The 144,179-nt window shown below is 43.8% G+C and overlaps 3 protein-coding genes across 7 annotated transcripts; 1 reads left to right on the top strand and 2 right to left on the bottom strand.

Moving 5' to 3' along the window:
• Window positions 1–529: 529 nt before the first annotated feature.
• On the bottom strand, window positions 530–19,066 carry CCDC110 (coiled-coil domain containing 110). Of its 3 annotated transcripts, none has more exons than XR_011030977.1 (6): window positions 18,943–19,065; window positions 17,738–17,793; window positions 14,512–14,577; window positions 12,753–12,860; window positions 4,133–5,854; window positions 530–708 (listed from the first exon to the last, which is right to left on the bottom strand). XR_011030977.1 is itself a non-coding variant. In XM_068278692.1 (6 exons), the coding sequence occupies exons 1-6, from the start codon at window positions 19,010–19,012 to the stop codon at window positions 693–695; spliced, it is 1,464 nt and encodes a 487-aa protein (XP_068134793.1). In that variant the 5' UTR covers window positions 19,013–19,066; the 3' UTR covers window positions 530–692. The 3 variants fall into 3 exon arrangements, 2 of the variants coding, with proteins under 2 accessions (XP_068134793.1, XP_068134794.1); XM_068278692.1 differs by having other exon boundaries at window positions 4,707–5,854; window positions 18,943–19,066; XM_068278693.1 differs by lacking the exon at window positions 14,512–14,577 and having other exon boundaries at window positions 4,707–5,854; window positions 18,943–19,066.
• Window positions 19,067–30,400: 11,334 nt separating this feature from the next.
• Window positions 30,401–121,669, bottom strand: PDLIM3 (PDZ and LIM domain 3). 3 transcript variants are annotated; one of them, XM_068278691.1, is made up of 8 exons: window positions 121,464–121,669; window positions 67,780–67,931; window positions 66,888–66,972; window positions 65,230–65,372; window positions 55,905–55,952; window positions 46,907–47,034; window positions 44,131–44,239; window positions 30,401–33,762 (listed from the first exon to the last, which is right to left on the bottom strand). In XM_068278691.1, the coding sequence occupies exons 1-8, from the start codon at window positions 121,554–121,556 to the stop codon at window positions 33,573–33,575; spliced, it is 948 nt and encodes a 315-aa protein (XP_068134792.1). In that variant the 5' UTR covers window positions 121,557–121,669; the 3' UTR covers window positions 30,401–33,572. The 3 variants fall into 3 exon arrangements, with proteins under 3 accessions (XP_068134792.1, XP_068134790.1, XP_068134791.1); XM_068278689.1 differs by lacking the exon at window positions 65,230–65,372 and adding an exon at window positions 59,598–59,665 and having other exon boundaries at window positions 55,905–56,168; window positions 121,464–121,662; XM_068278690.1 differs by lacking the exon at window positions 55,905–55,952 and having other exon boundaries at window positions 65,185–65,372; window positions 121,464–121,668.
• LOC137567595 (uncharacterized) lies at window positions 91,672–99,507 on the top strand. Its single transcript, XM_068278688.1, has 6 exons — window positions 91,672–91,855; window positions 96,562–97,250; window positions 97,361–97,419; window positions 97,506–97,591; window positions 97,791–97,953; window positions 98,626–99,507. Exons 1-6 carry the CDS (start codon window positions 91,830–91,832, stop codon window positions 98,803–98,805), a joined length of 1,203 nt encoding a protein of 400 aa, XP_068134789.1. The 5' UTR covers window positions 91,672–91,829; the 3' UTR covers window positions 98,806–99,507.
• Window positions 121,670–144,179: the final 22,510 nt, after the last annotated feature.

Raw genomic sequence — 144,179 nt, 5'->3', positions numbered from 1 at the left:
ATTGCAACGCACTGCTGCACAGAATGGAAGTGGGAACTGATGGAGCAGAGCGGTCTGTAAACGCAGATAGGGCACCCAGTATAACAAGTTAGAACTCTTTACTGAAGAAAAACACGCAGAGATAGATCATATACCACTACCAGGAAGTGCAGCTTAGAACAGAGAGGAGCACAGAATGAATACAAGAAATCACAATACCATAGAGAGCTTCACATCATTCTACAGACACTGACATCTTGTGGTTGCTTTACTATACTGCAGTTAAAAATAATTCTGTTGATACTGTCTACAGGAATATCTGATGCATCAGTGCAATCTATGCGCCTCTAATGTCCTTGCACACCACCCATATACATGTTGCTGAAATGCGCAAAGCAACACATATAGGGGAAATGAGCCCTTACAGATTATATATCCCTCTCCCTCAATACTCCTGGAAGACAGAGCTTGAGATTTCTGCTCAGGCTCAGTTTGCTGATGGAAGTTCCAAGGACATGTTTCTCTATTCAATTCACACATAAAAGGGTGATTTCGGTTAAGCTGAGCTTTAATAACACATTTTTGTCATTTAATCTTTCAGTGTTTCTCCATTAGACTCCATGGACTGAGGCATGGTGTGTTTTCAGGAAATTCCTTATTCTTGGTAGTGGGAGTCAAATGCTTTCCATACTCCATAGCCCTCTGCTTTACTGTTATGCCTTGCTCCTCCTTTAAGACAATTTGGATAAAACGAGATGTAAGTGTAATTTTGCATTTTGAAAACAATTAGCATATTTTAAAACATTATTAAAGGACAGCTGAAGTGAGAAGAATATGGAGTCTGCCATATTTATCAAATTTTTCGGACTATAACACGCTCCTGACCATAAGACGCACCTAGGATTAGAGGACAAAAACCAAGGGAAACGATATATATACTAAACCTGGTGCATCCATGGTGAAGGGCATCTTGTGGATTATGCCCCCTTTGTACCTTTTATGTCTCCCTGTGTCCTCCTCTGTCCCCCTTGGCCTGAATTCGCTAAGCTTTATCAAACACTTTATCAAACATTTGATAATTTACCTCATGGGTAAAATCTAATTTTGAATTCACTAAGGTGTTATAGATTTATTGAACGTTTTATCGATAAAACATGAATTCACTAAGGTGTTATAGATTTATTGAACGTTTTATCGATAAAACATTCAATAAATATATAACACCTTAGTGAATTCAAAATGAGATTTTACCCATGAGGTAAATTATTAAACGTTTGATAAAGTGTTTGATAAAGCTTAGTGAATTGAGGCCAAGTGTCCTGCTGTGTCCTCCATGTTCCGCCTCTGTCCTCCTTGTGTCCTCCTCTATGCCCCTTTGTGTTCCCCTGTTTCCTCTGTTTGTCCCCCTGTGTCCTCCTCTGCATGGCAACACTACAGGGAGTCCCCAACGTTGCGGAGGGTTGGAGGTTTGTATTGGCAGTCGCTCACAAGTCAGGAACTTCCTGCATTCGGACTATAAGACACAGTGACTTTTTCCCACCACTTTTGGGGGAGAAAAAGTGAGTCTTATAGTCCAAAAATACAGTATTTCCTTTCAAGCAATACCAGTTGCCTGGCTGTTCTGCTGATCTATTTGGCTGCAGTAGTATCTGAATAACACCAGAAACGAGCTTGCAGCTAATCTTGTCAGATATGACAAAAATGTCAGGAACACCAGATATGCTGCATGCTTGTTCAGGGTCAGCATAGTCAGGCAACTGGTATTGCTTAAACGGAAATAAATATGGCAGCCTCCATTGACCTCTCCCTGCAGTTGACATTTAAATTGACACTTTGGCTTCCCCCTCCCATCCCCATTTTGGATATAGCTGGAAACAAAGCCTCTGTCAGGATTTTACTGCTCTTTGTGTCCTTCTGTGACAGATTTCCTAACCTTACTATTCCACTAACACTCTAATCTTTTTTCAGCTGAACATCTTTTTTTCACTCCCTGTGTCTCCAGCCCCTACTGTATTCTCCATAGAAATATATGGATTATGTGTAGCAGAGCCCTGACTGTCTCTAGGACAGGAACTAAGGGAAAGACTCCCAAATGGGGCCAGACAGAAATAGAATGTGACTGAGGGTCTAAGTTTTTACCACGTTACAAAGCAAAACAAGATATTTGTTCAAATTATTTTCAATATTTATGGACAGTTAGATTTGTCTTCCTCTGCGTCACCAATCCAAGTGAGGTAGAGCACATTAAAGATGGAATTAATAGATTCTACTTGGTATACCAAAATCTGCCCAAGGTCACAGTTGCATGATCTAAGCATATAATAATAATATTAATTCTAACATTTATATATCACTTTTCTCCTATTGGACTTATAATGCTTAAGAGCTGCAGCCACTTAGGGTACGCTCAATATGCCACCTTGCAGTATTAGGGAGTTTTGCCCAATGACTCCTTACTGAATAGGAACTGGTCCTAGCCAGGATTCGAACCCTGGTCTCCTATGTCATGGCATCCTGAAGTCTTAGCTCACTTCCCAGCCTAAAGAAGATGGAGGGCCTGTCTGTTTGCCAAACACACTGTCACGGGGATATCTTCATTTACATGAAGAACATGAGAACTGTGATCATGTAAACAGATCCTCAACTGATCAGTATAGACAGGGTTTACCAGAGGGTTCATGGTTCTCTGTGCCAAGTCATGGTAAGTCAACTTCATTTGAACCATTGAACATCTCCTACTTAGTATCTGCTCTGGAGAAGTCTCAGTTCGTGCAGCAGCAATCAAGCAGCCCAGCCTGGCAGCCGCTATGGCTGTTGCTTTGCCCCAGAATGTGAGTGTAAACAAACTGTGGTGAGAGCACCACAGACATTATGATAGACAAATAATAACAAACTGTCAATTTTAGGAAAGTTAAACTGCTTTTTTTTAAAGGGGAACTGAAGTAAGAGGTATACGGGGGCTGCCATATTTATTTCCTTTTAATCAATACCAGTTGCCTGGCAGCCCTGCTGGTCTATTTCTCTGCAGTAGTATCTGAATAACACCAGAAACAAGCATGCAGCTAGTCTTGTCAGATCTGACTTTAAAGTCTGAAACACCTGATCTGCTGCATGCTTGTTCAGGGGCTATGGCTAATAGTATTAGAGGCAGTGGATCAGCAGGGCTGCCAGGCAACTGGTATTGATTAAAAGGAAATAAATATGGCAGCCTCCATATACCTCTTACTTCAGTTTTTTAAACTTGAAAGTGCCCATTAACGTTACAATTTTTCACTAAATGCAATCTTTCGATGTGATTTTTACGTTTGCAAATAATTGGAAGGTAATTATAGATTGTTCACATTTACTGAATGATTCTTTCTTCAAATTCGATCATAAAAGGCAGCTTTTGTATCGATTTTATCCTGTTTAGCAATCGGCCCGAAGAATCGTTACTTATCGATTACCTTCATAATTGTAAAACTTTTTATACAATTCGATCAATAAAATCGCAACAAAAGATCACATTTGGTGAACAAATTGTACCGTTAATGAGCACCTTTAGATTTCTTTTAAGGTGGACACACGCCATACAATTGTTTAGATTTCAACAAATTTCTCTGATTGATTGTAACTTTGAAAAATCTGTCCAATGTACCAAACACGTGTTCAATTTTTCCCCAATTATGAAGAAAAAATATTTGCACACTCTGAAAAAATTGCTTGCATCTACACATTAGCAAAATTGACAATCTACCCTACACCATTCAATTTTCATAAAAATGTATCAGAAAAATCCTCCACTACCGATCGACTTGTCTATAAAAAAAAAAAAGGTAAATTAGAATGGAGTTTTCAAACAAATTAAAAAAAAAGTTTTCCATCATCTGTACAACCAATCTTTTTTTTTTTGGTATTGCTGTAAGATTGGATCATTTTATTGTATCTTGTATGGCCATCTTAAATGCACTAGCCCCACAATACAGTTTGGAGAAGCAATTTCTTTTTCAGTGCTTTGTAACAGTAAGTAAGAAGGGCGCCATTTTTTACAACTGGCGAGCCAACATTTTTGCATTGGTTCCAGCAAACCTGTAGGTTGTTTTGAAAGATCCTTCTTTTGCAAAACCTTTTTGAATTTTATGAGTTTTAACTTGAATAATTATTGTTTACATACCTTCAAAGGCAACAGTATTTTCTTTGTACTGAAAATTGCTCATTTCCTTAAACATGCCACAATAAGAGTGACAATTTCTTTTCTGAAGATCATTCATGGTAACCTCATTGAAAACCGAGTTTCTGGAATTGTAGCTATTGAAAAGGTTATCACCTTTTTGGGAGTTGACCCACTTTAGTGAATGTGTTTGAGTTTTCAGTGTTGTTTCCATACTTGTGCCAAGTGGTGATCTTTCACTGTTTAGCTTTTTATTATATTCTACATTTTTGGGGAAAAAACTTTCAGATTCACGCTGTACTGATATTGCATTATCCCTGTGATGGTGTAAGAGTGCACTGGTCATGGACTGCCATTCTGGTCTATTTTCACCACTAGTGCAATAGTAACTCATATATTTTGACTTTTGTTCCTCTGTTCTGCCATTTGTCTTCTCTTCTTTGTAATATAAACTATTCTGGTAAACTCTGGAAGAATTCAATCTCATTCCTATATTTGGTTTAAAATGACCAGTCAGTGGTCTACTTTGTTGGAGATGGTTTGGAAACTGATTGTCACCAGTCATAATCTCCCCTACCTTGAGATATAGGCTTGAACTGTCATGTACTTTTCTCCAGAGCAGCAGTTTTCCACGAGTGCCTCAGTTAGTTGGCCATGTAGCTCTTCTTTCTCTCGAGAACAGGACATCAACATTTTCTTTGAAGAATCCAACTTCTTAAGAAGCTCCTCTTTTTCAGCAGTAGCCATTAACAATTCTATAAGTTGCTTCTTATTTTCCATCCTCATGTCCTCCACATCTTTCATCAGAGAATGTTTGTCTATACTCAGATATTTTCCTTCATCCTGAACATGTTGCCTTTGGTTCAGAAGGGCTTCACATTTCTCAGTCAGAACTTTCACTTGCTGGAGATACACCTCGGCATCTTGCTCTGCTTTAGACAATTGTAACTGGAGAATATTTTTGTCTGCTGTGAGCCTGGTGATTTGCTGTCTGCACTGGAGATTTTCGATTCTTAGGTACCGAGCATTCTCGTGCAGCTGCTTTAAAGACTTTCGAAGGGCCTTGCTTTCATAATCAGTCCGCTGATCTGGGATATTCATCTGATCTTCTCTATCTAAGAAACTTTTTAACTTGTGTATCTCAAGATTTTCTTGGTGAATGGCATGCTTATTGTCCACTATTTCTTCTGGCATTCTCCCTCTTTCTTTACCGTCAGAATAAAGAAGATCACGTTTCCAGGGTTCTATGTGTTTTGAATCGTGGATCATTTCAGTGGCGTCATGTAGCAGGCTGCTTTCATTCACATTTGAGGTGAGGTCAGATAATCCTAAAGTGCTAAGATCTTTTGTAGCATCATTTGCTTGTTGAGCAAGCAGGTTTTGTTTCCGAGAGTTCTCCCCATCACCGTCACGTTCTAAACAATAAAATGTGTCTTCCGAGTTGGAATCATCAGGCTCAGCATATTGAGGGTTACTGTACTGTTGCACCGCAACATTTCTGGGAGATGTTTGACCGGCATCTGAGTGGTGCTCTCTTGATTTTGTTGTGCTCAACTTTTCTGATGTCACCATCCATGGAAAGTTGCCTGCTTCATGGAATGAGGGGTTGTCAGGATAGTCTTTCTCTTCAGTAGTGGCATATTGCTTCTTTTCTCCTTTCACTTTGTCACTTATATTATCAGTCATAGAGAGTGATGCATATTCTCTGCGGGTGATAGAGCTATTCTGGAAATTCATAAATAATAAATGGTATTATGTGGAAAGCAGTCATAAGGATGATATAATAGCACTCTAATAAGTCATCTATTTATTAGCATAATAATCAAAGTGCTTATATGTTACTGTTTTGTGACTTGAGGCTTCTGCAGCTAAGAATCCTATTGTAATATTTTGATCACATGACCAGATGTTAATTTAACTACTTGACCACTGAGGGTTTTTTCCTGTTGTGGACCATAGAAATTTTCACCTGTCAGTGCTCCTCCCTTTCTTTCAACAATAACTTAAAGGGATACTGTAGGGGGGTCGGGGGAAAATGAGTTGAACTTACCCGGGGCTTCTAATGGTCCCCCGCAGACATCCTGTGTTGGCGCCGCCACTTACCGATGCTCCGGCCCCGCCTCCAGTTCACTTCTGGAATTTCTGACTTTAAAGTCAGAAAACCACTGTGCCTGCGTTGCCATGTCCTCGCTCCCACTGATGGCACCAGGAGCGTACTGCGCAGACACAGACCATACTGGGCCTGCGCTGTGCGCTCTTGGTGACATCAGCGGGATTGAGGACATGGCAACGCAGGCGCAGTGGTTTTCAGACTTTAAAGTCTGAAATTCCAGAAGTGAACCGGAGGCGGGGCCAGAGCATCGGTGAGCGGCTGCGCGGGCACAGGATGTCTGCGGGGGACCGTTAGAAGTCCCGGGTAAGTTCAACTCATTTTCCCCTGACCCCCCTACAGTATCCCTTTAACCACTAACAGCAAAATGATCTATATCTTGTTTTTCTCGCCACCAATTAGGCTTTCTTTGGGAGGTACAGTATGCTAAGAATAATTTTATCCTAAACGCATTTTTATTGGAATAATAAGGAAAAAATGTATTATTTCTCAGTTTTTGGCCATTATAGTGTTAAAATAAAACATTCTACTGTGGATAAAAACCGCACATTTTATTTGTCCCCGTTATTGCAACATTTAAAAAATTTCCCTAGTACAATGTATGGCGCCATTATTTTATTTGGAAATAAAGGTGCATTTTTTCAGTTTTGCGTCCATCACTAATTACAAGCTTGTAAATTAAAAATTAATAGCTATATACCCTCTTGACGTAAATATTAAAAAAGTTCAGTCCCTAAGTTAACTACTTATATGTTTTTTTTTTATGTAATTTTTTTTTCCTATACAAAAAAAAAGTTTGGTTACTATGGGAGGGTGTGGGAGGAAAATAGTTAATTATAAAACTCAGTGTGGGGATTTTTATTAAATACAAATTCATTTTTGTGTAACTAACTATTTGGCCACAAGATGTCCTCAGTCATCACTTCCGATTCACATACGCAAGCACGTGAATCAGAAGTAATGTGTGGCACTTAACAGGAAAGATACAATGAATGCAGGCGTCTCATAGATGCCGGCATTCATTGAATCGGGGACTTAGATTAATGAATGGGAACTGCACTCTCATTCATTCATCTCCCCGCTAACCGGCGGTAACGGCGGCAGGAGCGAGCCGCGGCCGTGAATATAATGCACGGCGTGCGGTAAGTAGTTAAGCCATAAAACCAGAGCCACTAGGTTTTTTTGTACAGGGCCAAAAGGAATAATAAAGAACCTGGCCACGTTTAGGGCATTTTGGTGGGACTGATACTTCTTGGATTGCAATATCTTCCTGTTCAGACTGCTAGGGAGAAGGCACAGACGGAATCTCTTTGGCAAGATTGCATCATGTAGCAGTCTGTTGTGCAGGAAGTGGCCAGTGCCTAGATCCCTGGTCAGCTATTCCTACACAAATCCAGGACAACATTTGTGCTCGAAGTGATGCTTTACATTATTGCAATTACCAGCTATGGCAGTGCCTAAAGAATTATTTGGGTGCCCGAGGCAGGGATTGTGACAGCTATAGCGGCAGTGCTATGGCACTGGGCAAATTGTGGCTATGGACAGTGGCACTATAGTTTGGCTATAAGACTATGCTAATTTGGATGCCCCCCCCCCCCCCCCCCCCCCACACGCACACACATTTTAAACAGTTTTTAATGTATTTTATATTTCATTGGTGCCTCTGTTCCTCAGAGTGATTTTGGATGGGTGTTACTACCCTTTACTATCCACAGGGAGCGACATCTTAGTGGGGACAGGAAAAAATACCCATTGGTGCATTCAGTGGTTGCCTAGCTCGGCAACCTGTGTTTGTGAGTATACCATTCTATCAAGTAATAACCTGTATACCATCGATTTTACACTATTGGGGCTCCCTGAATCTTCCTTTTTGTCACTACATATTGGAGCAGATATGTATTAAACTGCTCCACTGCGCTACTCTGCAGAAGGGGGAAGAGTGGGCCCCCCCCACAGTGGCTATAGTTACGCCACTTAGTTTGATACAATAAATGTTAAATCTTAAACTATTTTGGCCCCTTACATGATTGAGTTTGGCACCCCTGCATTAGGAGGACATTTCAATTAAGTTTGGCCATACATGCATGCCCGTTTCTAGGGCCGTGCGGCCGCCCTGAGCGCTGAAGGAGTGGGGGCGCTGTAATGGAGGGGGGAGTCAGCCACGGGAGGGCAGCCCGACCTCTCCCTCCCTTCCTCTCCGCGGGCCGCCCTCTGTGCTCCCCCCTCGGAGTCTGACTGCAGAGTGAGCGCCGGGAAGTGCTGTGTACAGAGAGCAACTTACCTGCCTGCGTTCCAATCGCCTCTCACTCGCCGCTGGTCGCCTCCTCTGCCTAGCCGAGGAAGCAGTGTGTGTATCATCGGCTAGGCAGAGGAGGTGACCAGCGGCGAGTGAGAGGCGAATGAAACGCAGGCAGGTGAGTTGCCCTCTGTACACAACGCTTTCCTGCGCTCACTCTGCAGTCAGACTTGGAGGGGGGGAGCACAGAGGGCGGCCCGCGGAGAGGAAGGGAGGGAGAGGTCGGACTGCCCATTCCCGGCTGACTCCCCCCAACATTATGTGGGGGCGGGTACCTAACTATGCTGGGGGGCAGCTACCTATCTAACATATACTGGGGGGGGGGCAGCTACCTAATCTAACCACACTGGGGGGTATCTACCTAATCTAACCTATACTGGGGGGCAGCTACCTAATCTAACCACACTGGGGGGTAGCTACCTAATATAACCTATACTGGGGGCAGCGACCTAATCTAACCTATACTGGGGGGCACCTACCTGAACCTATACTGGGGGCAGCTACCTAATCTAACCTATACTGGGGGGCACTTACCTAATCTAACCTATACTGGGGGACAGCTACCTAATATAACCTATACTAGGGAGCAGCTACCTATCTAACCTATACTAGGGAGCAGCTACCTATCTAACCTATACTGGGGGGCACCTACCTAATCTAACCTATACTAGGGGGCAGCTACCTATCTAACCTATACTGGGCGGCACCTACCTAATCTAACCTATACTGTGGGGGACCTACCTAATCTAACCTATACAAAAGTAAGGATGGGTAGGCAGGCACTCAGTAAGAACCCGTGGGTGCTGACACATGCATGCCTGTGGGCCTCCAAAGAAGCTAGGCTCACGCCACTGCGAAACGGTCGTAAGGCCGTGCACCCACTGGCGCTTACAGATGTCTCCCTCACCCCAGCAGCAGCACGATAAGTACCTGCATTTACATGTGTACTACTTCATGTTACACCACTACTTTTGTTATTGTACACCTGCTGATATTTATTAAAGCTATAGTGCCAGACCAGCTTTTTCTCTTTTTGATGCTAATCTAACCTATACTGGGGGGAGCTACCTAATCTAACCTATACTGGGGGGCACCTACCTAATCTAACCTATATTGGGGGACACCTACCTAATATAACCCATACTGGGGGCAGCTACCTATCTAACCTATACTGGGGGCAACTACTTATCTAACCTGTATTGGGGGCACCTACCTACCTAGCCTATACTGGTGGCAACTATACTGGCTACCTATATTGGAGGCACCTACCTATCTAACCTATGCTGGGGGCAACTATTCTGACTCCCTATATTAGAGGCACCCACCTTGCTAACCTGTACTGGGGACACCTGCCTATCTAACCTATACTGGGGGCAACTATACCGGCTACCTATACTGGAGGCACCTACCTGGCTACCTATACTGGGGGGACCTATACCGGCTACCTATACTGGAGACACCTACGTGGCTAACCTATACTGGGGCAACTATACTGGGGCACCTATAGCTGGCTACCTATACTGAGTGCAACTAGATCTGGCTAACCTATACTGTGGGCACGTATACCTGGCTCTGCGGGGGGGGGGCGCAATTTTTACACCCTCGCCCTGGGTGCATTTTGGCTTAGAAACTGCCCTGCATACATGTATGTAAATGTTATGCTTCAGAAACTGGTCACTAGAGATGGTCAATGAGATGCAAATAATGGTGAGTTGATGCAAATGTTTGTGCTAATTTGATGAAAATGTATGCAGTTTGAAAATGTATTACTCAAAAGATGCTACTGCCACAGCATCTGATTGGTCCATTTTTTAGCTGCATAAATTTGCACAAAGTTGGCAACTCGTTACCATCCTTATTGGTCACATGATGATTGGACCAGTGTAGTGTTCCTTATCTTCCATCTCCATGGCTCCCGGGGGCATGTCTCTGTGACCCGTCACCCACCCACCATCATGTTACCTAAGTTCATACATGCCTGCGGGGAATAGAGAAGAGGCGCCAGTGGTGATGGAGGCTGAAGCACCCTGAAGACAGTAGGAGGGAGCATGCCGGCCAGAGAACTCGCTGTGTGCATGTATGTGTCATTGGGGAGGTGAGGCCAAGGGAACCCTAATGCTGGTATAGAAAGGGGAAGGGACAAAGGCAAGCCATAGTGGTATGGGGGAGGGGAAGGCAGAAGCATATGGTTATGGGAAAGGTAAGGAGACAACCATAATCAGGGCTGGATTTATCATAAGGCACTGTAGGCACATGCCTACAGGCAACTGATGATGGAAAGGTCGCTCACTACCTTCCCCCAGTGTCTTGCTCCATCCTTCTCCATGTAGAGTCCTGATGAGAGTGTAAATTAGAAGTTACGCACCCTGGTCTCTGCATTCCACTAATGAGATCTTCCTTCAGTTAGGGGCACCTCTAGCTACTTAATATTGAGGGTACTTCTGGCTACCTAATGCTAAGGGGCACATGTAGCTGCTTAATACTGAGGGTATTTTCTAGAGAACAGAGGCGCCAACAGGATAAAAAGTTTTATAAAAAAGTGATAAAAACTTTAAAATTGCTAGGGAGGCAGTGGTGGACTTACCTCCGGAAAGCAGACACGAACAACTGTCTGAATCAAACAATTGAATTTATTAAGAGTGCCCCAAGAAATGCAACATGTTTCGCAGGCACAGCCCGCTTCATCAGGCAATAGAATAGAGGACAAAAAACAGTAGCTGGGTAGAAACACAAATAGCGCCTCGTGTTTCTAACTAACTACTGTTTTTTGTCCTCTATTCTATTGCCTGATGAAGCGGGCTGTGCCTGCGAAACGTGTTGCATTTCTTGGGGTACTCTTAATAAATTCAATTGTTTGATTCAGACAGTTGTTCGTGTCTGCTTTCCGCAGGTAAGTCTACCACTGCCTGCCTAGCAATTTTAAAGTTTGTATTACTTTTTATCCTGTTGGCACCTCTGTTCTCTAGCAAATACACTGTGTCCACCCCTGGTGGAGGGGTGACCTACCCCTACCTTTCCGATCTACAGAGGGCGACATCTTAATCCTGAGTGAGGACAGGTCTAATCTCCTCACCTGCATTTACAGTGGTTGCCTGAGTGTTAACCCTTGTTTGTGAGTATATATACTGTATCTCACTGTTTATCATTTACACATTATCCTGTACATGCTACACTATATTGGGCTCTCGGTGTCTCCCTTTTATAATATTGAGGGTACTTATTGCTAGCTAATACTAAGGGGCACCTGTAGCTACCTATGATGGGCAAGGGAAGTGAGGGAGAAGTGACAGCTGGGCCAGCCAGCACACTTGCTGTGCAGTTTGGTGGGGGTTTGTAGGTTAACAGAGGGCAAAGTCTAAGGTGCCAGGACGTCACATCTGTGCCTATAGGCTCCTGTGAGGTAAATCCAGGCTTGTCCATAATATTGCTATTTAGAGGGGAACAGAGGCAGCACTAATGCTGCTATAAAGGAGAGGGGAAAGGAAGGGGGGGGTGTTAAACATCTATTGCTGCTATCTGGGGAGGGGGAAGGGACAAGGATCACTTAATACTGCTATGCTGGGGGAGAGAGTGTGTGTGTGTGTGTGTGTGTGTGTGTGGGGGGGGGGGGGGGTTGGGGTAACTATTGCCCAAGGCACAATTTTATCTAGAGCTGGATCTGTTAAGTTATTCTGGTTATTGTATAATCAGCTGTTCTTTGTTTTATGGCCCATACTCACGGGCAACTGTTTTGGCCTGTCGCCAGCACACGTGAGCGTGTGCGCGACAGGCCGGCGACAGCTCGTCACCGGGTCCCTCCGCATACACACGGCGGAGGGACCTGGCAACTGATGTGGCGGAAGCTGTCGCTGTTGCTCCTCCCCCTGCCGGAAGCCCAATGTAATCCTATCTTGTTGCTGTCGCTAGTCCGCGTACTCACGCGGACTAGCGACAGTTGCGGCGGAGTTGCGGCGGCGACTGTCACCAGGTGATTGAGCGGTTCAATCGCCTGGCGACATCAGCGACGAGCGACAGTTCGGGGTGCGCGCCCGTGCAACGCCGCATACTCACGGGCGACCTGTCGCCGCAACACGCGCGCGCCGCATGTTGCGGTGACAATTGTAGCCCGTGAGTATGGGCCATTAGTTCTGGTTTCTTGGGTTGTAAGTGGCTCACATGTAGCATATCATAAAGAATAAAAACCTATTTACAATGCTTGGTAAATGAAATCCAATTACCTTATTTTCTTCTTTTGGTGTACTGGTCATCTCAGTTGTGAAAGGACTATGAAAATCTTCCATTTCCCTGATACTTTGGTTTAAAATATCAGTGACTTCTGAATGCACCTGATAACACCAATTTTAAACAAACATATTCATGCAGAACACCATGTGAAAGTTAAATATAACAGGAACTACTCAAAGATAAAGACATCGTCATTTCAAATTACTGATCTATTACTGTCAAAAACATGGCAAATCTCCTGTGTCCCATTCTTTGCTATTCCCTATATTTATATCACCTCAGCAGATTACTCACCTAACTTCGTTTTTTGGGGGGAGGGAAGAGGCACCAAATGACTGCCTTGTGTGGAAATGACACGCACACAAACATGAGAACACCTGACAAACTTCAGGAAGATAATGCATTGCAAGCAAAGGCTGCTTAGCTACTCCAGTGATCAAGCAATAAACAGAGCGGGCGGGGCATACATGTAAAACGGGCACTGCTCTAATTTGGGCCCAAGGGAAAGCAGCTAGTAGAATAAAATTGCAGATAGTCTACTATGGGCCGCTACTCCCACAGCTTTGCCTTAGGGATTGGGTGAGACTGGGTGCACACATGGCAGAAACTTTAGCGTAGCAGGAAACGCCGCGGTTTTGCCGCTAATGGTAGTCTACGGGCTGCAGGAAAAAACGCATGTAAGAAACGCATATGCGTCTTAGATGTGTTTTTACAGTAAGCGCTCCACAAACGCTGGCATTGTTCCATGATATGCAGGATGGCTGCCAAAACGCACATAATGAAAGTCATTGGGAACGCAATGGTATGCGGTTTCATGCGTTTTTTGCTGAAAAAAATTGTTTAGTAATGCATTTTCTCTTCCTGTTGTCTTCCTAGTGATTGCATAAAACGCAATATAAAAACACATACAAAACGCATATGCGTTTTCTATTAGAGAATCGCAAACGCTTAAAAATGCATGCAAAACGCATCAAAAACACACACACAAAAAAATGCAACGCAAATGCTAAAAAAGGCTACATTTCACACTATGTCATATGTGAACCCAGTGATTTCAAGTCTTAAAAAGAAACTCAGACCAAAAATTTAACTTTATGCCAATCAGTAGCTGATACCCCCTTTTTCATGAGAAATCTATTCCTTTTCACAAACAGACCATCAGGGGGCGCTGTATGACTGATATTGTGGTGAAACCCCTCCCACAAGAAACCCCTCCCACAAGAAAAGTTCGAACTTTTTTTGGCAGTTTCTTGTCTGTGAACCTTGTTGCATTGTGGGAAATGACTGTTATAGCTGTTTCCAACTGCCAAAAACCATGCAGCAGCTACATCACCTGCCAACACTAAAATGTTCACTGGAGTTCCTCTTTAAAGCCCACGATATTACTATAATGCAGTGGAAGGCAGTGCTGTATATTCACTGTCCTATGTACATACAGTATTGTACACACCATTAAGCTAGGGACACTGGATGATGACTAGGGTCGGGATTATACTGTGAGCTCCTCTGAGGGACAGTAAGGACAGTTTCACATCGCAGGCCATTCTGCAGCATGTGTGATGCGCTGGTGAACGGCAAATTGCTGGTGCCAAGTCTCCCTATGGGAGCATTGCCACTAAACGCTAACGTAAACATCAGCACTAGCGATTTTTCCTTGATTTGTGTCTTAAGAAAGGGCCGTGGTGACACGTATGCTCTGTCAAATCTCTATCCAATACTTCTCATCATCCAGGAAATGAAGAGAACTCTTACCATGCTAACATCTTCCAGTGTTTGCTGTTGCAGATCACCAATGAAATGCAGCTGCTGCTGGAAAGCCTGCAAATAATAGAAAGCATAACAAGTAGGATACACACAGCTGTCACAGCCAGACTTGTGTCGTGTTTGAGACTGAACTACACCTACTCCATCTAAGATGACTTTTTTCAGTTTGGGGTAGAATAGGGGTGGCTTAATGGCTGCTGCTGTCTCCCAGAGAGCTCTGACCAGCCAAGGGCTGAAGAAAAAGCCACAAGGCAACTTAGGCAGATGCTGGTACCTTTTCTGTCCCCTATGGAGCTGGGAAAAAAGGGCGCAGGCAGCTAGTGGACAAAAAGGGCGCCGCCATTCACTCCCATAATAAATAACGTTTAATGGGCGCCGAGCAGGAAAAAAGGGCGCCGGAGCTAAATAAAGTTTACAAATGGCGCCCGGAGCTGTTTAATGATTTATAACTGAGCTTGTGTTGATTTACGTTTATAAAATGCACCCGTGCCGAATAACGTTTATGAAAATACTAAATATATTTATCTTATTTAAATAATTAAAACATTATTTAAAGTTTTATCCCTTACTGTTTTTAAAACATTATTCACAAAATAAAGCGATCAGTACGTAATGTAAATTGCAATATATTTTTTTATTTAAAGTTTTATCCCTTACTGTTTTTAAAACATTATTCACAAAATAAAGCGATCAGTACGTAATGTAAATTGGAATATATTTTTTGGAGTCACAATTTGTAAAACATTATTATCCACATAATAAAAAACATTATTATTCACAAAATAAAGCGATCAGTACGTTACGTAAATTGCAAAATATTTTTTGCATCAATAATTAGTAAAACATTATTATCCACATAATAAAGGGGGTCTTAGGTTTAGGCACCAACAGGGGGGTCTTAGGTTTAGGCACCAACAGGGGGGTCTTAGGTTTAGGCACCAACAGGGGGGTCTTAGGTTTAGGCACCAACAGGGGGGTCTTAGGTTTAGGCACCAACAGGGGGGTCTTAGGTTTAGGCACCACCAGGGGGGTCTTAGGTTTAGGCACCAACAGGGGGGTCTTAGGTTTAGGCACCAACAGGGGGGTCTAGGGGTTAGGGGTAGGTACAGGGAGGGTTACTTAGGCACCAACAGGGGGGGTCTTAGGTTTAGGCACCAACAGGGGGGTCTTAGGTTTAGGCACCAACAGGGGGGTCTTAGGTTTAGGCACCAACAGGGGGGTCTAGGGGTTAGGGGTAGGTACAGGGAGGGTTACTTAGGCACCAACAGGGGGGGGCTTAGGTTTAGGCACCAACAGGGGGGTCTTAGGTTTAGGCACCAACAGGGGGGTCTTAGGTTTAGGCACCAACAGGGGGGTCTAGGGGTTAGGGATAGGTACAGGGAGGGTTCTGTGTAAGAGTAGGCTTAGGTATAGTTTTAGTAAAATTTTAGTAATAATTACTAATGTTTTACAACACTTATTACGAACGTACTTATATTTATATCATCGTTATAAAGAATATTTTCAGATTTTATTATAAGAACAAACCATAAATGAAGGTTATTCACAATAATATACAATTATAACAATTAAACATATATTATTGTTTTTTTAATAATCGTAATTATAAGTTTAACTTTACAAATAGGGAAGATTAACGTTTTCACAATTTCCGATTTTATAAACATTATTTAATGATTTATAATTTTGTTAAATTTTATTTGTAAACGAAATATAGCACACTATTTTTATAAACCCTATTAATGATTAATTATTATTTAGAGTTTACACCCCGCGCCCTTTTTGTCCAGGCGCCCTTTTTGTACGTACGCGTCCCCTATTCCTCACCATACCTAACTAAATCAGGTGGCCAACAGGGGGAGCCAAAAAGCTGACAAAATTGACAAGCTTTTGACCAGTCCATCTCCTCCTGGGAAATTTTTTGTATTTCCTTTATTCTTTACAAAAAGCACTGCCTGGAAAGGATCTATACAAAGATGCCACCAGACAATTGCTGTGTAGTGCTTGTATACGTACAAAAAAATATAAGTATACATAAAAAAAGTAAGTGAGAATCCCCCATAAGGATATGGACTAGTCAATAACCTGTCAGAATTCCACTATTACCTTAAGTGACAGAGACATAGGAAAAAAAGTAATTTATAGTGCACTTTACTGGGAGAAATTAACATTTGTATGTGTGTGTTTTAAAATTTACATTTTTTTGTAACGATAGTTGTCCTTTAAAGAGGGTCTGAAGCCATTTTAAAAACTAGTTTTACCTTTTATTTAGCTTAAGGATGATGGTCACTGCTAAAACGCATTCCTGTGGCAGAAGGAGGGTTTTATAACCCCCAAATCTCCAGGGCAAAAACCAGGGAGCGCTTCCTGATGGAGGCAGAGCTTAGGGCTGTAGCTCTGCCTCTACTTGCGTCAATCCCAGCTGATCGCTGCCTCTCCCCACCCCTATCAGTCTTCTTTCACTGAGAGGGGCGGGGAGAGGCGGAGATCCGTGGGCAGATTGACGCAAATGGGGGCAGCAAAATCCACGACTTTCAAAGTTGTGGACTTTTGCCCTAAGATTTGGGGGTTATAGAACCCTCGTTCTGCTGCGGGAATGCGGCGTTTTAGCAGTGACAATCATCCTTAAGCTAAATAAAAGGTAAAAACAATTTTTTAAACTGGCTTCAGATTCTGTTTAAGGCTGCTTTCACAGTAAGACGTTACAGGCGCACGTTAGTGCAGCCTGTAACGCAGCCCCACCGCACAGTAATGAAAAATCAATGGGCTGTTCACAGTGCCCACGTTGCGTTACATTGTAACGCAGCACATCCGTTGAGAGTGCTGCATGCTGTGCGTTATGCGTGGCTAAGCCGCGTTAGACTGTTTGCACATGCTCAGTAGTGTTGGGGAGGAGTGGAGAGCGGCCAGGCACATGGCTAATTAATATTCACTGCACGGTGTGACGTGCAGTGTTTACTTCCTGGAGCGCCCGCTCTGTTCGGCGATTGGCCGGGCGGGACCACGTGATGCCGCATGCGTCCAAGAGTACGCATCACGGCATCACGGACACCAGAGTGAGCTGCACAACGCGGCTCACTCTGACGTCCACCTCAGAGAGCACCAGGCGTTGCTTTAGGGGCACGTTATGTGCCCTATAACGTCCCCTAAACGCAACGTCCTGGTGTGTAACTAGCCTAAAAGTAGTAGACTGCTGCTGAAAAAAAATATTTACCTCTAAAGTGATTTGAGAACTTTTGTTCAGCTCCTGTACATTTTGAAAGACATTCTCTGTAAATAAAAAGAAATATGAGGCAAAGTTATCATTCTAAAAATATTGTAAATAAAATATCTTTTTTAGCACTTACCAAGCAGGCAAAAAAAAATTACATGGAATTTTTTAAATATTGCATGGGGACTGGGACACACTAAAGCGATTTTGGACAACTTTTTTGAAGCTCCTACAATTGCCGGCGCTTTCAAAAATGCTTTGCTAGTGTAAGTCAATGATGTTGAGCCCACTAGAGCGCTTGTCATTTTGAAAATCGCAAACGCAGGACATACAGCATTTTGTGAGCGTTTGGGCTCCAATACATAGTATATGAGTTCCCTTAATGGCTGGAAAATGAAGAACAAATCAGCAACAAAACGCTGACACAAATCTCTAGCGATTGCACTTTGCGATTTCTAGGGTGTCCCTGGCTGGCGTTTCCTAACTGTGAAATATATTTAGCAGGTGGATTGCGTCAACTTTTTCACAATGACAAAAATATCTTGCTTTATGTCAGCCTGTGCAAACAGCACTAGGCAGGTGACAAGAAATGGGTACGGGAAATGCATCATCTCTCAATACAAAGCCATCTAATGTCTCAAAATATACCTTAAGAGAAAAGAGCTTAATAAAGATTTGTTGGATCTCCTCTAGTTGGTACCAAGCAGTACTAATGATATATTTGGCCATTAATGGTACAATCTCTCAGAAACGATCATCTGGGCACACAAACGGGGACCAGAAATGTGCGCTAGTCTAGTTGAGGGGACACAGTAGAAATAGGGGACACAAACAGTAGGAAAGAGTATCCATGGCACTAACCGAATCGGTTTAGTAAAGTTGTGCCCGAAGCCCAGCTGTGGCAGGCTGTGGGTGAAGGTCCTGGTGTGCAATTTTAGCATTAGTATTTCCCCCTGGGTCCCCTATTTCTTACAAATTAGTGGATGCAACCAAATTCCCGTCAGCAGGAAGTGGCTATTGGTCTGTGAGGTTTCCAGCTGGGTCATCATCTCAGCTAGACTAGGGCGCCCAGTAATGTAAACCAATCCAATCAGCAGGATTGTTCTGGAAAATGCATTGATGGAATGATTGATACATCGGCACCACAAATGCTGCCTGATCTGATTGTTCGATGATTGTACCATCAATGTCTCTCTTGTAGTTTATACCTGTGCTGGATAGGCTCAGATCTGTGCTGTGAATTGCAGCTGTGCTGGTTCCCATTACTTGTTCCTGCATCTCCTGGATTAGCCCATCACCACTAACTGCCTCACCAACTGTTATCTGTCTCAGTCATGTGACCCTATATCATGTGACATGGCCCAGACCCAGCAGGTGATTGAGGACATGAAACGGCTGTTCCTTCTTCTCCTCTGCACCCCACCTCCTTTCACCGCTCTCACAAGCATTATACCCAGGTGCATTTTTGCCATCATATGATGAAATAAAGCAGTAATTTGGACGGTGCTGGATCTTATCTTGTGTACAAAAAACAGTTTAAACTTTGCTCTATCTTTAGTGCTACTTAATACGGAGCTTCTGTGATAGAAAGGGCATCAAGTCGTTTTTTGTATTTATACATTTTTCTCCAGTGAGGAGCTCACTATCCAGGGTACAATTCTTTCAGTTCAGTCTTATTGTAATTGGTGGAAGAGGGAAAAGCCCCTACACTGCATTTTCTTCTGCTGTTCTGGTCTTTTTTTCTTATTCTGGGTCATGGCACATGATATCTATCGTAATGTATGCAGTCTAACGTAATGTATGCAATTCTTTTTTTATTTGACACTTTCCTGACAAGACATTAAGGATACCTGAGACAAATGGGAGGAAAGGATTTTTACTTACCTAGGGCTCCCTTGCCATCTCCCTGTTCCCCTCGGTTGTGCTGCTGCCAGCCCTGCATACGCAGTGACCTGCAACCCAACTGAATCATGGACTTTACATCGGCACAAAAGAGGGGAATGGAAGGCGTACGTATTGCTATGCAGCCGGTGTGTTGGGTGCATGGCGAGTGGAATGACCGCTCACCCTGCTGTCGGCGGCACCATTACATCTGAGGTCTTCTATTGACCATTTTATGCGTGCTATTTTTTCGAGGTTCCCAGTGCACGGGCCCCGTATGTGAGTTCTCTTTTTTCTTTTTACTAATTGTTTTATATGCTACGTAATAAAGACGGTTTACACCTAGATGTGCTGTATATCTCTTTCATGCTACTATCCTATTGGACTCCCCTCCGGCGAGTCTTTGTGACCTCAGGATATCTACTGTATTGCAGAGGAATCTGTGGCGTGTGACATCGCTGGCGAAATAACACCATCTGAGAGTACTGCGCACCATCTATCAAATTTGTTTACAACCTTATAATGTGGGTTGTTGGAATCTGGTAAGCCTTGTTTCTTTACCTTTTCGTTCAAGGATCCGGCATATCAGAAAATGGCAAAAGCTGTATTACTATAGACCTGCGCTGACTTTGTATATTTATAACATTAGTGCTGTTGTGGAGCCCAGCTTTGGCGCTTATCACTGAGCACCCAAACCACCTGCTGTGAACGGAAGGACATCGGGGGAGCAGACAGACTATGGGTGCCCCAGGTACGTAAAAATCTTGTGCTCCAATTCGTCTCAGATTTAAGTAAGTGAATTCTATCCAGTGGCCAGAAGAGGTCAGCACCATCCTAGCATTCACATGAAAGGCCTTATATAATAAAATGGTTATTTTACAAAAACAATTGCAGTGAATGTTTGTTGGAGATGTTTTTTGATAAAACGGGACTCAATTTTGAAAATTGCTTTAGATACACATGTCAATGGGTATGTGATAGCTTTATGAGTAGATGATTAGAGGCGCCCCAAATACAAAACAGTATCCTCTTCCTTGCTCTTTAACAACAACCTTTGCAGCCGTGCCAAGGGTATATCCTTCTTTCATCCACAGAAAAATGTCATAAAGAACCACAGCGCCAGGTATTACGTTGTGGTAGGCATACATATACTGCAATCCACCTCCAGAGATCCCTCCTATAACGTGGGTGCCTTTAGTGCAGCTCTGTGCAAAAGAAAACAAAAGAGGGATTCTCTCAGTGGATGAAGTCCAAGGCAAATTTATTGGTAAAAAAAAGCATCGAACAGGCATAAACAAGTGTCACTCCCATAACGAAGGTCCTACACCATTTAGGACCCTCTCAGGAAAGTTCGCTTTCCACTCTTGTGGTACTAAGATAACACTTGCGATCGAGAGTGGGCCGGCTAGTGGCACATATATATAAGAAAAAGACATAGTTACCCACCCGATCGCAAGTGTTATCTTAGTATATTCAGCAGTGATGCACTGAGAGACATCTCAAGCTCACTCCAACCTGAATTATCGCAAATTCTTTCTGTTTTAAGAAAGCAAACTTTTGTTTATCTTAGTACCACAAGGGTGGGAAGCGAACTTTCCGGAGAGGACCCTAAATGGTACAGGACCCTCGTTATGTGAGTGAAACTTGTTTATGCCTGTTTGATGCTTTTTTACCAATAAATTTGCCTTGGACTTTATCCACTGAGAGAATCCCTCTTTTGTTTTCTTTTGGGGTGCACGGAGCTGCACTACAGGCACCCACGTTATAGGAGGGATCTCTGGAGGTGGATTGTAGTGCATGTATGCCTACAACAACGTAATACCTGGCGCTGTGGTTCTTTATGACATTTGATAGCTTTACGTAAGAAATCTTATCAATATAATTTAATGTTACAAAAGCTTTACCTCTATGGCTAATTTATACATTATGTGCATAGATGGGACAGGTTTTCATACTGTGCCTTTTTCATACTTCATTTATTTTTCCATTGAGGTTACCTACACAGAGTCATGTTCTGCCTGTAGTCTTTAGGATTCTTTTCCACGGGCGGCTGAACTGCTCGTTTGTCGGGCAGCTCAGTCTTCCGAGTGCTGGCCACAAGCGCCATTCAGCAGCCACCATGCTTAGATGCAACTCCATGGGGGTCCCCTGCCTACCACCCATGCCACGTGCCAGCAACCACTTGGCCGGTTGACAGGAGCAGCTGACAGGTAGTGAATTCATTGCCTTCCCCTGCTCGTGGAAAAGAGGCCTTAAAGGATACCACAACTGAAATGTGACATAATGAGATAGACATGTGTATGTACAGTGCCTAACACACAGATAACTATGCTGTGTCCCTTTTTTTCTTTCTCTGCCTGAAAGAGGTAAATATCTGGTATGTAAGTGGCTGACTCAGTCCTGACTCAGACAGGAACTGACTACAGTGTGACCCTCACTGATAAGAAATTCCAACTATAAAACACTTTCCTAGCAGAAAATGGCTTCTGAGAGCAAGAAAGAGGTAAAAAGGGGGAATTTCTTATCAGTGAGGGTCACACTGTAGTCACTTCCTGTCTGAGTCAGGACTGAGTCAGCCACTTACATACCTGATATTTAACTCTTTCAGGCAGAGAAAGAAAAAAGGGAACACAGCATAGTTATCTGTGTGTTAGGCACTGTACATACCCATGTCTATCTCATTATGTCACATTTCAGTTGGGGTATCCTTTAATGATGTGAAAGCTAAGAGGTACCTCTCTCTTGAGCTTCTTCATGTGACTTAGGAGGAGTGGTTTTGCATTCATGACAAGATAGAACTTTTTTTAACTCAAAACTAATACTTTAGTTTGTTAAGGTGGATATTCAGCCTACAATTTGCAGGATCCTCTTCACCTGTAAAGTTATAATGACGTGCCTGGTCTTCTTGTGAATCAGTCATGAGGGCCTTTTGTGTTCTCAGTCTTGAGAACAGGAAACAAATGGCGGAGGGGGTAAGGATATTGTTGGGTTGGATGGGGCGGGGCTACGTGCCAGAAGTCACAGGACGCAGACCCCCAGGACTGTTTCACAAGAAGACCTGCTAGGCCATTATAATTCTACAGGAGGAAAGGATCCTGTGAATTTGTATTATAAGCTGGATATCCACTGTAAGCAAGACATCTACTACCTGTAACGATCCGCTCAGCTGCCTGCGCAGGCAGGCAGCCTTTTGATCATTATTCAGGTCTGCATGCTGCAGGACTCTGGAAAGTAGACCTTCTGTCAGTTTTGCAGCTTGTGCTTGCTGAGGAATTTGCATACGTTGTCATGCAAATTGCCTGGCCACATTCATTGGAGGCGTGTACTATAAGTAGTATGTGTGTCCCACAATGCTTCGCTGCTCATAGAGGTTTGTTCCTGCTGGACTCACCTGGAGTGTCAGCCACTGCTATCTTAGTATAGTTAATTCTTGGGGAGTGCTCCTTGCATTCCTAGTTAGTGCAGTCAGTTTGTGTATAATTTGTACTGCCTATTCTGTCTTGTCTTGTCTGTCGCGATTGCGCTGTCACCAGCGGCGGTTGATAGCGAATCGCTCTGTCTTGTTTGGATCTCACTAGCCTCTAGCGGTAGCGGCTGTGGATCCTTCTGATCTGAGTTCCTGGAGTGTAAGCTGGAGCAGCGGTTGCTACCGGCTACCTCATCTGATCTGTCTTGTTTAGATCGCACTAGCCGCTAGCGTTAGCGGCTGTGGATCTTTCTGATCTGTGTTCCTGCTTGGATCACACTTGCTCTGGCGGAAGAGCGGTGGATCCTTTCTGCCTAGTTCCTGTTTCTCGTTTGTCTGTCTTGTCTGATACGGGCGCTTGCTGTAGGCTCGATGAGGTAACCGTTAAGCAAGCGTTCACGTTCTTTGTTTCGTGTTTGTCTGTTGATGGTTAGTTAGGCGTGCTTGTCTCTATTGTGCTTATCACGTGGAGACCACGCATAACCGCGTGCACTGTTGCGAATGAGTGCGGTGTTCGCGGTTAGCTAGCGTTTATTATTTTCCGTATATTCTCATTGTACTTGCTGTGCCTTTGCTAACCTCGTATTCTGTTCTGATCTGCCTTGTGTCACGTCTGGCGATCGCACCTCTCGCGATCGCGTTCCTGTTTCATATCTGCTGTTGTGTGTGCGCGGTCGCGGGGTGGCGACTAGATTGGCGCACACACATACAACCTATCCCTTTGCTCAATCTCATTCGCAATCGCCTCTCTTGCGATTGCGTTCTGCGCTTCGTACAAATTCCTGTCTGGCATTTGTGGAGGTACAGAGGATTGGTTCCTCTGCACTCCCCAGTGCCATCTGCCGACAGGAATTTCCCTCTACTGGTGCTTGCACCAAAAGCTGGGTTCTAGTATCTTGACACGCTTGTGGAGGACCTCCGCAGTGTCAGCGCACATCTTTGTGCGCTGAACACGGAGATATCCCACAATCGTTACACTACCTTTTTTACCTACTACCTACCTTTCTTACCAACCTACTACCTTCCTACTATTATCCACTGATTTAAGCACAGTGCTATTTGAATCATACATGCTCTGTAATGTGTTTGTGTGATTTTGCCCTAAGGCCTTTCTGTCATCTAGACAGCTGAATTGGCCGCTGAATGCCTTTTGGATGCAATTTACTGCAGTGGCTGTGGTTGCACTCAGATGCATTCAAATGGCATTGTTGGTAGCCCCCCACATGTCAGTAGCTGAAATGTAGTGTGGTTACCTGGCAGCAGAAAACGGCCTTATGTGTCATCATCTCGTGTCTGCCAGTGGCTGTGGCTGCACTCAAATGTGTCCCCTTAAAGAAAATCTGTATTGTTAAAATCCCACAAAAGTAAACATACCAGTGCGTTAGGGGACATCTCCTATTACCCTGTGTCACAATTTCGCCGCTCCCCGCCGCATTAAAAGTGGTTAAAAACAGTTTTAAAAAGCGTGTTTGTAAACAAACAAAATGGCCATCAATACAGGAAGTAGGTTGATGTACAGTATGTCCACACATAGAAAATACATCCATACACAAGCAGGCTGTATACAGCCTTCCTTTTGAATCTCAAGAGATCATTTGTGTGTTTCTTTCCCCCTGCATCTCTCATGCACTGAAGTTTCAGGCTGCTCTTTTCTTCCTGCAAACAGCTTTGCCGTTGTCTGTAATTCCTCACTATGTGAAAGCCCAGCCAGCTCAGAGGACGATTTATCCAGCTTGTAAAAGATAAGAGAGAAGAGAGAAGCTGCTCTAATCTAAATAACACACAGGCAGTGTGCATAGAGGGGCCTGGAAGGGGGAGTTCATAGCAGAACCACAACACTGAAGAATTTGGCAGCCTTCCAGACACAGGCTGACAAGTCTGACAAGAGAGAGATAAGTTGATTTATTACAGAGACTGTGATAGTACAAAGTGCTGCAGTAAGCCAGAACACATTAGAATAGCTTTTGGAACTTGTAGGATGATAAAAAACAGGATACATTTTTTGTTACGGAGTCTCTTTAAAGTCATACGTATTCCAACTGCCAGCACTGAGCCATTACCAGCACCTAGCGGTTGAATCCTAGTGGATTCACCATCTGCAGCTGCTTATGTGAAATGAGCCTAAAATATTCTTGTCATTTCAAGCAGCAAATGACTCCAGTAGTGCTTAAAGAGTAACTGTCAGGCTGCAGAAGCTAATTTAAACCTCTATTCTCCTGTGTTAAACAGTTTAGAAGGAAGCCAAAAAGCCATTAGTGAAGATAAAAATCTCAGTTACCTTTGATGTGTGCTTATCAGAAAAGCTGTTAGACCTAAGAGGACGCAAGCCGCATACTATACTGCAAAGCATTCTGGGGCCCTCCCCTCGGCTGCTAATGAGACGTTACAGCAGCTTGTAATCAGTCCAGCGCGTAGCACTGATAAATCTCCGGGCAGAGTACACTGCAGGAGTCAGCTATTGTTCCTAGCCACATGGCTCATTAATATTCACTGCACATTGTGTTATTCAGTATGAGCTTTTCTGTGATCAGGAAGCAGGCAGGACATGACGACACATTTGACAGAAAAACATGGAACCTGCCATGAGCTGTCAGGAGCATCAATCTCTGCATATACTATATAAAAATTCTGTGAAGTACAAACGTGGACAGTGAAATGCATATGTAATGTAAGTACAGCCAATCTTTAGCTACTGATATATGTGTTTATTTTCTCTGAGACCTTATACCTAACAGCTCCTCTTTAATGAACTGATACTTTCTAATACTAAGCTTCAAACCCAAGGACAGACACTAAAGCCTTGTACACATACTAGAGCCTAGGTTGTGGTACGCACACCCCTGGCGGTAAGTGGGTTTGTTTTAGAAGGTACTTAACCTCCTCAGCGGTAATCCCGAGTCAGGCTCGGAACGGAAATCCGCAGCTCAGAGTAGTAATCCCATGTCTGAGTGAGTTATTATTATTCTCTGTGGTATGTTTTTTTTCCTCCCTTGTTTTGGGGGTCTAAAATTGCTTTTAGACCCTAAGGGCTTGATTCACAAAGCGGTGCTAACTGTTAGCACGCCTGTGAAAACCCCCTTAGCACGTCTAAACAAGCTTTTCGCGCACAAAACTTTATGCGCACAAAACTTTATGCGTGTAAAACTTTACGCGCGCACTGCATAGAGCGCAGGGCGCTCCGCACGAAGTGCCCATTAAAGCCTATCCGACTTAGCACGCGCATAGGACTTTGCGTGCGCAAAACTTTGCGAACGGTACTTAGCACGCGATCTGATTGAGAAAACCGGTGCTAACCTACCTAGCACCCTGGTTAGCGCGCCTAAAGACTTTAAGTAGGTTAGCACCGCATAGTGAATCAAGCCCTAAATCTGAAAATAATCATAACGCCAGGGTGGTTAAACTTGTTATAGTCAATTTATTACAATGAATTTTTTTGCATTTAAGAAATTATATCTAATATATAAATAAGTATGAAGAAGTATTTTTAGGTATTTGAAAAGATGAAGGAATGTCTGAAACACATTTTTGCAAAAATAAAATGTATTCTTATTAAGTATGTATCAAGGGGTAAGGGGTACTCAGCAAACAGCATCTTTCATTAAGGGGTACCTGCTGGAATAAGGTTGAGAAACACTGTATTAGAGGGTTCTCGTTGAGACGGCAGGCAATGGCTGTCTCTCCTGGGAACCTAACATCTGTGCACCATAGATTTAGAGTGCCAGATTGTCTCAGGTCAAGCACATTGTTCTCCTTCTTACCTCTGCCACTGGATACTGGTCCTTTGAGTACTGCACCATCAATCCTCCTCCTGTTCCATAGCAACAGAACATGTTGCAAAGCTGTAGCCTCATGAAAACCTCCTCCCGTTCCATAGCAACAGAACGTGTTTCAAAGCTGTAGCCTCATAAAAACCTCCTCCCGTTCCATAGCAACAGAACGTGTTGCCAAGCTGTAGCCTCATGAAAACTTCCTCCTGTTCCATAGCAACAGAACGTGTTGCAAGGCTGTAGCCTCATAAAGTCACTGAAGAATACTTGGGCCCAAAATTGTTGCTTGAGAAATCTAGTCCCAATCCCTGCAAGCAACATTCTTTGTGTGTGTGCACACCTCAGCGAGCCATCAGGTGTATAAACAGCTTTTGATTTATTCACTGCCAACTCTGTTTCCTATGTAATCTTTAGACCACTTTAACTGGTAGCTGGCAGAGGTGTTTGTTGATTTTTGTTCTAGAAGGCATTACGAGGTGCCTGTATGCTCATTAAAAAAAGGGCTGAAGTAGAAGAATTTACTCTACAAATGTTGCTCAGCATCCTAAGCTTGTTAAACTAAAACACCGGGCAAATGTAACCCGAACCAAGTAGGTGTAATACAAAGATAACTTCTTGAATAGTATAGATGAACTGGACGGGAGACATGCTGACGTAAAATGGTCAATAAAGTGATCTCACACTCCACCCATAATACTGAAACATGTTTGTTTTCTCATAATAGGTATCTTGCGGCTAGGTTCATAGTAGTTAGTTGCATAACTCACGCATTATAATGACTGTGAACTAAAATGGCGACTTTAATACCAAACATGATGCATGTAGCGAGTTAGAATAATGTGACCAGTTACTGTGAACAGCCCCATAGAAGTGTATGGGCAGTGAGTTGACATGCAGAATTATTCTGCAATGCAACTGATCACTGTGAACAGGGCCTCAAGGGTGAACATTCGTGCACATAGCAGTATTTGGGGAATGGCACATGTTCATATTTATTCTCACTGAGTTGAATACTAAAAAGCACTAATTTGTTATAAGAATATATTATGATATGAGCAAGCCTGGGTTCAACCTTTGCAACAGGTTATTACTGCTGTCTGTCTTCCTCTTAGGGATAATTTAGAATTTTGTTCAATTAACAGGAAAGGATTTAGTGTGAGTCTATTGTGTCACTAGGTTTAAAGGGAACCTTAACTCAACCACACAAAATGAGTTTAACTTACCTGGGGCTTCTACCAGCCCTCTGCAGCCATCCTGTGCCCTCGACGTGACTCGGGGTTCCCCTGGTCCCCCGCTGATAGCTAGTTTCATTTTTGCCGACTCGGAGTCGGCTGGCAGCCATGCGTCTCATTGAACGCGTTACCGCTGTAACAGGACGCTATAGCGGGTGTCAACGCCCACAAAGGTACGTGTTGACACCCGCTATAGCATCCTGTTACAGCGGTAACGCGTTCAATGAGACGCATGGCTGCCATCCAACTTCGAGTCGGCAAAAATGAAACTAGCTGTCAGCGGGGACCAGAGGATCCGGGAGTCACGTTGAGGGCACAGGATGGCTGCAGGGGGCTGGTAGAAGCCTCAGGTAAGTTAAACTCATTTTGTGTGGTTGAGTTAACCTTCCTGGCGGTAACCCCGAACGTGCAGCCGCGCAGGAGGTTTTCTCAGGCCCTACTGGGCCGATTTACTTAATTTTTTTTTTTGCTGGACGCAGCTAGCACTTTGCTAGCTGCGCCAGCACACCGATCGCCGCCGCCCCGCGCTCGATCGCCGCTATCCGTCGCGGCGCGCGGTCCCCCCCCCAGACCCCATGCGCTGCCTGGCCAATCAGTGCCAGGCAGCGCCTAGGGGTGGATGGGGACTCCCAATGACGTCACTGACGTCGGTGACGTCATCCCGCCCCGTCGCCAGAGTACAACAATAAAAACCCAAAGTAGTTTTAAGTGTTTTTCAATTAATCCTCATCAAAAAATAACATTTTTGACTGTGTAAAAGCAGACCTGAACTCAGAACTAGATAGAGATAAGCAACTGCATGATAACCTTCAAAGAAAAACATCTATTCATTACAATTTAAAGAACTGGCACATATATCCTATAGTGCATTTACGTCCTGGTTTGCTGAGAGCACAGAAAGGGTTGACCTCCTATTAGCTCACAACCTAGCAGACTCGAAAGACAGTTGACAGCTCAAATTACACTGGCTCATTACTTGCTGAGAAAAGAAAATTAAACAGGTTGTTCTCTATAAATATACACAGGGTAGACACCAGGTGGATTTCTCTGTGTTTTCTATCGCTCCTGTGCAAGAGTTAAGGTCTGCTTTAAGCCTGGTACACACCTTCATTTTTGATTGGCTAATTTTACCACTTCCACGTCGTATGATTTCAACAGATTTTGAATACTATGAACAGATGAAGGAGATCCAGTAAACGAGCAGTGGTCAAGGTCCAGATAATCCGATATAGTAGCAGCAGGTACACAGAGCACCCAGCAACCAGCACGCTAGAGCTATCACGGGCAACATGCAAGTGTCACAGCAAGGTTTAAATACTGACAGCATCCAATCAGTGGCCGGCTGCATGCATAATACCAGTTGCCTGACTCTCCTGCTGATCCTGTGTCTCTAATACTTTTAGCCACAGCCCCTCAACAAGCATGCAGATCAGGTGCTCTGACTGAAGTCAGACTGGATTAGCTGCATGCTTGTTTCAGGTGTGTGATTCAGCCACTACTGCAACTAAAGAGATCAGTAGGACTGCCAGGCAACTGTTATTGTTCAATAGGAAACATCCATATCCCTCTCAGTTTAAGTTCCCGTTAAGTATCAGCTGAGAGAGAGATCAGCTGACACGGGTGGCAATACATGTCAGCTGACTAACCAGTACTGACAGCAAAACATCTTGACCGTGTGTCAGCTATAGCATACTGGTCAAGAGCACCGCCAGCGTCACTAGAGACCGGGGTTCAATCCCAGCCAAGGTCAACAGCCATTATTTTATACTTATAAAATAAACCCCAGCCTGACTACCTCTGTCGCCACCTCAGACCGTACTGTGGCCGAGAGGAGCGAGACATCCGCCCACCAGTATGCGCAGAGTGATTCCTTACAGAGGAAATCTTTATTATCAACACAGACATCACTATATAATGGTATACTAATACGATGAATGGTTAGCGCTAGAGATAGTCAATGAGATAATTTTGGCTTGCATGCAAATTTCATGTAAATTGTATGCATCACCAGGAAGGTAATTTGATTGGTCCAATTCTAAGGTGCATACAATCTGCATTACAATTGTTTGCAAACCAGAATTATTTGCATCTCATTGACCATCTCTAGATGTAAAGTTTGCTAAGCCTTTTTTTTATACCTGTGCCCTTGCTGAAGTGATTACATCACTTCCTGTGAGAGGCACACCGACAGCAATAAAAACTAGAGTGACATTCAAACTTTTACCCACTGTATTTAGCATTGAAGATATTCCACCTAGTGTATTGTGATGGTGATGTTTATGTCTTCTTACCAACTTGTTATATACATAAGGAGAAGCAGTGTTGTTTAAAAGTTTATTTGGCATTATATAACAAAATAGTAGACACATTGATCTGAAATTGCACAAGTACAAAAATAAAAAGAAAATAACATTTCTCAAGCATGGATTGCAGTCTTAGGGCACTGGACTATGTCCTACGATTCAAGCAATAATGGCGTAGTGCAGAATTATTATTTGCAATCATAACCCACTAGTCTAATATCATATCTCTAACCTGCTACATTTTAGTATTTTCAAATCCAATCCAATACGTGTGTGACATAGGCAATAACAGACATAAAGCAGTGTAGATTATAAAGCAGTCCTTTCCAAGAATGACCTTGTCAGTGACACATCTTCTGTCACACTATGTACTCGCTGGAACCTGCATTAGGGGTGTTTACTGACATATGGTGTCTATTCAATTTAAAATACTTGTCGTAGTTTATGAATGAACTTTATGTTGTAAATAGTCTTCCCGTGTCACAATAGCTGATACAGTGGCTTGCAAAAGTATTCGGCCCCCTTGAAGTTTTCCACATTTTGTCACATTACTGCCACAAACATGCATCAATTGTATTGGAATTCCACGTGAAAGACCAACACAAAGTGGTGTGCACGCGAGAAGTGGAACGAAAATCATACATGATTCCAAACATTTTTTACAAATAGATAACTGCAAAGTGGGGCGTGCATAATTATTCAGCCCCCTTTGGTCTGAGTGCAGTCTGTTGACCATAGACATTGCCTGAAGTGGCTGGATAGTGTAGGGCTCTGCCTCTGACACAGGAGACCTGGGTTTGAATCTCGTCTCTGCCTGTTCAGTAAGCCAGCACCTATTCAGTAGGAGACCTTCGGCAATTCTTCCTAACACTGCTACTGCCTATAGAGCGCGTCCTAGTGGCTGCAGCTCTGGCGCTTTGAGTATGCCAGGAGAAAAGCGCAATATAAATGTTCTGTGTTTGTTTGATGAATGCTAATGACTAAATAGAGTGCACCTGTGTGTAACCTAATGTCAGTACAAATACAGCTGCTCTGCGACGGCCTCAGAGGTTGTCTAAGAAAATATTGGGAGCAACAACACCATGAAGTCCAAAGAACACACCAGACAGGTCAGGGATAAAGTTATTGAGAAATTTAAAGCAGGCTTAGACTACAAAAAGATTTCCAAAGCCTTGAACATCCCACGGAGCACTGTTCAAGCGATCATTTAGAAATGGAAGGAGTATGGCACAACTGTAAACCTACCAAGATAAGGCCGTCCACCTAAACTCACAGGCTGAACAAGGAGAGCGCTGATCAGAAATGCAGTCAAGAGGCCCGTGGTGACTCTGGACGAGCTGCAGAGATCTACAGCTCAGGTGGGGAAATCTATCCATAGGACAACTATTAGTCGTGCACTGCACAAAGTTGGCCTTTATGGAAGAGTGGCAATAAGAAAGCCATTGTTAAAAGAAAAGCATAAGAAGTCCCGTTTGCAGTTTGCCACAAGCCATGTGGGGGACACAGCAAATGTGGAAGAAGGTGCTCTGGTCAGATGAGACCAAAATGGAACTTTCTGGCCAAAATGAAAAACGCTATGTGTGGCAGAAAACTAACACTGCACATCACTCTGAACACACCATCCCCACTGTCAAATATGGTGGTGGCAGTATCATGCTCTGGGGGTGCTTCTCTTCAGCAGGGACAGGGAAGCTGGTCAAAGTTGATGGGAAAATGGATGGAGCCAAATACAGGGCAAACTTGGAAGAAAACCTCTTGGAGACTGCAAAAGACTTGAGACTGGCGCGGAGGTTCACGTTCCAGCAGGACAGTGACCCTAAACATAAAGCCAGGGCAACAATGGAATGGTTTAAAACAAAACATATCCATGTGTTAGAATGGCCCAGTCAAAGTCTAGATCTACCAAAGCTGGTAGAGACATACCCTAAAAGACTGGCAGCTGTAATTGCAGCAAAAGGTGGTTCTACAAAGTATTGACTCAGGGGGCTGAATAATTACGCACACCCCACTTTGCAGTTATCTATTTGTAAAAAATGTTTGGAATGATGTATGATTTTCGATCCACTTCTCACATGTACACCACTTTGTATTGGTCTTTTACGTGGAATTCCAATTAAATTGAATCATTTTTGTGGCAGTAATGTGACAAAATGTGGAAAACATTAAGGGGGCCAAATACTATTGCAAGCCACTGTATAAGAAAACTTCTAACGCTAAAATGTAAAACCTACTGTATATACATTATGCTCCATAATGTGAACATTTAGATGTATTCGTTTTCATAATTCAACAGCAAAAGGCCAGTACACACTCTCGATTGATGTTGCCCAACGAGAATCGGGGTGGCATCGCTGGCCCGAGGCCGTACAGACACGCAGATAGCATGTAGACTGACAACCAGGGCCAGATTTACCATAAGGCACTGTTACCTACAGGCACCTAATGAAGGAAAGGTGGCTCACTGCCCTCCGCAAGTACTCCCCTCCCACCCTACTTGCGCAGAGTCACAAGCAAAGTGAAAATGAGAGGTTACACACCCGAATCTCGACATTCCACTGATCAGATCTCGCTTCAGTCGGGATAGCTGTGGCTACATAATACTAAGGGGCACCAGTAGCTACCTATGACAGGCAAGAGAAGTAAGGAAGAAGTGACAGCCAGCACACTAGCAGTCATTTGTAGATTAATGGAGGGCGAAGTCTAAGGTGCCAGGACATCTGTGCCTCTAGGCTCCTGTGATGTACATCCAGGCCTGCTGACAGCGTCGTGTGGCAATGCAGGGGGGGGGGGGGGGGGGGGAGGGGCAACGGATCGGCATAGATGTGACGTCACACAGCAGATGGAGCAAGTGGTGAATTTTTGGAAGAGATGCTGGTTATCGGCAACCTAAGCCGCCTTTAATCTAGTATATGTATGGGCCTTAAGTATGATAGGAGCGGATATTCAGAGTTCTGGATCTATTGCCTCCCCTCCCCCCCAAAAAACCAAAAAACCCCATCCGTTGTTACTGGCTGCAAACTTCGTACACTTAATAATCACCACCTTAGCTTATTGCGTTAGTGCTGGATCTGCCATTCCTATACAATCAGTGAGCGCATGTACTAGTAAGACCTATTTTCATTTTTTTCCATTTTTTTTTTTAAATATGATAGATTACATGTTAGCCTTGTTTTAGAATAGTTAATATATCTAAGCCCTTGGAAAGACAGTAACTGCATCATATCCTTCTGGTGGTCTCATTCGTGCTCTGGCATGGACTTCACAGTACAGCTGGCCCTCCACAAAGAAGTATCCCTTCTGCTTCAGGTTTAGATTACAGTCAGCACACACAAAGCAATCGGGGTGACGGAACTTGTCTCGAGCCTTCACTACGGTGCCTCTGCAACACATGATGGAAGAAGTGACAAAGAACGTTACAATTATGGATAAGAAGAATGGATAATATGCTTTGCTAGGAAATGCTTATTATACTCAAAGTATAAGGCCTTGTTTCCACCTGTGCCGGCATCCATCTCCAAGACAGACATTAGCACTTGTATGCAAGAACACATCCAAATGCCTCTAGCTGTGCCATGCCCGGCACTAGGTTCTTTTTTTTCCACATGCCTTAATTCGAAAGCAGCCTATCGATTGCAATAGGCTGTGATTTCTTGTCCGAATTTGCATGCGAGGGACCGTTGCAAATCTTTCCTAGTGGAAACGATCCCTAAACGGTACGAGGGTTGTCTAGAAAGTAACAGCCCTTTTCATTTGATCAACTAAGGAAACATTTTATTTATTTTATTTTAAACATGCTGTACCTTCTGATTTTTATTCCACATTATCACCTCCTTTATTTAAGCATTTGCCATATCTTTATACAAGGTTTTTATTCTTTTTGTTGTAGTGATATCACACTCCTTACTTATGAGTTGGAAGGTTTGGGCATAGTGGAAAGAGGCTTTGTGTTAAAGGGAAGGTTCAGGGAGGGTGGGTAAAAAATAAAAATCAATTTCCACTTACCTGGGGCTTCCTCCAGCCCGTGGCAGGCAGGAGGTGCTCTCGCCGCCGCTCCGCAGGCTCCCGGTGGTCTCCGGTGGCCGACCCGACCTGGCCAGGCCGGCTGCCAGGTCGGGCTCTTCTGCGCTCCAAGGCCCGGAACTTCTGCGTCCCACGCCGGCGCTCTGACGTCATCGGACGTCCTCCGGGCTCTACTGCGCATGCGCAGTAGTTCTGCGCATGCGCAGTAGAGCCCGGAGGACGTCCGATGACGTCAGAGCGCAGACGTGGGACGCAGAAGTTCCGGGCCTTGGAGCGCAGAAGAGCCCGACCTGGCAGCCGGCCTGGCCAGGTCGGGTCGGCCACCGGAGACCACCGGGAGCTTGCGGAGCGGCGGCGAGGGCACCTACTGCCTGCCACGGGCTGGAGGAAGCCCCAGGTAAGTGGAAATTGATTTTTATTTTTTGCCCACCCTCCCTGAACCTTCCCTTTAACCACTTAAGGACTGCAGTCATAAAACCCCTTAAGGACCAGAGCCTTTTTTTCCATTCGGACCACTGCAGCTTTCACGGTTTATTGCTCAGTCATACAACCTACCACCTAAATGAATTTTACCTCCTTTTCTTGTCACTAATACAGCTTTCTTTCGGTGCTATTTGATTGCTGCTGCGAGTTTTACTTTTTATTATATTCATCAAAAAAGACATGAATTTTGTCAAAAAAATGACTTTTTTAACTTTCTGTGCTGACATTTTTCAAATAAAGTAAAATTTCCTATACATTTGAGCGCGAAAGTTATTCTGCTACATGTCTTTGATAAAAAAAAAACCATTCAGTGTATATTTATTGGATTGGGTAAAAGTTATAGCGTTTACAAACTATGGTGCCAAAAGTGAATTTTCCCATTTTCAAGCATCTCTGACTTTTCTGCGCACCTGTCAGGTTTCATGAGGGGCTAAAATTCCAGGATAGTACAAATTTCCCCCAAATGACCCCATTTTGGAAAGAAGACATCCCAAAGTATTCAGTGAGAGGCATGGTGAGTTCATAGAAGATTTTATTTTTTGTCACAAGTTAGCGGAAAATGACACTTTGTAACAAAAAAAACAAAAAAAAAAAGTTTCCATTTCTTCTAACTTGCGACAAAAAAAAATGAAATCTGCCACGGACTCACTATGCTACTCTCTGAATACCTTGAAGTGTCTACTTTCCAAAATGGGGTCATTTGTGGGGTGTGTTCACTGTCCTGGCATTTTGGGCGGTGCCTAATTGTAAGCACCCCTGTAAAGCCTAAAGATGCTCATTGGACTTTGGGCCCCTTAGCGCAGTTAGGCTGCAAAAAAGTGCCACACATGTGGTATTGCCGTACTCAGGAGAAGTAGTATAATGTGTTTTGGGGCGTATTTTTACACATACCCATGCTGGGTGGGAGAAATATCTCCGTAAATGACAATTGTTTTATTTTTTTTACACACAATTGTCAATTTATAGAGATATTTCTCCCACTCAGCATGGGTATGTGGAAAAATACACCCCAAAACACATTATACTACTTCTCCTGAGTACGGCGATACCACATGTGTGGCACTTTTTGGCACCCTAACTGCGCTAAGGGGCCCAAAGTCCAATGAGTACCTTTAGGATTTCACAGGTCATTTTGAGAAATTTCGTTTCAAGACTGCTCCTCACGGTTTAGGGCCCCTAAAATGCCAGGACAGTATAGGAATCCCACAAATTACCCCATTTTAGAAAGAAGACACCCCAAGGTATTCCATTAGGAGGATGGTGAGTTCATAGAAGATTTTTTTTTTGTCACAAGTTAGCGGAAATTGATTTGAATTGTTTTTTTTCACAAAGTGTCATTTTCTGCTAACTTGTGACAAAAATAAAATCTTCTATGAACTCACCATACTCCTAACGGAATACCTTGGGGTGTCTTCTTTCTAAAATGGGGTCATTTGTCGGGTTCCTATACTGCCCTGGCATTTTAGGGGCCCTAAACCGTGAGGAGTAGTCTTGAAACCAAATGTCGCAAAATGACCTGTGAAATCCTAAAGGTACTCATTGGACTTTGGGCCCCTTAGCGCACTTAGGGTGCAAAAAAGTGCCACACATGTGGTACCGCCGTACTCAGGAGAAGTAGTATAATGTGTTTTGGGGTGTATTTTTACACATACAGATGCTAGGTGGGAGAAATATCTCTGTAAATGACAATTATTTGATTTTTTTTACACACAATTGTCCATTTACAGAGAGATTTCTCCCACCCAGCATGGGTATGTATAAAAATACACCTCAAAACACATTATACTACTTCTTCTGAGTACGGCGATACCACATGTGTGACACTTTTTTGCAACCTAGGTGCGCTAAGGGGCCTAACGTCCTATTCACAGGTCATTTTGAGGCATTTGGATTCTAGACTACTCCTCACGGTTTAGGGCCCCTAAAATGCCAGGGCAGTATAGGAACCCCACAAGTGACCCCATTTTAGAAAGAAGACACCCCAAGGTATTCCGTTAGGGGTATGGTGAGTTCATAGAAGATTTTTTTTTTGTCACAAGTTAGCGGAAAATGACACTTTGTGAAAAAAAAAAACAATACATATCAATTTCCGCTAACTTGTGACAAAAAATAAAATCTTCTATGAACTCACCATACACCTAACAGAATACCTTGGGGTGTCTTCTTTCTAAAATGGGGTCACTTGTGGGGTTCCTATACTGCCCTGGCATTTTAGGGGCCCTAAACCGTGAGGAGTAGTCTTGAACCCAAAAGTCTCAAAATGACCTGTGAAATCCTAAAGGTACTCATTGGACTTTGGGCCCCTTAGCACAGTTAGGCTGCAAAAAAGTGTCACACATGTGGTATCGCCGTACTCAGAAGAAGTAGTATAATGTGTTTTGTGGTGTATTTTTACATATAACCATGCTGGGTGGGAGAAATATCTCTGTAAATGACACATTTTTGATTTTTTTTACACACAATTGTCCATTTACAGAGAGATTTCTCCCACCCAGCATGGGTATGTGTAAAAATACACCACAAAACACATTATACTACTTCTCCTGAGTATGGCGATACTACATGTGTGACACTTTTTTGCAGCCTAGGTGCGCTAAGGGGCCCAACGTCCTATTCACAGGTCATTTTGAGGCATTTGTTTTCTAGACTACTCCCTACGGTTTAGGGCCCCTAAAATGCCAGGGCAGTATAGGAACCCCACAAGTGACCCCATTTTAGAAAGACGACACCCCAAGGTATTCCGTTAGGGGTATGGTGAGTTCATAGAAGATTTTATTTTTTGTCACAAGTTAGTGAAAAATGACACTTTGTGAAAAAAACAATAAAAATCCAATTTCCGCTAACTTTTGACAAAAAATAAAATCTTCTATGAACTCATCATACACCTAACAGAATACCTTGGGGTGTCTTCTTTCTAAAATGGGGTCACTTGTGGGGTTCCTATACTGCCCTGGCATTTTACGGGCCCAAAACTGTGAGTAGTCTGGAAACCAAATTTCTCAAAATGACTGTTCAGGGGTATAAGCATCTGCAAATTTTGATGACAGGTGGTCTATGAGGGGGCAAATTTTGTGGAAACGGTCATAAGCAGGGTGGCCTCTTAGATGACAGGATGAATTGGGCCTGATCTGATGGCATTTGATGGCTAGGGGGGTGACAGGAGGTGATTGATGGGTGTCTCAGGGGGCGGTTAGAGGGGAAAATAGATGCAATCAATGCACTGGGGAGGTGATCGGAGGGGGATCTGAGGGTTTGGCCGAGTGATCAGGAGCCCACACGGGGCAAATTAGGGCCTGATCTGATGGGTAGGTGTGCTAGGGGGTGACAGGAGGTGATTTATGGGTGTCTCAAGGTGTGATTAGAGGGGGGAAATAGATGCAAGCAATGCACTAGCGAGGTGATCAGGGCTGGGGTCTGAGGGCGTTCTGAGGTGTGGGCGGGTGATTGGGTGCCCGCAAGGGGCAGATTAGGGTCTAATCTGATGGGTAACAGTGACAGGTGGTGATAGGGGGTGATTGATGGGTAATTAGTGGGTGTTTAGAGGAGAGAAGAGATGTAAACACTGCACTTGGGAGGTGATCTGATGTCGGATCTGCGGGCGATCTATTGGTGTGGGTGGGTGATCAGATTGCCCGCAAGGGGCAGGTTAGGGGCTGATTGATGGGTGGCAGTGACAGGGGGTGATTGATGGGTGGCAGTGACAGGGGGTGATTGACAGGTGATCAGTGGGTTATTACAGGGAAGAACGGATGTAAATAATGCACTGGCGAATCGATAAGGGGGGGTTTGAGGGCAATCTGAGCGTGTGGGCGGGCGATTGGGTGCCCGCAAGGGTCTAATCTGATGGGTAACAGTGACAGGTGGTGATAGGGGGTGATTGATGGGTGATTGATGGGTAATTAGTGGGTGTTTAGAGGAGAGAATAGATGTAAACGATGGATTTGGGAGGTGATCTGATGTCGGATCTGCGGGCGATCTATTGGTGTGGGTGGGTGATCAGATTGCCCGCAAGGGGCAGGTTAGGGGCTGATTGATGGGTGGCAGTGACAGGGGGTGATTGATGGGTGGCAGTGACAGGGGGTGATTGACAGGTGATCAGTGGGTTATTACAGGGAAGAACGGATGTAAATAATGCACTGGCGAATCGATAAGGGGGGGGTTGAGGGCAATCTGAGCGTGTGGGCGGGCGATTGGGTGCCCGCAAGGGTCTAATCTGATGGGTAACAGTGACAGGTGGTGATAGGGGGTGATTGATGGGTAATTAGTGGGTGTTTAGAGGAGAGAATAGTTGTAAACGATGGATTTGGGAGGTGATCTGATGTCGGATCTGCGGGCGATCTATTGGTGTGGGTGGGTGATCAGATTGCCCGCAAGGGGCAGGTTAGGGGCTGATTGATGGGTGGCAATGACAGGGGGTGATTGATGGGTGGCAGTGACGGGGGGTGATTGACAGGTGATCAGTGGGTTATTACAGGGAAGAACGAATGTAAATAATGCACTGGCGAATCGATAAGGGGGGGGGTTGAGGGCAATCTGAGCGTGTGGGCGGGCGATTGGGTGCCCGCAAGGGTCTAATCTGATGGGTAACAGTGACAGGTGGTGATAGGGGGTGATTGATGGGTGATTGATGGGTAATTAGTGGGTGTTTAGGGGAGAGAATAGATGTAAACGATGGATTTGGGAGGTGATCTGATGTCGGATCTGCGGGCGATCTATTGGTGTGGGTGGGTGATCAGATTGCCCGCAAGGGGCAGGTTAGGGGCTGATTGATGGGTGGCAGTGACAGGGGGTGATTGACGGGTGATTGATGGGTGATTGATGGGTGATTGATGGGTGATTGACGGGTGATTAACAGGTGATCAGGGGGGATAGATGCATACAGTACACAGGGGGGGGGAGGGTCTGGGGGGGTCTGGGGAGAATCTGAGGGGTGGGGGGGTGATCAGGAGGGAGCAGGGGGCAGTTTAGGGACTAAAAAAAAAATAGCGTTGACAGATAGTGACAGGGAGTGATTGATGGGTGATTAGGGGGGTGATTGTGTGCAAATGGTGGTCTGGGGGGTGGGCAGGGGGGGGTCTGAGGGGTACTGTGGGCGATCAGGGGGCAGGGGGGGGGCAGATCAGTGTGTTTGGGTGCAGACAAGGGTGGCTGCAGCCTGCCCTGGTGGTCCCTCGGACACTGGGACCACCAGGGCAGGAGGCAGCCTGTATAATACACTTTGTAAACATTACAAAGCGTATTATACGCTTCCTATCCGGGGATCGTCGGGTTAACAACCCGCCGGCGCTTCCGATTGGCCGGCGGGTTGACGTCGCGGGTGGGCGGAGCCTATTGCTGGTGGATGCGCGCGCATCCCAGCGCGCGATCCCCGGCCAGAGAGTGCCCCAGGACCTGACGCCAATCTGCGTTACGTGGTCCTGGGGCTGCCACTTTGCCGCCGCCAATATGAAGTAGGCGGTCGGCAAGTGGTTAATGTAGCTGAACAAACTGTTACTGACGCTCTGCAGTCGTTGCTGTTTTGCCGCCACCTGCTGGCTACTGCTGGAATTTATTCCTTGCTGTTTGCAGATCTGTGTATTGTATTGTACTCTTGGTATGTTTTTGTAATTTGTGAACTTCAATAAATTTTGCCTCTCTATATACATATAAATAAAAAAAGGAAAGGAAAAATATGCTTGTGTGGGCACCTTACAAACAAGTCCTCCTAAGCTAAACACACACCATACAATCTTGGTTGTACAGATTTACCAAATCTATGTAGTATAAGGGCCAACAGTCTGAAAAAACTTTGAATGATTGATTGGATAAACTCTTATACTACATGAAAGTGGTAAGATTGAAAAACCAAGATTGTATGGTGTGTGTTGAGCCTAACATTCGCCTTCCCTGACCACTCTAACCCCTTTAAATTTCTATACTTACCTATTGACGTGGAGGATGCCAATACCATATATTATTATTATTATTATTATTATTATTTATAAAGCGCCAACATATTCCGTGGCTCTGTGATACATAATGATACAGACAATGATATACATCAAATATGAACACTGATACAAGATACAGCACTGCTGATTACAACTTGATTTAACATGATGACTAAAATGTATACATTTCTAACAGTGTGCAAGCAATTGAATTAATAACATTCCATGACACAAAAGGGTGAGAGCCCTGCCCTTGCGAGCTTACAATCTAAAGGAATGGGGTGGAAACAAGATATATATGGCACTGCACCCAAATGACCTACTTCATGACAAGATACACCACATGGCGCTCCCCTCTCCAGCACTGCTCCCCAAGCCACCTTCTCCCAGTTCACATCACTTCTATTTATTGCAGTGTTATGTCATCGGATTACCCAGATTAAATGCAATACACATTTGTCAAGTTGTATCCATTATTGTAATTAATTTCTAACAGCCTTGTCTGCCATTTCTATCAACAATAATTTTGATACCAATAAGCCAATTCTCAATGTTTTAAGAAGATATCAATTATACTATATAGTACAAGACATTGTTAAAGCGGATCCGAGATGAAAAACTAAATATAACAAGTGACTTGTCTATATATCTTATTTAAAGTTTGGATAGTTTACACAGCAAATCTATCTTCAAACAGCTTCAACAGTATATTAATATTTTTTCCTGTGATACAATGGGAGCAGACATGTTTTCTGCTTGTCACTATTACACAATCACACACACAGGCAAGCTTATCTGTATCTAGGCATGCTAATCTGCATATTCTATGATAACTCCACTCTTATCTCCTCCATTACACAGGCAACTGATCTGTATCTGCACTGCAGCTCTCAGATTGTGAAAACTCTGCCTCTGAAATCTATAGCTAGTAACACCTTTTTCACCTGCCCAGACTGAAATCCCACAATCCCTTGCAAGCGCCAAGGCACTCTGGAGAAGCTGTGGGTGTGGCTTATTTAGTTTATAGGAAATTAGGGTACTAAAACAAAACAAAACTAGTATTTGGCTTGAGGAATGCCCTATAAACTATATGTAAGGAACACAATTATGCAATGAGTAAAAGTTCATCTCGGATCCACTTTAAAGAGACACTGAAGCGAATAAAAATGATGATATAATGAATTGGTTGTGTAGTACGGATAATTAATAGAACATTATAAGCAAATAAAATATTCTCATATATTTATTTTCAGTTATATAGTGTTTTGTTATAACATTGCATCATTCTCTAATACAGTGGGTTGCAAAAGTATTCGGCCCCCTTGAAGTTTTCCACATTTTGTCATATTACTGCCACAAACATGAATCAATTTTATTGGAATTCCACATGAAAGACCAACACAAAGTGGTGTACATGTGAGAAGTGGATCGAAAATCATACATGATTCCAAAGATTTTTTACAAATAAATAACTGCAAAGTGGGGTGTGCGTAATTATTCGGCCCCCTAAGTCAATACTTTGTAGAACCACCTTTTCTGACTGAAACCCTTGCCCATTCTTCTTTGCAAAACAGCTCCAGCTCAGTCAGATTAGATGGACAGCGTTTGTGAACAGCAGTTTTCAGATCTTGCCACAGGTTCTCGATTGGATTTAGATCTGGACTTTGACTGGGCCATTCTAACACATAGATATGTTTTGTTTTAAACCATTCCATTGTTGCCCTGGCTTTATGTTTAGGGTCATTGTCCTGCTGGAAGGTGAACCTCCGCCCCAGTCTCAAGTCTTTTGCAGTCTCCAAGAGGTTTTCTTTCAAGTTTGCCCTGTATTTGGCTCCATCCATCTTCCCATCAACTCTGACAAGCTTCCCTGTCCCTGTTGAAGAGATGCAACCCCCCCGAGCATGATGCTGCCACCACCATATTTGACAGTGGGGATGGTGTGTTCAGAGTGATGTGCAGTGTTAGTTTTCTGCCACACATAGCATTTTGCATTTTGGCCAAAAAGTTCCATTTTGGTCTCATCTGACCAGAGCACCTTCTTCCACATGGTTGCTGTGTCCCCCACATGGCTTGTGGCAAACTGCAAACAGGACTTGTTATGCTTTCTGTTAACAATGCCTTTCTTCTTGCCACTCTTCCATAAAGGCCAACTTTGTGCAGTGCATGACTAATAGTTGTCCTATGGACAGAGTCTCCAACCTGAGCTGTAGATCTCTGCAGCTCGTCCAGAGTCACCATGGGCCTCTTGACTGCATTTCTGATCAGCGCTCTCCTTGTTTGGACTGTGAGTTTAGGTGGATGGCCTAGTCTTGGTAGGTTTACAGTTGTGCCATACTCCTTCCATTTCTGAATGATCGCTTGAACAGTGCTCCGTGGGATGTTCAAGGCTTTGAAAATCTTTTTGTAGCCTAAGCCTGCTTTAAATTTCTCAATAACTTGATCCCTGACCTGTCTTAGACCTGTCTTGTGTGTTCTTTGGACTTCACGGTGTTGTTGCTCCCAATATTCTCTTAGACAACCTCTGAGGCCCTCACAGAGCAGCTGTATTTGTACTGACATTAGATTACACACAGGTGCACTCTATTTAGTCATTAGCACTCATCAGGCAATGTCTATAGGCAACTGACTGCACTCAGATTAAAGGGGGGCGAATAATTATGCACACGCCACTTTGCAGTTATCTATTTGTAAAAAATGTTTGGAATCGTAGAATTTTCGTTCCACTTCTCACGTGTACACCACTTTGTATTGGTCTTTCATGTGGAATTCCAATAAAATTGATTCATGTTTGTGGCAGTAATATGAAAAAATGTGGAAAACTTCAGGGGGGGCCGAATACTTTTGCAACCCACTGTATTTGCAGTTTACACACTACTCAGCATTCTAAACGATTTTACAGAGCAGGTCAATGAACTATTGAACTGTCCTCTGCAGAGAAAAAGAAAATACAGTGAATGACAGTTGAGATAACAAGCTTCAGAAGACAGAGCTCTCTGCAACTTTGAAAGTCGTGGAGCACAGTGGCTCTTTTGCATAGATAACAACTGGAGTTTCTTAACTCTTCTTGTACTGGAAACAATATTAGACTTATGTCTCTGCTCCCAATGTTTTATTTCTTAGCTGTACTACACATACAAATCCTTATATCATAATTTATTTTCCGCTTCAGTGTCTCTTTAAGTGCCCAGTCTAGTGACAATTCATGCGATTCTGCTTCAAGAAAGTTTAAACCTTTACTTTTTGAATGTCAGAAAGAAATGATATAGTATATGACAGGACGCCATGAATCTATACATATCTTCCTCCATACTTACACTATTCCATTGCCACATCGGTCACACAGGGGAACCTTCTGTACAGCCGGAACTCCTGCCCCGGGCTTTGTTAATGGAGCTTTAACACTTCTTGTACCCGTAGGACGATCTACAGCAGAAAGAGAGATGGTTACTACATGTGTGCTGAACTCTACTGCTGAATGTTTAACAACCACCCACAGAGTGGAACTACAAATCTTCAGGCCGCATAGCAGAATTGTGATGGGCTCCCAAAACCCCAGGCACACTATAGCAATAGTGCCATCCCTGTGAATATGAGTGAATATGACAGAATACACTCACAAACAAGATCTTGATGCACTAAACATTACATGAAGACAAAGGAAATAGTTGTCCTCCACAACAAATGCACATGTACAAAGCCTGCAGGAAACCAGTGGTGGGCAACACGCCTCCCAAGTAAACTGTAGGATTTAAAGAGGAACTCCATTGAAAATTATGTAATAAAAAGTGCTTGATTTTTAGAATAATTATGTATAAATGATTTAGTCAGTGTTTGCCCATAGTAAAAACTTTCCTCTCCTTGATTTACATTCTGACATTTATCACATGGTGACATTTTTACAGCTGGCACGTGAGGTCACTGGAAGTAGCTGCTGCTTGCTTTTTTTGGCAGTTGGAAACAGCTGTAAACAGTTATTTCCCACAATGCAATGAGGTTCACAGACAGGAAACTGCCAGGAAAATGGTCCTCGCAGTCTCCTGTGGGAGGGGCTTTACCACAATATCAGCCATACAGAGCCCCCTGATGATCCATTTGTGAAAAGGAATAGATTTCTTATGTAAAATGGGGTACCAGCTACTGATTGGGATGAAGTTCAATTCTTGGTCACTATTTCTCTTTAACCACTTGCCGACCGCGCACTCATACTGCGCGTCGGCAAAGTGGCAGCTGCAGGACCAGCGACGCAGTTCTGCGTCGCCGGCTGCAGGCTAATTAATCAGGAAGCAGCCGCTCGCGCGAGCGGCTGCTTCCTGTCAATTCACGGCGGGGGGCTCCGTGAATAGCCTGCGGGCCGCCGATCGCGGCTCGCAGGCTAAATGTAAACACAAGCGGAAATAATCCGCTTTGTTTACATCCGTACAACGCTGCTAACAGTAGCAGCGTTGTACCAGATCAGCGATCCCCGGCCAATCAGTGGCCGGGGATCGCTGTCACATGACAGACAGGAGCCTGTTAGAGGCTGCACAGGACAGATCCGTTCCTGTGCAGCCTTGGATCTCTGGGGAAGGGAGGGAGGAGAGGGAGGGGGGAAATTTCGGCACGGAGGGGGGCTTTGAGGTGCCCCCCCCCCCCCCCCCCCGCAACACCCAGGCAGGCAGGAGCGATCAGACCCCCCCAGCACATCATCCCCCTACAGGGGGAAAAAAGGGGGGCGATCTGGTCGCTCTGCCTGCACCCTGATCTGTGCTGGGGGCTGCACAGCCCACCCAACACAGATCAGCTAAAACAGCGCTGGTCCTTAAGGGGGGTAAAGGGTGGGTCCTCAAGTGGTTAAGCTTCACTCCTGCAAGGTCTTGTGACCAGTGATGTCACTTCCTGCAAAGGAACAGCTCTCAAGACAGCTTCCCTACAGGCTCTGCCTATGTATCAGCTGTACCATCAATTCGCACACTGCCACAGCTTGCACCCTCTCCTGGGGATCCACTGTTTAAAGTACAAATGATAGGGTGCCGGGAATTTGAGGAGATGCAACAAAACAGGTAAGTTCAAGACAAACTACCCAACAGGTTCAGCAGGTGGCCGGGTGTGCGGCGGGTGGCGTGCGCGCGCGTTGAGAAACACAGACCTAGAGCCCGTTTTTAAACGGGCTTAGGTCTGCTAGTCAGTTTATAATAAGATAGACTTAGACTAAGGGCCAGTTCCCCCTTGTTTTAAAAAACCTATCTGTATCCCCGTTTTTGGGCTCGGATCAAAAATGGGGACACGGATACCAATGTTAAAAACAGCAACAGTCTTTACTTACTTCAAAAATGGATCCGTGGGATCCGGATACAAAAAACTGAACAGAGGGTCCTGACTTATCGGGACTTCACGGACCCGGATCGATCCCTGATACACGGAGGGGTAGTGGCAGGCAATGCAAAAACAGATCTCCCTCTACACAGAGAACTTTGCACACAAAACAGAGGGAGACCAGCATTCCCTACTGCCTACATCTCCCCCCAATAGGTGTCGCCAGGGGGCTTTGGGCACAGAGGCAGGGAGAGGGGTCGCCCCCCCCCCCCCCTCATCTGGGTCCCCCCGTCCTCGCTCCCCCTCCAGCTATGTGCGGCAAATGTAAAATGAGCGAGTGAGCGGTGAAGTAATTACCTTACTTCCTCTGCTCGTCGCATGACTTCCTGCAATGCCGCCCATTAGAGGGCGGCATTGCAGGAAGTCACGGCGAGCAGAGGAAGTAAGGTGCTTCCCCACTCGCTCGCTTATTTTACTTTTGCTGCGCATAGTTAGCTGGAGGGGGAGCGAGGGGGGGGGGGGGAGCGAGGGGGGGGGGAGACCCCCCTCCCTGCAACTGTGCTCACAGCTCCCTGTCCTGGCTGCTACCCCCTCAGCCATAGGTTTTTAGAAAAAAATGCAAACGGATCAAAAACGTATGCTGAAAAAGGGCAGCACAGGTCCATTTGCGTTCCTGTTTCTGAAAACGGGAGCCCAGACAGCGGATTGCGTTCTGCAACCGGGTCTAGTGTGGACCGACCCTTATGGTTTTCAGCTAAATAAAAGTATGTTAGTAGTATAGAAATATTAAATGCTAACCATCTTCATCATCCACCATATCTTGCAGCACCTTGAAGGATCCGGACTGCCTGGGTTTGCTCTCCCGTTCTGTGTCCTCATGAAGGAGCCGATACACATCTGACTGAGGCACAGAAGGGATCGGATCACTAAACCCAAAAAAAAGTACAAGGATCAGTATTTGTTTCCAACCACATCATTTGCAGAAGTGCTGTATCATCATACATACATAGTACAACTTATAGGCAAACCGTACTATTTCTAGAGAGAACAAACATTCTGAGCTATTATTAGGCTGTTTACAGGAAAATCATTTTTGATGGGACTCAACTACTGTACTTTCATACTTGGCTGTTTAGTTCATCATAATTCCTAATCTTTGAGGGTAGGTGCACACATAACATGACATGACATGAAATGCTGCATTTTATGTTATATTTCTTTTTATGTGGTGTGCATTTTTACCTGTTTTTTTGGTGCGTTTGCACTAGCGTTTTTCCCTTGCATTTTTCAAGCGTTTTGCGTGTGTTTTAATGCCTTTGCGGTTTGCATTAAAAAGACGCATATGCATTTTTCATTTGTTTTTAAATTGCGTTTTATGCCAACAGGCGGTGGAAATACATCACAAACATTTTTTTTTACAAAAATGCATAGAAACACACATGAAAAACGCATACCATTGCGTTTCCATTGACTTTCATTATGTGCGTTTTTGAAGATTATGCAACAAAACCAGTGTTTTTGAAAACGCATATGCGTTTTTGATCTGCGTTTTTTCCTGCGGCCCATAGACTTCCATTAATGACAAAAACGGAGCATTTTCCACAACGCTTGTGCACCTAACCTAAAGGACAACTGAAGGGAGAGGGATATGGAGGCTGCCATATTTTTTCCTTTTAAACAATACCAGTTGCTTGGTAGACCTGCTTATCTATTTGGCTGCAATAGTGTCTGAGCATGCAGCTAATCTTGTTAGATATGACAATAATGTCAGAAACGCCTGATCTGCTGCATGCTTGTTCAGGGTCTATGGCTAAATGTATTAGAGGCAGAGGATCAGCAGGACAGCCAGGCAACTAGTATTTCTTAAAAGGAAATAAATATGGCAGCCACCATATCCCCGTCCTTTCAGTTGTCCTTTAACTTATATATATATATGGTGCAGTTGGCATCCTGGCTAAACATCTAATGCTACTTCAAGTCTGACGGTTACCGTATACAGTATATTTTACATTAGTTTTATCAGAGGATGATCTGCTAGAAGAAATAGTCAGTGAAAAATACTGTAGTTATACCGTTACCTTTTTAAACAGCCAGTACAGAAACATTTTTGGTCTAAACTCCTATACACCAGATTTGATGTTTCAAGTGGACACAGTAAAGCTGCAGTTGCATTTCTCCTCCAGTGGAATCACCTTTCTCCATATGAACCAGACTATTGTAGAGGGTACTGAAAGAGAACCTGAGGTGGGTTTTAATAATCCTATTAGCACACAGAGGCTGGGTCTGCATATAATGCCCAGCCTCTGTTGCTATACTGTCTCCCCCATGCTCCCCCTGCGCTCTGCTGTCCCCCACAAATCACACAGCTGTGCTAGCGACACGCAGCGTGTCGCTAGCCGGCTGTTTACATTTGCACTGTCACTCTCGCCCCTCCCCCGCCTCCTCTATGTAGCTGCTCCCCGCCTGCATCCCTTCCCTCCAATCAGCGGGGAGGGAAGAGACGCAGGCGGGGAGCGGTGACATAGAGGAGGCAGGGGAGCGGCGCTGAATGGCAGTGCAAATGTAAACAGCCGGCTAGCGATGTCGCTAGCACGGCTGTGTGATTTATGGGATCAGCAGAGTGCAGGGGGGGCCTGGGGGAGACGGTATAGCAACAGAGGCTGGGTATTATATGCAGACCCAGCCTCTGTGTGCTAATAGGATTATTAAAACCCACCTCAGGTTCTCTTGAAGGATGACCATCAGGCTGGGTTCACATATGACATAGTGTGAAAAAGTAGCGTTTTAGGATGGTGCGTTGGTGTTTTTCTTTTGTGTTTTTGGTGCATTGTTTACGCAGTTTTTTATGCGTTTTGATGCATTTGCCGTTCGCTAATGTAAAATGCGTTTTTTTATATAAATTTATGCAAATCTCAAGGAAGACAACAGGAAGCGGAAACACATCAGAGATCTTTATTTTTTAATAAAAAAACGTATTTAAAAAAGCATGCAAAACGCTATGCATATGCGTTATCATAGACTTTCATTATGTGCGTTTTGGCAGCCAGCCTGCATATTATGCAACACTACCAGCGTTTGCAAAACGCATACTGTAAAATTGCAATGCAATACAGCTTCTTCTGCGTCTCATAGACTAACATTGCTGCATTTTACGTGACGCTAGCGTTTCTGCTATGTGTGCACCTAGCCTCAGCCATGAGCAAATCATTTGACTAATATTCAAATGAATCCCGCACAGGAGGCAGAAGCCGGAACTAGCAAATCAACAGCTACTTATCCAGTTAAAGGGAACCCGAGGTGAGAGTGAATTGGAGGTTGCCATATGTATTTCCTTGTAAACAATGCCAGTTGCCTGGCAGTCCTTTTGATCTTCTGACATGTAGTGTAAGTAAAAACCCTGGAACAAGCATATGGCTAATCCAGTAAAACCTGAGTCAGAGTTCCTGCTTGTTCAGGCTCTATTGCAAAAAGTATTAGCGACACAGGATCAGGAGGACTGCCAGGCAACTGGTATTAATCAAAAGGGGAAAAAAATGGCAGCCTCCATATGTCTCATCTCGAGTTCCCTTAAACCAGCCACTATATTGTTTGGTGATACGAAAGCCTCAACTTCCACCTCCTGAATGAAGCCAATTAGAATACTAGGAGAATTTGCTTACTTATCACTGATGATCATGCTCAGTTTAGGGTAATAAGATAAGACCATCTTAGGCCAGATTAGGGCCACTCACAACCTGCACTAACAGATGTCTGAGGATGATAAAAAATAAATAAAAGATCCCCCTAAATACCCTTTTTGTCCGTATTGAAAGCCTGCACAAATTATGACTTTGTCAGGTCCTGGACTTCCAAGGAAAGCCCATAACCCTGGCAGCCCAGATCATGCCCTCTCCCAGTGCGGCACTGCAGGCCATGTATCACCAAAACCAAACATATGAGATGACCACTGGGGTAAGCAGCTAGTACAAAAGTACCATAATGTGCCAGCTTTGCCCAGCACTAAAGCCAGATTTAAACTTTTCAACCCCCAGGCCATCTAATTTTGGTTCATCTTCAATGTGCTGGTCAGTTTGCTTCTGTAGTAAAGAAATCTACAATACAGTAACCGAGTCATGTGAGTCATGACTTAGTGTACGTTCACAGTGGCCATTGCGTTGCATTCCCTGTACAAGCAGGAACGCAACACAATGTGAAAGTCATGGTAAATGTTATCCGTGGTTTGCGTCACATACAGTGAACCATACAGTCAAGGCTAAGTATGCTTCACAGTCACTGTTAATGCGCATGTGTTGTAGTAATACACTTCATACAGTGGGTTGGGATGCTGCAAGCCCTTAGACTGCACCACACTGACTGCACTGTGAACGATCCATAGGTAAGTGCATTGCAGTGTGGAAAGCCGAGTTACAGAGCGGGCATTACGCCGCAATGCAACATACCACTGTGAACGTAGCCTAAGAGACCATTCACGGGCTCAGTCCCAAGTATACCACCTGAGCGTAATCCGAAAGTGCTCATATTTACTTTTTTGTTCCAAATGATGCTTCTACAGGTATAAATCCTGCTTTCTGCAGAAAGACTTAAAGAGAAAAATCCTATTAGGACACAGAGGCAAGTGCTGTATACAATGAGCAGCCTCTGTGTCCTTACAGACTATCTCCAGGCTCCCCCCCCCCAGGCTCTGCTGTCCCCCATAAAAACCCCCGCCAGGCTAGCGACATGCAGATTGTCGCTAGCCGGCTGTTTACCTAAGGCTGTCAGTCACCACGCTCCCCCGCCTCCTCTATAGCGCAGCTCCCCGCCTGTGTCCCTTCCCTCCCAACCTCCGTAAGCCGATTGGAGTACTCGTTGACAAACAGTTAAATAATCGTACTCAATGCCAAGCCGCTGCAGCTAAAGCTAATAAAATTTTGGGACGCATTAAAAGGGAAATAAAAACTTGAGATGCTAGCATAATATTGCTCCTGTTTAACTCTTTAGTAAGATCACATCTGAAATAAGGAATTCAGTTCTGGGCACCACATTACAGGAAAGATATTGCAGTTTTAGAGCAGGTGCAGAGACGAGCAACAAAATTGATACGAGGGATGGAAGGTCTCACTTACCAAGAAAGGTTAGATAAACTGGGTTTAGTCAGTCTGGAGAAAAGACGCCTTAACCAGCCTGGCGTTCTATTAAGATCGCCAGGCTGGTGACCGGATGGGTTTTTTTTAATTTAAAAAAAAACTATTGCATGCAGCCAACTGAAAGTTGGCTGCATGAAAGCCCACTAGAGGGCGCTCCTAATGCGTACTTCTGATCGCCTCCGGCGATCAGAAGTAACAAGAAGGGCCGTAATGAGCGGCCCTTCTTGTTTTGCTTTCCTCATCGCCATGGCGATGTGCGGAGTGACGTCATGGACGTCAGCCGCCTCCGATCCAGCCCTTAGTGCTGGCTGGAACTGTTTGGTCCGGCTGCGCTGGGCTCGGGCGGCTGGGGAGACCCTCTTTTGCCGCTGCACGCGGCGCATCGCCGCGCTGCACGCGGCGCATCGCCGCGCTGCGGCGGCGATCAGGTAGCACACGCGGCTGGCAAAGTGACGGCTGCGTGTGCTCCTTTTTATTTGAAGAGAATCGGCCCAGCAGGGGCTCGTCCATACCGCCCAGCAGGTTGAGCCTCATTTACATGGTACAATTTTCCATCAGATTGGATCTATTAGACGGATCTATTAGATAATTTCCAACCGGTCTAATCAGATTGTGTTAGATTTTGCAATAGATTTTGGGTACTTATCAAAGCAAAATCTATCGCAAAATTGATCTGAAACAATTTGGACGCCTACACATGATGCAATTTCTTATTAGATCTATCTAATAGACGTCTCTATCTGATGGAAAATTGTACCGTATAGATGAGGCTTTAAGGTGCGTACACATGCACTGCCAGGGCTGCTCAAATCCGGAACCGGGAGATACCCGGATAGTTGCTATCCGGATATCTCCCAGTAAACCTGTGCGTGGTGGGCGGGGGGTGTACAATCTTACCTGTATGACGTCTTCTTCGTCCGTCCCTCGGCGCCTCCCACGATGCGCTCCACGCGCATCATGTGATTACAAACACTTCCTCCTTCGACCCGGAAGGAGGAAGTGTTTGTAATCACGTGACCGCCCCTTGGACCGCATCGTGGGAGGCGCCGAGGGACAGACTGAAGAAGACGTCAGACAGGTAAGATTAACCCCCCGCCTACCCCGCACAGGTTTACTGGGAGATATCCGGATAGAACTATCCAGATGTCTCCCAGTTCCGGATTTGAGCAGCCCTGCGCACTACTGTAGAGAACGACGGGTCCGTCAGACCCTACCGCTTAACGGATCGTTCAGAAACAGCTTTATCAGTCTGTCTGACAGACTGTACACACGCACTACTGTCGGGAGAACGCCCGCCCAGCGGGAGGGTCTGACGGACCCGTCGTTCTCTGTAGTAGTGTGTGTGTACACACCTTTAGAGGGAATCTATTTAACATGTATAAATACCTCAGAGGGCAAAGCTTGGCAGATGAGCTTTTTGTCCCTAGGCTTTCACAAAGGACTAGAGCACATGATCTGCGCATGGAGGAAAAACGTTTTAGACATTTATTTAGGAAAGGCAGGGGCAAATCCAGGATTTCCAAGGGGGGGGTTCCTGAAAGTGGCGTGTGGGCGTGGCCAAAATATGGTGTGGGTGGAGCCAAATACTAGCAGTTTCTAGGCTAAATTGCACCCAGGGTGAGGGCGTAAAATGCGCCCCCAACGTGGAGACAGGTATAGGTGCCCGCAGTATAGGTAGCCAGCTATAGGTCCCCCCCAGTATAGGTAGCCCATATAGTTGCCCCCAGTATAGGTTAGATAGGTATATGCCCCCCAGTATAGATTAGATAGGTATATGCCCCCCAGTATAGATTAGATAGGTATATGCCCCCCAGTATAGGTTAGATAGGTATATGCCCCCCAGTATAGATTAGATAGGTATATGCCCCCCAGTATAGGTTAGATAGGTATATGCCCCCCAGTATAGGTTAGATAGGTATATGCCCCCCAGTATAGGTTAGATAGGTATATGCCCCCCAGTATAGGTTAGATAGGTATATGCCCCCCAGTATAGGTTAGATAGGTATATGCCCCCCAGTATAGATTAGATAGGTATATGCCCCCCAGTATAGGTTAGATAGGTATATGCCCCCCAGTATAGGTTAGATAGGTATATGCCCCCCAGTATAGGTTAGATAGGTATATGCCCCCCAGTATAGGTTAGATAGGTATATGCCCCCCAGTATAGGTTAGATAGGTATATGCCCCCCAGTATAGATTAGATAGGTATATGCCCCCCAGTATAGGTTAGATAGGTATATGCCCCCCAGTATAGGTTAGATAGGTATATGCCCCCCAGTATAGGTTAGATAGGTATATGCCCCCCAGTATAGGTTAGATAGGTATATGCCCCCCAGTATAGGTTACATAGGTATATGCCCCCCAGTATAGGTTACATAGGTATATGCCCCCCAGTATAGGTTACATAGGTATATGCCCCCCAGTATAGATTAGATAGGTATATGTCCCCCAGTATAGGTTAGATAGGTATATGCCCCCCAGTATAGGTTAGATAGGTATATGCCCCCCAGTATAGATTAGATAGGTATATGCCCCCCAGTATAGGTTAGATAGGTATATGCCCCCCAGTATAGATTAGATAGGTATATGCCCCCCAGTATAGGTTAGATAGGTATATGCCCCCCAGGATAGATTAGATAGGTATATGCCCCCCAGTATAAGATAGGTGAAGGAAGGTGCCCGCCCCCTGTGTGGGGAGAAGATTGCCCGGGGGAGAAGACAGAATAAAATGATGGAGGCGCCAGCCGCGCTAATAAGGGATGCGGGAACCGGCTTTATTCCTCGCTCCCTCCCTCCCTCTGAATGCCCCCATTCAGAGGGAGGGAGGGAGGGAGGGAGCGAGGAATAAAGCCGGCTCCCGCATCCCTTATTAGCGCGGCTGGCGCCTCCATCATTTTCTTCTGTCTTCTCTCCCCAGCCGGCCGGGCCATGCGGCAGCCCCACTTCCGGTCCCGGTGCAGAGGGGTGTTCTAGACACTCAGAACAACCCCCTCCGTGCGCCACTGAAAGGGTTCTTAACAGTAAGAGTGACGAAGATGTGGAATGCATTGCCACAGGAAGTAGTTATGGCAAATTCTATATCTGCATTTAAAGGGGCCGTTGAAAAGACATCCATGGCTATAATTACTAGGTAATGCCCAGTGGTGTTGATCCATGGATTTTATCTGATTGCAATCTGGAGTCGAGAAGGCTTTTTTTCCCTTTTGGGGCTAATTGGACCATGCCTTGTAAAGGTTTTCGCCTTCCTCTGGATCAACAGGGATATGTGAGGGAGAAGGCTGGTGTTGTACTTTATTTTCTGGTTGAACTCGATGAACGTATGTCTTTTTTCAACCCAAATAACTATTTAATACAATGCAATTATATAGTAACTAGTAGACCCAAGCCCATTTAAAAACGGGCTCTAGGTCTGTTTTTTGACAGCACGCATCGGCCGCTCGTGTGCGCGCACCTGCTGCCCACCCGGCCCATTGGCCCCGTCCTCAAGTCCCAACGGCTGTCTGGGTCCGTGCTGCGCAGGGACCCAGCGACACAGAGACAGTGTACGCAGGGAGACTTGTATCTTATTCGGTAGGATGGTACACTCATATTATTGAGTTTACAGTGCGGTGTGGTGTAATCCATCGGCATAACGCAAGGCTGCTTTGCCGTACCAGACCAGGGGCCTGATGCACAACATTGCGGTAAAATTGCTGTGCGCAGTAACTACTGCGCAAAAGAAATTGGCTTCCATTGTCCTCTAAGCAGCTACCATGACTATAGCACGGAACTGGAAGAAAACTTTGGTAGCCATCAACGAAGTAAAATCTAGAATTAACTCAGTTATGGTAAATGAAAAGCTCACCAGCATCCTCAGGGACACCCAAAGGAAGTTCGAAAAGATTTGGGACCCTTGGATCCGTCTGGAACATCCAAGTCTGGAGATGTCTTTTATTACGAGGCTGTAAGGTGGACCCCTACTCTTGTTCTCTTCTCTTCCCTCTCTCTTTTTCAGTTCTTTTTTCCTTTCTTCTCTCTCTTTCTTCTCAACTTCAATTACCCTCCGCTGACGCCTATGGTCATAATCTTTCCTGCTCCGCCTGTCTATCGCTGGACGACAGGCGTTCGGGAATGTAATCATAAAGCTCGACCTTAATCGGGCCCTCCCTATCCTATACCTCAATTTTCCATCAGCAAGCCCCAGATAGCTGGACCTAGTCCTCTGAGGACTCACAGGAGCTATTCTCACGGTAGTAACCCTATTTTAAGTTGTTCTAATGGTTACTTTACTATACTACTGCTTATCATACCTGCTCCCTTCCTACCAAGTTAGGTTTATATGTTTTGGATATCTGTATAAACTATTCCCATTGTCCTTTCTATGTTGTTTATATCCTTTATGTACTATTCGATTTTTGTTTAAAAATGGAAAAACCTCAATAAAAACTTTGAAAACAAAGTTGCTGTGTGCAGGGCAATTTTACCATTATAACGCGGGGGGAGCACTGCACGTTATCCCTTTAGTGCCGCAGTTTTACCGGGCTAACGTGTGTTGCTATGGTAACGTGCGGTGAAACTCTTTTTACTGAGTATGGAATGCCTCAGTGTGATCCCAGCATAAGGCTGTCCTAATAAACACAGGAAATATCAGTTTACACAAAATTTGGCGATGAATATGTTAATATGTTTACCTCATTTGTGGTCTCTCTCCTAGGATGGTAGAAACCTGCCCCTGTAGGCTCTCCATAACATTATCATCAGAATACAGCTGCATTGGTGTATTAAACTGCGCATGTACAATCTTGACACCAGGGAGCTCCATCTCCAAGGGAATGTTAGGTGCAATTCTAGAGGCAGCTTTCAGCTCAGTGGGATCTATAGTGCTGACAGTGCTCACTGTGGAAGGAGTGCTGCGCCCACTGCCAGGGTCAAAGCCAGAAGGAGTGCTGCTACCGCTGTGACACATAACCAGTGAGAGAAGGAGGGTGATCAGTGAAAAGGAATGAAGACATGCTTTATTCCGCGAGTCTACGCATGCTCACAGTGCACACATGCAGGTACAGGAAGTATGGAAGAGAAGTATGGATAGTGCACACATGCAGGTACAGGAAGTATGGAAGAGAAGCATGGATAGTGCACACATGCAGGTACAGGAAGTATGGAAGAGAAGCAGGAATAGCGTACACATGCAGGTACAGGAAGTATGGAAGAGAAGCATGGATAGTGCACACATGCAGGTACAGGAAGTATGGAAGAGAAGCATGGATAGTGCACACATGCAGGTACAGGAAGTATGGAAGAGAAGCATGGATAGTGCACACATGCAGGTACAGGAAGTATGGAAGAGGAGCAGGAGTAGTGCACACACACAGGTACAGAACGTATGGAAGAGAAGCATGGATAGTGCACACATGCAGGCACAGGAAGTATGGAAGAGAAGCATGGATAGTGCACACATGCAGGTACAGGAAGTATGGAAAAGAAGCATGGATAGCGCACACATGCAGGTACAGGAAATATGGAAGAGAAGCAGGGATAGTGCCTACATACATACAGGTACAGGAAGTATGGAAGAGGAGCATGGATTGTGCACACATGCAGGTACAGGAAGTATGGAAGAGGAGCATGGATAGTGCACACATGCAGGTACAGGAAGTATGGAAGAGAAGCAGGGATAGCGCACACATGCAGGTACAGGAAGTATGGTAGAGAAGCATGGATAGTGCACACATGCAGGTACAGGAAGTATGGAAGAGGAGCAGGAATAGTGCCTACATGCAGGTACAGGAAGTATGGAAGAGGAGCAGGGATAGTGCACACATGCAGGTACAGGAAGTATGGAAGAGGAGCAGGAATAGTGCCTACATGCAGGTACAGGAAGTATGGAAGAGGAGCAGGGATAGTGCACACATGCAGGTACAGGAAGTATGGAAGAGAAGCATGGATTGTGCACACATGCAGGTACAGGAAGTATGGAAGAGGAGCATGGATAGTGCACACATGCAGCTACAGGAAGTATGGAAGAGAAGCATGGATAGTGCACACATACAGGTACAGGAAGTATGGAAGAGAAGCATGGATAGTGCCTACATGCAGGTACAGGAAGTATGGAAGAGGAGCAGGGATAGTGCTCACATTCAGGTACAGGAAGTATGGAAGAGAAGCATGGATAGTGCTCACATTCAGGTACAGGAAGTATGGAAGAGAAGCATGGATAGTGCACACATGCAGGTACAGGAAGTATGGAAGAGAAGCATGCACACATTACATGAGTATATACCATGCAAGAGGCACAAGCATGTACTGAGATAAGCTTCCCCTTTGCTTCCCTTACCTACTGTAAATGACTAATTCAACCAATTGAAAACAATGTCATGTTCTATAGCAAGAATCCCACCTGGCTACAAAAGCACACCAGTCTGTCTTCTGTTTAGAAGTTAGTGCAGCTTTATTGGACAGACAATTGTCCAAACTCCTCTGTCCTACCATTCTAGAACACAATTTTTCCTCACGCATGATGTTATGCAACTAAAGTCATGCCTGAAGAAGAGATCTAAGTGGTCTTGAATGCTTGCTTTTAAAAATAAATTTTACTTTTGTTGTTCCATGTATGTGCCAAAACCAATTCTGGGCATGACCCAGTCAATCTGATGAATAATTCTGATTTCTGAATTGAGTTTAGATTAGGGAGTCTTGAGGAAGCTTATTTCATAACCATATTGACTGGGCTACGTGTGTGCAAAATGTATTTGCTGTAATCATTGTTTTTCTATCATGAAGAGAAAGTGCCATTTATAAAGCATGCACTGCGGCTTATAGATGTAAGTGAAAAAGATCTGTACTCTTGTTGAATAAAAGTCCAATCTATACTCTTTAATCAGGCAAAAAATAGTATTAAAGCAAGCTTTTTTTTTATCTTTTTCGATTCATTTTCAGGGACGGTTCTAGAGCAAGTTGCGCCTGGGGCAAGGTCAGGTTTTGGCGCCTAAAGGTCAGGTTTTGGTGCCTAAACTGCCATTCCCCATCCAGTTTTGACGCCTAAAGGTCAGGTTTTGGCGCCTAAACTGCCATTCCCCATCCAGTTTTGGCGCCTAAAGGTCAGGTTTTGGCGCCTAAAGATTAGGTTTTGGCGCCTAAACTGCCATTCCCCATCCAAATTTTGCCACCTTTTTAAGAATTCAACAAACTGCGCCTGGGGCAAGAGACCCGTCTGCACCCCCCTATATCCGTCCCTTCATTTTATGTATCGGATCCATCTATCACCACGGAAAATCGTACCGTGTGTATTAGGCATAAGTGGTGCATTGCATAACACATGTGTTAAAATGTGTGTGAACTGCAATGGACACTGGATATAGACTGTAGTACAAAGCCTGCATGCAGCGAGTTAGAATAACATGATCAGTTGCAATGCAGTACTGAGAACAGCCCCATATAATTGTATGGGAAGTGAGTTGACATGCAGAATTATTCTGCAATATCACTGACGCATTGTGAACTAGCCCTAAAGGAATACAATAAAATAATAATAAAAATATGTGATACAAAAGTAAAAAGTTTGCTGGTATGTTATAACAGGGCCTTCACATACATTCAGTAGTTACAGTATGTCACTCAACTTCTAAGACAAGACACAGAACATTTATATCACGCTTTTCTAGGGGTGGACTCAAAGCTCTTCAGGGCTGCAGCCACTTAGGGCATGCTCTATAGGCAACCAGGATTCTTGCTTAAAGATTCCTTACTGTTTTACATACTGGCTTGAGCCAGGATTCAAACTGTAGTCAAAGGCTCAAACCCTGCATCAACATCCTTAGCAGTACACTATCCTTCTGACATACAGGTATTATGATAAATTAATCTGGCAACTGGGGAACAATGCTCAACTGAAAAGTATACACCAAATTCATTTCCTTAGGCTAATTAAGGCTAAAAATCAGAGGAGAAAAAAATCTTCAATGAGCAGTGATGCTCACTCTCTCTAGTCATGCGTTCCTTATTGCCTTCATTGATCACCTTGGCTGATCAATGAGAGAGGATGGTAACACTTGCCCCTCCTTTACAATAAATATATTACAAGCCAGGATTGGTGGCTGGAGGTGGACTGAGGTTTCAGACTCCTGAGGGAGAGTGGTTTGGTTATGTTGAAGAATAAAGGAGTTTGTTTTGGTGGCGCTGAATGTTGAAAGGAGTACCCCAGGTAATTATATTATGTATTAGAAAGTAATGTATAGGCCATAGTGTTATGTGCTGGTGTTACATACACCATTACATACACCGGATCATGTTGTATTATTCTATGTATGTTTATTTTCACATGGAGGTGTTATGTATGTCATGCGGATTACAATGCACACAACACAAGAAACTACAATCATTATAACCTGCTTCTGCCTGGAAGAATGAAAGGCTTAGGCCTGACATTATGCTTGTGTTCAAAGTAGCCCAAATCCTGTAGAATAAAAAAATGTTTGTTATGAAGCAACCATGAGCTGTCTCACACAATATAACAACTCCTGACTTCAAGAACAATCAGACATGAGATTAAACATGTAGCAAAATAATAGGAGATCCTGGACCAGACCCATAAGAAAGGATATGCATGTCACTGTAACATAAACAGAGATGTATCATGAGCCATGGACATGTGGGAAGCCCCAGAGGCAAGGTCTAGGCCAAGCAGTCTCTGTGCTCACAACAAGGGCGGAGCCATGGGAGGTGGGGTGGGGGAGACTTTTGTGGCCCAAACAGCTCCATAACACCGGCAAAGCTCCCCTCAAAATTAAGCATCTCATGCATGGATGCCAGGCAGGCCCGCCAAACAAAGTATTGCAGCCGGCAGAAAGTGTTGAGCATATCCATGGATTGAAGGGAAGCCAATCTAAGGGGCAGTCTTCAGATGCATTTACTCTAAAGTCGTATCCCTCCAGTTATACAGTGGCTTGCAAAAGTATTCGGCCCCCTTGAAGTTTTCCACATTTTGTCACATTACTGCCACAAACATGAATCTATTTTATTGGAATTCCATATGAAAGACCAATACAAAGTGGTGTACACGTGAGAAGTGGAACGAAAATCATACATGATTCCAAACATTTTTTACAAATAAATAACTGCAAAGTGGGGTGTGCATAATTATTCAGCTCCCTAAATCAATACTCTGTAGAATTACCTTTTGCTGCAATTACAGCTGCCGGTCTTTTAGGGCAGTGCTGTCCAACTGGCGGCCCGCGGGCCGCATCCGGCCCGCCAGGCCTCCTGCTGCGGCCCCCCTGCCGCCTGCTCCATGTTGTGGCAGCGCAACTTTTTTTTTTAAACCCTTTCCCCTATGCTGCGGCCTATTAATATTTACAGCCTCCCCCCTCTTTGTCCCCCGTGCTGCCGCCTCTAACACCCCTCAGATCGGCGGCAGCAGAAGATAGGAACCAGCCACACCAGCGCATGGCAGCCGCACGGGGACTTTAAGTGCTGGACGTGACCGATGATGTCACGTCCTCCATTCAAATTCAGCGCGCGGCTGCTATGCGCCGGTGTTCCAACGTGACTGGCTCCGATCTCCTGCCTGCCGCTGCCGATCTGAGGTGAATTAGAGGCGGTAGCACGGGGACAAAGAGGGGGAGGCTGTACACATTTATATGCCGCAGCATGGGGCACGGGAGGCAACGAGGGGGGCGGGGGTGTAAATACTTTAGCTCTGCGGCCAATCTGAGTGCATTTTGTGGGCACAACTGCGGCCAATCAGTGCATTTTGTGGGCACATCTGAGTGAATTTTGTGGGAAAATCTGTGGCCACTCTGAGTGAATGTTGTGGGCACAACTGCGGCCAATCTGAGTGCATTTTGTGGGCACAACTGCGGCCAATCAGTGCATTTTGTGGGCACATCTGAGTGCATTTTGTGGGCACAACTGCGGCCAATCTGACTGCATTTTGTGGGCACAACTGCGGCCAATCTGAGTGAATTTTGTGGGTAAATCTGCAGCCAATCTGACTGCATTTTGTGGGCACATCTGCGGCAAATCTGAGTGCATTTTGTGGGCACATCTGCGGCCAATCTGACTGCATTTTGTGGGCACATCTCCGGCCAATCTGACTGCATTTTGTGGGCAAATCTGCAGCCAATCTGAATGTATTTTGTGGGTAAATCTGCAGCCAATCTGAGTGCATTTTGTGGGTAAATCTACAGGCAATCTGAGTGCATTTTGTGGGCACATCTGTGGCCAATCTGAATGCATTTTGTGGGCACATCTGCGGCCAATCTGACTGCATTTTGTGGGCACATCTGCGGCCAATCTGACTGTATTTTGTGGGCACATCTGCGGCCAATCTGAATGTATTTTGTGGGTAAATCTGCAGCCAATCTGAGTGTATTTTGTGGGTAACTCTGCAGCCAATCTGAGTGTATTTTGTGGGTAGCTCTGCAGCCAATCTAAGTGTATTTTGTGGGTACATCTGCAGCCAATCTGAGTGTATTTTGTGGGTACATCTGCAGACAATCTGAATGTATTTTGTGGGTACATCTGCAGCCAATCTGAATGTATTTTGTGGGTAAATCTGCAGCCAATATGAATGTATTGTGTGGGTAAATCTGCAGCCAATCTGAATGTATTTCGTGGGTAAATCTGCAGGCAATCTGAATGTATTTTGTGGGTAAATCTGCAGGCAATCTTTGTGTATTTTGTGGGTAAATCTGCAGCCAATCTGAATGTATTTTGTGGGTAAATCTGCAGCCAATCTGAATGTATTTTGTGGGTAAATCTGCAGCCAATCTTTGTGTATTTTGTGGGTAAATCTGCAGCCAATCTTTGTGTATTTTGTGGGTAAATCTGCAGTCAATCTTTGTGTATTTTGTGGGTAAATCTGCAGCCAACCTGAATGTATTTTGTGGGTAAATCTGCAGCCAATCTGAATGTATTTTGTGGGTAAATCTGCAGCCAATCTTTGTGCATTTTGTGGGTAAATCTGCAGCCAATCTGAGTGCATTTTGTAGGGGAGAATCTGCTATCACTCCATTTGCATTTTGTGGTGAAATCTGCTGCTAGATTTTTTTTTTTCTGGGGGAAAGAGGGGGGGGGGGGGGGGAGTGGTTGGTTAGATTGTGTCGGACTGCCAACCCTCCACCATGTGGTCTGAAAAAAAAACGTCCCTCCATGCCCGCGAAGTTGGACAGCACTGTTTTAGGATATGTCTCTACCAGCTTTGCACATCTAGAGACTGAAATCCTTGCCCATTCTTCTTTGCAAAACAGCTCCAGCTCAGTGAGATTAGATGGACAGCATTTGTGAACAGCAGTTTTCAGATCTTGCCACAGATTCTTGATTGGATTTAGATCTGGACTTTGACTTTGCCATTCTAACACATGGATATGTTTTCTTTTAAACCATTCCATTGTTGCCCTGGCTTTACGTTTAGGGTCATTGTCCTGCTGGAAGGTGAACCTCCGCCCCAGTCTCAAGTCTTTTGCAGACTCCAAGAAGTTTTCTTCCAAGAATGCCCTGTATTTGGCTCCACCCATCTTCCCATCAACTCTGACCAGCTTTCCTGTCCCTACTGAAGAGAAGCACCCCCAGAGCATGATGCTGCCACCACCATATTTGACAGTGGGGATCGTGTGTTCAGAGTGATGTGCAGTGTTAGTTTTACGCCACACATACCGTTTTGCATTTTGGCCAAAAGGTTCCATTTTGGTCTCATCTGACCAGAGCACCTTCTTCCACATGTTTGCTGTGTCCCCTACATGGCTTGTGGCAAACTGCAAACAGGACTTCTTATGCTTTTCTGTTAACAATGGCTTTCTTCTTGCCACTCTTCCATAAAAGCCAACTTTGCACAGTGCATGACTAATAGTTGTCCTATGGACAGATTCCCCCACCTGAGCTGTAGACTTCTGCAGCTCGTCCAGAGTCACTATGGGCCTCTTGACTGAATTTCTGATCATCGCTTTCCTTGCTCGGCCTGTGAGGTTAGGTGGACGGCCTTGTCTTGGTAGGTTTACAGTTGTGCCATACTCCTTCCATTTCTGAATGATCGCTTGAACAGTGCTCCGTGGGATGTTCAAGCCTTTGGAAATCTTTTTGTAACCTAAGCCTGCTTTAAATTTCTCAATAACTTGATCCCTGACCTGTCTTAGACCTGTCTTGTGTGTTCTTTGGACTTCACGGTGTTGTTGCTCCCAATATTCTCTTTGACAACCTCTGAGGCCCTCACAGAGCAGCTGTATTTGTACTGACATTAGATTACACACAGGTGCACTCTATTTAGTCATTAGCACTCATCATGCAATGTCTATGGGCAACTCACTGTACTCAGGCCAAAGGGGGCTGAATAATTATATACACCCCACTTTGCAGTTATTTATTTGTAAAACATTTTTGGAAACATGTATGATTTTCGTCCCACTTCTCACATGTACACCACTTTGTATTGGTCTTTCACGTGGAATTCCAATAAAATTGATTCATGTTTGTGGCAGTAATGTGACAAAATGTGGAAAACTTCAAGGGGGCCGAATACTTTTGCAAGCCACTGTAGGTCCAACTGTAGATGTGCTTGTTGCTAGTGTAGAATGAATTCATTGTTAGGCTAACCATTAACTCATTCTACACTAGCAACAAGCACATCTACAGTGGAACCTATAACTGGAGGGATAAGACTTTAGAGGAAATGCATCTGGAGGCTGCCCCTTGGGTTTTAATTCCAATTAATCCATGGATATGTTCAATTGACGATTCTCTGTTTCTGTCAGAGGCTTCCATTGGTATCAGTGTATTTTAAAGCAAACCTGTGAGGTTTACAAATTTAAACGTACGATACTTACCTCGGATCCTCCAGGGGCTTCCCTGTCTTCTTGCACCAGGCCATTCCAGTGCTGAGACCCCCAGAGCTCGTGGGTGCCTGGCCACACTGCACCTACGCAGGAGTACATACCCGCCTGGCTTCGGCAAAAAATGCAGAACCTGATCAGGTCCATGCTACTGAGCAGGTGCAGATGGCTTGTACATGTGCAGTAGCTTCGGTGGAATAAGGTCCTTCCAACTGCCCATGCCATGTGCAAGCCATTGTTAAGGGCTTGTCAACTGTCTTTCGGGGGATGCAGTGCTGGAACGCCCCAGTGGAGAAGTACCGGGGAAGCATCTAGATCAACCAAAGGCTTCCCTCTGTTAAAGCTAATGGGAGTCTTTTATTAAAAAAGGAAACCAGATACTTATCTAAGGAAAGGGAAGGCTCTGAGTCCTATAGAACCTTCCCTCCCCTCTCCCCATGCCCTGGGTGCATGGCTGGCTCCCGTTTAAATCGGAATTCTTCGGGAGCTGAGTCCTCCCGAAGACAGGCCACCCATACTGCAATCTCTCACGCGCTCTGGCGCATGAAGACTTCCAAAGCCTCCCTTTCGGTGGCGGAGAGAGGGCAGTATTTGACTAATTTAATCAAATACTGCTATGGGGGAGCAGGCACTGGAATGGGCACCGGGAAAGGAGAGGGAATGCTCTATAGTAACCAGAGCCTTTCCTTTCCCTAGGTAGGTATCTGGCTTTTTTTTTAAGGCTTCCATTAGCTTTAAGGTGAGTACCTCTTTGGGGCACTTTTTTTCCCTACAGGTAAACTTTAACTACCTGCCCACTGGCTGTCCAGTTTCTATGTCCTGTTGGTGGATACTGTAATATCTCTATAGATGTTAAGCCTCCTAAGATAGAGCTGGATGAGCGTGAAATGCATTGTGTTATATTTGTCTGTGGTCATCCAACAAAGTTGGCTACTGACATGCTTGTTATTCTTAGTCCTCTCTTATTTCAGTAAATGTTCAACATTGCCTAGTTCAAAATCCCTTCTTAATTCTGGTAACTGACAAAAGTATATTGGACATCAACATCAGTGCATATATTCCAACTGTACCGTGCATATTGTTTACAGATGCAGGGTTTATTTGTCCGTGCAACACAAAGTAATGGCTGGCATGCATGAGGAGTACTTACATTTGATCTGCGTCAGGTATAAGACCCCTCATCTGTCCATGGAACGCATCCTTGATGTTGCCCGATGAGTACAGCCCAATTGGGGTATTATAGGAAGAACTCACTACCTGCTTTTTGTCACCAATGTTTGCTCCTGCTACAAATGGTTGTGCTCTTCTGTTATGGGCTGTGCCAATAGGTTTGAACTCCTGTATACATTCAGATAAAACACACTAAACTGCAGATCATGCAGGTTAAACACACAAGCAAGCCACACTAATTATATTGCACACTCTACTGATAGCAAGTAATGCATATATCTGCTAATTCTTGTATTTAGAAGTTTGAAAATATATTAGAAGAGACTTTGAGAAACAGCAATATTCTGAAAAGTTAATTCCCCTTAAAGCAGGGGAGTCAAACTCAAATACGGAGAGAGTTCCCTGGAGTCTAATGCCTCCTTCCTCCCCTATACAGTTCCCTGGTGTGTAATGCCTCCTCCTTCTCCTATACAGTTCCCTGATGTGTAATGCCTCCTCCCTCTCCTATACAGTTCCCTTGTGTCTAGTGGTCCTCCCTCCCTATCTCCACTATACAGTTTCCTGGTGTTTAGTAGTCCCCCCTCCCCTATACAGTTCCATGGTGTTTAGTGGTTCTCCCTCACTCCCCTATACAGTTCCCTAGTATTTAGTGACCCTCCCTACCTTGTACAGTTTTCAGTGTTTAGAAGTTCTCCCTCCATTGTACAGTTTACAGTGTTTAGTGGTCCTCCCTCCCTCGTTCAGTATTAAGTGTTTCGTGGTCCTCCATCATAGAGTTTTCAGTGTTTAGTGGTCCTCCCTTCCTCCCTTGTTCAGTTTTCAGTGTTTAGTGGTCCTTCCTCCTTGTACAGTTTTTAGTGTTTAGTGGTCCTTCCCCCTTGTACAGTTTTTAGTGTTTATTGGTCCTCCCTCCCTCGTACAATTTTTAGTGTATAGTGTATCCCTCCCTTGTTTATTTTTCAGTGTTTAGTGGTCAGTTTACAGTGTTTAGTGGTCCTCCCTCCCTCGTTCAGTATTAAGTGTTTCGTGGTCCTCCATCATAGAGTTTTCAGTGTTTAGTGGTCCTCCCTTCCTCCCTTGTTCAGTTTTCAGTGTTTAGTGGTCCTTCCTCCTTGTACAGTTTTTAGTGTTTAGTGGTCCTTCCCCCTTGTACAGTTTTTAGTGTTTATTGGTCCTCCCTCCCTCGTACAATTTTTAGTGTATAGTGTATCCCTCCCTTGTTTATTTTTCAGTGTTTAGTGGTCCTCTCTCCCTCCCTTTTACAGTAGAATTTATTTGTATACAAATCCAACAGTGGAGGCAAAACACTTTGCAGTATATTTTCTAAAGCAAACATTTTCATCTAGGCTTTTCCCTTCTTAAACCCAGTCAGATTAGTCCTATAAAGGTGACATGAGAACTTGAGTAGCTGATGTGAATTTAGGCTCAGAGAAATGATCTAGTTAGTAAATCAGTCCTCATGCTAAAAGAATTTTCTTTAGAGAGAATTTTTTAGAATGTTAGGAACAAAATAATAGAATATTTTTTTTTGCTTTATTCAATGAAAACCATGGAATTGTTTGACTTCAAAACACAATGGCATATATAAGGAAAAAGGGAAGGCAATGCAAAACATAAACAAACCAAACCAAACCAAACCAACAAGCACAAATAAAATAGCTCAGATTGTGGTCAGTAATTTACCTGTGGCTGAGCTTCAAGGTTAATTTTATAAGGGTTTGCTTGCCCATCTTCACAAACTTGTGGAGACCACATTCTAGTTTCCGCTCTGCAGGAAAAGATGTGGTCAAATACATGTTTTTGATAAAAAAAAAACACTATACATCTGCTTTAAATATTGCGTAATTCATATACTGTGGCTCACAATCACATTAATCTTAAAGAGACTCTGTAACAAAAATTTCATCCTTATTTCTTCTATCCTATAAGTTCCTATACCTGTTCTAATGTGCTCTAACTGCAGCCTTTTGTAGTTGCACAGTGGCTGTATTATCTCTGTTATATGATGTTGGCTCTGTCGGGCTGAGGCAGTCAGGCTGGAATGTGCTGTGCTGCTTGTGATTGGATATAAGCTATACACACCCTCTCCAGGCCCCCTGCACACTCTGTATGACTCACACACTGAGATACTCTCAGCCTATCACTTGCGATGTCTTTTGTTTGTAAACAGTGCATAAAACTGGCAATTACAAGCCAGGATTGCAGCAGAGAGTGACAGAAACAGCACAGAGGGGCCCAGGAGAACATAATGAATAGAATGGTATGCTTTTTACTGTAAGAATTTTAGAGTACAAATTCTCTTTAAATGTCCCTTGGAAGGCCAAAATATATACATAAAAATACATTCTTTAAAAAAAAAAATCTTTAAAAAACTGAAACCACTATTTCAAATGTATTTGATGTATTTAGTGGTCCTCTCTCCCTCCCTCTTTGAATTGTATGTTAATAAAACAACACAGTAAGTATCTCCCTCTCTGTGCATTCAAACCCAACTCATTGCTGTGCACTAGATGAAATGTTCAACTAAAGAAAACACCTAATATTTTGTTTGTTTTTTGTGAATAACAATAATTACCTGTCTATTTTCAGGCAGAGCTGGTCTACCGCAGCTTTAATTCTGTCCTGTGCCTCTGCATGCGTCATGTTCTCTGTGCTGAAGCCATCGATGGCAAGGATCACATCACCAGGGCATAAGTTAGCAACAGAAGACTTACTTCCTGGTGTGATCTAAAAAAAAAAATAGATAATAATAATAATTGGTGTGAAATGCACTAAAAAACCTTTAAATATATTTCTTCAAATATTGTAAGTAGAGAAATGTATGGGAAAGAAATGCAGGATTAGGTGAAAATAAGTAATAGCTTGGTGTATAGAAAACAATGTAATTGTACTGCACACAGAAGAAACTCACTCGTCCTTTTATTTGTCTATTATATCACTGCTGCAAGGTCTGGAATTTATGACCATAGAGAGCAGGCTGCCACATCATAACCAACCAGCTTATGGTGAGGTAGACCAAAGGAAACCAGAAAACTTTAAGTAAAGTATTGTTGATGCAACATAAAATTATCCACAAAGTGTACATTTCATTTGTCATTTATTGGTTCAGTTTACATTTGAAATGATGGCTCAGTTGCTGTATTAAGCCTTCCAGCACTGAATACAGAAGTGTGCTAGATTATCTGTTGCCGGACAATAAATAACAGATTTTTTTTGTACATATTAAACTGTTGTTCTTGAGGTCGTATTTCACAGTTGGGCTCCAATTCAGAATAAGTGAAAGGTGATTGTCTCTTATAAATACTCCTATCCCTCATATTTCACAGAACAACCTTACAAATCAATTAGTAAATGCAGGGCCGGTTCTAGCTACAATGGTGTCCTGGGGCAAAAGTAACCTGGGGGCCACCCTGCCCACTCCTCCATTATAGTAGTCATATGTGCTCCTAATGCCCCCTCCCCCAGTTTTTTTGTCAGATATGTTCCCCCGCCTTACCCAAAGTATAGTAGCCAGATGTTCTCCCCCTTCGTATAGTAGTTAGATGTGATACAAAAATAATTCCATCTCATCACATGTCAACTACACACATACATTTTTCACATTATATCGGTACTGCAGGACCACTGCTAGTAATAAGAGTGCAACCGACAGATAATCAGAAAAATTGCACTATGAATGGTAAAACACACTCGTTTAACAAAAATGCAAAAATATTTATTGTGGTGAATCAATCTAAAATAGGGGTGAGCGCAGCTTCCATAGAAGGGTTAGGCATCACAGGTTAAAACACAATGAAATACCCACTTGTACTTAATGAGGCTCAGTTGATTACCTCACGCACATGCATCAACTGACTGGAACATAATAATGCATACAGATGTACCCATATCAGAAAGGTCAGGCAGAAATAAAAGAGGGCCCTTGAAGTTAGTTGTGCCCTCTCTCTCCAATGTAGAGTCTTCCCCCTACCCCCTTCCCCATTATAGTTAGATATGCATCCCTCGTATGCCCCCCCACAGTGTACTGGCCAGATGTGTTCCCTAATAACCTACCTACCTCCAGTGTTACAAAGAGCAGCGGGGAGAAGCAGCACACACTCACCTCCTTCGAGTTCCAGGGTATGGGGTGGACAATAATTAAGTGGTGTGGTGGTGAACACTTGGGGAGCCCCTGTGGATGTGGGGGCCCTGGGCAATTGCCCTTATGATAGCGCTGGCCCTGATTTAATGCAACCATGAATGGATACTTTAGGAGGTCTACTTTAATAAGTGGTGTTATTTTGGTGAGATTTTTATTGATATATTACAGGAAAGTTTCATCAAAAAGAGGAGAGCTTCATCAGGAGTTGTACTGTCACTTCAGAAGTTGAACTTTAAAAGTCAAAATAGTACATACTTTTTTTTATGATCCCCACATTGTATCTACTGTAACAAATAACCATCTACAAATTTTAGGACCTAAAGATTAAAATTTAAAGAATAATATATTTTTGAAGATTTTTTATGCTGCAATTTAAGACATCTATATATTTTGGTTAAAGAGACTTAAAATACACATCTTTATTTTTTTTTTTTAGTATACTTTCTCATAAAAACATAAACATTAAAATTCCAGCCTAAATATGCTGAAACAGTACCAAAAAAAAGCCCAATGTACTGAAAAGCTAGACAAAATTTGCTTAGCTAGACTAAAAATTGATGAAGATATTTAGGCTCATGCAAAGACAACACAGAACTGTAAGAACTGGCTTGGTAGGGGGTTCAGTGTGTTGTCGGTACTGAGATGGGTACTTATGGGTAGTTTTGCTACAAAATATAGTCACCGTATTCATTATTTTAATATTTGATTCATCAGTTCAGTATTAAATGTCACCTGTGCAACAGGTGGCCTCAGTTTCCGTGGGCATGACCAGTATTTATACTAGTGACATAATTAAGAATATAGATGATCAATGAAATGCAATTAATTTCATGTAAATTATATGCAGCATGAAATTGTACCGATCAGAATAACTTCCTGTCAATTTTACTGGCCCAAGCTCAAGCTGCATAAAGGCCCATACACACGTCGGACTTTTGCGAACGACGGGTCGTTTGAACGTCCCGTCTTTCAGTCGTCCGCACGCCACATCGGGCGTATGTACAGACTGTCGTTCGGGTGATATCGCCGGGCGGATCGCTCAAGACCAGTCTTATCACCCGAACGACAGTCTGTACACGCGCCCTAGTATGGGCCTTAACATTTACTTAAAATGTTCACAAAATTATCTACATCTCATTGATCACCCCTACTTAAGAATACTGAGCAGTGATTAGCCAGGACCACTTTGCTCTTTTTGTCCTTGTGAAGCTACCATGTGTGAATAGCTATGGGGTCCACACAATCCTATTATACACAGATGCATTTCCCCAGACTCTATGTGCTGTGCTACCTCACACTTCTACCTCAGCATACATGGCAACCTTGTCCTGGTGGACTCTGAGCTACTTGTGACTCTTACAAAGGTCTCAATATCTTGTCTGACAACTGTTGTCAGCATTTACTTTACATCACCTAATTATGCTATTTAGCAGTAATATTAGTGTTAGCAATGCCTCTGAGTGCTGTTTTGTCATGTTTAGTGTGACTCACAGGGTGCATCTGGTTGGAGACATCTGTCTTACTGAAAAGTGTTTCATCTATTTCACCTCTGTAATGCTTTTAGTAAGCAAAACTGCAACATTCACAGTAAGATGATCTCATTTTAAGTGTAGGGATTAAAGCTAATGTACCGTAAGTCACACTATCTAGAATAGACTAACTACCGCTGTCTCCTCATGATTAGCTATGAATAATGCTGTATACTAGCACAAAACTGACAGGGTGACATTTTGATAAGATCTGTTTCCAAACAAAATAGAGGGCCTATTAATGGAGTGATACATACCCACTCTAACAATTTCCTGCTCTCCCCTGTGTTTGCATGGGCCTCCTTTGGTTTCTCCTCTGATATCCCAAAACATACTGATAAGTTAATTGTTCACACACACAAAAAAATAAAATAAATAAATAAATCTGACTGTAGAGTAGGTTAGGCACATTAGACTACTGTATAACTATGGTAAATATTAGTTTGTCAGTTCCTCTAAGGTACAGCTTGTGGCATGATGATGGACTCTGTACAGAGATGCAGAAGATGTAATTGCTATATAAATTATTACTATTGATTTATAAGGCGCCAACATATCCAGTGGCCGGATGCATGATAATGGAGATGACTACTGGTGAAAACATTTTTATATTAAAACAAACAGTTTGGTTTCCCTTTCAAGACTTTGTTAACCCCTTGGCCCATATGCAGGCGGGTATTGCCAGAATTATTGGGGTCTCCTGACTGAAAAATGCCACACTACATGGTCCTTGACATGGCGATGCTCCACAAGAGGGTAGGCACAATTCCCTTCTTTTTTGGAAGGCAACATTCTTCATGTCAAAGACAAGGAGTTCATCCCCATCTTAGTACCCTGAAGAGGTTAGGGTAACTACCGCTACACCTGTGGGGATAATTCCCAGGGAGTGGCTTATGGTGTAATTATTTTTCAAAAATAAAAAAAATAAACTGTTGATGTCCCATGTTATAATCCTGGTCTTCCATTATGTCCTAATCATTGTACTCCTTAGTGGACTTCTTGTAATGTGGATTGAAGACCTTCCTCCCCTGAAATTCTAAAAAGGAGCCCCGGAAAAACATCTTTAAATCTACCGCCAGGGTTCCCTACTGGTCTACTGGTCAGGTGAGTGTTGGGAATCCTCCCTAATATCAATGGAGTTCAAAAGATAGACACTCAAAAAATGGTCTGATGGTGAAAACTGAGCTTTTTTCTTATATTTGTTTCCATCTTAAAACAGTGGCACACTTTTTTCCCCAAAGTCATAGAGGCAAAACTTATGCCGTAAAGCTATAGTTTACCTAGGTGAAGGTGAATAGGAGACTACGCCACTAGGGGCTAGGGTTAAGAGTCAGAAAGGGATGCACATAAAGCCATAGGTTAGGGTTAGGCATTAGAAAAACATTAGTATTTAGGGCCCGTTTCCACTACGGCAAATTCACATACATTATCTGCATGCAAATTCGCATAGCATGTATTTCAATAGGCCAGTTTCCATTACAGGCGAAATTCACCACCCCCTGCAGGCGTTTTCTCGTGCAGAAGTCAATAGTTATAAATGGCGATGGGAAAATAAAATAAAAAATATTTTGAATCCGCAGGCATTTTTCTCTACAGTATGAGGATTCGCCTAGGTATAGTGGAAATGTATCCTAAGGAGAGGTTAAAGTTGACTTCACAACAAGAATTAGTGATAAGCAAATAGGCAACAAAAACTGCAAGTGAAGTCAGCCTGGCATCAAGCTCCCGATGCTCCAAGAGTTTTACAAATACTATTCCTGATTAACGGAGGTAGTACTGAAGTCACCAAATAAACACATATCCATGTCAGGTACCTTCTACAGATGTCCACTTCATAAAAGCTCCACAAAAAAAGTTAAAAACAAAACTCACCATTGCACTTTTGAAAAACCTAAAAACAATGACAAAATGAGAATAGGTCATTTCTATCCATCCCTATTTGTTATTCCCCACAGCTTGTCATCAATTTCGGGCCTGAGCCCACTAACGCAGTTGTGCCTGCTTCTATTTGCTTTTCAGCATCTGTAAGGGCCAGTGCACACCAAAAACCTCTAGCAAATCCGCAAAACACTAGAGGTTTTTTAAGCAGATTTTCAGAGTGATTCTAGGCATGTTTAGAGAGGTTTTCTAAGCATGCCTAGCATTTTTTGGAGCGTTTTTGTGTAGCAGATGTCATATATTGTTACAGTAAAGCTGTTACTGAACAGCTTCTGTAACAAAAACACCTGGAAAACCACTCTGATCTAGCGTTGTTTAGAACGGTTTTCCACTTTCCTATACTTTACATTGAGGCAGAAATGCATCTGCAAACCACAAAAATGCTGCAGGAGCCATGTTTGCGGTTTGCTAAAAACCGCTGGTGTGCACCATCCCATTGAGATACACTAGCCAATCGTTTTCACAGGCGGCAGCGGTTTTGAAAACACTATCAAAAACGCTTGGTGTGCACCAGCCCTCTCATTGATGTGTTGCTGAAAAGCGGACACAGCTGCATGAGTGGAAGATTTTTTCCAGGCAGTCGGCAGATCCTGTCCATTCTAATTTTTGGAAAGCCCCCAGCATAGGATACAGTTGTCTGAGCCACTGAGATTGGAGCCAGCCCTCAGTTAAGAGTCTATGAAGCATGAGGGCCAGGGCCCACTAGAAATCGCAAATTGCAATTGGAATCACTTAAGCACTATCATAAGGATTTTTTCTGTGTTTAAAAGAGCAATTTTGGGTGATTTTGAAGCATTTGTGAATTAAGCACTAGCGATTTGTATAGCGATTGCGATTTACATTGGTGCAAGGCTTTATGGGCAAAGCAAGTGGTTTTGGGTAGTAAAAGCACTGCCAAATTGCTTTGTACAGCGATTGAAAAGTTAGAAGTGATCCTATATTTTGTATTGAAGTGAAAAAGCTCCAAAAATACTGCTGACAACACAATTGCAATTGCTACCTCCGTTGACTTTTATCAACCTAGTGATTTTAGAATCATCAATAATTCCTAGAAAGCACAAAAAAACACATTTGGCTGCTTAAAGTGCTCTGGTGGGCCCCAGGCCAAGACACTGTGGTGAATATTGAAAAGTTTAGCATCTAATAGCTTTTTAAAATTCAGTCAAATATTACAAAGTTCAGCGTTTAACCAGAAAAAGAACAAAACTGTTCACAAAATCCATAATTAAAGGCGGTGAACTGTGGTCACTGAAAAGCTTCTACCCAAAAACATAAATCAGAGTAAGATTACATAGGAAGCAACATCAAGATTACATACTTAGTGGTTTGCCTTTACCATTCCGTGTCCTCCCAGCATAATAAAAATAAACTACACAATCTTGCTGTTGTCTTGAGCTCAGCTTTACTACATAAAGAGGCTTCAGTGAGAACATGAAATTGCTTTTTTTTTTTTACCAGAGAAACCCTCTCAGTGTAAAATAGATATTTTTTAACGAAAATTGCAAACATTTCTGTGAAAGTACGCAAACCAGATGTTTTCAGTGGACCCCATTGACTTTAATGGCAGACGAACTTCAAAAACCTTTAAAAGATTCAAAACTGTTCAAAAACATGGGCAGTGGCATGGTGGAGGGAGATCAATGGCAAAACTCCCCACCCCCAAAATACGTACAGTGGGATGCGAAAGTTTGGGCAACCTTGTTAATCGTCATAATTTTCCTGTATAAATTGTTGGTTGCTATGATAAAAAATGTCAGTTAAATATATCATATAGGAGACACACACAGTGATATTTGAGAAGTGAAATTAAGTTCAATGGATTTACAGAAAGTGTGCAATAATTGTTTAAACAAAATTAGGCAGGTGCATACATTTGGGCACCACAAAAAAGAAATGAAATAAATATTTAGTAGATCCTCCTTTTGAAGAAATTACAGCCGCTAAACGCTTCCTGTAGGTTCCAATGAGATTCTGGTTGAAAGTATTTTGAACCATTCCTCTTTACAAAACATCTCTAGTTCATTCAGGTTTGATGGCTTCTGAGCATGGACAGCTCTCTTTAACTCCCACCATACATTTTCAATTATATTCAGGTCTGGGGACTGAGATGGCCATTCCAGAACATTGTACTTGTTCCTCTGCATGAATGCCTTAGTGGATTTTGAGCAGTGTTTAGGGTCGTTGTCTTGTTGAAAGATCCAGCCCTGGCGCAGCTTCAGCTTTGTCACTGATTCCTGGACATTGGTCTCCAGAATCTGCTAATACTGAGTGGAATCCATGTGTCCCTCAACTTTGACAAGATTCCCAGTCCCTGCACTGGTCACACAGCCCCACAGCATGTTGGAACCACCACCATATTTTACTGTAGGTAGCAGGTGTTTTTCTTAAAATGCTGTGTTGTTTTTCCTCCATGCATAATGCTCCTTGTTATGCCCAAATAACTCAACTTTAGTTTCATCAGTCCACAGCACCTTATTCCAAAATGAAACTGGCTTGTCCAAATGTGCTTTATCATACCTTAAGCGGCTCTGTTTGTGCTGTGGGCGGAGAAAAGGCTTCCTCTGCATACAGCATCTCCTTGTGTTAAGTGCGCAGAATGGTTGACCGATGCACAGTGACTCCATCTGCAGCAAGATGATGTTGTATGTCTTTGGTGCTAGTCTGTGTGTTGACTCTGACTGTTCTCACCATTCGCTTCTGTTTATCCATGATTTTTCTTGGTCTGCCACTTCAAGCCTTAACTTGAACTGAGCCTGTGGTCTTCCATTTTCTCAATATGTTCCTAACTGTGGAAACAGGCAGCTGAAATCTCTGAGACAGCTTTCTGTATCCTTCCCCTAAACCATGATGGTGAGCAATCTTTGTCTTCAGGTCATTTGAGAGTTGTTTTGAGGCTCCCATGTTGCTACTCTTCAGAGAAATTTAACAGAAGAGGGAAACTTACAATTGAAGCCCTTAAATACTCTTTCTTATAATTGGATTCACCTGTGTATGTAGGTCAGGGGTCACTGAGCTTGCCAAGCCAATTTCAGTTCCAATAATTAGTTCTAAAGGTTTTGGAATCAATAACATGACAACAGTGCCCAAATGTATGCACCTGCCTAATTTTATTTAAACAATTATTGCACACTTTCTGTAAGTCCAATAAACTTCATTTCACTTCTCAAATATCAGTGTGTGTGTCTCCTATAACTGACATTTTTTATCATAACAACCAATGATTTATACAGGAAAATCATGACGATTAACAATGTTGCCCAAACTTTCACATCTCACTGTATGTTACGCAAAGGCTTTTTAAATGTGTAAACATAAAAAATTACTTCTTGCTGAGTGTGGGCCTTAACACTGCATTACAAACTCAGCAGTGATGTGAAATGCCTTGTGTGACAATGTCTGGTGAGGTGACACAATTTTTGTTTAACCACTTTTTCCTCTGCTACAGTATATCTACGTCATCTGTGGTACCCTCCAAGCCACCATGACGTAGGTATACTGATTCAGCTTGCAGCCCTGCTGTGCACGATTGGGTGCGCTTAAGAGTGCACCCCCGGCACTGACAGCTGTACTTGTTCCTCTGCATGAATGCCTTAGTGGATATTGAGCAGTGTTTAGGGTCGTTGTCTTGTTGAAAGATCCAGCCCTGGCGCAGCTTCAGCTTTGTCACTGGACATTGGTCTCCAGAATCTGCTGATACTGAGTGGAATCCGTGCGTCCCTCAACTTTGACAAGATTCCCAGTCCCTGCACTGGGTAGCAAACAGAGGTGATCCTTCATCTCTCCCCTCTGTGCACAGATCGGCTATTTAATTCAGCAGCAAGCAGCCCCTCTCACCTTACCTCGTTCCAGCGACGAGCCTGCAGCCTGAGCCCCAGATCCCCTCTCTGAACTCAGCCGCATAACGCCGAATATCTGGGTCCCGTCTTGATGACGTCATTGTGTCATCGTGATTGCAATCACATTTCGTAATGGAAAAGAGCCCTAAGTCATTGGATAGGCCAGAGACTTTCCAAATTCTCCTTAACCGTTACCTCGCCATTCCAGCACTGGTTCCCTGTGGATATATTAAACAAGAGCTTGTTGAATATGCTCTTATGGCTGTGATTCTTTCCAAGTCCGAGCTTCCAAGTCCGGGCATGCACGAGTCCTGTCCCAGCGTGGCTAGTAGAATGGAGCCGATTGTGCAAGGAGGATGAAGCCGTGCATGGGCAGTTTCATCTACTGGGCATGCTTGGTGTCCAGTATGGAGAAGCTCATACTTGGACGGTAGTGCTGCCACTAAGGTAAGGTTCTTGGGCGCGAGTTAGTGAAGGAACTGAGAAGTATTACAATATTTTGCTTTAATTTAGGATTTATCATTCCTTTTTTGACTCATGATGCATTTGTCCATATCTATTGAATATCATGAATTTGTTCTCCTGTGGGAAAAAATAGGTCTCTTAAGAGTAATAATAAGTAAGATGAGATAATTAAAAGGACAAGTAAAGTGAGAGATCTCTCTCACTTAACTTGCGCTTTATATTATCTCATCTTACGGAGGTATGGATGCTGCAATATTTATTTCCTTTTAAGCAATACCAGTTGCCTGGCTGTCCTGCTAATCCTCTGCCTCTAATACTTTTAGCCATAGACCCGGAATAAGCATATGCAGATCAGGTGTTTCTGACATTATTCTGACAAGATAAACCGCATGCCTTTTTTGGGTGTGTGATTCAGACACTACTGTAACCAAATCGATCAGCATAGCTGCCAGGCAACTGGTATTGCTTGAAAGGAAATAAATATGGTGGCTGCCATATACTTCTCATCTCAGTTGTCCCTTAACAGAAGAGTTTTGTGAATCAGCCCTATGCTGGGTGAGTATATTTAAGGTCTTTCTCAGAACTGTACATTTTACTGTCTATTATTTGAAATTGTACCTCAGTTAAAATCTATGTGTGTGTTACACAGAAAGCTATTTATAGTACACACCTACAATCTTCCCATCGCTTGAGCATTGCCCGGTTGAAGAGAATTTCTGTACCTATCTATGGATAAGGTCTTTTCCCACTCGGATATCACTTGCAGAGCTCGACAGGTTGACAACTATACATAGCAGGTGCCTCTGAGAGGTCAGGCTTTCACGCAGCGGTAGTCATTGTGACTCACTGTACAGAACTCTCTCCTGCTAGCCTGATGAAGTGATGCCACTCAGAAGTCTGAAAACAAGGAATGCCACGCAAAACAGGCTAAGGAAGCACATGCGATTAGCAGGATTCCATAATGTTAATTTAACAAGACAAAAAACTGCAATACTTGCCCAGAGCAACCGCCAGAGCAACCAGTAAGCTATCAGTTAGTTGGTAAATAACAGGATTCTAACTGCTTGCCTTAGACCAGGAGTGCCAAACTCAATCACATAAGGGGCCAAAATCCCAAACTTATTCTAAGGCCCTGGCACACCGGAGAGTGTTTGGTTGTTGTTTTAGTTTTTAAAAAATGCTTCCATTGACTTGCATTAAAATCGTGGGTAAAATCACAGCTTGCCGTGATTGCAATTTTCAAAAACCACAATTGCAGCTGTTTTTCTGTGATTTTAATGCATGAAAACAACCCACAAAATGCTCTCTGGTGTGCCAGGGGCCTTAGTCATGGCTCACGGGCCAAATTAATTATTAAGATTTAACATTTATTGAACAGTCTCAAATAAAGTGGCGTAACTATAGCATGGGGGGGGGGGGGGCCTAAATCCCTGCTACTCCCCTTTTTGTAGAGTAGCGCAGTCGAGCAGTTCAATATTTCCCTGCTCCAGTGCTGCTTCAAGTCTCCTCTTGACAGCCACATGCTCTATGCTGCAAACCTCTTGCTTTGTCACGTGATTGAGAGCAGGTCAGGATTTGGATCCAAGGAGGGGGCCCATGCTAATGTCTCCCATGCAGGGGGATCCCATGGGTTGTTGTTGCACCCAGGCTCAAACTGACAATCAGAAACACTGTCATTTTCTGGATGGGAAGGCAGTGTGTTGCTGTTCTTTTACTGCTTACAATGGTGCACATTTGAAGCTTTTGAGGGTCACATAAAATGGCACGGAGGGCTGCATTGAACCTGCGGGCCATGAGTTTGACACTTGTGCTTTAGGCAATTGTACCACATTTACTCCATCTTTCTTTGCGTCTGCCTTGATAAATTTACTCATGTCTTCAGGACAACCTGAGTCCACGGAATCAATGATTTTGTACTCTTTCCAAAGGTTTTCCAGTGTTTTTTTCTTGAATTTCAATAATGCACCAAGGAGGTCTGTTTCAGAAGACTGTAGCCCCTGATCTATGACACACATAACTTTTTAAAAACTTTTTTTTTTGAACAAAGAAATAAACTAAAGAAGTTGACCATAGCTCTAAGACAATCCTTCCTTTGCCAATGCCTTTATTGGGTCCTGGTAAAACGATGCATGTGTTTCTCAAGCTGTGAAAAGTGTTCCCATCCCAACAGCTGTTTCCTGCAGTGCATCAGCTGTTAAGCTGATAGTCCTTTACATTTCTAAAATATACTATTAGCGGTGTACAAAAGCAACATTATCCTCATCACAGTATACCAATATGCTGAATTATTAGATACTTTGTATCAAATGCTGTCTGTGGTAGTATGTGTAGACTGCTGACTTAAACTGATAAACAAAATAACGTTTATAATGCTACAAATATTATACTATAGCAACTATGTAAATTGTACCATCACCAGCAACAATAATACTGCTGCAACTTTTTCTAACCCAAACAAGCTTCACTTTAACAACCCTCCTGGCTTACTGATTAATGCCATGTGTTAGGTGAATAGATGGCCATGGCAATTTAAAAGTAGTTCAGTGATCAACACAATAACGCAGGACCTTGAGAAGCACACCCATCTAACAGGAAGTTTAGTGAGCACTGCATATCACAGGAATCTTGGTGAACACACCTGTGTCACAGGGTATTGAGTTACCACTGTAAGTGTTGTGAGAACAGATGAGTCAGAGGAACCTGAGTGACCACTGACATGTCGGGGGCAGGACTGAGTGACCCCTGTCATGTCAAATGGAGCAGAGTGACTATAGTCGGGTAAAGGCCTGTACACACTGAAAAACGCAGGCAAAAACGCAAGCGCATGCGTTTTTAATGCGTTTTTCATGCGCTGCGCTTAAAAAAGCGCAGCAGGCACTGCGTTTGCGTTTTTTTAAAAACGCATCGCACCAGTGTGTACAAGTCATCACGATTTTCATCATTTTTCAAAAGACCTTGCGTTTTTAAAAACGCATGCGTTTTTAAAAACGCAACGCAAGCGCAGCAGTGTGTACAGGCCCTTCAAAAGACTAAGTGACTTTACTTGTTGTATTACATTTTGTATACAGAACATCAAAACAAGCATACAAAAGCACATTTTCAGAACATTTACACTACAGTGTTATCATGTGAGGTAAGCCACCTCTTCATTTTCAATTGTATTGATTTTAACCTTGTTTTTGGACCCATGTTTCCCCCATTTGAATTATTATTCTACTCATCAAGAAATTCCTATTTACTGCACCATATAGGCTCCGTCTCTGTGTTTAGTTTTGAAAGTGCAACATCATCTAATCCCCTTGGCTGAGCATTGACACACACACCATTTGGCATTCTCTGCAACTATCTCTGTAGGATTACCACAGCATTATCACATATGTCTGCATTGTCTCCTGGCACACATGATAGTCTACCCATATCATGTTCAGCCACAACTGCTGGACTGTCTGCAGCTTGCCCACAATTTAATGCGAGTGAAGGTGAATTGCAGACCATACCATTACTCACAATTTTCAAATTTGATGCAGACAGAAAAATTCCCTTTGGAAAAGTCAGTCATATCAACCAGAGATCTAGTCTATGCCATAATGCTGGCAGAAGAGTAACTTCCCCAGTGCAGAGCCATCACCTGACCTCACTCACCTCCTCTCTCTGCTCCTTCCAAGAAGCAGAGGTTAGATCTATGCTCAGAGGGAAAGATGGTCTGGTGCCTCCTCAGAAGACCTGGACCTCTATGACTACCTCATGTGCTACAGATTGCCCAGCAAGTTCATGGTGAAACAGAACTCTTTGGAGTGTGTAAGGGGTTAAAACGAACCAAAAAAGCCCTCTTACTGAAATGTTAAGCAAAACAGAAATTTGCCTTCTTAAACTGTACCCAGAGATGGTTAAAATAGAAAAATTACACGTGCCTGGGGCTTCCTCCAGCCCCCTACAGGCTAATCTGTCCCTCGCTGTCCTCCATCTGGATTATCCGGGTAATTCGGCCAGTCAGCGCAGGCATATTCTGGCCGCACACACTACCCCGTTGTGCTCACGGCTGTGCAGGTGCAAAATGATCCAGGCGACCGGAGCATGACTGGGCATGGGCACTACGCCCCTAACTGGCTGTAGTTCTGGCATCCATAGTTTTTATGTCCCTGAAAGCTTAAGACCTTCAGAACTGCTGAAATGCAATGATGTGTCAGCTTGTTAAAGAGATTCTGAAGTCTCTTTTTTTCCCAGATTTTCTCATATAATCCTGTTAAGTATTAATGCCCATGTGAAATCGCTGCATCCCGCAGCAGATGACTGATTTATTATAGAGAAAGATTATGCTGCCCTGGAGAGGCAGAACTTTGCGCTGTAGCTGTGCCTCTCCGCAATCAATCTCCGTGGATCTCCGCCTACTCCCCGCCCCTCTCAGGGAAAGAAGACTGAAAGGGGCAGGGAGAGGCGGCAATCCGCAGAGATTGACTGCGGAGGAGGCAGAGCTACAGTGTAAAGCTCTGCCTCTTCTAGGAAGTAAAGCCCTGCGAGCCCGGGAGCTTTGCAGGGCTATCTCTCTGTAATAAATCAGTCCTCTGCCGCGGGGATGTGGCAATTTCACTTGAGCATTGACTCTTAACAGAATTATGTAAGAAAATCAGGAAAAAAGAAAGACTTCAGAGTCTCTTTAATCTGTTTTAAGAAGGCAAATTTTTTTTTTTAGCATAGCATTTTAGTGAGAGGGCTTTTTTGGTCCTTTTTAGCTCATTACACACTCCTAGAAGTTCTGGTTCACCATAAGCTTGCTGGGCAATCTGTTACACTGGATGTTTCAAGTCCCACCTCATAGAGCCATATTAACCACTTGATGACCACAGCGCTAACCCCCCTAAAGACCAGGCCATTTTCTACTGTACTGGGCTGTGCAGGCTTTCCAGCCTCCTGCACAGCCCAGCTTGGGAGCCCAGCAATCGGACTCACCTCCTTTTTTTGTCCCTAAGGGGAGGGGTCCGATCGCTGCAGCACTTTTTTTTTTCTTCGGCCTCTTTGAGGCTCTCTCTCTCCCTCCCTTCTCCCTCCCCTTCCCTCCTCCCCTCCGGTGCTTGATTTGGAACAGGACGGCGATCCGTCCTGTTCCGCCTCTCATAGGCATCAGCCTATGAGAGGACGGCGCTCCCCGGCCAATCAGAGGCCAGGGATCGCCGATCTCGTACAGCACTGCTGGAGACTGCAGCGCTGTATGCTTGTAAACAAAAGGGATTTCTTTCCCCTTACGTTTACAAGCAGATTCACAGAACACCATTCCGTGAACGGAACTCCGCTCCACTCCGTGAACGCATGCGCGCGGCCGTTCCCTGGGAAATTGCAGCCCCAGGACTTGACGCCAATTAGGCGATAGGCGGTCCTGGGGCTGCCGCCGCGTTCACGCCCATTGGTGTGAGGCGGTCCTTAACCACTTGAGGACCGTGGGCTTTACCCCCCTTAAGGACCAGGCACTTTTTTTCCATTCAGACCACTGCAGCTTTCACGGTTTATTGCTTGCTCATACAACCTACCACCTAAATGAATTTTGGCTCCTTTTCTTGTCACTAATAAAGCTTTCTTTTGGTGCTATTTGATTGCTGCTGCGATTTTTACTTTTTATTATATTCATCAAAAAAGACATGAATTTTGTCAAAAAAATTATTTTTTTCAACTTTCTGTGCTGACATTTTTCAAATAAAGTAAAATTTCTGTATACATGCAGCACGAAAAATGTGGACAAACATGTTTTTGATTAAAAAAACCCCATTCAGCCTATATTTATTGGTTTGGGTAAAAGTTATAGCGTTTACAAACTATGGTGCAAAAAGTGAATTTTCCCATTTTCCAGCATCTCTGCCTTTTCTGACCACCTGTCATGTTTCATGAGGGGCTAGAATTCCAGGATAGTATAAATACCCCCCAAATGACCCCATTTTGGAAAGAAGACATCCCAAAGTATTCACTGAGAGGCATAGTGAGTTCATAGAAGATATTATTTTTTGTCACAAGTAAGCGGAAAATGACACTTTGTGACAAAAAAAAAAAAAAGTTTCCATTTCTTCTAACTTGCGACAAAAAAAAAAATGAAATCTGCCACGGACTCACCATGCCCCTCTCTGAATACCTTGAAGTGTCTACTTTCCAAAATGGGGTCATTTGTGGGGTGTGTTTACTATCCTGACATTTTGGGGGGTGCTAAATTGTAAGCACCCCTGTAAAGCCTAAAGGTGCTCATTGGACTTTGGGCCCCTTAGCGCAGTTAGGCTGCAAAAAAGTGCCACACATGTGGTATTGCCGTACTCAGGAGAAGTAGTATAATGTGTTTTGGGGTGTATTTTTACACATACCCATGCTGGGTGGGAGAAATATCTCTGTAAATGACAATTGTTTGATTTTTTTTTACACACAATTGTCCATTTACAGAGATATTTCTCCCACTCAGCATGGGTATGTGTAAAAATACACCCCAAAACACATTATACTACTTCTCCTGAGTACGGTGATACCACATGTGTGGCACTTTTTTGCACCCTAACTGCGCTAAGGGGCCCAAAGTCCAATGAGTACCTTTAGGATTTCACAGGTCATTTTTGTTTCAAGACTACTCACGGTTTAGGGCCCCTAAAATGCCAGGGCAGTATAGGAACCCCACTAATGACCCCATTTTAGAAAGAAGACACCCCAAGGTATTCCGTTAGGAGTATGGTGAGTTCATAGAAGATTTTATTTTTTGTCACAAGTTAGTGAAAAATGACTTTGTGAAAAAAAAACAATAAAAATAACAATAAAAATTTTATTTTTTTGTCACTTTGTGGGGTTCCTATACCGCCCTGGCATTTTACTGGCCCAAAACCGTGAGTAGTCTGGAAACCAAATGTCTCAAAATGACTGTTCAGGGGTATAAGCATCTGCAAATTTTGATGACAGGTGGTCTATGAGGGGGCGAATTTTGTGGAACCGGTCATAAGCAGGGTGGCCTTTTAGATGACAGGTTGTATTGGGCCTGATCTGATGGATAGGAGTGCTAGGGGGGTGACAGGAGGTGATTGATGGGTGTCTCAGGGGGTGGTTAGAGGGGAAAATAGATGCAATCAATGCACTGGGGAGGTGATCGGAAGGGAGTCTGAGGGGGATCTTAGGGTTTGGCTGAATGATCAGGAGCCCACACGGGGCAAATTAGGGCCTGATCTGATGGGTAGGTGTGCTAGGGGGTGACAGGAGGTGATTGATGGGTGTCTCAAGGTGTGATTAGAGGGGGGAATAGATGCAAGCAATGCACTGGCGAGGTGATCAGGGCTGGGGTCTGAGGGCGTTCTGAGGGTGTGGGCGGGTGATTGAGTGCCCTAGGGGCAGATAGGGGTCTAATCTGATAGGTAGCAGTGACAGGGGGTGATTAATGGGAAATTAATGGGTGTTTAGGGTAGAGAACAGATGTAAACACTGCACTTGGGAGGTGATCTGACGTTGGATCTGCGGGCGATCTATTGGTGTGGGTGGGTGATCAGATTGCCCGCAAGGGGCAGGTTAGGGGCTGATTGATGGGTGGCAGTGACAGGAGGTGATTGATGAGTGGCAGTGACGGGGGTGATTGATGGGTGATTGACAGGTGATCAGTGGGTTATTACAGGGAAGAACAGATGTTGGGGGCCCTGGGGCGCCCCTTAGTCTAATAGCAATTAGTGTGTGACGGCTGGGGTGGGAGGGATGGAGGGGCGCACTTTGCTGTCTCAGCCTTGGGTGCTGAAGGACCTTGTCCTGGCTCTCTCTGGATAAGTATCTATTGTTATATGAAGGAATCAAGACACGCTGGAAAAGCAATTCTACACAATGATGGAGTTCTTGTAAGAAATATGTATGCATCAAGGGGTACCTCCAGATGATATTGCTCACATTAGAGGGAGCTTGGCCAACACAGTCTCTAGGAAAGTGGCACATGCTATAATAATGTTGACAGATTTAGAAGAAAATCTTCGCAAGATTAATCTTGAATTTTACCTACCATACCTCCATTTCTCACATCTGCTTTTTTGTGAGTGAATGATTGCTATGCTTGCAAAATTAATCATTTTCTAGTAAACAGTTTAGTATTTTGATTCAGTGTCGGCAGTATGTTTTAAATTAAGCAATGGGCAATAGCCTGTTACCTTTCCAACTGAGTTTTCTCCAAGGAGATAATTTTTCACCTTGAAAAGCACATTTTTGGTACTACGCCATTGAAAGATTACTAAAAAGTGGGTAAAGGGGTAATATTAAACTCATTTTGAGTAATTTCTTGCTTGGTGGGAGTCTTAAAGGTATTTTATTGATAAGGTTTGAAAATATTTACTTGGAGAAAACTCAGGAGAAAAGTTAATAGGATATGGCCCAATGCACCTATTCCTGAAAGAGTCCTTCCTGTTGGCTGTTGCTGTCTTTTTTAACTGGCCCATCAATTATGCAGGAAGTGCTGGGGCCGTCCTGATGCATGCAGTAGTCGGTCGCCGCTGGTTTAGGGGGAACTATACTAGCTATCTATACTGGGACAACTAAGCTTCCTATACAGGGGCAACTAAGCTACCTATACAGGGACAAGTATACTACCTATACTGGGGGCATCTATACTAGCTTTCTATACTGGGGGCAACTATAATACCTATACTGGGGGCAACTATACAACCTATACAAGGGCAAATATACTACGTATACTGGGGCAACTATACTAGCTATCTATACTGGGGGCAACTCTACTAGCTATCTATACTGGGGCAACTATACTACCTATACTGGGGCATCTGTACTAACTACCTATACTGAGGCAACTATGCTACCTATACTGGGGCAAGTATATTACCTCTACTGGGGCAACTATACTAGCTACCTGCCTATACTGGGGCAACTATACTACCTATACTGGGGGCAACTATACTAGCTACCTATACTTGGGGCAACTATACTACCCCGACTGGGGGCAACTATAGCTGGCTACCCTATACAGGGGGCACCTATACCTGGCGGACTACCTATTCTGAGGGTTTTCGGGTGCTGTACCATCATTCCAAATTGGGTGGGCATCCTCACAAGTTTGCTTCAGGCAGCAAAAAGTCTACAACCAGCCCTGGATATAGGGGATACAGTGCAAGGACCACTATAATGGGGACACTACACAGGGACCACTACAGGGAGTCACAGCACAGTAGCAGTTACAAGAGGGGCACAGCATGGGGGCACACAGTAAAGGGACTACTATAAGGGGACATTACATATAAAGATTCACTAAGGGGAACACTAAGCGCTCGTTCCCATGAAACAATGCAGAGCCGTGCGCTATGCCCTATGTGGAGCTGCTCAAATCCAGAACTAGGAGATACCCGGAAAGTTGCTATCTTGATATCTCCCAGTAAACCTGTGCGGGGTGTGCAGGGTAGGCGGGGGGGGGGGGGGGGGGGGTCAATCTTACCTGTCTGACGTCTTCTTTGTCCGTCCCTCCGCGCCTTCTACGATGCGCTCCACGTGCGTCACGTGATTACAAACACTTCCTCCTTCAACCCGGAAGGAGGAAGTGTTTGTAATCACGTGACCACTGCTTGGACCGCATCGTGGGAGGCGCCGAGGGACGGACGGAAGAAGAAGTCAGACAGGTAAGATTGACCCCCCCGCCCACCTCGCACATGTAACTGGGAGATATCCGAATAAAACTATCAGGATGTCTCCCGGTTCCGGAATTGAGCAGCTCTAGCCCTATGCACTCAGGATTTGAATACACTAGGCGGTGCGTCAAAGGTTACGTTTTGCTGCATATGTGTTAGTGCGTTTTTTTTGTCATAATGAAGTGCGTTTTGAGTGTGTTTGTGTTTCATACATGCATTTTGCACATGCATTTTGCTTGCGTTTTACTGCGTTTTGCACATATGAATGGCAAGTGTGGTTTTGTGCGTTTCGTATACTGGATAGTTTAATGGTTAAGTGGTGGCTGGAAAGTGTAATGGTTAAGGGCTCTGCCTCTCGCAGGTGACCAAGGTTCGAATCTTTGCTCTGGCTGTTCAATAAGACAGTAGGAGACCTTGGGCAAGTCTCCCTAACACTGCTATTGCCTATAGAGCGTGTCCTAGTGGCTGCAGCTCTGGCGCTTTGAGTCCACCAGGAGAAAAGCGTGATATAAATGTTCTGTGTTTTGAATGTATGCGTTTTTGATATGCGTTTTATGCAAATGTTTTGGAATGTGGCTAGTATAAAAACACATTTTCGTCCTCTCTCACCACTAGGAAATTAACAGGAAACGAAAATACATTATCAAACTTATTTTTTTATATAAAAACGTATAAAAAGGGCAATAAAAACGAAATAAGAAGCTATACCTGTGTGTCACCATTGACATACATTGTGTGCATTTTAAATGCGTTTTGGAAAAATATGCAGCAAGTTTTAAAAAAAAATCACATTGCAAAACGCAAACAAATGCATTTTTTCATGTGGCAATTGACTTACAATATGCGCGTTAATGCTAGTGTTTTAATTAATGCCAGTGTTTCTGCTGTGTGTTCCTACTGTCGGTGTCAGTCGGTGCAGCTTGGTAGGATGCGCTACCATTTATTTTCTACTTTGCATAATATTTCCAAATAATATATTGTTGCCATTCAAAATACTAGGAAGATCATTTAAATGTTGTGATAGCCAGGACAAATGGGCAAATAAAATATGTGTTTTTGTCTACAGTAGCATTGTTTATTTTAAAACTATAGGGAATAGAATGTGAGAAATAGTGATTTTTTTCATTTTTCCTTGTTTTTCCTTTAAAAATGAATAGAAAATAAAGTAATAACTGCAAACAAGTATCACCCCCAAAAAGCCTAATTTGCAGTGAAAAAAATAAGATATAGATCATCTAAGTGTGATAAGCAGTGATAAAGTTATGGCTAAATGAATGGGAATAGGAAATTGCTTCATTACTGCAGCTAGTTGGTCAGCTGACCTGCAGGGGAGGGACGGTTGCCTGGCACATGCAGCTGTGAGACTGGCCATGAGACTAGCCATGAGATTGGCCGTGAGACTGGCTGTGAGACTTGCCGTGAGACTTGCCGTGAGACTTGCCGTGAGACTGGCAGTTGATAAAGCAGTTAAGAATGGCAGTTGGTCCTCATTCACATGCAAGCCATCGATCAGGAAACATCTCAACGGATTTTCTCCTGCTTCTTTGGTTTTCAGTGAATATTTGTGACTTCCAGTCGATTTTTTTTACTCCAAAGTGACATTTCTAGTGACTCACTATCAACCAGTGACATTTTTAACCAGTTTTGGTCATTTTTGCCCAAGATGAGTGCCAGACAAGACACCGAGAGGTAAGTGGAGCCACCAGAGGCCATCAGAGAGCTGTAGGGGGATGGAAAACCAGTGAGGAGAGCCCTGCTACTAATTTTGGGCTGCATGGGGGCCTTTTATTGCCGGATTGTGGGATATTCATCTTTTGGTGACATGTGGAGTAGGTAGGCCTTAGGACTAGCTTTCTCCTTGGTGACAGTTGTAGTAGCCTAGGTAGGGCTTAGGCCTAGCATCAGAGCTAGATCATCCAAAATGTAAACCTAGGCAGTTGCCTAGGGCATGGGGAGAGTCTAGGGGCCTGGTGGATGCTAGCCCCCATCAAATCTTACTAAAAAAAAAACAGGTGACCATCTGCGGTGTGTAAAAACAGCTATCTTGCCAAGGGCCCAGTGGCGTAGCTAAGGATCTTTAGGCCTCAGTGCAAGTTTTACATGGGGCCTGCCAAGCATTCAACAACATAACAATTCTTATCTGCAACAATACCTGGCAAGGGCATCCACAGTGTAAGAGGTGTAAGCAGAGGAGGGGGACAGTTCATTAATGATCACCACTAGTCAAGGCATCTATAGAAGTGATCATTAACAGCATAGCACCTTAGAAGGGCAAATACTGTGGATGAGGGAGGGCCCCTCTGGTCCTGGGCCCCCCTATTGCTACGCCACTGCTAGAGCCCCATTTCATCTAAATGTATTTCTGGTTACATCAAAAACGCAGGAAAAATCATTATATGTTTTTATGACAATGTGATACATGCAATGTTAATCTTAGACTTTATAGTCTCTGTGAGAGCTCGTTCACATTAGAGACGTTTTTGTCATTTTTTAAACGATTTAGCGACGTTTCTTGCTGATTATTGCGGACATTTTTCGGCAGAAGGGCATAAGCGTCCACATGCAGCGAAGTTTCTTGCGGGTTATTGCGGACATTTTTCGGCAGAAGGGCATAAGCGTCCGCATGCAGCGAAGTTTCTTGCGGGTTATTGCGGACATTTTTCGGCATAAGGGCATAAGCGTCCGCATGCAGCAAAGTTTCTTGCGGATTATTGTGGACATTTTTCGGCAGAAGGGCATAAGCGTCTGCATTTAGCGACGTTTCTTGTGGGTTATTGCAGACACTTTTCTGCATAAGGGCATAAGCATCCGCATGCAGCGAAGTTTCTTGCGGGTTATTGCGGACATTTTTCCACATAAGAGCATAAGCGTCCGCATGCAGCAAAGTTTCTTGCGGATTATCGCGGACATTTTTCCACATAAGAGCATAAGCGTCCGCATTTAGCGACGTTTCTTGCGGGTTATTGCAGACACTTTTCCACATAAGGGCATAAGCATCCGCATGCAGTGAAGTTTCTTGCGGATTATTGCGGACATTTTTCCTCATAAGGGCATAAGCGTCCGCATGCAGCGAAGTTTCTTGCGGATTATTGCGGACATTTTTCCACATAAGGGCATAAGCATCCGCATACTTCAATTTTTGATGCTGGTCGAAAACGCAAATATTTCTGAAGATTTTCGCGAAAATTCGCCGAATTCAAAAACGGGATTTTCGATGCGAAAATGACTTGGGCGAAAATTCGCAAGCAGCACTACTTCAGATGCCCATAAACGATACAATTTTAGCAATCGATCTTCCAATAGACAGGGTTTGGATAGTGTTGATGGTGCCAATCGAAAAAAAATTTTCAATTAATAAATCATTTAATTGATCTATTTTGTGGATCGATTCTATTTAAAATGATCAGATTGGTTATATTTTGTATCCCATGTATGGGGCCAATCAATTCCTTCTAAACGATTTGTTCTGGTCACAATTATGGAATTGGAAGGTCGACCATTCGCTAAAATGATATCGTCATTGGGCACCTAAACTGCTTTCTACTTAAGTTGGGTCGGCTGTAGGTGAGGAGACGCCGGTGTAGGCAGAACTCTGATCTCTTCACACGGCTTTATGTTTAGGGATGAGCTCAAAGTAATTGTTGTATCCAAAGTATTTTTTGCATCAAAATTTATATTTTCACCTGGTGCAAAATTTTCGAAAAAAATGATAGCCAACAAATGTATGTTATATGAAGGTGTTTTCTCATATCTATTGAATTAATTTAGCAACAATTTGCATGTCCATGTATTTTCACATATATTCTCATCTGTGCGCAAATGACATCATCATGAGAGACAAAATCGGTGGGGACTGGAGTGGGTGCAACAGAGGAATAGAAGGTTGAAGAAGCAGAGACTGGGGTAAAGGAGGGAATGGGGGGAGAGAAGGAGGACAGAGAGAAAAGCAGATGGAAAGCTGCATGCAAAAATCAAGAGTGTGTGGAAGACATGGTTCAGCAATCTGCTATATTGGATAAATAAAAAAGGCATCAATAAACAATCACTTTTCATCTTCTCTGGCTCAACACTAGGAAATTAACAGGAAACGAAAATACATTATCAAACTTGTTTTTTTATATAAAAACGCATAAAAAAGGCAATAAAAACGAATTAAGAAGCTATACCTGTGTGTCACCATTGACATACATTGTGTGCGTTTTAAATGCGTTTTGGAAAAATATGCAGCAAGTTTTAAAAAAAAAGCACATTGCAAAACGCAAACAAAGGCGTTTTTTCATGCGGCAATTGACTTACATTATGCGCGTTAATGCTAGTGTTTTACGTAATGCTAGCATTTCTGCTGTGTGTTCCTACCGTCGGTGTCAGTCGGTGCAGCTTGGTAAGATGCGCTACCATTTATTTTCTACTTTGCATGATATTTCCAAATAATATATTGTTGCCATTCAAAATACTAGGAAGATCATTTAAATGTTGTGATAGCCAGGACAAATGGGCAAATAAAATATGTGTTTTTTGTCTACAGTAGCATTGTTTATTTTAAAACTATAGGGAATAGAATGTGAGAAATAGTGAATTTTTTCATTTTTTCCTTGTTTTTTCTTTAAAAATGAATAGAAAATAAAGTAATAACTGCAAACAAGTATCACCCCCAAAAAGCCTAATTTGCAGTGAAAAAAATAAGATATAGATCATCTAAGTGTGATAAGCAGTGATAAAGTTATGGCTAAATGAATGGGAATAGGAAATTGCTACATTACTGCAGCTAGTTGGTCAGCTGACCTGCAGGGGAGGGACAGTTGCCTGGCACATGCAGCCGTGAGACTGGCCATGAGATTGGCTGTGAGACTGGCCATGAGATTGGCAGTGAGACTTGCCGTGAGACTGGCAGTTGATAAAGCAGTTGAGAATGGCAGTTGGTCCTCATTCACATGCAAGCCATCGATCAGGAGACATCTCAACGGATTTTCTCCTGCTTCTTTGGTTTTCAGTGAATATTTGTGACTTCCAGTCGATTTTTTTTACTCCAAAGCGACATTTCTAGTGACTCACTATCAACCAGTGACATTTTTAACCAGTTTTGGTCATTTTTGCCCAAGATGAGTGCCAGACAAGACACCGAGAGGTAAGTGGAGCCACCAGAGGCCATCAGAGAGCTTTAGGGGGATGGAAAACCAGTGAGGAGTGCCCTGCTACTAATTCTGGGCTGCATGGGGGCCTTTTATTGCCGGATTGTGGGATATTCATCTTTTGGTGACATGTGGAGTAGGTAGGCCTTAGGACTAGCTTTCTCCTTGGTGACAGTTGTAGTAGCCTAGGTAGGGCTTAGGCCTAGCATCAGAGCTAGATCATCCAAAATGTAAACCTAGGCAGTTGCCTAGGGCATGGGGAGAGTCTAGGGGCCTGGTGGATGCTAGCCCCCATCAAATCTTACTAAAAAAAAGCCAGGTGACCATCTGCGGTGTGTAAAAACAGCTATCTTGCCAAGGGCCCAGTGGCGTAGCTAAGGATCTTTAGGCCTCAGTGCAAGTTTTACATGGGGCCTGCCAAGCATTCAACAACATAACAATTCTTATCTGCAACAATACCTGGCAAGGGCATCCACAGTGTAAGAGGTGTAAGCAGAGGAGGGGGACAGTTCATTAATGATCACCACTAGTCAAGGCATCTATTCTATAGAAGTGATCAGTAACAGCATAGCACCTTAGAAGAGCAAATACTGTGGATTACCACTAGTCAAGGCATCTATAGAAGTGATCAGTAACAGCATAGCACCTTAGAAGGGCAAATACTGTGGATGAGGGAGGGCCCCCAGTGGTCTCCTCTGGTCTTGGGCCCCAGTGCAGTCGCAGCCCTTTTCACCCCCTATTGCTACGCCACTGCTAGGGCCCCATTTCATCTAAATGTATTTCTGGTTATATCAAAAACACTGGAAAAATCATGATATGTTTGTATGACAATGTGATACATGCAATGTTAATGTTAGACTTTCTAGTCTCTGTGAGAGCGCGTTCACACTAGAGGCATTTTTGCCATTTTTTAAGCGCTGGCGATTTTCAAAACCGCCCTGAAAGCGCTTGTGCAATGATTCCCTATGGGACAGTTCACATCTGAGCGGTTAATTTCCGATCCGCTCAGAAAAGCGGTGCCTGTACCATTTTGCGATTTTGCCTCAATGGAAGGTATAGGAAAAACGCAAACGCTCACAATATCGCTTTGTGCAGCAATTGCGTGAGGTTTCTGAGAATAAATACATTGTATTTATTGTTTTCCGGGTCAAAGAGTTGACTTCCTGACTTACGTCAGGAAGTGAAAAAACGCAGTCGCTGTGCAAAAGCAAAATCGCTTAACAAAAACGTCCAACGTACGTCCGTATCAAAAAAAGGCCAACGCGAATGGCCACATGGACAGAACACAATGTGAACAAGGCCTAAAGGAAATGTAGAAATGTATGTACTAAACTTTGGCAACAGTCATGAAATGCCCAGCGGTGACACAACAAATATAACAGCTGTAACCAGTATTCACACACATAACAGTGCACATAACATGCATATCTGTTCATTACACCAAAGCATCAGTCATGTATGGAGGTTTTACACCACGCCCCCTCTGCTGTGGCCTGCACCCCCCCCCCCCCCCATTTCTAATTGCCCCTCTGCTGTAACCTGCAATCTCCCCCTCCATATTTTACAAGTATCATGTAGTATAAAGATAAGAGGAGGGGGATTTTGCTGTAGAATAAAATAGCAATCAACCAAACAAATCTAATATGACTTCAGATCAGTGATGAGCGAAAATGCAAAAATTATTTTCGCGTTCATTTTCGCCTAATGCCCGTTATTTTTGCGTTAAATTCGTAGTTCATCGCGTATGTATTTCTGCATAGTCGTAGTACCAATATGTGAAGCTTTGCCACGCATGTATTAGCGGATTATTGCGGACATTTTTCCGCATAAGAGCATAAGCGTCCGCATTTAGCGATGTTTCTTGCGGATTATTGCGGACATTTTTCCGCATAAGGGCCTAAGCCTCCACATGCAGCAAAATTTCTTGCGGATTATTGCGGACATTTTTCCGCATAAGGGCATAAGCGTCCGCATACTTCAATTTTCGATGCTGGTATAAAACGCAAATATTTCTGAAGATTTTCGCTGAAATTCGCCGAATCCAAAAACGGGATTTTCGATGTGAAAATGACTTGGGCGAAAATTCGCAAGCAACGCTGCTTTAGATGCCCATAAACGATACAATTTTAGCAATCGATCTTCCAATAGACAGGGTTTGGATAGTGTTGATGGTGCCAATCGAAAAAAAATGTTCAATTAATAAATCATTTAATTGATCTATTTTGTGGATCGATTCTATTTAAAATGAGTGAGATAAGTGATGGATCAATGAGGATCCTCCATGGTGAGGGAGGCTTCCCATTGGTCTATTGCAATTGAATGGGATCCTCATAATGCTTCTCCCCTGTAGTGGCCCCGAGGGGCAGTGGCAGCCGTGGTGGGGGACTACCGTATATCCTCGAGTATAAGCCGAGTTTTTGAGGCCAAAAAAGTGGCCCAAAAGTGGGGGTCTCGGCTTATACTCGAGTGCCCACCTCCCCGAGTGCACCTTCCTTCCGCAGAGTGTAAAAATAAAAAAGCTGAGCAGCGCTAATGGTTGATTAACTTCCCCCTCCCGCTCGCCGCAATGTATACAGTAACCCGCATGTCCTCCTCCCCGCTATGTGTAAAGTGCTGTAATCCATGTGACAGTCTCTCCCTGGCAGACTGGAGTGTGTTGCCAACCTTGGAATTGTCCTCCGTGTCCCCCGAGTGTCACCATATGCAGCGCAGCTTTGAGTAACTTTGATCCGCGCTGTGTTCGGATGCCTCTTCCTGCCTGTCGCAGGCTCGTTGCTATGACTCAATCACGTGCACCACGTGCGGCGTCATAGCAACAAGCCTGCGACAGGCAGGAAGAGGCATCCGAACACAGCGCGGATCACTGTGAGTTACTCAAAGCTGCGCTGCATATGGTGACACTTGGGGGACACGGAGGACAATTCCAAGGTTGGCAACACACTCCAGTCTGCCAGGGAGAGACTGTCACATGGATTACAGCACTTTACACATAGCGGGGAGGAGGACATGCGGGTTACTGTACACATTGCGGCGAGCGGGAGGGGGAACCATTAGCGCTGCTCAGCTTTTTTTTTTTTTTTTTTACACTCTGCGGAAGGAAGGTGCACTCGGGGAGGTGGGCACTCAAGTTACACATAGCGGGGGAGAGGGGCATGTGGGTTACTGTACTCATTGCGGCAAACGGGAAGGGGGCACAGATTACTGTACACATAGCCACGAGCAGGAGGGGAGGGGGGAGTTATGTGATCATTAGTGCTGCTCAGCTTTTTTTTCCCTTTTTTTACACATTGCGGTGGGGGAGTGCAGGGGGGCACGCTGCCATTAGTGATAGCTTTTAACGCAGAACTCAGTACTTTCTCTCTGCTCTATAAGATACGCACCTTAAGATAGTAAAGAAAAACAATTCTTTGTTACAGCTGATACAAAATCCTGCAATACATCTGCAGTGCGTCTACTTCCTGCTTTCATGGAAGCAGACATATTAACATCCTGTGCTTTCAAATGAGCTTATTTACCTTGACAGGTGACACAGGAGAGTTCAAATTACAATTTGTGATTAGACAGATGAGGAGGAGGAATTATTTTTATTATTAATGCTGCTGCATTTCCTACCCTCGGCCTATACTCGGATCAATCATTTTTTCCAGGATTTTTTGGTAAAAGTTGGGGGGTCGGCCTATACTCGAGTCGGCTTATACTCGAGTATATACGGTAAATGGCAGTGACAGCGGGAGATCACATGCACAATGGTGCGTAATGTGACACTGCAACGGGGCACAATGCATTAAATCAATATGCACTGTAAATGTAAAATTGTGCATCCGGTGCAGTGCGAACCCAGCCAAAGTTTAATGCAATTAATGGCCTCAATTCACTAAGATCATGCTGGAGATAATAAGGCAAGAGAAAACTTGCCACCACACAGTGAGAGAGTTATCTTATCTCTTCATTCCTTAAGTTACCTACTCTGTAGTTAAGTTACCTCCTCTGTAGTTATGTTCAACTTTAACTTTAAAATTCTGGAGTTATTTTAAGGATTGAAGACTTAACATAAAGACAGAAGAAGAGTTAACTTTAGGTTTGCCTGAGATAAAATGTTTCCTGAATACTACATGCCTCATCACCATGGTAACAACTCTAGAAGAGTTATTAAAGACAGGAGATAAGCTTAGTGAATTGAGGCCAATGTAATCATAAGTGTAGTAAACTGTGGCCACTGGGTAATAGTATAAGGCCAATAATACTAAAATATTGTAGTATATTTAGTTAGCGTATATGGCATGTGAACATCTATGTGTACAGTGCTGCCCATAATTATTCATACCCCAATAAAGGCTTTTCTATTGATTATTGAGAAGGGTATGAATAATTTTGGACAGTAATGCCTTTTGTACATCGTCTTTTGGGAGACACCTATGTCATTTCCTGTCAAAAAATTACTTGCTGGTTGAATAAAAGTAACTTTAAGTCAAAATTTGCCAGGGGTATGAATAATTATGGGCAGCACTGTAAGTACACTTTATTAGATTATAAGATTTAGCTTCAGCTCCACTAGCTCCGGGTGCAATGCGGTTTTCCAGGTAACGTGTGCGTTCATATGCAATGTACACACGCATTGCCCAGAGCTGTGCTATGTATGTTAATGGACATTATCACAGGAATGCTTTAACTTACACTGTGTATTTTACATCTTTTCCTACAGAGCAAACACCATCAGCTTCTCTCCCTCTGATTCCCAGGATGGGAGCGTCATGACTGATGGGTCTGGATCCTCCCCAGACTCTGACTTTGCAGTGCCTGCAGTGCCTATCTATTATGCACCTGTGCCAACTGCAAATGAGAGTTTCACCATCCACACACTCTCCATGGCACAGGTTGCAGAGGCCTTGGATGGGGTTGATGAAACAACTCCATCACCCACCAGTGATCTGACTGCACCAGCTGCAGCAGTCCCATCCAACCCTGCACAGCTTTTAGATAGGCCTGCAGAGACACCTACACCACCAGGCAAAGTCGTTTCTGAATCTGAGTCTGCCAGCACACTCAGAACACCTGAGACTCCGAGTCCCATTGTGTCATCTGAGTCTCCCAGCTCACTCAGTACACATGAGTCTCCGAGTCCCATTGTGTCATCTGAGTCTGCCAGCTCACTCAGAACACAGGAGCCTCCAGACCCATTCAGAACACCTGACAATCCCATCCGAATCAGACAGAGAGGACCTCGCATTGCCTCTCCACTCATCACTCCTGGAAACGAGGATGTGCCGTACAGGAGTGTGAAGTGGGAGAGTGTGACAGACACCGACCAACCAGCCAGAGCCCGTCCATCAGATCCTCAGAAGCCAGTCACCATCACAAGAGAGATGAGGAGAGCCTTCCACAAGCTCCTTGGTGAGATATTTAACCTGTTTAACCGTTAGAAAAACCATTATCTTCATTACAGCAAAGCCATTTCTATAACATACCACGATTCTCATAGTTTACCATTTTGTCTCACACAGATGACCGCGCCATTGAAATCTTCCTGGAACATGATGGGTGCAAAAGAGTTTCAGACAAGGTAAATATTAGCAAATGTACCATAGAAGTCTTGGTTTGTCTATCAGTAAAAGCTAATTGTCTCTGTATTTGTGTTTCCCATTACAGTACCTGCTTGCCATGGTGCTCGTCTACTTCAGCAGAGCTGGCCTCTCCATTGCCGAATACAACATCCAGAACTTCTACGCTGCTCTGTAAGTATATGATGTTTTCTTCTCATGCATATTTTCACATAGCTGACAGTAGAGGGGTAACTTATATCGGGGGGCTCAATGACAGCCTCCTTCTCTCTTCTGCCATGGGTCTGGTAGCATATAGATATACAGTATATAGTTAGCAATACAAATAGGTATGTTTTTATAGCACATTCTTATTATTCCATCATTTTTTCAGGTTCCTGGCCAACCAGATGGAAGAAGACATCCCTTTCTATTACTCCATCTTCCTGTTCGCCGACTGGTACTTCAGCAGCGAAGAAGACTTCAAGGAGGCCACGAAGACCCTCTTTAGACGGATGAGATTCCGGGCCTGGGTCAGTCGTGAGGAGTGCCGCCATGTAAGTAAAAAAAAATAAAAAATCCTAAACACTAATCTGTCACCACTCAGCTCTACCTCTAGAGCCCGGCATCTCTTCCTGCACTCATCTAATCACCCAATGCAGGAGATGCCGGGCACTAGGGGAAAAACTAAGTGGTGACAGGAGGACACACATTGCTGGACTATGTCGGAGCAGGTGACATTATCATGGCGTCCACCGTACTCTGCATAATGTCAGCTGGGGGGGGACAGGACAGGACACAGGATGGAGAGAGAGGGGGAAACCACTAAACAGCAGGGAAGCTCTATTCAGGTTTCCTTTAGCCTGTATCTCTGGGAACAGAATGTGGGTACCCCATAGAGTTTTAAGGTTAGGTGTGGGGGGTAAAAGTTAGGCATGCGGGGGGGGGGGGGGGGGTACTTAAAGCAGATCTCCAGCCTAAAATTAAAATCCAGCAGCCTTACTTTAAATGAGTGATAGTTACCTGTGCTTCCTTGTCCTTCAAAGCCATCCTGAAGACCCCTAATCACCCGACTATCACCTAATCACCTGGATATTTTTGGATATTTTATAAACGTGAAGTACTGCTTTTATTTAAAATCGATAAACAAAATTGCACTCACATTTTAAAAAAGATTCATTAGTTTATTTTATAAACGTCTAACATGTATGTTTGTTTAATTCCCTTAGGTCATGAAGAGACTGAGTCATCGGGGATGGAGAAGAAAGAGAATGAATCATCATGGCCTGGCCCATCGGGATTTCAGGATCACCACAGAGGAATGCACTGCTATGGAACCAGGGAGCGGATATGTCTGTGACCAGTGTTCTAGGTCCAGGCCCCGCTCCTGGTGTTGCATCATGCAGTGATAGTTACCTCCTGCCAGAGTAGTTGCAGCTCCTGTCATCTCCATCCATGTCCTGCAACTCTTTCCATCCTGTCCAGCGACTTCCATCACCTGCATTGAAGTGATTCATGCAGGCTCTGACATGGAATCCACCATCAACCACCTCATACAGCTCCTTCCTTCTCATGCAGCTCCTGCAAATTCATCCATCTGCTGAAGTTTTTGCTGTCATCTGCTTTTAATATCTTTTTGCCACAGTGTCTGTCAGAGTTTCCATCTCCTCCGGCTCCTGGCTTTTCCTACATTCTTACTCATTTCCTGCAGTACCTGTCATCACCTGCAGTGAGCGACTTCTGCAGCCATTAGCTGCAGCTCCTATCTTTTCCTGCAGTGCCTGTCATCATCTGCAGTGAGCGACTTCTGCAGCTATCACCTGCAGCTCCTATCTTTACCTGCAGTGGCTCCTCTACTGCAGCGAGCGACTCTTACAAATCATTTCCTGCAGTGCCTGTCATCTCTTGCAGTGATCTTCCCCTTTAATTTATTTCCTGCAGTGACTTCTCTACTGCAGTGAGCGACTCATTCAATTAATTTCCTGCTGTGTCTGTCATCTCTTGCAGTGAACTTCTTCTTTAATTCATATTCTGCAGTGTCAGTCATCTCCTGCAGTGAGTGTCTCCTTTGTCCACCGTCATCGATTACAGCCCCAGCCACCTTCAAACATCATTGCTTGCAGCTCCTACCATCTTGAACCACCTTTGCTTGCAGCTCCTATCTTCTTGAACCACCTTTTCTTGCAGTCCCAGCCATCTTCCACCATCATTGCTTGCAGCTCCTGCCATCTTCCACCATCATTGCTTGCAGCTCCTGCCATCTTGAACCACCTTTGCTTGCAACTCCTGCCATCTTCCACCATCATTGCTTGCAGCTCCTGCCATCTTGAACCACCTTTGCTTGCAACTCCTGCCATCTGAAACCATCTTTGCATGCAGCTCCTGCCATCTTGAAACATCTTTTCTTACAGTCCCAGCCATCCTCCACCATCATTGCTTGCAGCTCCTACCATCTTCTGCAAACATTGTAGCGGCAATGGGAAACTGGGAAGGGGGTGGGTGGGTGGGTGGGGGGGGGTGTTAGTGTTAGGAAAGGAGAGGTAAAGGCTAGCATTAGGAATGGGGGGGGGGGGGGTTAGTGTTAGGAGCAGAGAGGGAAAGGCTAGTGTTAAGAATAGAGAGGGGGGAGTTTAGTGTTAGGATAGGAGAAGGCTAGTGTTAGGTGTAGAAATGGGAGGTTAAAGTTAGGAGAGGGGAAGGCTAGTGTTAGGAGTGGTGGGGGGGGGGGAGGGGGGTTAGTGTTAAGACAGGAGAAGGCTAGGGTTAGGAGTGGAGGGGGGGAGGTTAGTGTTAGGAGTGGAGAAGGTGGAGGTAAGTGTTAGGAGTGCAGAGGGGGCAGGTTAGTATTAGGAGAGGGGAAGGCTAGTGTAAGGATTAGAGAGGTGGGAGGTGAGTGTTAGGAGTGGATAGGGGGATGCTAGTGTTTGCAGTAGAGAAGGGGGAGGTTAGTGTTAGGAGTGAAGAGGGGGGGGGTTTAGTGTAAGGGGGAGGAGGAAGGCTATTGTTAGGAGTGGAGGGGGGGGGTTAGTGTTAAGAGAGGGGAAGGCTAGTGCTAGGACTGGAGAAGGGGAAGGAGGGAGAGAAGAAAGCTAGTGTAAGGAGTGGAGAGGGGGAGGTGAGTGTTAGGAGTGGAAAGGGTGGAGGCTAGTGTTAGCAGTAGAGAAGGGGAGGTTAGTGTTAGGAATTGTCAGGCTGGTGTTAGGAGGGAAGAGGGGGGAAGTTAGCGTTAGGAGAGGGGAAGGCTAGTGTTAGGAGTGGAGGATGGGAAGGTTAGTGTAAGGAGAGGGGAAGGCTAGTGTTAGGAGTGGAGGGGGGGGGGGGTTAGTGTTAAGAGAGGGAAAGGCTAGTGCTAGGAGTGGTGAATGGGAAGGTTAGTGTTAGTAGAGAAGGATAGTGTTAAGGCTAGGGTTGTAGTGTAGAGAGGGGCAGGTTAGTGTTAGGAGAGGAGAGGGTGGAGGTTAGCTTTAGGAGTAGAAATGGGGGTAGGTTAGTGTTAGGAGAAGGGATGGCTAGTGTTAGGTGTAGAGAGGGGGGGTCAGTGTTAGGAGAGGAGAAGGCTAGTGTTAAGAGTGGATGGGGAGATAAGTGTTAGGAAAAGGTAAGGCTAGTATTAGAAGTAGAGAGGGGGTGGTTAGTGTAAGGAGAGGAGAGGGTGGAGGTTAGTTTTAGGAGTAGGGAGGGGGTAGGTTAGTGTTAGGAGAGGGGAAAACTAGTGTTAGGAGTGGAGAGGGGGAGGTAATTGTTAGGAGTGGAAAGGTAAGTGTCAGGAGAGGGGAAGGCTAGTGTTAGGAGTGGGGGGAGGGGTTATTGTTAAAAGAGGGAAAGACTAGTGCTAGGACTGGAGAAGGGGAAGGTTAGTGTTAGGAGAGAAGAAGGCTAGTATTAAGAGTGGATGGGGGAGGTTAGTGTTAGGAGAAGGTAAGGCTAGTGTTAGAAGTAGAGAGGGGGGAGGTTAGTGTTAGGAGAGAAGAGGGTGGAGGTTAGTTTTAGGAGAAGAAATAGGGGCAGGTTAGTGTTAGGAGATGGGATGGCTAGTGTTAGGTGTAGAGAGGAAGAGGTTAGTGTTAGGAGAGGGGAAGGGAAGTCCAGTGTTAGGAGTGGAGGGGGGCGGGTACTGGGTAAAGATGGGAGGTTATTATTAGGAAAGAACAAGTCTAGTGTTAGGTGTAGAAAGGAGGGAGGTTAGAGTTAGGAGAGGAGAAGGCTAGTGTTAAGAGTGGATGGGGGAGGTTATTGTTAGGAAAAGGGAAGGCTAGTATTAGAAGTAGAGAGGGGGAGGTTAGTGTAAGGAGAGGAGAGGGTGGAGGTTAGTTTTAGGAGTATAGAGTGGATAGGTTAGTGTTAGTAGAGGGAAAGTCAAGTGTTAAGAGTGGAGAGAAGGGAGATTAGTGTCAGGACAGGGGAAGGCTTTTGTTAGGTGTAGAGAGGGGAGAGGTTAGTGTTAGGAGAGGGGAAGGCTAGTGTTAGGTGTAGAGAGGGGAGAGGTTAGTGTTAGGAGAGGGGAGGGCTAGTGTTAAGAGAGGAGAAGGCTAGTGTTAGGAGAGGTGTGAGGGAGGTTAGTGTTAAGAGAGGAGAAGGCTAGTGTTAGGAGAGGAGACGGCTAGTGTTAGGTCTAGAAAGGGGGAAGGTTAGTGTTAGTAGAGGGATAGGCTAGTGTTAGGAGGAAGGGGTAGTGTTAGGAGAGGATAGGGGTGGTATTGCTTAAAAGCATATTAACTAGTGTAGCACTATTAGGGTGACTAGCACCATTCAGAGTAGGCTAGCATAGTGTAGTGTAGGGACCCACCCTAAAAGAGTCTACCGTGACGTGGTGGGTGGGCTTACAATCCTACTGCTCAAAAAGTTTTACTTTTCTTCAGTTGGATTAACCAAAAGACTCTTAATGTTTGGATCACTAATCATCTTTTTTTACCCTACAGTGACAATTCACAGTTCCATTTACTGGAACTGATCCTGGGAATTGCATAAGGCTACAAGGAACCAACCGTGGCCACCTCCTAGCCATGAAGTCAGGGCCTCTATAAGTTCTGCTGCTCATAGACGAGGCGCCCTTGGAACAGTTCTTCACTCAATTGAAGGTGCATCACTAGTGGGCTGTAAAACGAATTGAGGACTCAACTTCATGGCTACAATTACCTCGGAGCTCTCTCCAAGACCAGCTGATCTTTGCTTTCCAAACAGGCCCGGGCCGAGGCATAGGCTGGAGAGGCTCCAGCCTCAGGGCGCAGTGTAGGAGGGGGCGCAGAATTCATTCAGCTGCATTCCTAATTGTGTTTGAAGCAGAAATAAATAAGAAAAGGGCATACATGGCAGTGACTGCAAGCCAGATAACTAGATATTAAGGTGTTGGGGAGGTTGTGGGCCCTGTGGCGCCTCTTAGTCTAATAGCAATCAGTGTGTGATGGCAGGGGTGGGAGGGATGGGGGGCGCACTTTGGTGTCTCAGCCTTGGGTGCTGGAGGACCTTGTCCCGGCTCTGGTAACAGTGACAGGTGGTGATAGGGGGTGATTGATGGGTGATTGATGGGTAATTAGTGGGTGTTTAGGGTAGAGAACAGATGTAAACACTGCACTTGGGAGGTGATCTGACGTCGGATCTGTGGGCGATCTATTGGTGTGGGTGGGTGATCAGATTGCCCGCAAAGGGGACGTTAGGGGCTGATTGATGGGTGGCAGTGACAGGGGGTGATTGATGGGTGGAAGTGACGGGGGTGATTGATGGGTGATTGACAGGTGATCAGTGGGTTATTACAAGGAAGAACAGATGTAAATATTGCACTGGCAAATTGATAAGGGAGGGTCTGAGGGCAATCTGATCGTGTAGGCGGGTGATTGGGTGCCCGCAAGGGGCAGATTAGGGTCTGATCTGATGGGTAACAGTGACAGGTGGTGACAGGTGGTGGTGATAGGGGGTGATAAACACTGCACTTGGGAGGTGATCTGACATCGGATCTGCGGGCGATCTATTGGTGTGGGTGGGTGATCAGATTGCCCGCAAGGGGCAGGTTAGGGGCTGATTGATGGGTGGCAGTGACAGGGGGTGATTGATGGGTGATTGACAGGTGATTGACAGGTGATCAGGGGGATAGATGCATACAGTACACATGGGGGGGGGGGTCTGGGGAGAATCTGAGGGGTGGGGGGGGATGATCAGGAGGGGGCAGGGGGGGGGATAAAGAAAAAAATAGCGTTGACAGATAGTGACAGGGAGTGATTGATGGGTGATTAGGGGGGTGATTGGGTGCAAACAGGGGTCTGGGGGGTGGGCAGGGGAGGGGGGGGGGGGTCTGAGGGGTGCTGTGGGCGATCTGGGGCAGGGGGGGGGAAATCAGTGTGCTTGGGTGCGACATAGGGTGGCTGCAGCCTGCCCTGGTGGTCCCTCGGACACTAGGACCACCAGGGCAGGAGGCAGCCTGTATAATACACTTTGTAAACATTACAAAGTGTATTATACACTTTGTATGCGGCGATCCGGGTTCTAGTAACCCGCCGGCGCTTCCGAACGGCCGGCGGGTTACAGTGTGAGGTGGGCAGAGCCAGTCCCGGCGGCCGATCCGTCACGAATGACGCGATCGCGCCGCCCATGCCCCTACAAGGACCGCCGCCATTTGTCAATACGGCGGTCCTTGCGGGGTCCACTTCCCGGCCGCCCACTTCCCGGCCGCCAATTGTCTATACGGCGGTCGGGAAGTGGTTAAGTAGTTAATCCATGCCATGCAGTGATGAAGACCAACCAGTCTGAAACAGTCTGTATGTATGTTGGATTAATGTGGCTCTGTACAATTAAAAAACGGACACATCATTGCAATCCAGCGGTTCTGGAGGTGTGTTTAGCTTTCAAAGACATAAATGGATAATTTGCATATTCAGCAGTGATGCATTGTGGGAGACATCTCAGAGTTTACTCCAACATAATTGTAAATGCCTTCTGTTTCTGAAGGCAAACTTCTGTTTCGTACCTTATGTGTGTGATGACTGGACAGGAGGAGAAGTTTGGATGGCTCACAGACTAGTTGCTTTCTTAGGTAAGCAGTCCCTGGCACTGGGATAGGAATACTGTTATGCACACCTGGCCAGCCAGGTAATAAGAAAATGATTAATGAAAATGATGATATGTTCCACACAAGATGCATTAATATATCACAAGTTAAGTGAAATTCATAATGACACACTGACAAGGCTTTAGTAATCCAGTTGAAATAATGAACTTTGTCTGTTACGTGTCAGTTGTAATTCTACCTTATGCTAGAGATGACCTCACAAGGCACTAACAGCTATGGAAAATAAATATTTATATTATTTCCACAAAATAAATCACGCAATTAAAAATAAACCCATCTAATTCTGGAAACATTACATAAAGGTGATTAAGCCTGATATCTCCAGGCATATATCAACTCAAACATGATGTCATGGAATGTCCTGGTCCCACCTTATAGAGTGTGTTGTACCATGTATCAGATCCCTGTATTCATTGCAAGTGGAGGTTCCATCCCAACCCCGACAGAGGTGGGGGAAAGTTAAATGATTGTTCAGGGGGGTTTTCTACAACACTGGATCCAACTCTGGATAAGTCTGGGGTTCGCATTCGCAAATTTAGTTTCAAAGTATTTTATTGAGTAAAAGTGCATATAAAACTTACAGCTTTTTTGATTAATCCCTTAACAAAGGGCATTCTTTCAAGTAATCAGTATAACAATTGTCAGTAGAAATAAACAAAAATCAGAAATGCAGGTATATACATTGTTCATTTGTGGGGTCAACCGTACTGATAGATATATCTATAATGAGATGTATGTATAATTATTATATCATTATTTCATAGAACATCTTCTGCTGCACTGTACAGATAAACAGTACAAACAAGTTACATGGGCAAACAAGGGATGCACAGATATTATGGAGCTTTATAGCAGACCTGTACAGTGTACATATAGCTAGGACAGTATGCTGCAATGCTGCTAATACAATAGGAGAAAGCCTGCCCTTATGAGTTTTCAGTCAAAATTGATCATTTGTAGGCATAAGACACGAGGAAAAGCAGAATTCCACGAATTTTGGAAAAAGAGACCCCTGCTTCTGCCACCCCCTACAAAGCAGAAATATAGTACAAGCCTATTACAAATATGCATCATTTGTTGGTATAACGCCTGCAGTCTTATTTTTTCTGGGAACCGCAAGGCTTAAGGCAGCCATACACTGGTCGATGTGCCATCAGATCGACCAGCTGACAGATCCCTATCTGATCGAATCTGATCAGATAGGGATCGTATGGCTGCCTTTACTGCAAACAGATTGTGAATCGATTTCAGCCTGAAACCGATCACAATCTGTTCAGCTGCTCCTGCCGCCTGTCCTCCCCCCGCGCATACATTACCTGACGCTGGCTCCCGGGCATCTTCTCCACGCTGCACCGCTCTGTTCTTGCTCCATCTCGGCGCTTCCTGTGTCACTCCGTGACCAGGAAGTTCAAATAGAGCGCCCTCTATTAGAACTTCCTGGTCACTGCAGTGACCCAGGAAGCGCCGGGATGGAGCGGGTGCAGCGCTGAGAAGATGCGGAGAAGACGCCCGGGAGCCCGCATCAGGTAATGTATTTTTCATCGGATCGGCCGCCGCTAGCGACGCGCACTTTACCCGCGGGCGATCGAGGGTAATTTCCCGCACGGCGCGATCGACGGACCGATCCGATTTCGGGAGGAAATCGGATCGTCGGCGGCGTTTACCGCGAACGATTGGCAGCAGATTCGATCCCAGGATCGAATCTGCTGTCGAAACGGCCGGGAATCGGGCCAGTGTATGGCCACCTTTATTCATACACATTCCATAAGGTGGACACAAAGGACCACACCCATCTCCCTACATTACAATCCCATGCACCGACATTGCAGGGGGAGGGCAAGGGTCATGGACAATACCTCTTCCCAGAAAGCATTATGGGTAGCGACTGTGTGTCTGCAGCACACCAACGTTTACTAGAGAGGAGGAAGCAGAGGGAACACAGTCATTGGCGATGTAACCTCAGGCTGTAGATACTACAGTTGTTGTAATAAACTACTACTATTGATCATTTTTACAGTGTAAAGATCTTATGTTTAATTCCTACAGAGGTGTATAAATCTCCTTTCCAAACATCTTGCTATAACCACCGGTAAATTAACCAGCTGCGCATTTATTGGTCTCCTAGGCTCAGTTTCTATTCCTTCCTGCCTCTTAGGGCTGGTTCACACTGGCAATTCTCTGCTAAACGGACCAGTGAAAACGAATCCAAATTTCTGTTTGAACGAATCTGCTTCGCTGCCTCCCATTCAGTAGGTTCTGTTCTGTTTCTGATATACCCTCTGCGTTTCCATTGATTGATCTCTCCTCTAACCGACAAGTTCCCATGCGGGAGAGAGTGCGGGAGAGAGCGCGGGAGCGAGCGGCGGCCATTCGCGGCAATAGACATATATCTACGCCCCTGGGCAAGAACTGAATTCCAGCGGGGCGTAGATATACTGCCAAGAATTGCATAAGTGGTTAATACAAAGCCTGCATGCAGCGAGTTAGAATAATACGATCAGTTACAACGCAGTACTGTGAGCAGGCCCATAGCATTGTATGGGCAGCGAGTTGTAATGCAGATTTATTCTGCAACGTAACTGACCACTGTGAACAGGGCCTGAGTGATCTAACCAGAGAGCCAGTTTTTACTGTTCTGCTCTCAACCTAAAGAAGAGATAGAATATATATCTATCCCTCCCCCTCTGAAATAGCCCTTACATGTCCTAGCACACAGACTTCTATACGTCGTAGTATGGACACAAGCTCTGTCTATATATTTATATTTGTTTGTTTCGTTGTCTGTCTCATCTATTTCGATTTTACATATGCAAATTAATAAAAGTTTTAAGTGCGTCCAGCAGCCTTTCCTGTTGGAATAAGTAATATATTACCATCGCTCAGTACTCAATGGGCTTGATTCACTTACTAAGACAAATAGCACGCCTTATCAAAGTTAACACGCCTTATCCGAGTAGCATAGCGAGTGCTACGAACACGCAGGGGCTCAGGACAGGACGAGTGGAGTGCTTGTTATTGCCAATTAGCAGGCATAAGTTTGCTATGCTACTCTGATAAGGTGTGTTAACTTTGAACAGGCATGCTATTTGTCTTAGTGAATCAAGCCCAATCAGTGAATGTTACCTATAATTGCTATATTTGTCTCACTTAGGGTTGCCACATGTGATACAATAAAATGATCCAATTTTTTACAGTAAAAACAATCAGTTGTACAAAAAAATTGAAATTAAGTTTCCTGGTTTTTGTTCTTCAATATAAGTAGATTGGGAGTGGTTTATTTTTCTGGAATAGAATAGATTGTCAAGATTGTCAATGTCTTGATTTATTTTCAGTCATTTATTTCATAAATAAGGAAAAAGTGATACATTGGTCAGATTTTTCAAATGTTACAATCAATCACACAAATTGATTGAAATTCTTGAATTGAAAAGAAATGTAAAAAGAATGCATTGTGTGTTTCCACTAGTGGGGGATGGATACAAGAAGAAATCAGTGTTTGATGTTACCAGGTTTTTAGCACTTCGATATTTAGGCACGGGGAAAATGACAGTATCAAACATAGAAAATAACTGATCACAAGAGATCCAATGGATGGAAGTAATACAGCTCAATCCACTACATCTGACCATATTAGCCACCTGTTCATCTATTATGTACAGCAACAGTGCTTGTACTTCGAACAATTGGCAGCATAGACACTACTTATGTGTGAAGTTTACCTACTGTATATGTGACAGCCTCCCCAGCTGGGAGCGTGTGCTCTGCTCACATACAAACATCTTAATTGTTTATACACGTAATCTCTATTTGCTGCAGGAATAGCTTTCATTTAGGGCGAAATGGCCTTCCATTTGGTTTCCTGTTGCTATTCTTAGCTTGGCAAAGAGCAGGCAGGTTGCATCAGTCTGGAGAAGATTTAAGAGTGAGAGCTTGTCAGCTGCATAGCAGGTGCACACAGACAGATGACCCCTTCTGTGCAGTTGTTCAGATCTGTGATAACATCACCTCGTTCCCGTGACAAGGGCATCCCGCTTCAGCAGGAACATTGCACCCGATACCCCATGAGGCAAACCCTGTTTGTGAAATGCTATCTGCATACTGAAAGGTGTAAGCCGAGCTAGATTTCTGAGCACTTTAAGATCTGCTTTGCTCTTTCAGTATACTAAACAGCCATTTACGGCAGATTCAGTTTCATTTTTTGGTCTACTGGTTAATCATTAAAACTAGCCATAAGTACAGTAACATTTCTGGATTAAAGTGGTTTAAAACTGAAAAAATTTTCAACAAAAATGTGTTTTCCTACTTTTTATAGCCCATACAATTATCATATTTGCTTTTGTGCACAAGTATTAATATTCATTTAGACATTATAACTTCCCAAACTTCAGTTAATTTATTTTTAAAGCTGCTGGTGCATTTTATTCATAACTGTTGTAATTCTGTTGTGAATGCTGCCACCAGTGATTTCTGACCTGTGTTTCACCCTAGCACTCATCAGCTGAAGTCCTGCACAGCCAGAGAATGTTTGCATACAGTGGGTTGCAAAAGTATTCGGCCCCCTTGAAGTTTTCCACATTTTGTCATATTACTGCCACAAACATGAATGAATTTTATTGGAATTCCACATGAAAGACCAACACAAAGTGGTGTACACATGAGAAGTGGAACGAAAATCATACATGATTACAAACATTTTTTACAAATAAATAACTGCAAAGTGGTGTGTGCATAATTATTCGGCCCCCTTTGATCTGAGTGCAGTAAGTTGCCTATAGACATTGCCTGATGAGTGCTAATGACTAAATAGAGTACACCTGTGTGTAATCTAATGTAAGTACAAATACAGCTGCTCTGTGAGGGCCTCAGAGGTTGTCTAAGAGAATATTGGGAGCAACACCACCATGAAGTCCAAAGAACACACAAGACAGGTCAGGGATCAAGTTATTGAGAAATTTAAAGCAGGCTTAGGCTACAAAAAGATTTCCAAAGCCTTGAACATCCCAAGGAGCACTGTTCAAGCGATCATTCAGAAATGGAAGGAGTATGGCACAACTGTAAACCTACCAAGACAAGGCCGTCCACCTAACCTCACAGGCCGAACAAGGAGAGCACAGATCAGAAATGCAATCAAGAGGCCCATGGTGACTCTGGATGAGCTGCAGAGATCTACAGCTCAGGTGGGGGAATCTGTCCATAGCAGAGGCGGCCTTAGAGTATGCGGGGCCTGGGGCGAGTGTCACATGCGGGGCCTAGAGCCATAAGTGCTAGTATAGTGCTCAGTATAGAGCCCAGTATAGAGCTAGTATAGTGCCCGGTATAGAGCTAGTATAGTGCCCGGTATAGAGCTAGTATAGTGCCCAGTATAGTGCCCAGTATATAGCTAGTATAGTGCCCAGTATATATCTAGTATAGTGTATAGTATATAGCTAGCATAGTGCCCAGTATATAGCTAGCATAGTGCCCAGTATATAGCTAGCATATTGTCCAGTATATAGCTAGCATAGTGTCCAGTATATAGCTAGCATAGTGCCCAGTATATAGCTAGCATAGTGTCCAGTATATAGCTAGCATAGTGTCCAGTATATAGCTAGTATAGTGCTAGCTAGTGTCCAGTATATAGCTAGCATAGTGTCCAGTATATAGCTAGTATAGTGCTAGCTAGTGTCCAGTATATAGCTAGCATAGTGTCCAGTATATAGCGAGTATAGTGCCCAGTATATAGCGAGTATAGTGCCCAGTATATAGCTAGCATAGTGCCCAGTATATAGCTAGCATAGTGCCCAGTATATAGCTAGTATAGTGCCCAGTATATAGCTAGCATAGTGCCCAGTATATAGCTAGCATAGTGTCCAGTATATAGCTAGCATAGTGTCCAGTATATAGCTAGTATAGTGCTAGCTAGTGTCCAGTATATAGCTAGCATAGTGTCCAGTATATAGCTAGTATAGTGTCCAGTATATAGCTAGCATAGTGTCCAGTATATAGCTAGCATAGTGTCCAGTATATAGCTAGTATAGTGCCCAGTATATAGCTAGCATAGTGTCCAGTATATAGCTAGCATAGTGTCCAGTATATAGCTAGCATAGTGCCCAGTATATAGCTAGCATAGTGTCCAGTATATAGCTAGCATAGTGCCCAGTATATAGCTAGCATAGTGTCCAGTATATAGCTAGCATAGTGTCCAGTATATAGCTAGTATAGTGCCCAGTATATAGCTAGCATAGTGTCCAGTATATAGCTAGCATAGTGCCCAGTATGTAGCTAGCATAGTGCCCAGTATATAGCTAGCATAGTGTCCAGTATATATAGCTAGCATAGTGCCCAGTATATAGCTAGCATAGTGTCCAGTATATAGCTAGCATAGTGTCCAGTATATAGCTAGTATAGTGCCCAGTATATAGCTAGCATAGTGTCCAGTATATAGCTAGCATAGTGCCCAGTATGTAGCTAGCATAGTGCCCAGTATATAGCTAGCATAGTGTCCAGTATATAGCTAGCATAGTGTCCAGTATATAGCTAGCATAGTGTCCAGTATATAGCAAGTATAGTGCACAGTATATAGCTAGTATTATGCCCAGTATATAGATAGCATAGTGCCCAGTATATAGCGAGTATAGTGCCCAGTATATAGCGAGTATAGTGCCCAGTATATAGCTAGCATAGTGCCCAGTATATAGCTAGTATAGTGCCCAGTATATAGCTAGTATAGTGCCCAGTATATAGCTAGCATAGTGTCCAGTATATAGCTAGTATAGTGTCCAGTATATAGCTAGTATAGTGTCCAGTATATAGCTAGCATAGTGTCCAGTATATAGCTAGCATAGTGTCCAGTATATAGCAAGTATAGTGTCCAGTATATAGCTAGTATAGTGCCCAGTATATAGCTAGCATAGTGTCCAGTATATAGCTAGCATAGTGTCCAGTATATAGCTAGTATAGTGCCCAGTATATAGCTAGCATAGTGTCCAGTATATAGCTAGTATAGTGCCCAGTATATAGCAAGCATAGTGTCCAGTATATAGCTAGCATAGTGTCCAGTATATAGCTAGTATAGTGCCCAGTATATAGCTAGCATAGTGTCCAGTATATAGCTAGTATAGTGCCCAGTATATAGCTAGCATAGTGCCCAGTATATAGCTAGCATAGTGTCCAGTATATAGCTAGCATAGTGTCCAGTATATAGCTAGCATAGTGTCCAGTATATAGCTAGCATAGTGTCCAGTATATAGCTAGCATAGTGTCCAGTATATAGCTAGCATAGTGTCCAGTATATAGCAAGTATAGTGCACAGTATATAGCTAGTATTATGCCCAATATATAGATAGCATAGTGCCCAGTATATAGCGAGTATAGTGCCCAGTATATAGCGAGTATAGTGCCCAGTATATAGTGAGTATAGTGCCCAGTATATAGCTAGCATAGTGTCCAGTATATAGCTAGCATAGTGCCCAGTATATAGCTAGCATAGTGCCCAGTATATAGCAAGTATAGTGCCCAGTATATAGCTAGCATAGTGCCCAGTATGTAGCTAGTATACAATAATAATGATCCCCCAGCCCCAGTGTCCCGCCCAAATTTACTAATTAGCTAACGGCCCCACAAATAATCCTCCCACCTGGTACAGGAGTCGGACCGGTATTTGCTCTGCCTGGCCTCCGTCCAGGTCCGGCGGCTGCTGCTGCAGACAGTGGCTCCTGCTCGCTCAGTCCTGGTCGGCTCTTCAGGTCGGGCTGCCGCGGGGAGAGCTCTCTCTGCGCATGCATATGACGTCATTCGTGACGTCACCGCAGAGCGCACCCAGCAGCCGGGCAGCAGAGGAGGGAAAGGATGCCGATGCGCTCCACACATACAGGAAGCGCATCGGGTCAGTGAGCCATCGCCGGCGGTGGCCGCCCGCGCAGCAGACTCTGAATATTAAATTAGGCCGGCTCTGAGTGGCGGTGCGCGGGGCCTCTTCAAGCGCGGGGCCTGGGGCGATTGCCCCACTTGCCCCCCCCAAAGGCCGGCTCTGGTCCATAGGACAACTATTAGTCATGCACTGTACAAAGTTGGCCTTTATGGAAGAGTGGCAAGAAGAAAGGCATTGTTAACAGAAAGCATAAGTCCTGTTTGCAGTTTGCCACAAGCCATGTGGGGGACACAGCAACCATGTGGAAGAAGGTGCTCTGGTCAGATGAGACCAAAATGGAACTTTTGGCCAAAATGCAAAACGCTATGTGTGGCGTAAAACTAACACCGCACATCACTCTGAACATACCATTCCCACTGTCAAATATGGTGGTGGCAGCATCATGCTCGGGGGGTGCATCTCTTCAGCAGGGACAGGGAAGCTGGTCAGAGTTGATGGGAGGATGGGTGGAGCCAAATACAGGGCAAACTTGGAAGAAAACCTCTCAGAGACTGCAAAAGACTTGAGACTGGGGCGGAGGTTCATCTTCCAGTAGGACAATGACCCTAAACATAAAGCCAGGGCAACAATGGAATGGTTTAAAACAAAACATATCTATGTGTTAGAATGGCCCAGTCAAAGTCCAGATCTAAATCCAATCGAGAATCTGTGGCAAGATCTGGAAACTGCTGTTCACAAACGCTGTCCATCTAATCTGACTGAGCTGGAGCTGTTTTGCAAAGAAGAATGGGCAAGGATTTCAGTCTCTAGATGTGCAAAGCTGGTAGAGACATAACCTAAAAGACTGGCAGCTATAATTTCAGCAAAAGGTGGTTCTACAAAGTATTGACTAAGGGGGCTAAATAATTACGCACACACCACTTTGCAGTTATTTATTTGTAAAAAATGTTTGGAATGATGTATGATTTTCGATCCACTTCTCACATGTACACCACTTTGTATTGGTCTTTCATGTGGAATTCCAATAAAATTGATGCATGTTTGTGGCAGTAATGTGACAAAATGTATACTTTTGCAACCCACTGTAAATGTATCAAGTAAAGAATGTGTACACAAAACAGCAGTTTGGATGCTGGTTCTCCCTGCAGAAGAAAGAGTCAGCCCTGTGATGTAACCCTTTGAATGCTGTTTTACTAAAAAAAAACATTGTGTATATTATATGCTGCAAAATAATCTTTTAGAGCAAAGAAGAAATTTTGGGTTATATTCCGCTTTATTAAGTAGTAGATAGTGACAATGCTGCAGACAGCAAGTTTAAAAACAAGTAACGCATGGTGGGTCCCATATTCTTATCCGGACTGATTACTTTTTTGTTTCTTGCTGCATCACTGACCAGAAGAAGTTTGCAAATCAGGGATTATTATTATTTAGTATAGCAGCGTCATCTTCTGCACTGCTGCACAGAGTATATTGCCATGCCACTATCTGTCCCTCAGAGAGGCTCACAATCTAGTCCCTACCATAGTCATATGTCTATGTATGTATCGTAGTCTAGGGCTAATTTAGGGGGAAGCCAATTAACTTAACGCCTGGGTGGATCTAATGTGAATTTCTGCATATCACTTATTAGTAGAGGCTATTAACTTCTGTTATGGACTGTACCAACAGATCATATACCTCCCAGTTTATAATTAGTATGCTGAACGGGAATTCAGGGCATACATTTTATTATTTGTAAATATTAAATGTGAGAACTTACTTACTGCCCCTGTATACACAATATATAAAAAACAGCAACAACCCCCCACCCCCCTCCAAAAACAAACAAACAAACAAACAAAACAAATTGGTTTTTAAATGCTCATAGGTGGAGAAGATCCAAATCCAACTGTTTTAATGACATAAAAGGTCAATTGTGAGGTCATTCCCTCCAAAACAATCAAGCCTTTATCATTTGATAATGTAAATAAGGAGAGATATGCTTATGATTCAAAACAGAACTGAAATTAGTGCATTTTATTACTGACTTAAGCCTCGTACACATGCCTGATTGAGGTCCCATTTACAGTGGGGCGTTGTGTTGTGATGCGACATTAAAGTCACAATGCAGCATTACAACGCAATGCAAAAAAAAGGTGGTAACGTACATAAAAGCTGCGTTACAGTTGCATACAGTAGGTACAGTAAAGCATAGAGACAATGAAAAGTATGCTTTCCTGTACCTGGTAACGTTTAGAGGTAACGCACTGCAAGCAGTGAGTTATCATAACACTACACATTATAATGCGATGCTAACGTCGCACTGTGAACGTCCCATAGGATTAGCATTGCAGTACGGTAAGCTGCATTTTAAGATTTTAGAACACAGCTCCGCAACTTACCACTGTGAATGCGACCTTAAGTCGGCTACGACAACCCACAACAACCGCCTCAGCCGATAATCAGGTGTGAATACGGCAGCTGGTGACCCCCAACCTGCGAGGGATCCGCTGGGCAGATCTACTCAACCCTAGCGACGCCAATCATATTGTTTATGCCGATCCCCCGCCTGCCACATGAAATCATGCATGTGCCACTTGTCGTCCCTCCATCACCGCTCCGCATAGCAAGCGTGTGTCATCAGCTACACAGCTGATACATGTGTGTGCAGCCCAGCGATGTCGCTTAAAGGGATCAGCTCCTGATCCCCGACAGGCGACATCCATCAAAGGTGTGTATGCACCTTTAGTATAAGCTTTGTTAAACATATTGAAGTATACAAACTGAATAAAAAGTACTTTTGCAGGTTGATTATTTTTCTACAGTGAGCCTCATATAAAAAAAAGAATTGGAGGATAGAAACTCGAACTCTTGCACAAATACTCCAGGGCCCCTATTCAAGTAACTTTTCTCCTAAATTTTCACCTAGAAGATATTTTTTTTAATCCTATCTACAAAACAAGTTTTCAGAACATGGCAACTGAATAAATACTAAAAAGGAGATACATAAGTAATATCAAACCTATTTTGAGTAGTCCCTTCCTTGCTGGGGGCTTAAGTGTTTGGTGCTGGTTTCTATCCTGTACCAGAAAGATGAATGGAATCCCATTGGTTGCCATTGTGAACACAAACATTTCACGCCTTTGTTTTAGGTATACAGTTTTAGTGCTTGTCACAGCAGAACCTATAGTATTGCTCAGTAAATGTCATCAGCAGTGTCAACCAACCCCGATGACAAATTTCTTTATCTACACCTTCTTTAGTGTCATGATGAATTTAATGAGGCTACCATTCTTGACCTTCTTCTAAAACTTGCTGGCTTCCTGCCTGGAACATCTTCTGGCCGTCACCCATTAAGATGACCATCTTGGATCAATTATTCTGACTTTTCTCTGACTTCTCCAAATTTGATACTTGGTCAAAGCGAGGGACACAAAATGCATTTATGCCAAATGACCAGCATTATAATCATGCAAAAATAATTTTTTTTAGATTGCCTGCTATGGCCACTTACATGTATACATAAAACATGTGTTGAATGTCTCTGCGAGTTCTAGACCTCTGCTAAAGACTTTTCCAAATAAAAAGAAACGATTGTGAAAAAAAACAAGTTTATGAGGTCCCATTCTACTAACAAAGTATCCATCTGCAAAAATGAACACATGTATAACATTAAAATCCCTGGGAGCCAAAATGTCTAAGATCATAATCACGATCCTGGACTCAATTGGAGTCCTACAGCCACAGATGTTGGCACCCTTGCTGATAACATGGAATGTCTCCTAATTTTCTGCCAACTAGAGAAACACGGGGAAGATTGATAGACTTTCCATTCATTGCAATGAAGAGCCCATCTACCCACCTTTCCATTTTGCCTCCTATTGATTAGGAGATTATTTTTGGATGGTGACGGTAGCTGGACCCACCATGACATAAACCATGCATATGATCATAGATCTTTTTGTAGGCATAAGGCAATACAAAAAAAAAATAAGGTTACTGTAAATGTCATTTTTCAATGGTAAAAAAAGGCAACGCCTCCTTTTAACACTGCATAAATACAAATGTAGGAGGAGGGCACAGACTGCCTCTCAGTGTCGCTCAATGGTCTTAAAGAAGGACAGTCACCTACAGTAAATTACTGAGGGTATTTGGTTTAGGAAATCAGGTAAACTCCACTTAAACTGCCCTCTCAGAAACAATGTTTCTAAAAAGATACTTTTAGAAATCTATGCTGCCCTGAGACTTTTAAAATACTCTGAAAATAAATTGTCTGGCTGGATGAACAAATGTTGACATACTTGATGGTGTCAGAGCCTTTCTACCTGTACAGAACTAGAAAGGTGTGGCTGCACACTGAAGAGGGCACTGCCGTGGCGTGCAAAACTACGTGTAAATTCATGCGTAATTACGAATCGGAACAATTAACTACGAAATTCATTACGCTATTCCCCCGAAATTCTGCATTACGATGCGTAATTGCGTATTACGATGCGCACAGGACTCATGGAGAATTATGATATAACGTTGGTCAGGTAGGTAGATGACTAGGCTTTGCTTTCTCCGGATCCCGTGGCACATGCCTGTTCTAGATGCTACACAAAAAAAGCCCAAAGAAAGCATCAGGATGTACGGACCAAAAACATAAATATAAGGATAAACTATTTTATCCATATCCTTATATTTATTTATTTTAGTTTCTGGTGCAAATATACAGATACTTTCCTTTTTTGTTTAGTATTGTAGAAAGTTTGCCAGCAGAGAAACTGTGAGAGTTAGACCTCTTTTGCGTGGATGGCTGAACTACTCATTTGTCAAGCAGTTCAGCCGCCCAGCTGCCGGCCACAAGTGAAATTACATGCAGCCGAACGGCAGCGTTTAGTAATACCGCACGTGTCAAGTTTTATATTCGGTGGCGTTACCTGGAAGCAAAAAAAGAGTCTTATGTTGCGTCTGAGCATGGTAATGCAACTACATGGGGGGCACCACCACCTGTTCCAAGCTCTAGCAAGTGCCGGCCAGTGGACAAGAGCAGCTGACAGGCAGTGAATTCACCACCTTTAGCTGCCCATGGAAAAGAGGCCTGATGCAGGACCAACTGTTTGATTTTCTTCTATAGCTGGTCATTGACATGCTTATAATTTCAAGTTGCAGATAGTGATCACGGTAAATTACAGCCATAGAAATATATCACCTGATCAAACAGATCACATGCTTCTGGCCAGGTTTAGCTACACACAAGCAACTCAGAATACTCATCAAACAAATGACAGCGCTCATAGGCTGCAACTGAATTGTGGACCAACAGAGGCATGCAGAGCCCCAGTGGGCTAAATACATGCCTTAAATGCAAATCAGATGCAAATCATGTACTAGTCCTAATCTATAATTTGAATGCAAATTGATGCACATGGATGCAGCTAGCCATAAGTATACTTACATGAGTTTTGTACAGCAGGAGACATTGGCAGCGCTTCCAAACAGAGGCTGCACCCGAATTGACTACCTGCAATAGATGTGCAGAGCTCCACAATTGTGGACTAAAATACACAACATGCATTCAAAACAGGTACAGCAAAGGAGGACGTTAGCTTCAGTATAAATAATATGTGCACAAATTATTCCCTACTAGACTTCCCCACGACGGTGACGGGTCCTCTTTGCTGTACCTGTTTTGAATGCATGTTGTGTATTTTAGTCCACAATTGTGGAGCTCTGCACATCTATTGCAGGTAGTCAATTCGGGTGCAGCCTCTGTTTGGATACTCAGAATACTCAGCTAATCACTTAATTTGGTATCTACCTAATTTTCTCATTCCATCACTTTTGCGGTTTACAAAAAAAATTATTATAATAATAATGAATGAATTATAAAGCCATATTTTCTTTGCAGTGTAAATGTTCCAGAGCTTATCATCAGTGAATGTCAAATGTTCCTCAGTAACTCGATATTTTCACACATATAAGGGAGACATATGATAAGTGGTTATGGTTCTGTTTGATAACTGGGCGCAGGTAACCACTAGACACAACATATAAAGCAACAACCACATTTTGGAATTCAATCCATAAGTTAACCAAGTGCTAATCCTTACTTCAGACTTCTTGCTTTTACTTCAGACAGCAGCTGATATTTTATCAGGGGTCGGATGAGCTGTTCTCTGTGCTCCTGCTCAATTAAGAAAGATGATGCACAGTAAGAAATGTTGCTCTGTTATGTAAATGGCAAATGTATTCCGCTACCAGGCTTCACCATTACAGAGAAATCAGCAGGCCGTATACTAGTGTTGAGCACATAGATGCACTAATTACCCAGAATGCTCTATAGATTATAGATTAGTCTTGGATGATGCCATAACATTAAGGGTAGCCGTAGACATGAAAGCTTGATGCGCCAAACCAGCTAATCTTAGTCCATTCAGCCACAACTGAATACATCGCCTCCACTCTTACACCTGATGAAAAACCACCTGCATTTCACTGTGATGGGACTTTGTTCTTTCACATTAGAGTTGAGTTAGAATTATTTATCTTTGGAAACAGCAGTTGATGCTGAATTGACTGTTGTGCTGCATAATACTGGGAATATACTGGTCGATTTTGCCGCTCTATTCCACGACCGATCGTTTTCTGCGCTTGATTCTGCAGGCGACTCTCACCCTCCATTGGTTTTTCTTATCTTTTCCCATTGTCCTTTATGCAGAATCGTGTGCGGAAACAATCAGGCACGAGATCGGACATGTCGGAAATTTTCTATCTGAAATTAATTATCTAAATGGCTCAGAATCGAGCTGTGTATTCCCGGCATTAGGAGTAGGACTTACTTGCCCTGTCAATGGCTGCTAGCACTGACAGTAGCTGCTGTTTCCCCAAATAGCAGTCTGCTGTGTTAGTGACCATTTGTCTCAGTGGCAGAGCAGCTGAATGAATGGCCAGCCTGCTATTTGCAAATTAGTGGAGTGGGAATAAGGGTTGCAGAAGATGAGACTAGAACCAGGCCCTTGCTCTAAGGTGCCCAAGGGAAGCCTTGTTTCAAGTAATATTTATGCACTTTGTTTTATATTGGTAAAGAACAAAGACATAACTACAGGGGAGCGGCTCCTGTGACTGCAAGGGTGCCGAGAGCTGTAAGGGGCCCCAATTACTACTTCCCTACGATAAAGGGGTCCATCCTTTAGATCAGGTGTTTTTGTGGCTACACTTCTTCTGGGTCTGAAGATTATGGTGTCCACACTTGTTTTATGACCCCTGCAAGATTGACCTCCAAGTTGTGAGAGTCACCATGGATAAGCAAGGGAAAAGGTGTGAACATTGGGAGAGAAGGAAATACAGTGTTTGCCCCCTTCCCCGTGACCTCCTTTGGACCATACCACCTAAGCATCAAATAAAACAAGTCAATGCAGTTGCTCTAATCTCACAACAGCTGTTCTGTAATACTTTTTGCTTCAAGATGGACTGCAGTTAAAAATACCATAATGAATAAAATTCATTGAGTTAGATTTTGCCCACTGGAAAATCTTTCCTCTCCCCAATTTACATTGTGAAATGTATCACAGGTGGGGACATCTTTAGTTCTGCCAGTATCTCAGTTGTTCGTTACTGAGAGTTCTATGCACAGTGTGATACTGCTTCCTTGGCAGTTGGAAAAAGCCAACAATTCAACGAGGTACACAGATAGCCAATTATCAGGACCATGGTCATGACATCACACTGTGGGAGGGGTTTCTCCACAATATCAGCCATACATGTGTTTGAGAAAAAGTAATGATTTCTCATGGGAAAGGGGGTATCAGCTACTGATTGGGATGAAGTTCAATTCTTGGTTACGGTTTCTCTTTTCACACGTTACACTATGGTTGCAGTATTGCTAGAGATTCAGTGCTGATAATGAAACATTGTGCAGGTGCAGAGATGCCTTTACTACTGCAGGCAAATGGAAATAAACTGGCAACACAAACAGATGTGAATAGTGAACTTGTAAGCTGCTTATTTAGACTGGACCCCGGCTACAATGATAACCGGCCTGCACATATGGACAGATGCAGCCCCTGGATTCACCACCCTGCCTGTCAGATACTTTTATGGATTTTGGCCTAGACCTTCGGGTTCCATTTATGGGCACCTCACATCATGGTGTGGTCAGGCTACAGGTGGCCATACATGAACTGCACTGTGTAATGTTCAGCAAACATTCAGACATTACCCATCATCACTATAAACAATACAATAATTATAGATGCTGAACAGCAGTATCAGTTTCTTGGGTATCCGATGCTATATGTACTGTACTACACATATGTACAGTATGCCCTCAGGTATAGCTACTGTCATTATCTGTCATTGGATTCACAAGTACTGTACACATAATTTACCAGAATAACCTAAACCTTAATAAAGCCAGTGCATGGTACAGTATAGTAATAAGAAGTCAGAGCATGTGGCCAGGTAACCATCTGGCAATGGCATAGCAATAGGGGATGCAGAGGTAGCGACCGCAATAGGGCCCTTGGACCAGAGGGGCCCAATAGGGGCCCTCCTTCAAAAGCTTTATTAGCGCTAACCTGGTAGTGATCACCTCTATATGTGCATTGATTAATTCAGTTGTAAGCATTAATAGACTGTTCTCCTCCCCAGCTAACACCTCAATTACACTTCAGCTGGGCTTGGTGCTTCATATTAATTGTTATGTATCAAGCGCTTGAAGGGGCCCAATGTAAAACTTGCACTGGGGCCCATAGCTCCTAAGCTATGAGTTGAGGAACTTTTTACTTTGTTTTGCCTCTTTTAGAAGAAAGATTGGAAACTGGAATTCCAGATGCCAGAACAGCTGAAAGTCATTTGGTGCATTTACAATGATCTCAGACTAGCACTCCCAATGCAGTAAGTAAACTCGCAGCTTTGATTTCAGCAAGCGTTTAGTACTTCAGAAACAAAATATAAAAACTGTTTACCATAGTTTACATCCCAAGGGCAGCTTTCCAGGCAGTGAAATTCACTTACACAACAGTTTGCTGCACTGCAATTCACTACTAATTGGCTAACTTGTCCACCCATTCATCCATCCGTTATCCATCCATCCATTGTATGTGAGGGAGAGTGAGAGAGATGGATAACTGTAAAGTTGACAATCACTCCAAATAATACCTATCTTAAAAGAAAGATTCCTGGAATTCTCTTACCCTTGAGATGACCAGCGGCTGGTTGAAGTCTATGCCCCCGGTCAGCCGGAATCCCCAGGGAGCGGGTCCAGGCAGGACCACATTCTGTGGCATTTTCTTAGTTTTGTGACAAGGCAATGAACTTGGTTCCAGTCCCTGAGAAGTTATCCCCCTGCAAGTAGCAGCAGAAGCAGCCTGATGCCCTGATGCCTCTGAGCTTCCCTTTATCCCTTTGCTCAGACTGACGTCAGCCTCTGGCCAGAAGACATGCACAGGGGAGAATGAGAGGGGAGGAGAATATGCAGAGGGGGAAGAAAGTCAGCAAAGGATGACAGCAACCAGAGAACAGAGATTCCTAAACTCTGACAAAACAGCAGGCAGCTATTACATTTGTATGCTGTGTCCTTTCACATAGGATAATTTAGGATTTAGTCTTTCCATAGTGTTCTCACAGGTATTAATCACAAAGTTCTACAGAGGTGGTGATCTACAAATAGGTCACAGACTGGCTTTGCCCAGATAATCTGTATACAGTATTTTAATGATAAGAATACTGCAGCATTGGACATCTTCCAAAAAATATGGAAAACTTTTGTTTGACATTAAATTTATGGCGTTTGTCACAGTGTGAGAAACAACCAGACATAGACTGTGCTTGAGTTAGGTTTGTTTAGATAGCTGCTGGCAGTTACAGGAATGCAGAGTTGTCTTAGTGCCAGGTGTTTTGCTGTATATAGCAGGCCAGAACCTGACCTTCTGTAATGGTTTATTCCTGTCCACCTGTCTTTTTTCTCTAGCTACAGCAGTGCTGGCTTAGGTGGATTCATTCATTCAGCAGCATTCTCCAAGAAGATAAAAATGCTACAGGGCGGGAGGGAGGAATGGTAACAGGAAAAATGGGCGCCGGCAGCTAGTGGACAAAAAGGGCGCTGCCATTCACTCCCATAATAAATATTGTTTAATGGGCGCCAAACAGGAAAAAAGGGTGTCGGGGATTATTAACGTTTAACAAATGGCGACCGGAGAATTTTAATGTTTTATAACTGCGCTTGTGATGATTTAAGTCAAATTACAGGTAATAGATCATATTCCCGGTTTAGACCCCGGGGGTGTACAGTCCCCAATTGTCTGATCCACCATGCTTCAGCCTTAAGAAGTAGTTTTAAACGATCCCCACCTCTCCTTGGTCTATGAATCTGAGTCCGTTGTGATTGGAATTGGGCTGCAATGGAGGCGTAACCTATCCTGGAGGAAGTCCTCATGCTACTGTTTGCAGCTAAGAAGAGCTATATCTACTATCAAGAGCTATAGTTACATTCTGGGAGTCCAGATGTCATGGCTATTTTTTGTTCACTTTCTTTGTGAATAAATACCCTGCTTTTTAAGAATTGGCAAGTGCTGGTCATTTTCACTTTTTTGCTTGCATTAAGTCTGTATCAGCCATACAGGCTAGACCTGGCACAGCCGTTGAAGCAAGATAGGTGTGCTGTCCAAGAAGTACAAAACATGGATAGGCGTTTGGACGGGCACCCTAATGTGGAACCTCATGGTGACACGTTTGCATATACCGATGAAGATGCTGCAGCAGTGGTTGGTGATTACCTCACGGACACTACATTTCTTTCTAAGAAAGATCCTAAATTGATCGAACGTTCAATTATTCGATTACAAAAAAACCGAATTGCCTTGGACCTCCATGCAAGGACACTGGCTGAGTACTACAGAGTACGCCGTATCCCGAGAGGTGGAAGATCAAATGTGGCACCGACTCTCTTTGCAGGTGACTCTGCCTTTATCTCTATAATCGAGAAAATCTGGAACAAGGCTAGCTTTGACGTTATGATTCATACCATTAAACGTATAAAGCAGGAATTACCCAAATTGGACCAACAGATTATGCTGTTGGAGGAAGAAATGAAATCTCTGTTATCTAAAGAGCTGTTTGAGACCTTTGACAGCAAACGAAAAGAGACTTTGGAAAAACATCGGTCTGCGATTGAGGAAACAAAGAGATCTAAATTCCTACGGGACGAATCTGATTATGTGGACGGTTATGTTTATAAATGGCAGAAAAAGGGTCCAAGTGAGCCAAACCGTCCGAATCCGAGACCTAATCGACCAAAACCACGCAGACCACCAAAGAAACCTCGTAAAAAACCTGACGTTCCAGGATCAGGTTCTTCTGAAGATTTTTTACAAACGACAGAGTCGTCTCAGAGCGATGCCTCAGGAGATGGAAACCAAGAAGGAGAGGCGGAAGAAAACATAGAAAGCAACAAAATTCCACCACAGGGTATGAATCTGCGCAGCAAGACCAAATAACTGATAATTTGGTAATTAATATTTCCTCTCGTGCTCTATCTGAGGAAGAAGAAGGAGTCCTCAAGAGGGGATTATCGTTCTGTCCCACTTTCTTACCTGACTTTTTTGAGTTGGACATTGAGTTAACGAGATTTTTTCGGAATATCAGACTCAAGAACTTTTTTGCCAATCTCCCTTCTCGAGATCAAGGATCTACTGCTCCGGAGTCCTCACTCCCTCTATCCTTGGGTCCTTTTGGCTTAAAAAATCGAAGTGACTTTAATCCATCGTCCAATCCAACAATTGAGAACTTTATAGATTGTGTGAAGGAGGATATCCACAAATTGGAGGCCGAAGTAAAACTTGGGAGACGTCATGGCTATAAGAACAACCTCTCACAGACAGAGAAACTGGCTTTACAATCCCTACAGTCCGCCGATGAGATAATTATCAAATCGGCGGACAAGGGGGGAGCCTTAGTTGTGATGGACAAGTCCTTCTACTTGAAGAGTGTGCAGTGCCTCTTGGAGGACACTTCCACATATCAACGACTTGATAGGGATCCACTCCCAAGGATTGAAAGAATAATAGGGAGATTAGTACAGGAAGCAACTTCAAAGGAAATTATTGATGAGGGCCTGGCAAAGTTCTTGATAAAAAAACATCCTATCACACCGGTGTTCTACACCTTACCTAAAATTCACAAAAATCTACAGATTCCCCCGGGGAGACCTATTGTCTCCGGGATGGATTCTGTGTTATCCCCTCTGGCCATCTTTCTCGATGCTGTTCTCCAACCGTATTTACAGATTCAGGCCTCGTATGTGAGAGATACGGGCATGTTTCTGGAATTATTGAAATCTCAACCTTACCCTGAAGGTGATTTTCTTATGGTCACCATGGATGTGGAGAGTTTGTACACCTCCATTCCCCACCGGGAGGGAATGGAGGTAATACAACATGTCCTTGACACCCGTTCTGATTTTGACAAACAGCAATGTGATTTCCTCATGTCTCTCTTACAGCTAGTGCTGACGATGAATTATTTCCTTTTTGGTGATGTCTTTTACGAGCAGGTCCGGGGGACGGCGATGGGCTCAAACGTGGCCCCATGCTATGCGAACCTCTTTATGGAAGCATATGAAGAGGCGTTCGTTTATACGCATCCATTGTTTCATGCACATGCAAGGATGTGGGTAAGATATATTGATGATGTCTTTCTTTTGTGGGTGGGGCCACGTTCGGGCCTTGATGCCTTTATCCTGGACTTGCACGGAAGGTATCCTTTTATTAAGTTGACGTCACACGTCAGCAATACCAGTATTGATTTTTTTGGATGTTAGGGTCAAGTGTGGAGAAGGAAGGTTTGTCACCGACCTTTTCAGAAAATTAACAGATAGAAATTCCACTCTACACTTTGACTCCTTTCATCCACTATCTCTAAAAAGTGCAATACCTAGATCTCAAATACTGAGAGTCGAGAGAATAGTTTCTGATCTAACTACATGTGATTTACGGGTAGAGGAACTAAGAAATAGATTTAGGGTGAGAGGTTATCCGGAAGGGGTTCTAAAAAAAGTGGGAGGGGGGTGCCAGAGGGGTGGGAAGAAGAGAAGAGAAAACAGTGGTAGGATTCCTTTCATCTCGAGGTTCAGCACGATTTCAAGTCAGGTCAGGGGTATTATACAGCAAAGATGGTCCATTCTGAGGGAGGGACTTCCGAGGGTTCCTGAATTTAGGGACCCTCCTTTGTTCTCCTTCAGACGGGCACCCTCACTTAGGGACAGGCTAGTAAGGTCAGATTTGGGTCCTTCAGTTGATAACACAGGCACGAGAAGGAGGGGAACTTTCCCCTGTAGAGATTGTGTCCAGTGCGGAAATGTTTTGGGTGGTGACTCTGTCCGACACCCTCTGAGTGGAAGAAATTTCCCACTTAAAGGTTTCTTTGACTGTAACTCTAAATTTGTAGTATATTGTATAAAGTGCCCATGTGGGCTATTATATGTGGGCCAAACCACTCAGAGGGTGAAAGACAGGATCTCTGCCCACAAATCCGCGATTAGAAAAAAACGAATGGAACAGGCGGTTTCTGCCCATTTTACTGAAAGGTCACATGGGGTGGCGTCATTACGTTTCCAAGTATTGCAGCAGATTCATAGACCAAGGAGAGGTGGGGATCGTTTAAAACTACTTCTTAAGGCTGAAGCATGGTGGATCAGACAATTGGGGACTTTACACCCCCGGGGTCTAAACCGGGAATATGATCTATTACCTGTAATTTGACTTTATTGACTAATGTAAAGGTTGATCGCCACATTGCAGCCCATTCTATACTTTTTCACTAATTTTGTCATTTTGTTTTTAATGAACCCCTTCATCCCCCTTTTTATAAAGTGTTTTCATTAAAAAATTCCTTTTAATTTTTAGGACGATAGGATGGAAGTACTCCACATCTGGTGAACAATACCTGGATATCCTATTCTGCTTTGCTGTCCCTGAAATGAAACCTAAATGTGGCGGTATGTATGGATGTCCAATATTAGGATCCATGTGTCTATTGGTATTTAATGAGAGCATAAGGCAAAGCAGAAAGGTTGTTTTTGTTTTTTTTTGAGGTGCATTCTTCTATGTGGCCACTAGATGGCATTGATCTTATCCATGCGTACATATATGTAGGTGATGCATACATTTGTACGTATGATGCCAATGCGGCTTGCGTGATAATTATGCGACATTTTTTGACGCGTCCAATGCGACCGTTTTTACGCATGAAGATGACGTTTTGAATCGTGATTGGTAGACATGAGGTTTTCTACACTCCCAGTTAACGGCTTTTCAAATTTGCCCATCCAGGTATATGATTAGATGCTTTGGAGTTTGCTTCCAGTTTCCCATCAGGTCCACCTCTGTAGCGATTGGCTATAGCCTAGGGGGGAGGGGTATAAATAGAGTTTAGGCAGGCAATAGTGACATGCTTTCACTTGACAAAGAGCGGTTTATCCGTTCGAAACGGCGACAGTCCGTTGTGATTGGAATTGGGCTGCAATGGAGGCGTAACCTATCCTGGAGGAAGTCCTCATGCTACTGTTTGCAGCTAAGAAGAGCTATATCTACTATCAAGAGCTATAGTTACATTCTGGGAGTCCAGATGTCATGGCTATTTTTTGTTCACTTTCTTTGTGAATAAATACCCTGCTTTTTAAGAATTGGCAAGTGCTGGTCATTTTCACTTTTTTGCTTGCATTAAGTCTGTATCAGCCATACAGGCTAGACCTGGCACAGCCGTTGAAGCAAGATAGGTGTGCTGTCCAAGAAGTACAAAATATACATTATTTAATGATTTCTACATTTGCAAAACATTTGTAAACGAAATACAACACAATATTTTTATAAACGGTATTACCGCTTATCGTTTACACCCCGCGCCCTTTTTCCCCGGCGCCCTTTTTGATGTACGCGGGAGGAATGCCCCTGTAACTGCTGAGGTGGATCTGCAGGCCCTGTACTAAAGCACAGAGACACCATGAGAAAGAGCACAATTAAAGGTATGGCTTCACCTTCTTTAACTGATTGAATCTCCTGTCTGTCTTATTAAAGTATTGATTATTGAGAAGATCATTTATTCTCACAGAGGTTGTCCATACTGATTTGAAAGAAATTGGCATTTCTAGCTTGACACTCCAGGTGATGCATCTTGGGATTTTGCTCGTGACAGACTGGGCCTTTGATATAATAAGCAGAAGAAGGGAAATGCAAGTGGAATGAAGAATAGAGAATTGAAATAAAGTCAATGGTATATTGTATAATTATATTTGTAATTTACAACTTTTATATTTACAATGCGTATACTATAATCTATTCTGCAATATAATTATATTGTTATATGTATTTTTTTTATCTTCTAAATATATATTTGTATACCTAACTTATTGTCCAATAAATTTTTTGTTGATTGAGAAAGAGCATAATTACTTTTTATAGAATTCCTAGCTAGCACAGCCTCTTCAGGGCCAAGGAACCTCTGTTTTATTCCATAACAAGTATGGCAACAATATGCTCACCATGAAACCCCTCCTTCCTCCAGGTAGCAATGATCATGCCCTTACAGCTAATCTAGTCATATTCCCCCTGTGTCCCCACAGCATTGCTGTATTACTGTGTGGTACCATTTCCACAAACCTGTAATCACCCACCTTAAAGCGGTATAAAACTCTGACCTAATGTTCAATAAAACATGTTTTCCTACTTTTTATATGCCATACGGTTATCATATTTGCTTTTGTGCGTATTATTATTCATTTAGAAATCACAAGTTCCAAAGTACATTTTTTGCTCTGAGAGCTGCCTTTACATTTTATTCATAGCTGGTTTATTCATCTTGTGTCTGTCTGTGTTCAGGAGAGTCTGCACAGTCAGAGAATGTGTCACATTCCTCACTTGATACAATTAAGTAAACACAAGATAATGTTATCTCCAGTTCAGATGTGTCCAGCTTTCCATGCAGAGAGCTTGAAATTCCTGTGTTTAACTAGTTGAATGCTGCTCTAGTTAAAATAAAATGTTGGTAGTATACAATATGCTGTAAATATTCTTTAAGAGCAAAGAAGAAATGCTGGGTGTCATTACGCTTTAATTCACCAGAATTCGTCCTAGTTGTACCGGTTGTCAGGTCTCCGCAGGGACCCCACTCACTGCAATCCATAAATACGGTTTTCCAATGAAGAGACGACACACAACCGGTATAGCAATTTTACTGTATTGGAATATGTTAGGAGAATACACAACTAGTTTCAGGTGGGGAAGCGCTCCACCCACAACTAGTAGTGGCTGGATAGTGTAATTGGTTAAGGGCTCTGCCTCTGACATGGGAGACCAGGGTTCGAATCTCGGCTCTGCCTGTTCAGTAAGCCAGCACCTATTCAGCAGGAGACCTTAGGCAAGTCTCCCTAACACTGCTACTGCCTATAGAGCGCATCCTAGTGGCTGCAGCTCTGGCGCTCAGGAGAAAAGCGCTATATAAGTGTTTGTCTTTGTCTTTTAGTTGTGTATTCTCCTGACATATTCCAATATAGCAAATTTGTTATACCAGTTGTGCGGTTCCATTTCCCCCACTATGCCATGTGCCCCTCCCCCAAACAGTGCTATCCAGCATAGTGACATACGGTATACCCCCACTATTGCTATTTCCCATATTACTGCAGCATCCCATGCTTTTCCCCTTGCCCTTTATGCAAAGTAGTGTAGGAAAGCATATAAGGTTATTTTATATTTACCTGGCACTGGATACTACTGGAGCTCTCTCCTCCGGTCTTCCTTGCTCTCTGCATGCCATGACAGCTTAATGTAAAACACATTATTGTGGTCTCCATCCTGAGTTACTCTGAATGGTCCTCAAGTGTCAGCAATGGCAGCTGGAGGGGCTCAGTATAGGAGAAGTGTGTGTGTGTGTGGGGGGGGGGGGGGGGGGGAGGGGGTTAATAAGACAGGGAGTTATTGCGAGGGAAGACTGTGAAGTATGAAATTGAACCTGAATAAATTACGAACAAATATGACTTTCCTTTAGCACACCCAATTTTTCTAGTCACCATTTTACTAAATGTGCATTTGCCTTTGTTTTGAAGAGCGATGAGGCTGCATACGGTGGTGCAGTTAGTGAACTCTTTTACATTTTCATTATTTCTGCATAAATATAATAAAAACATAATTTGTTTTTGACTTATCCTAAAAGTGTCTGTAGAAGGAGCATTTTCCCTCTAGGATTGTCAGTTCTTTTGAAGGTGAAATTAGAGTCAAGTGTTTTATCCTTGGGGTGATAGATATATGAGTGGCAGATCTTGCTATATTGACAGAATAAAATCTGGGTTTCCATTATTCAAGTCTGGTCTTTACAAAACACTATGTTAAATTTTGCCATAGCCTGAATGCAGGAGATTTCCGAGGAGGACATCAAGGAAAAAGCTAAATCACATGCTGCAGAAGGTTACACAACAATTTCTAAAGAGTCGTACGTTCACCAATTTGTCAGACAGCTCATATATAGACAAAAGTAACAACACTGTTGCTGCTCTTCCCAGGAGTAGACTACCACCAAGTAGTCTACCACCAATGAGTTGGAGTCATGGAGTCGGAGCAATTTTGGGTACCTGGAGTCTGAGGTCTCAATAAACTTAGGAGTCTGATGATTTTTGTACAAACTCCACATTCCTGATAAGAATTAGACGAATGAGTTGGAGTCGAGGAGTCGGAGCAATTTTGGGTATGCGGAGTCAGTCTGTGGTTTCATAGACTAAGGAGTTGGAGTCAGAGTTGGAGTCAGATGATTTTTGTACCGACTGCACAGCCCTAGCACTGAAGGACATCTCAAATAACGGCATGCCACCATTGAAGGAACCACATGGATAAACCTGAATGCTATTGCAATGCTTCTGTGGACTGATTATCGGAAAAAAAAAAAAAAAAAGAAAAAGAAAGGGTTGGAAAAGAGAAAGGGAGAAATAGAGGGAATGCATAGAAAAATAGATGGCAGGGCCAGTTGCTTGTCAGTCCTGCTGATCTCTTTGACTGAAAGTAGTGGCTGAATCACACACCTGAAACAAGGATGCAGCTAATCCAGTCTGATTTCAGTCAGAGCACCTGATCTGCATGCTTGTTGAGGGTCTGTGGCTAAAAGTATTAGAGAGACAGGATCAGCAGGAGAGTCAGGCAACTGGTATTATTTTAAAAGAAAAAAATCCACATCCTTCTCAGATTAGGTTCCCTTTAACCACCCTGGCGTTCTGATTAAATCGCCAGGGTGGCTGCGGGAGGGTTTTTTTTAAATAAAAAAAAAACTATTTCATGCAGCCAACTGAAAGTTGGCTGCATGAAAGCCCACTAGAGGGCGCTCCGGAGGCGATCTTCCGATCGCCTCCGGCGCCCAGAATAAACAAGGAAGGCCGCAATGAGCGGCCTTCCTTGTTTTGCTTATATCGTCGCCATAGAGACGAGCGGAGTGACGTCATCGACGTCAGCCGACGTCGTGACGTCAGCCGCCTCCGATCCAGCCCTTAGCGCTGGCCGGAACTTTTTGTTCCGGCTACGCTGGGCTCAGGCGGCTGGGGGGACCCTCTTTCGCGCTGCTCGCGGCGAATCGCCGCAGAGCGGCGGCGATCAGGCAGCACACGCGGCTGGCAAAGTGCCGGCTGCGTGTGCTGCTTTTTATTTCATTCAAATCGGCCCAGCAGGGCCTGAGCGGCAGCCGCTGGCGGTGTTGGACGAGCTGAGCTCGTCCAGACCGCTCAGCTGGTTAAATATGTGTGAGTAATAGCATAGACCTCTATTCACCTTTACTGATAATGAAAGTCTAGTAGGCTGATCTCGGGCTTTAGTTTCATCTTCTTCTATGCACTTTTGAAATTCTTCCAACATTAAGTGGGTCCATTATGACTGACAGCCATTTCTAGAAGGACTTTTCACATAGAGTTCTAAGTAGCCAATTTGTGGTTGACGTGTTAGGGTGCATACACACATCCAATTTTGATTGGCCAATCAATGGCCAGTTTTACCACCTCCATGTAGTCCATGAGCCACCTGATGTGTTAAAAAATGTATACAAGCATTTACATTTTTTAACAAATTGGGTGGCTCAAGGATGTAAGTGAAGCAAGTATGGTGCCTATTTTGATATCATTGCTAGCCAGCTACTGCCTTACAGTTTAATATTTATGATTGTAGCTAATACAACATATGGTGATAGTTTTATTAAGGATATGTAAAATCAGCCAATTTTTATCAATTCAAGTATATATATTTTAACCTGCATACACTGTGCTACCCTGCTTTCAACTATACAGACTAGACTTGGGCGGCACGGTGGCATAGTGGTTAGCGTTGCAACACTGGGTCCCTGGTTCGAATCTCAGCAAGGTCAACATCTGCAAGGAGTTTGTATGTTCTCCCCGTGTCTGCGTGGGTTTCCTCCGGGTACTCTGGTTTCCTCCCACATCCCAAAAAAATACAGAAAAGTTAATTGGCTTCCCCCTAAAATTTGCCCTAGACTAGGATACAGGCACTGCACAATACATACACAGACATAGTACTATGGTAGGGATTAGATTGTGAGCCCCTCAGAGGGACAGTTAAGTGACAAAACAATATATACTCTGTACAGCACTTCGGAATATGTCGGCACTATATAAATACTAAATAATAATGATAGACTTCATATTTTACATACATTTTACATAAGTATCCTGATTCAAAACTTCCTGTCTGTAAAATGCAAGCTCCAGTCTCAAGTAATGTTTAGCTACTTAGATAAGGAATTACACACAGGCCTGAGACACAGGCTAGGGGCTGGAAAGATTTGTCTGTGAGTTGTCTACACAGGAGCAGTTTGCTAGCAAGTAAGGAATACTGCATGCCAGCAAATTAGCTAAGTATTATTATTATTATTAATTAGATTTATATAGCGCCAACATATTACGCAGCGCTGTACAATAAATAGGATTACAGACAATGATAACAGGGGTGACAGAACAATACAGGTAACCGACCATAGATGCAACAATACAGGTAATAGCAATAAGATACACAACACAATGCAGATAACAGTACAATGCCAGATCATAAACTGGAATGGTAGTGGTAAAAAATTACCAGTTCCAAATTCTGGGTAAAGTGCACACAGTCAAGTATGATACACAAGGGGAGAGGGCCCTGCCAAAGGCTTACAATCTAGAGGGAGGGGCTGGTGACACAAAAGGAGGCGGTGCATCAAAAAGTTATTGGCAGAAAGGATTAGGGTAGTGTTGAGTTGATGTAGGCCTCCTTGAAGAAGTGAGTTTTAAGTGCTTTTTTGAAGGTGTTGAAGGTGGGAGCGAGCCTGATGGGCAGTGGGAGAGAGTTCCACAGGATAGGGGCAGCTCTAGTGAAGTCCTGCAGTCTGGCATGGGAGTGCGAGATGCGTGGGGTAGTTAAGAGGAGGTCGTTGGAGGAGCGAAGTGGGCAGCCAGGTGTATATCTGCTGACCAGGTCAGAGATGTAGGTTGGGCAGGACTTGTGTATGGATTTGTATGCCAAACATAGGATCTTGAAGCTGATTCTGAAGTGAATTGGAAACCAATGAAGGGATTTGCATAGGGGAGTTGTGGAGACAGAGCTGTGGGAGGAGTAGATGAGTCTGGCTGCTGCGTTCATGATGGATTTTAGGGGGGCGATGCAGTTTTGAGGAAGGCCTCACAAGAGGGAGTTGCAGTAGTCCAGGCGGGAGATGATGAGGGCATGGACAAGGAGTTTGGTAGTGTCTGGGGTCAGGAAAGGATCTTGGAGATGTCGCGTAAGTGGAAATAGCAGGCTCTAGCTACGGTTTGGATGTGGGAGGTGAAGGAGAGGGCCGAGTCCAGGGTGACACCCAGGCAGCGGGCTTGTGTGGTTGGATGAATGATTGTGCCATTGACAGTGACATAGAGGTCAGTGGGGGGTGAGGCAGCACGGGGAGGGAAGATTAGGAGTTCAGTCTTATCCAGGTTTAATTTTAGGAACCTGGCAGACATCCACGATGAAATAGCTGAGAGACCAGAGGATACCTTCTCCATGGTGGTGGTGGAGAGGTCAGTGGTATGGAGGTAAATCTGGGTGTCATCTGCATATAGGTGATAGTTGAAACCCAGAGAGGAGATGAGTTTTCCGATGGAGTCGGTGTAAATGGAGAACAGTAGGGGACCAAGAACAGAGCCTTGGGGGACCCCAACTGAAAGTGGGAAGGAGGTTGAGGAGGAACCATTGAAGGAGGTCTTGAAGGAGCGATTTGAGAGGTAGGAGGAAAACCATGCTAGGGCACGGTCTTGGATACCCACAGATTGCAGGGACTGGAGTAGCACGGAGTGATAAACAGTGTCGAATGCTGATGAGAGGTCTAGAAGGAGAAGGATAGTGTATTTTCCTTCGGCCTTGGCAAGCGTGAGGTCATTGACGACCTTGGTCAGGGCAGTCTCGGTGGAGTGGCCTGGCCGAAATCCAGATTGTAGGGGGTCAAACAGGGAGTTGGAGTCAAGGTAATGGGTCATGCGTTGGTGGACTAAACGCTCCAGGAGTTTAGATGCAAAAGGGAGTAAGGAGATGGGGCAGCAGCTGGATGGAAGTGAGGGGTCTAGTGAGGGTTTTTTAAGTAGGGGAAGTACAGTGGCCTGTTTGAAGTCAGAGGGGAAGGTACCCGTGGAGAGGTTAAACAGAGTGGTGACTGGTGAGGACAGGAGCCAGAACAGGGAAGTGAGGACGGAGGCATTTGGATGGCACAGGGTCTAGGTGGCAGGAGGTGGCAGGAGAAGTGGCTAGGAGACGGCTGACTTTGTCCTCTGTGATAGGAGTAAAGGCAATGAGTGGTGGGTGGGGTGGGGGAGAGGTATAGGTGGGAGAGGAAGAAGTGGTGGAGTGGAGGCATGAGATTTCCCGTAGGATGCTGGCTATTTTGTCGGTAAAGTGGGTGGACAGATCAGTGGCTGAGAGGGTGGAGGTGGGGGGAGCAGTGGTGGGGTTAAGGAGGGAGTTGAAGGTGGCGAAGAGGCGCCGAGGGTTGGAGGCTTAGGATCCGATCAAGGCAGCAAAGTATTTTTGTTTAGCATCAGTTAATGCAGTATAGAACAGCTGCAGGTTGGCCTTGTACGCCAAGAAGTCGGAGTTGCGGCGGGATTTCCTCCATTTGCCTTCATAGGTGCGTGTCTGTTTTTGGAGGTTGCGAGTGTGTGCATTGTGCCAGGGCTGGGGGTTGATGGGACGGCTGGGGCGGAATGTGGGGGGTGCAGCAATGTCTAGGGCAGATGGAGAAAGTCACATACACAGGCAGATGCAATTTGAGAATCGTGTGCAGATGGAGAAAGTCACATACACAGGCAGATGCAATTTGAGAATCGTGTGCAGATGGAGAAAGTCACACACACAGGCAGATGCAATTTGAGAATCGTGTGCAGATGGAGAAAGTCACATACACAGGCAGATGTAGGTAACTTTTCTTCCATAATGGCACCATTATTTGGACAATCTGTTCTGTTCAAAAGCCTTTGAGTTATTTGTGATGTGTACATTTGGTTCCTATCATTGCTGAACTAGCTAACCTTAATTTTATCACCTGAGTTAGGCAAAAAATATTTAAAGCTTGCCATACAAACATTGATTTTGATCACCAAAATGGGCCCCACCAGCTGTGCTCCCCCATAAATTTGAAGCTGGAGCCTCCACTGCATTTGGGGCCTTTTTGGACTTGTTTGTGGCAGAATTATAATGTCAATTTTGGAAAACTGATTAACATTCTGAAGAGATTCCAGTCACAATATTAGAGCTAGGGAAGAGTGTTTCTGTATGCTGGATGTGCTGGGCACATTCCTCCATAGTAATGCCCACAGTGAACACTGTCCTCTGTAAATGCCATATTTTTTTTCTCATACAATATAAAAAGATGAAAAATGCCTCTGTATTGCTATTTCCTAGTAATTACTGGGAATATATGTGGCATTTAGAATTTTAGTTAACTTTGATAGTTGTCCTTCAAAAAGTCTGGATGGGGCCGTACCAGATTTTTTAATTGTATATGTTTCTGTATCCTGGCCACTAAAGGCCGGGTAGTTTGGTCAATACAGTAAAATCTGCAGGAACACATACCAAAATCTGCAGGAACACATATCTGCAGGAACATACACAACATAGGAGGTTTGACAAGGTATGAGACTTTTGACCAAAAAAAAATTCCTACTTGGATAGATTTATTTGTAAGTAGCTGTGAACAAATATTACAGTTTTGGCACCTAAAGTTCCATCTGGGTGTAATATGTCCTAGCCATGTAATGCTTGTTGCATAAATTCATTGGGAGAAAGGTAGTTGGCCAGAGTGGGGGCCTTTCTGAAGGTGACTCAAGGGGGTTCACCAATCAAGGGTCCTAGTACGGAGTCTTTGGCAATCGTCGACCAGTTGTTATAGATTGCCTTTCTCACTTCACCTGCCATAGGAGTAAAGGCGAAAGTGAATAACATACGTTTATTTTGTCTTTTTGGTTTTGCCTTAGGCTGGAGTAAATTGTCCCTACATGGATTCTGGCTTTATGAGTGACCTCTTTCAGGAGGGTATCATCATACCCCATTTTGCAAAACCTTTGGATTTGGTCATGGGCTTGTTTGTCAAAATCTGCAAGATGAGTTGTTGCACCTTAGCCTAAGCATTTGGCCATATGGAATGGCTCTCATCACGTTTTGAATGAAAACTTTGCGCATTAAGCAGCACATTAGTAGCAGTGAATTAACAATGGCCCTGGCACAACAACTCGTTTCCCTTGACAACCAAAATGCAATCTCAGAATCGTTCATTTCAGATGGGAACTGCATATTGAATTGGTTGCAGTTCAAGTATCTGAGGAAATCATCAAACTGGTCTCTCGCTAGTACCGGACCACACCACCAAGACATCAAACAATAGTCCATGCAAGTGGTAGTCAGCATCATTTTTGAGTCATCACCCATTAGAGTATAATTTGAATGTTACTTAACAAACCTCCTAATGATAACGGTATGTTTTTTAATTAAATAATTTAAAAAAACAAATGCCCTGCTCTAAATTATTACGCACAACAGAGTTTCAAAACATTTTATAGGTTGTACAGAACTGAAAATTGTAATTTGTTGAATTTGCAGCATTAAGAGGTTATATTTACTCGAATCAAAAGCTATTTCAATCAAAAATATTTAATAGGTTACTTATTAACATAGGACCCCTTATTGATAGAGGCTTTACAAATTTTGCATCCATTGAACTTGTGAGTTTTTGAAACGTTTCTGCTTGAATGTCTTTGCAGGATATCAGAATAGCCTCCCAGAGCTGCTGTTAGGATGTAAACTGCATCCACCCTCATAGATCTTTTAAATGAGGATGTTCCAAAGGTTCTTAAGAGGATTTAAGTCGGAATAGGCCACACCACAAGTTTCTGTCTTTTTATGCCGATAGCAGCCAATGATAGAGGTATTCCTTGCAGCATGAGATGGTGCATTGTCATACATGAAGATGATTTTGTCACAGAAAGCACGGTTATTTTCTTTTGTATCATGGAAGAACGTGTCAGTCAGAAACTCCACATACTTTTCAGGGGTCATTTTCATACCTTCAGGGACCCTAATGGGGCAGACTAGCTCTCTCCCCATGATTCCAGACCAAAACATGACTTTGCCACCTCTTTTGTTGCAGCCTTGTTGGCATATGGTAACTGTCCACCAACCATATACCACACCATCCATTCAGGGTTGCTTGGCACTCATCAGTAAATAAGATTATCTGAAAATTAGTCTTCAAGTAGTTCTGGGCCTATTGCAGCCATTTCTGCTTGTGAGCATAGGTTAAGGGTGAATAGAACGTTTATGCATAACTGCAATCCTCAGAAGGATCCTGCTCCTTGATGTTCACGACACTCGGCACCAGTCGCTTCAAATACCGGTTTTCTGCTTTGTAATGGCATTTTAACAGCTGCTTTCTTAATTCAATGTATTTATACAGATATCTTAAGTTTTTTTTTTTTTTATCCCTATTGGTACACATTCTGTTCAATACACAACCTGCCTGGTACATAGGGTACACATGCCTGGGAGTCAGGCCATAGTTGCATTTATTACCTTCATTGATGTTTATGCTGAATTTGACTATCTCTTAGATATATCTAAGTAGGTTATGCTTTATTCATACCTATATGGATTAGATATGTACAATCTCAAGATCTACGACTATACTAAAGTTAAGATGTATTGTAATGAAGATAAACATAGACCAAAGGTACATTCTTGTTTCTCTTCTTCCCCTCTCTTTTCCTACTCTCCATTCCTATCCTCTTTTTTCATACTTCTCAATACTCTACTATTTTGGTTATGAAATGTTAATAACTCTAAAATTAGGAGTGTTTTCATCCCTTTTCTTTAAGATTAAGATAGGTTGTCATTTACTAAACTGTGTATTCCGTTATGTATAATGTAATATTAAGACTCATTGATGTAAATGTTGAATAAGTTGCTGTTAAACTAAACAAAATCCTTCAATAAAAATTATTGAAATAAAAAAAAAAAAATTCAATGTATTTATCTGGCAGAAACCTTCCACATTTTGCCTTTATCTGAACAAACCCATGTGTGCTCTGAGTTGGCCAAAAATCATTTAACAGTACGATGATCATGTTTAAGTCTTCCTGAAATATCCAAGGTTGTCATTCCATGTCCAAGACATTCAACTATTTCATATTTTTCAGCAGCAAAGAGATTCTTTTTCTTTCCCATATTGTTTAAAAATGATGGTCAGCTTAATAACGTGGAACATCCTTCCTTAGTAGTTTTTCCTTTAATTGGGCTAAGAAGCTGGCAAACGAATTATTCCAAGATTGATTTCAGTGATCAAAAGAGCCCTGGAATACAATATCATCCTTTAGTTAATTAAAAAAGTGTTTTATGATTTTTGGGTTCCGAATCTTCTTTTGTTTGTGTATATTTTTTAATGTGAATTTTTGGGAATGTGATTTTTTCTTGCATTCCAATGAAGTTAATTTACATGAAAATGACATAAAACTAACTTCAGAATAGCATATGTTTGTCAAATTGCTAATGCAAAAATGTGCAATTCCAATTCGCGTGGATTGGTATGTGAATCACATGTTCATTGCGAAAAAAAACCACAAATACCAGCTGGATTTTTTTTCTGCAAAAAAAGTTGCATCTGAAAAATTGCTCAACAACCCAATTCAAATGCAATGCCATTGACTTGTAGTAGACATGTGGCAAATGTGAATTTGCAAAAAGAAAAAATCACATGCAACTTCTGCTGTGTGTGAAAGGGGCCTAAAGCAGTGGTGGGCCGAAATTTCACATATGCAAAATTTTGTATGGAAATTCGCATTTATGCATCGTAAAGCAAAATTTAAATTGTAAGTAATCCTAATTAATTTCATATGTAATAGTAATATTTCATAATTTTGCTTAATTTTTGTGCAATTTAGCAAAATTTTGTGCCGACTTTTGTGGTTAATTGCAAAGCCCCCATACATGCTACTGCTACCAAATTTGCTACATATGTTAAGGAGAATAGTGGGTATAAGTAAAAAAAAATTTTTTCAAAAAGACATTGTAGTTTTTGAGAAAATTGATTTTAAATATGCAAAGAAAAATGGTTTTTAAATGTAATTTTATTTGTTTAAAAAAAAAATTCTTTGCATTTTTAAAATCGATTTTCTCAAAAACTACAAGATATTTTTGGAAAATTCTTTTTTGACTTGTACTCACTATTCTCCGTAACATATGTAGCAATTTTGGTGTCAATAGCATGTATGGGGGCTTTGCTATTCACTGCTAAAGTCAATTCAAAATTACGCAAAAATAACACAAAATTTGGGTTGAGGATAATCAGATATATTGGTGCCTCTCATTCTCAGTGTAAAGGTGGCCACACACGATACAATAAAATGATCCGATTTTACGGCAATTCGACAAAACCGATCGGATTTCCCGAAAAAAATCAAAAGCTTTTTTCTCATTTGACTGAAAAATCCGATCGGATTTCCTGTTTTCTTAAATTTTTATCGATCCGGAATGCCAGATAATTTTCTTCTATCTTTCTAAAGATTGTATGGTGTGTGTTAGATTGACAATTTTTTAATATACACACCCTAGCAATTTTGTCAGAGTTTCCAATCATTTTTATCATAACTGGGGAATAAATTGAACATACGTGTGTGGTATATTGGTCATATTTTTGAAATTTTACAATCAGTCAGAAAAATTGATTGCAATTCTTAAATTGAACAGATATTTAAAAAGTTGTATGGTGTGTGGCCACCTTAAGATTTACCTGCTAAGTGTGAATGGTTACCCTGAAGAAAACTCAAAATTTATCAAACAAGTTTGTGTTCGATGCAGATTGGAAAGGGATTTTGTTTCCGGCTTAACTTCATCAGTGGTTCTGCTAACACCAGTAAAGGTTTTGGGACAGAGTTCCAGAGGGCAATGGGTTAGGCACACCTGTGAGAAGTGGAGTAGGGAAATAGGGCATTATTATTATTTTAGTATTTATATAGCGCCATCTTCTGCAGCGCTGTACAGAGTATATTGTCTTGTCAGTTAACTGTCCCTCAGAGATGCTTACAATCTAATCCCTACCATATAATGTTACAATAGTGGTATGTGTGCTCCTCACACCAATCAGATATATAGAGACTCCTGGTTTTCACTAATTAGATGGATCGCTGCGCACAATGGGGGTATCACCACCCTAAGAAAGTCATATAATGCAAAGTCTTGGCACTGCGCTCACAACATTAATCATAAAGAAATAGTACACATATAAAGTCCAAACAAGTCCACTTAGAGTTCCTCAATAGTTCCCGTATCCAAAACAGGACATATGATAATATAAATTACGCTCACCAACAGTGATGGCTGATTTGATTATAGACCAGCAAATAGACTCAGTCACAGTGATATTCAACCAGACTCTTAAACTTCCTCCTATATATGGCTCAACGACAGGATGGAAACATACATAGCGTAATCCAGCTTCAAGATATATATGCTACTCTTTCCACCACTAACTCCAGCAGACACCGTGCAAATCTCCTTTAAAGTGCCTCCACAGTGCAGGCTCACCAGATAGCGTGGCTGACCCTGCATAGACCAGCTTAAAGCGCCCACTGTTTATATCCTCAGGCTCTTTCCTCTCCACACAGATATCCCAGATAACCTTAAAGACTCAGAACATAGGACTCCATAGCGTAATTCCATTTTATTTTCAATATAAAAACATAGTATTGCACTCATGTGTTAAAATCTTATGCGCATATCAGATAGTTAGGACGTCCTCACCATCCGCAGAGCCTCGGACGTGGGAGACGTGGAAATGCTTAGCAGAGTGCCGGCGGTGAGGACATCCTAACTCTGTAGTTCATTCAGGTTCTAAGGCTTTCGAGCATAGGACAGCTCTTTTTAACTCACACCACAGATTTTCAATTATATTCAGGTCTGGGGACTGAGATGGCCATTTCAGAACATTGTACTTATTCCTCTGCATGAATGCCTTAGTGGATTTTGAGCAGTGTTTAGGGACGTTATCTTGTTCAAAGATCCAGCCCTGGCGCAGCTTCAGCTTTGTCACCGATCCCTGGACATTGATCTCCACAATCTGCTAATACTGAGTGGAATCCATGCGTCCCTCAACTTTGACAAGATGTCCCTGCACTGGCACACAGCCCCACAGCATGATGGAACCACCACCATATTTTACTGTAGGTAGCAGGTGTTTTTCTTGGAATGCTGTGTTGTTTTTCCTCCATGCATAATGTCCCTTGTTATGCCCAAATAACTCAATTTTAGTTTCATCAGTCAACAGCACCTTATTCCAAAATGAAGCTGACTTGTCCAAATGTGCTTTAGCATACCTCAAGCGGCTCTGTTTCTGCTGTGGGCGGAGAAAAGGCTTCTTCTGCATCACTCTTGCATACAGCATCTCCTTGTGTAAAGTGCGCCGAATGGTTGAATGATGCACAGTGACTCCATCTGCAGCAAGATGATGTTGTAGGTCTTTGGTGCTGGTCTGTGGGTTGACTGACTGTTCTCACCATTTTTTTCGCTTCTGTTTATCTGAGGTTTTCCTTGGTCTGCCACTTCGAGCCTTAACTTGAACTGAGACTGTGGTGTTTCATTTCCTCAATATGTTCCTAACTGTGGAAAATGACAGCTGAAATCTCTGAGACAGCTTTCTGTATCCTTCCCCTAAACAATGATGGTGAGTAATCTTTGTCTTCAGGTCATTTGAGAGTTGTTTTGATACCCCCATGTTGCTACTCTTCAGAGAAAATTAAGGAGGGAAACTTACAATCGACCTGCTTAAATATTCTTTCTCATAATTGGATTCACTTGTGTATGTAGGTCAGGGGTCACAGAGCTTAACAAGTTAATTTGAGTTCCAATAATTAGTTATAAAGAATCAATATTTGGAATCAATAAAATGACAACAGTGCCCAAATTTATGCACCTTCCTAATTTTATTTAAACAATTATTGCACATACTTTCTGTAAATCCAATAAACTTAACCACTTCCCGACCGCCGTATATACAAATGGCGGCCGGGAAGTGCACCCCGCAAGGACCGCCGTATAGACAAATGGCGGCGGTCCTTGTAGGGGCATGGGCGGAGCGATCGCGTCATCAGTGACGCGATCCTCCGCCGGGAGTCGGAAGCCTGGCATTTTGCCTCTGCTCGCCGGCCACTTAGCAGAGCCGGCGAGCGGAGGAATCCGGAAAAGCAGCCAATCAGGATGTATAAGGCACTTTGTTAGGTAAACAAAGTGCCTTATACGTGCTTCCTCCTCGCCTCGTGGTCTCATTGTTGCAGAGACCACCAGCGAGGAGGAACCACTTGTAAGTTATACAGATCACTGCATTTTTTTACCCACAGCCCCCCTGATCTCCCACCCCAGGCCTCATACCCCCCCTGATCACCCCAGCAGACCCCTGCCTAGCACCCTTGCACACCTACAAAACCCCCACCCCCCCCCACCTGCCACTAACTACGACGCTGCCCCTTAGTTTAGGTCCCTAACTGCCTCCTAGTCACCCCTGATCCCCCCCCCCTACCTTTAGATCACCCCCAGACCCCATCCCAGACTACCCCCCTGTATACTGTATACATCTGTATACAGCTACCTTACCCCCTGATCCCCCTCTGATCACCTGTCTATCACCTGTCCATCACCCCTCAGCACCCCCACCCATCAGAGCAGACCCTAACTGCCCCGCGGGGGTAACTGATCACCTGCCCAGGCCCTCGATTGCCCTCATACCCCCCTTCTGATTACATCCCCTGCTCTTTGTTTACATCTGTCCTCCCCAGCAATCACTAACTGATCTTTGATCAGTAACCCCCTGTGTCTGCCTCTCATCAGATCAGGACTCAGTCTGCCCCATGCAGGCTCCTGATCAACCCCCCACCCCCTCAAATCGCCCTCAGACCCCCCCCCCCCCAATCACCGTCCAAGTGCATTGTATTTGACTGTGCTGCGCTTGTATTCGATTGTGCTGCGCTTGTATTTGATTGTGCTGCGATTGTATTTGATTGTCCCGTGATCTGCTTCGATTGTCCCGTGATTGTTTGATTGCCTGAGACCCCACTTCCCACCACACCCAACCCCACCCTCCCCCCCCCACCACACCCAACCCCACCCTCCCCCCCCCCACCACCTCCAACCACCACCTTCCGAGTGCATCAGATTTGCTTGTGCTGTGATTGGAGTCGATTGTGCTGTAATTGTATTTGATTGTCCCGTGATCTGCTTCGATTGCCCCGTGATTGTTTGATTGCCTGAGACCCCACTTCCCGCCACACCCGATCCCACCCTCCCCCCATCACCTTCCGAGTGCATCAGATTTGATTGGGCTGTGATTGGATTCGATTGTGCTGTAATTGTATTTGATTGTCACGTGATCGGCTTCGATTGCCCCGTGATTGTTTGATTGCCTGAGACCCCACTTCCCGCCACACCCAATCCCACCCTCCCCCCATCACCTTCCGAGTGCATCAGATTTGATTGTGCTGTGATTGGAATCGATTGTGCTGTAATTGTATTTGATTGTCCCGTGATCGGCTTCGATTGCCCCGTGATTGTTTGATTGCCTGAGACCCCACTTCTGGCCACACCCAATCCCACCCTCCCCCCATCACCTTCCGAGTGCATCAGATTTGATTGTGCTGTGATTGGAGTCGATTGTGCTGTAATTGTATTTGATTGTCCCGTGATTGTTTGATTGCCTCTGAGACCCCACTTCCCACCAACCCCAATACCTCTCAAATACTCCCTTTTTGCTAGGTAGGTGCTCTTTTTTTCTGGGTAGTCTCGGAGGAAAACCCCATAAATTTAGCAATCCAAAATGGCAAGAAGGGGGCTTTCCGATGACGAGGTATACAGGTACATGGACCAGTCGGATGAGTTCTTTTGGGAAGAATCATCCGTCGAATCTTCCGGGACCGAATTTGAACCTGTAGAAAGCAGTGGTTCCCTGACCGATAGTGATGACGAGGCTATGGTCCCGGCTAGAGCCAGGCGTACCAGACCCCAAGTCGTTAGACCGCAGGTGGCGCAGGATACGCCTCAAGGGCAGCAGGGTGGTGCTAGCGCTGTTGATAGTTTTCTTGGTGAGGCAGGCACCAGCAGCGCAGCATCTCCTGGACTTAGTGCCAGTGCTTCCGTAGACCCTGGCGAAGTGGTGAGCGTCAGCATGGAAGTTGAAACTGGTATGGTGGCAAGTGCAGTAGTACCCCCGTCGCAGCCACCAAGAAGAAGACGGGCCCGTAGTACCCATAGACTCCCAGAGGTGCTGGCACAACCAGATTGGCAATCCCCTGATTCCGCCGCACCCGTAGTGCCCCCTTTCACCGCCCAGTCTGGAGTCCAGGT

The sequence above is a fragment of the Hyperolius riggenbachi genome, chromosome 1 (assembly GCF_040937935.1).
Source record: "Hyperolius riggenbachi isolate aHypRig1 chromosome 1, aHypRig1.pri, whole genome shotgun sequence".
Classification (NCBI taxonomy): domain Eukaryota; kingdom Metazoa; phylum Chordata; class Amphibia; order Anura; family Hyperoliidae; genus Hyperolius; species Hyperolius riggenbachi.
Note: the sequence above shows the minus strand (reverse complement) of the source record. Positions and strands in the feature narration are given on the sequence as shown.

Excerpts from the sequence above, each read along its gene's own strand:
- LOC137567595 (XM_068278688.1), top strand. The coding sequence starts at position 91,830 with ATGAGTGCCAGACAAGACACCGAGAG. Across the intron at positions 97,420-97,505 it reads GCAAAAGAGTTTCAGACAAG|TACCTGCTTGCCATGGTGCT; the intron begins GTAAATATTAGC and ends TTCCCATTACAG. Across the intron at positions 97,954-98,625 it reads GTCGTGAGGAGTGCCGCCAT|GTCATGAAGAGACTGAGTCA; the intron begins GTAAGTAAAAAA and ends TAATTCCCTTAG.
- PDLIM3 (XM_068278689.1), bottom strand. The coding sequence starts at position 121,556 with ATGCCACAGAATGTGGTCCTGCCTGGACCCGCTCCCTGGGGATTCCGG. Across the intron at positions 59,666-66,887 it reads ACCTTGAAGCTCAGCCACAG|GATTTGGGCTACTTTGAACA; the intron begins GTAAATTACTGA and ends TTTATTCTACAG. Across the intron at positions 33,763-44,130 it reads CGATGTGGCAATGGAATAGT|AGGCACCGTAGTGAAGGCTC; the intron begins GTAAGTATGGAG and ends CATGTGTTGCAG.
- CCDC110 (XM_068278692.1), bottom strand. The coding sequence starts at position 19,012 with ATGCAGGAACAAGTAATGGGAACCAGCACAGCTGCAATTCACAGCACA. Across the intron at positions 17,794-18,942 it reads TCTGAGCCTATCCAGCACAG|AGAATGTCTTTCAAAATGTA; the intron begins GTATAAACTACA and ends TTTTATTTACAG. Across the intron at positions 5,855-12,752 it reads CACCAAAAGAAGAAAATAAG|AATAGCTCTATCACCCGCAG; the intron begins GTAATTGGATTT and ends ATGAATTTCCAG.